Source organism: Lissotriton vulgaris, chromosome 4_2, assembly GCF_964263255.1.
Source record: "Lissotriton vulgaris chromosome 4_2, aLisVul1.2, whole genome shotgun sequence".
Lineage (NCBI taxonomy): Eukaryota > Metazoa > Chordata > Amphibia > Caudata > Salamandridae > Lissotriton > Lissotriton vulgaris.
In genome coordinates, this window is record NC_141692.1 from 23,049,244 (window position 1) to 23,193,422 (window position 144,179).

Sequence of the window (144,179 nt, forward strand, 5' to 3'; positions counted from 1 at the left end):
CAAATTCAACACCTTTTCCGTTGTCTATTCATATATCACATGAGGAGGTGGAGCTCGCCCTAATGGCCAGTAAAAATGGTAAAGCGCCAGGCCCCGATGGGGTTCCAATTGATCTCTTTAAATTCAACATGGACCTATGGTCGCCAATTTTAACTAGGGTTCTTCAAGCATCCTGTGCCCTGGGACTTATCGACTCATGGTCCCAATCAATCCTTGTGCCCATTTTTAAACAAGCATTTGCAATGCAATAGGTCTCGCATTATTTAAGTTTGAGCTATTAGCATTGTAAATGGCAATTGTTTTTTGCTTTATGCTATATATTTTTTTTACATAAAAAGCTTCATATAAAATATGTTTTATTAAAGTTATTTATGCAGTATCTAAATTTTGTTTGCATAAAACAGTATAATAATATCTTAGTAAAAAAGTCAAATATTTTAATGGAAATTCACCAAACGTTCATTTATGTGTTGGTTTTGAAAATAGCTAAATTAATAGCTTTGTCATTTACAATGCCAGTAGTTATAACTTTCGCAAATGTGACACCTATAGCATTTGTAATGCAACATTTGTATTTACGTGACTTAGATGTATTGATATTACAAATAACAATGGCTTTTAATTTTTTTTAATACTTAATAAAAGTGATTGTAATTTATAATGGCAATAGCTTAAACTTTTGTAAATAACTTTTGTGAAGATTATGTTCAGTGTATTTTATTGTAACAAAATCCAAGAACAGAAGTGAAATATTAACATCTTTTTGTGACATTTGTAATAAAGCTTGAAACATTGAGAGAACATATTTGTGCTGTGGTGGTGCTGAGTGATGCTGTGGTGGTGCTGAATGGGGCTGTGGTGATGCTGAGTGATGCAGTGGTGGTGCTGAGTGGTGCTATGGTGGTGCTGTGGTGGTGCTGAGTGATGCTGAGTGATGCTGTGGTGGTGCTGAGTGGTGCTGTGGTGGTTCTGAGTGATGCTGTGGTGGTTCTGACTGATAATGTGGTGGTGCTGAGTGACTGTACTCACTGTCACTCTGCACTCACTGTCACTCTGCACGCACTGTCACTCTGCACGCACTGTCACTCTGCACGCACTGTCACTCTGCACGCACTGTCACTCTGCATGCACTCTGCACTCACTGTCACTCTGCACTCACTGTCACTCTGCACTCACTGTCACTCTGCACTCACTGTCACTCTGCACGCACTCTGCACTCACTGTCACTCTGCACTCACTGTCACTCTGCACTCACTGTCACTCTGCACTCACTGTCACTCTGCACTCACTGTCACTCTGCACTCACTGTCACTCTGCACTCACTCTGCACTCACTGTCACTCTGCACTCACTCTGCACTCACTGTCACTCTGCACTCACTCTGCACTCACTGTCACTCTGCACTCACTGTCACTCTGCACTCACTGTCACTCTGCACGCACTGTCACTCTGCACGCACTCTGCACTCACTGTCACTCTGCACTCACTGTCACTCTGCACTCACTGTCACTCTGCACTCACTGTCACTCTGCACTCACTGTCACTCTGCACTCACTCTGCACTCACTGTCACTCTGCACTCACTCTGCACTCACTGTCACTCTGCACTCACTGTCACTCTGCACTCACTGTCACTCTGCACTCACTGTCACTCTGCACTCACTGTCACTCTGCACTCACTGTCACTCTGCACGCACTCTGCACTCACTGTCACTCTGCACTCACTGTCACTCTGCACTCACTCTGCACTCACTGTCACTCTGCACTCACTGTCACTCTGCACTCACTGTCACTCTGCACTCACTGTCACTCTGCACTCACTCTGCACTCACTGTCACTCTGCACTCACTGTCACTCTGCACTCACTGTCACTCTGCACTCACTGTCACTCTGCACTCACTGTCACTCTGCACGCACTCTGCACTCACTGTCACTCTGCACTCACTGTCACTCTGCACTCACTGTCACTCTGCACTCACTGTCACTCTGCACGCACTCTGCACTCACTGTCACTCTGCACTCACTGTCACTCTGCACTCACTGTCACTCTGCACTCACTGTCACTCTGCACTCACTGTCACTCTGCACGCACTCTGCACTCACTGTTTCTGCACGCACTCTGCACTCACTGTCACTCCGCACTCACTGTCACTCTGCACTCACTGTCACTCTGCACTCACTGTCACTCTGCACTCACTGTCACTCTGCACTCACTGTCACTCTGCACTCACTCTGCACTCACTGTCACTCTGCACGCACTCTGCACTCACTGTCACTCTGCACTCACTGTCACTTTGCACTCACTGTCACTCTGCACTCACTGTCACTCTGCACTCACTGTCACTCTGCACTCACTGTCACTCTGCACGCACTCTGCACTCACTGTCACTCTGCACTCACTGTCACTCTGCACTCACTGTCACTCTGCACTCACTGTCACTCCGCACTCACTGTCACTTCGCACTCACTGTCACTCCGTGTGTGTGTGTTTGGGTGTCTACATAGAGCCTCTGAACCCCGGCACCAATGCTCCTGCTGCGCTAATGGAGGCTACGGCTCTGGTCGGTGCATCTGATTAACGAAGGAACTGAGATTAGAGAAGGTTTAAACCTAGTTCATGGCTCTGGGCCCACGGCAATGGAGTACTGTAATGTTGCTGCAGCACCTGGCCTCGCGCTTGTTACATTAGGGACAAGCGTACGTTTTCCGGTCCAAGGTGCTTGAATGTGCAGAAATGGAAGCGAGTGACAACGAACTTCTGCTGCATGTCTAGCTGCCACAATCTGATCCGAGGATGCATGTCCATTTTTCTGTACTACACCGGACACTCAACACTCCTCACTGGAAAGCACAGGGAGCACATTTCCTTAAATAATGTAAGAGCAGAAAGGTATTCCATCATCAAACCTGCACCATTAAAGGCCCTTCCATGATGTTAGCGTTTCTGACTCCCCTAGCTCCGATACCCCTGTGTCACATCCTGTTCGGTGACACACTAGCTCCTCCGAGAAGAACAGATTTTCCGGGAAGTATTAAGGAATATCTGGTTCTAGACAAGAAAATATACAAAGGTACCATGTGCAGCAGACAGCCGCCTTGTGCCCTACAGCACATTACACTCTATGACGCAATGCAAAATGGAGGGGGCCCACAGGCAGAATTTGAAGAGGGCCCCTGAGTCTCCCGTATCTCACAGACAAATCTTGGCCTTCAGTGTGGGCTCACTGGAGGATTTGCAGTCACTCTGCACCAGAATTACGGCAGGGTGTACTTTATGCCCTTTTTACATTAACATAGTCCCTCATATTCAAAACTCCCTCTCCGCCATTCTTCATGTCTCTACATGAAGGAAATGATGTCTGGTGAATGTTGGAGCTGTTCAACAGGGCCTCAAATCACAGCAGCGCGTATATTGTAAAAGCGGTGCCAATTCTGGAGGATTGCATGCAATACGTGTCCCCTCTTTTTGTTGAACACGGTCCTCTGCCTACCTCCTTTAATCCCACTTGTAAAAGAAATATGTGCTGTTAACAGTGAAAACGAAAGCCGGTTGTGACAGTGACTGTAAGTGCTCAGAGAAAACCTGCATTGCAGCATCAGTGTTCTGATGCACCGAGTCCTCTCAGCACCTCAGCCGTCCCCGCTGCTCCAGCCGGATCGTGTTGTTAGAAAGATGAGCTCCGGAGCTCATCCCTTGAAAGGCCTTGCCTGATAATGCGCAGGTAACACCTAGCGTTACTGAAATCCGGAAGTGAGTTTGATCGCAACACAAGGCAATCCGCAAGTCCTTTGGAGAGGCAGTAGTGGCTGGCCACTGAAGCACACATAGAGAGAGGACATTTCTGCTCTTGCCCGCATCCAGAGATAGATGCACACGTATGCATGCACACCTCCGCGCCAGTCAGACGTGCGTACATTCACAACTACAGGTGCAACGTCATATACACACATTAACACACACACGGGCCACCTGTGAGGGAATTAAACTGTGTCAATGTCCTGAAGAATAGGCTCAGGGAGCAACTCTAACGTGTGTTATATAATGAGTTGCGAACTTACAATACAAACCAAATGGGCACCAGGGGCATAGTACAGGCCCCTTCAAGCGGGGGAGGGGGCACGGTTGAGGGAGGCAGGGGGCTCTACTCGAAACTAAATTAAGCGAGATCACGTCCCTCGCCTCACACCCCCACCACCTCCTTGCGAGCCGCTTACCTTGTGCATTCCCTCTGCTGGTCAGCACCGCGATGACTTTACCGGCGCACGAAAGATTCTTAAGACACTTTTTGTCTGTCTGTTTGCCATGAACATTCCGTGTCTTCTACCAGGAAGTCAGGCAGGCCGGGCGGGACAACCGGAAGTAGGAGGGCGGGAGCCTACCCCGCCTCCCACGGAAGAGCCGCGATTGTTTGGCGCACCGGAGCAGGCAGGAGCCTACCCTGCGCCCCGGTGCCGAAGAAGGGAAGAAGAGTCTTGCTGCCGGTGGGAGCCGCTGCACTGAGGATGCCGGTGAGTGGGGCGTCGCCTTGTTGGGGGGGGCGGGGGGCATCTGTGTGCGCGCGCGCGGCGGCGGACTGTGTATGTGTGTGAGCGTGCATGTGTGTGTGTATGTGTATGTGTCCTGGAGTCTGTGTGTATGCGTGTGTGTGAGGGGGGGGGGTTGCCTGTCTGGGTGCCTGCGTGTCTGTGTAAGTGTAAATGCGTGTGCGTGTGTGTGGAGCCGAGAGGAGAGGGGCTGGTGTGTGTGGAGGGGTCTCTGTGTATGCGTGTAGGTGACGGGGGTGTGCCTGTGTATGCGTGTGTATGTGCGCATGCGTGAGTGCTGTGTATGCGTGTGGCTGTGATGTGCGCATGCGTGAATGTTGACGCGCGTGCACGCAGCTCAATCCACGCTCGTCACAGTTTTGTGTCCCTCATTCCCCCGTGTCAGCCGACTATAAGTCTCCGCCCTGGACGCATCCTTCGGATGCGAATTCCAGGGCGAGACCTAAAAAGGGGACCGCCAATCACCATCTTGCTACCGGCCTATTTCCCTGTTGGACTCACTTGGGAAAGTGGCTGGCCGCGTTATTTTGGAGCGCCTCCAACAGTGGGCATCAGATAATAAAGCCCTATCTGACCTGCAATTTGGGTTTCCTGAGGGCCTGGGAACAACAGAGCAAGCCCTCAACCTATCCCTATTAATAGGCAAATATGTAATCGCTAAAGGGGGGGCTCTTTATATGGCATACGTCGATCTCTCAGCAGCTTTTGACTGCGTTAACCATAATAAGCTGTGGACCATTTTAGCGGATATGGAAATAGAGAAGCACCTTATAACTTTTTTACGCGAACTATATTCAGACGCCACAGCTAGATTTAGATACGGCCTGGGGGGCGAGTTAACAAAGTTGTTCAGAGTAGAGCGTTTTTATTCAATCCATATACCAATTGCATGGAAAAAGCCATGGCAACAGGGTGCCAGGGCGCCAGGACCTCCCCACCATAAACAATTGCCCAATACCGGCTCTACTCTATGCGGACGACGCTGTATCTTAGCCAATACCCCAATGGAATTACAGCGTGCCCTGGTGAAATATCATACTTTTATGGCCAACCTCGACCTGAAGGTTAACATTAAAAAAGCGTTTGTTATGTCCACTGGGTCGAGGTTTAAGAACATTAAGGCCATGTACATTGAAAATCAAAAACTAGAGAGCACAATTACGTATCCTTATCTGGGCATTGTATTCGATCACAAATGCTCCTGAAAGTATGCCATTGAATCCAGGAAACTTACTTTCACGAGAACAACAGCTGCCTTGGCTAACTTTGCCAATAAATTAGGCAGACGACCCACGGTAGAACTCTTAGAAATCTACAGGGCAAAATATATATCAAGCGTAATATAGGGGGCTGGTGTTTGGGGATATGCCAAGGTCGAGGAGGTGCAAAGGGTGGAAAACAGTTTTCTGAGATTTCTATTGGCAGTCCCGCGGGGTACGTTGACCTATGCATGTCATCTGGAAGTGGGTTTGTCTTATTTAACAGATTTGATCAGGATTCAACCCCTTCTCTTATGGCATCGCATCTGGTCGTCTAGCGAAACTACTCTCTGCCAACGGTTCATAGAGGACTGTATTTCCCTAGATAAGGCACATAAGATCGGATGGATTGCTTATATCAGGAAATTCCATAGCGACCTGGGCATGCTACAGTACTATCTGTCCCCACCCTAATTGCTGTATTACAAAGAAAACAGTTTAAAAAGGTTTGTCTGGCTCATTTAGAATCGCTAAGGCTGTCTAGCAAGGTCTCCAAAGTTACAGTGCAACACTCGTTACAAATCCAAACAACCATGGCGGTCCAGCCTTATCTAACTTTTAATTTTTCGGGCTACGAAAGATTCATGTTAACAAGGTTCAGACTAAACATTTTCCATCATCTGGTCACTTTTCCCAAAACTAACACCTGGGAAAAATCCCTTCAACCCTGTCCCTGTGATGAAATTTCTCCCAATACGACGATCCATACAACACTTTTTTGTCAATTCTATCAGGATCCGAGGAAACAGTGGCTTATACCAATTTTAAAAGTCTTGGCCCTACGCAGGTGCCACCCCGCATTTCTTGCCCTTCAATTTTTAGATGCTGAACCTTTTGCCAAACTGATAGTTAAATTCCTGAAACTGGTTGTTAAGCATAGGCAGAATTTGGAGTAACATGGGCCGCGCCTCTTCTAACATGAGTTTCTCTGTAACTGCCAACACCTGTATTTGCTGCGTTTTGCACTAATTTTGGTCTATTGAATTTTTATACTTGTTTTTAACTTACCGTTTTTAAGATTACTGTCTTTTCTCTGTGTTTGCACCCTGCACTTTATATACATACCTCATGTTGAAGTTCTCTGGTTAGGAGTTATATCTTAAGAAACCTATTTGTCTGTCTTTTTATTGCCGGAATATTGAGAGAACTCTATGGTCCTAAATTGAACTTGTCATCATTATGACATTTTATCATGGTGGCTATATTCTTTTAACTGTATTTTTTATGTATTTGCAATTATATTGTGCTTTTATGGCTGTTCTTCCTACAACTGAATAAATCTTTGATGATGATGAGTATCATTGAGTTGGGCAGCAATGAACATCTCTTATTCAGCGCAACATGCTCACGGGTGAACATTGCTTTACAAATACACGTTATGTTATGTTACTATGCTGAGGCGTAGCACAAGGGTTAGCTTTGTTCCCACTACCATTTGATATCAATGTTCAACCCTTGGCAATCCTACAAGAAACAATTCAATGTGATCTGTAAGGTGATGACACACAAATTATAATCAATCTAAACAATGGCCCTGGGAGCGCAAGGTCAGGCTTCTCCCCCAACTTGGAAGCAGTGTGTGCTTGGATGAATCAGAACTGTCTCAAAATAAATCCCTCTAAGTTGGCGATTGTTCTGGCATATAACAAACTAAAATGTTGGGAAGAGTCTCTATGGCCGTCCTTAATGGGCACGTGTCCTCTTCCCATCTCCTGAGTCAAAGACTTTGACCTAATTTTGAATTCAGAGCTAAATTTGGAAAAACAAATAATGTTCCTATCAGATTAGCACTCTTGGACGAATCTTCCCTTTTCTTTCTTTCAGCCATATAAACATGGCTAGTGCAACCCGGTCAAGTGCCACGCACCAGGGGTGAGGGTAACGCATTTCAGTATGGTGGTCCTCATCACCGCCACACATTTATAGTGCCTCCTTGACACCACCAGGGTGCTAAGGCAGACAGAAGCGGGATAGGAAGCGCCGTTCAAGCACATATGAGCAAGTAGTGGTGTGTGTATCCTGCACTGCCCTGCCTGGCAGAGTGTGCGCTTGCAGTCCTGCACACTCACTGTGCAAAGTAAAGTAAGTTAAATGAATGCCAGGTTAGGAATGGGTCGTGCCGGCCTGGGGACTGGCTGCCGCATTCACTATGAGTCTCAGCTGCCTGCAGGACTCTCCACAGCTGGCAGGCCTGTCATAAATTTGAGAATATTTAATGTACAGCCCCCTGAGCCCTTTAGCTCACTGCTCAAGTTTGTTTATTTTGTCAAGTTCACTGCTCACCTTAGCTAGGCGTGGCAGGCTCTGGAGAGAGAGAGGCAGCAGGGGCTAGGATTATAAGTGGGCTGTTCTAAAAGCCCAGTGGAGAAAGAGTAATAAAGGAAGAGGAGAGAGTGTTCTCCTTTGCAGCAGTTTCAAGATATCAGAGTTTCTGGTTGCTCAAATGGGTGTTCTTTTGAATATTTGTGTTTCCATGGACTTCATTGCTGTTATTTTGCTCAGGGAAAAGTGTCACTGTATATCTCACACATCTGGTTGTGAATGTCACTAATACGTAGACTGAAACTATGAAAATGTCACACATATGTAATCTGAAACCTTCACAGCTATGCAAGGGCTTTTATCCAATCTCAGGGAGGTTATGGCAACTCAACATATCTTGGCCTGCCAATGCAAAATATCAATTGGTAGCAAAAAAAAAAAAAAAATTCACAAGCTAATTAGTTCTTCAATCTAAAAAGGTTTAAGTCTGTATCTAACCAACTATGCCATCTTTAGCGGCTACAAGAAGAGAAGCGCTTCACTTTAAGGCCTCTTGATTGATGAACAAAACCTATCATGAAACTGGGCTTACGTTTCTAATGAACAAATTAAAGGAATACATCCCTTTTGGGAACCTCAGATCGGGCAATAAGGCAACAGTTGAAATTCTCCTCTAAAAATGGGGTCTGAGAGCTTATTGAGGTTAGGAACCCAACTATGGACTAAAATCCACATGGATATTGTCAGTCGCCCCCTATGCTAAAGTTAAGGAAAAACATTACAAATCTAGTTTGTGCAATGTACTACTCCTCTATCAATAGCAGGCACTTACTCGGCACCAAGATCAATCAATCAATCAAGAATTTGTAGAGCACACTACTTACCAGTGAAGGTCTCAAGGAGCTGGCGGAAAAAAGGGGGGGGACGCTACTGGTCGAATAGCCAGGTCTTGAGTAGCCTCCTGAAGGTCAGCAGGTCTTGGGTCTGTCGTAGGCTCAGTGGGAGGGTGTTCCAGGTCTTGGCAGCGAGGTGGGAGAAGGATCTCCCACCGGTGGTTGCTCTTCAGATGCGAGGGACGGTGGCGAGGGCGAGGTCGGCGGAACAGAGCTGGCGGTTGGGGATGTAGAAGGAGAGTCATCCGTTGAGGTAGGCTGGGCCGGTCTTGTGGAGGGCCTTGTGTGCGTGGATGAGGAGCAAGAGACTCCTCCGGAGTGTATGCTGCCTATAATAAATGCCCATAAATAAAGAAATAGTCCTATTATTGCCCTTGCATCTATTCATTGATTTTTATTAAAACATAATTTTATAACCCGTCTGCGGGATGTATTAGACAAGTTTTCTTTATCTTTAAAAAGGAGAGCCACTAACTTTAAGAAGTGCTTTTGGGGAAAACCAAGGGGCGACTGTTATTTTCCACAACATTTTCTAAATGACAGAAAGCGAGGTTAATGGAGTTACACAGGCTGAACCCTCATGTGGTTGAAAAATTACACTGCTTCTTTATAGGAGTCCGCAGCCGCTTTGGCAGGTCCTCCGTGTCGATAAGGTAAGGTTCCTGCCATTGGGTTGCTGAACTGGGAGTATGGTGAGTTGGAGAGTTGTTTTTGACTTCTTTGAAGATTCCTATGAAGGAGAAGTGAAATAACAAGTAAGTAACTTTCCCGTTAGCGTTATCAATGGTACAGTGTTGTTATTGGCAGTAATATCAGTGCTTTGGTATTAAGTGGCTTTGTATCATTAGAGATCAGTGACTCGGTAAATGACCTGTTATCCTTGGGACATGTGGTTCTTTCCTATTCCAAGGAGAAACAAATAAACTATGGAACTTGGGGTGTAAATAATATCCAGAATTCGGAATGTCTACTCTCTGGTATCCCTCACAAAATAAACCATTGAGGGCCTTATGATGATATTAACTTGAATACAGCCAAATAAAACTATAAAAATAGGTTCAGATCCTTCTCCAGATGTCTCTTCTCTACTTAATGAAACTCCCAACATTATAATGATTTAATAAATGTAAGTATATTATGATAGAACCAAATAAAGAGATTAAATGCATTGCATAATTTAAATATTGGAAGGGAACAAAATTAGAAAAAAAGCTCTGATCCTTCACATGTTGAATGTGTGACGTTACAACGCAAACATTTACAATGCATGCCATTACAACGCAGTTTTTACATCACAGCATCCTTTACAACACATGTTTTTACAACACATGCCATCACAATGCATTTTTAGAAACTATATTTACAACGCATACCATTACAACGCATGCCATTACAATGCATACCATTACAACACATATTACTTTTAGGGCCACCATAGGGTAAATGTTGTCTACTGTATGGGTAGAAATTACTATTCCCACTCCAGTGAGTGCAACAGTAGGGTAAGTGTTGGATAGTGTAGAGGTAAAAATTACTATTTCCCATTACTTACCTTATAATGCGTTGTAATGGAATGCGTTGTAGTGATATGCGTTGTAATGACATGCATCATTGTAGTGACATGCAATGTAATGGCTGCATTGTAATGGCATGCGATGTAAAGGATGTTGCGTTGAGATGACTGCATTGTAAAGGTAGTGCGTTGTAATGACTGCATTGTAAAGGTTGTTTCCCGGCCTGGAGTGTTTCTGTTCACAGAATCAGGAATCTGACAGATTCAAAGATAGTGCATCTGCCAAAGACTCAAGATTTTCCTTATGTTTAAGAATTCATTGTAATTCTGATATTGAATGAAAAAAATATTAAACAATGAGGTGCACATCATAAGCAACATCTGAAGACAGCGCTTTAATAAATGTATGCGCATACATGTACCACGCTGTCATTATTATTATGTGCGCTTTACATTGAAAAGGCTTTTTTGATTTGCTATTTTGCTAATAACTTTGACGAATCTGTCAACAAGAAGCTTAGGATGTCTAGCTTAGTTTTGCTATAATAAGTTTCAAGCAGACCCAGCTGGGAGAGTAAAGGGGAGGGCGGAAAGAAGCACTTTTGCTGTCTGCTAAACCAGAAACATCTCCCTGGAATTAATTCAAAATTAGCATAAAGATCTAACTTGACTCAGGCGTAGTGCAAAGCCACTCTTGAGTTTTGAGCAACACCGAGCACTGCGGGGGCATTTGTTGGCTGTTTGAAGGCTTCCTGGAGAACGGCAATATCGCGGGGGTACTGAACTCTGCCCTAGTCCCCTTCAGCACACGGCAGCATTACCTGTTGGTCCCCCCCGCCGCCGCTGCTCCTGACATCTTCGCGGCCGCTGAGAGGGGGGACTACAGGCACCAGGATCCCCTGCGCTCTGATGCAGGCGCACACGCCCACTTCCGCGCCCGGAGGCGCTTGAAAGGCAGGCTGAGCTTTGGTGGAGCGGGGCTCCATTGAAGCAACACCGAGCACTGCAGGGGCATTTGTTGGCTGTTTGAAGGGGGGAAACACCAGGTATGCAAGCGAAATGTCTAGATAATAACACCCCCAAGCCTGCTGTTCGAACAAACCAATACTGTGATAGCTGAAGTCAGGTTAGTACCTAAACTGCCGCTGTATGGGAAATAGTAGCTTATGCCCCGGTCCCAGTATCCGTGTACAAAGTCACCTGAGTGTCCTGGGTTAGAAAAGGTTAATAGGGTGGCCCAGCCCTGCCTCGGACAGTCACGGACGGCCCCGCTCTTGTCCCAGGCTTCTCCCGGCCGTTCTCCAGGAAAGGCAATATCATGGGAGTACTGAACTCTGTCCTAGTCCCCTTCAGCACACGGCAGCATTATCTGTTGGTCCCCCCCGCCGCCGCTGCTCCTGACATCTGTGCGGCCGTTGAGAGGGGGGACTACAGGCACCAGGATCCCCTGCGCTCTGATGCAGGTGCACACGCCCACGTCCACTTCCGTGCCTCCCTGCCCACAGCGCTACTTACTTAATTCCCCAACCGGTTTCCGGTTTCGCTTCTGCTGCCATTTCTGTTGTTGTTGTGCCTCGGAGCCCGCCCTCTCCAACACGCACCCGCCTCCCAGCTGCTCCTCCCTCCCACTGAGTGGCAAAGCTCTCTCCGCCGATTGAAGCGCTGTGACAGTCCTGACTTCGTCAGAAGCGGTCGCTCCCCAAGGCCCCTGGTGTCTTGTGATCAACGCTGTGCCACACTGCTGCCTGACCAACGCTGTGCTGCTCTGCTGACTGCTCTGCTGCCTGGGTATCGTAGCACTGCTCTGCTGCCCTGAATCAATTACATCTCACTGTGCCTGCTCGCATTGACTGACGATTTTACCCTACCTCTAGCATTTGCCCGCTTTGCCCTGACTAGCCCTCGCACTGCCAAATTTTATAATTAAAGTTGTGCTCCATTTCACTAGCGCCTCCCTGCCCACAGCGCTATTTACCGGTTTCCGGTTTCGCTTCTGCCGCCATTTCTGTTGTTGTTGTGCCTCGGAGCCCGCCCTCTCCACCACGCACCCACCTCCCAGCTGCTCCTCCCTCCCACTGAGTGGCAAAGCTCTCTCCGCCGATTGAAGCGCTGTGACCGTCCTGACTTCGTCAGAAGCGGTCGCTCCCCAAGGCCCCTGGTGTCTTGTGATCAACGCTGTGCCACACTGCTGCCTGACCAACGCTGTGCTGCTCTGCTGACTGCTCTGCTGCCTGGGTATCGTAGCACTGCTCTGCTGCCCTGAATCAATTACATCTCACTGTGCCTGCTCGCATTGACTGACGATTTTACCCTACCTCTAGCATTTGCCCGCTTTGCCCTGACTAGCCCTCGCACTGCCAAATTTTATAATTAAAGTTGTGCTCCATTTCACTAGCGCCTCCCTGCCCACAGCGCTATTTACCGGTTTCCGGTTTCGCTTCTGCCGCCATTTCTGTTGTTGTTGTGCCTCGGAGCCCGCCCTCTCCACCACGCACCCACCTCCCAGCTGCTCCTCCCTCCCACTGAGTGGCAAAGCTCTCTCCGCCGATTGAAGCGCTGTGACCGTCCTGACTTCGTCAGAAGCGGTCGCTCCCCAAGGCCCCTGGTGTCTTGTGATCAACGCTGTGCCACACTGCTGCCTGACCAACGCTGTGCTGCTCTGCTGACTGCTCTGCTGCCTGGGTATCGTAGCGCTGCTCTGCTGCCCTGAATCAATTACATCTCACTGTGCCTGCTCACATTGACTGACGATTTTACCCTACCTCTAGCATTTGCCTGCTTTGCCCTGACTAGCGCTCGCACTGCCAAATTTTATAATTAAAGTTGTGCTCCATTTCACTAGCGCCTCCGTGCCCACAGCGCTATTTACTTAATTCCCCAACCGGTTTCCGGTTTCGCTTCTGCCGCCATTTCTGTTGTTGTTGTGCCTCGGAGCCCGCCCTCTCCACCACGCACCCGCCTCCCAGCTGCTCCTCCCTCCCACTGAGTGGCAAAGCTCTCCCCACCGATTGAAGCGCTGTGACCGTCCTGACTTCGTCAGAAGCGGTCGCTCCCCAAGGCCCCTGGTGTCTTGTGATCAACGCTGTGCCACACTGCTGCCTGACCAACGCTGTGATGCTCTGCTGACTGCTCTGCTACCTGGGTATCGTAGCGCTGCTCTGCTGCCCTGAATCAATTACATCTCACTGTGCCTGCTCGCATTGACTGACGATTTTACCCTACCTCTAGCATTTGCCCGCTTTGCCCTGACTAGCGCTCGCACTGCCAAATTTTATAATTAAAGTTGTGCTCCATTTCACTAGCGCCTCCCTGCCCACAGCGCTATTTACTTAATTCCCCAACCGGTTTCCGGTTTCGCTTCTGCCACCATTTCTGTTGTTGTTGTGCCTCGGAGCCCGCCCTCTCCACCACGCACCCGCCTCCCAGCTGCTCCTCCCTCGCCCCTCCCCTTTCACTATCCATATATGACAGATGCATTTGCGTGCAGCGTTCACGCGCAGAGGTCGCGCCCCATGCGCGCCGAAGGTGCGCCAAAGGTAAGCCCGTCTACGCCCGTCCGCGCCTGCACCGCGCCCAGCACCAGACCCCCTGCCCCCGCAAACCGCATTCCTCCCACATAACGTATGATGCCGCCACCCTCCTAGCCCTTAACCACGGACGCACACCACAATGCTACGAAGCTGCCCCTGAACGTGCCCACGGTCCTTTCGCCTGCCACTCCTGCAAGTTCGCCTGCATCAAGACCCACACCAAATCCACGACCCCCAAACAAAGCTCCGACTCTAACCACCTGAAATGCATCCTGCTAAACACCCGCTCGATCCACAGACACGCCAATGAACTCTGGGACCTACTCAACACTGCGTCACCGGACATCGCCTTCCTTACAGAAACCTGGATGAACGCATCATCAGCACCCGACATCGCCATAGCCATCCCGGACGCTTACAAGATAATCCGAAAAGACCGCACCAACCAAACAGAAGGAGGCATCGCCATCGTCCACAAGAACACCATCAGAATCACGACCAGCTTCGACGATAACCTCGCTACCGCCGAACACCTTCACTTCCAGATCCACACCGACCCCAGGACCACACTTAGAGGCACCCTCATCTACAGACCACCAGGAACCCATAAACAATTCAGCGAGACATCACTGACTTCATCAGCCCACATGCCCTCCCCTCCGAGAACTACATTCTACTGGGAGACTTGAACTTCCACCTCGAAAAGAAAAACGACAGCAACACCACCACCCTTCTGGACAACCTGGCCAATCTTGGACTCAAACAACACGTTGACACCCCCACCCATGTAGCCGGACATACGCTCGACTCTATCTTCACCTCCTGCAAACACATCTCCTTTGATCACACCACAGCTCTCCATTGGACGGACCACAGCTGTGTTCACTTCAGCTACAAAACTACCACGATCCACAACCCCCCACAACCTATTCCCCAAAGAAACTGGAACAAAATCACCACTGACCAACTCCTCACATCGCTCAACCAAAACCCTCCCACCCTCTCATCGGACCCAAACGAAGCTGCCACCAAACTCAAACAATGGATCACTCACAGCGCTGACGAATTAGCACCTTTGAAAAATCACCAAACCAAACAAGGTAGCAAAAAGGCCCCCTGGTTCAACAATGACCTTAAGAAATCCAAGAAACTATGCCGTACTCTCGAGAAAACATGGAGAAAAAACCCAACCACTGACAACCTGACCACCTTCAAAGCATCCACCCGCAAACACCACCAATTGATCCAATCCACCAAGAAAGCAGCATTCAAGGATCGACTCGACAACAACGCCCATAATAGCAAGGAACTTTTCCACATCCTAACAGAATTTACCAACCCCACCGCAGCCTCGAACGACATTACTCCCTCCCAAGACCTCTGCGATTCGTTATCCTCTTTCTTCTACAACAAAATCGCCGACATACATAACAGCTTCAAGAACATTTCCAAAGAACAGTCCACTCCACCCACCTCCGAACCTAAACCGCTCTCTAGCAACCTGAGCGCATGGAGCCCAATCACCACTGAAGACACCATCCGCCTAATGAACTCCATCCATTCAGGTTCGCCAACCGACCCCTGTCCCCACCACATCTTCAACAAAGCAGACTCCATCATCGCACCCCATCTCCGTGATGTAATCAACTGCTCCTTCAACTCCGCTACCTTCCCAGAAAGCTAGAAACACGCAGAACTCAGCGCTCTCCTGAAGAAACCCGATCGCTACTGGACAACGGAGAAACAGTTGCCCTCGTCCTACTCGACCGCTCCGCCGCCTTTGACACAGTCTGTCATAGCACCCTCATACAACGCCTCAGCAACGTCGGAATACAAGGAAAAGCCTTGGACTGGATCATCTCGTTCCTCGTCGGGAGAACTCAGAGAGTCCGACTCCCCCCATTCAAATCAGAGGCCACCGAAGTCATCTGCGGAGTACCACAAGGATCATCACTCAGTCCCACCCTCTTCAACGTCTACATGAGTCCCCTCGCATCCATCGCGCGACAACACAACCTCAACATCATCTCCTACGCTGACGACACCCAGCTGATCCTTTCCCTCACCAAAGACCCCAACACCGCCAAAACCAATCTTCATGAAGGCATGAAAGAAGTAGCCGAATGGATGAAAAACAGCCGCCTAAAACTTAACTCAGACAAAACGGAAGTCCTCATCCTAGGGTCATCCCCCTCTGCCTGGGATGACTCATGGTGGCCTTCGGCCCTGGGCACAGCACCCATACCCACAGACCATGCACCTAACCTAGGCTTCATCCTAGACTCCTCCCTCTCGTTGACCAGACAAGTCAACACCGGCTCATCCTCATGCTTCAACGTACTTCGTATGCTCAAAAAAATCTTCCGGTGGATCCCCACCGAAACAAGAAAGACTGTCACCCACGCACTGGTCACTAGCCGAATGGACTATGGAAACACCCTCTACGCCGGAACCACAGCCAAATTACAGAAAAAAATCCAACGCATCCAAAATGCATCAGCCAGACTCATATTGGACATCCCTCGCCAAGCTCACATTACCGGCCACCTGAAAGACCTCCACTGGCTTCCCGTCAACAAGAGAATAACGTTCCGTCTCCTCACCCACGCACACAAGGCCCTCTACAAACTAGGACCCGAATGCCTAAACTCACAATTGTCCTTCTACACACTCACACGCCAACTAAGATCCTCCAATCAAGCTCTCGCCGCAGTACCGCGCATCCGTAGATCCACCATGGGAGGAAGATCCTTCTCCTACCTGGCGGCCAAGACCTGGAATTCTCTCCCCACTCACCTCCGCCTCACACAGAACCACATTTCCTTCAGAAACAAACTTAAAACCTGGCTATTCGATAAATAATGCATCCCCTCCCTCAAGTGCCTTGAGACCCTCTGGGTGAGTAGTGCGCTATACAAATTCTGGAACTTGAACTTGAACTTGAGAGGCTTCTTTTATGCAGTGGACTCTCTCAGAGGGGTCTCTGAGACTCCAAGGCCTACATACTGGATCCTTCCCCAAAAAGGGGAGAGGGAGTGCTTTGGCAAGGGGTGCCATACCATACCTCAGCTGTTAGTGGCTCCCTTGGCTCTGTGGACTCTCTCAGCGGGTTTGCTGCGACTCCAGAGTATAAATATTGGATCTTTCCCCAACAAGGGGAGAAGGAGTGCTTAGTCAAAGGGCACAAACGACAGAGGGCTAGGCAGTGTAGCAGGCAAGGGGAGAGATTCAGGGGAGAGGAGATAGGAGCTAGCGTATTACATGAGGAACAATAATGTTACAAATTTACATCAGTTACAAGTTATATAAATATCAAGAAAAGCATTTAAAGAACATAGGGGACAGGTGAAGGGAGCAAGGAAGGGTAAGGTGATAGGGTAAAGGGGTAGGAGGAAGAAACAATCTACCCAGTTAATCTAAAGAAGAGCAGGGGGCAGCCATTTTAGATAGAGGGAGGAATCCTTAGTAGAGGAGGGGGTCTTGTACTTGACTCAGATGTAACAGGGAGTTGGGCGGCCATTTTAGAGATAATAGAAATGCCAGGAACCGGGAACTTGAAGTCATTCAAGGGGCATCCACCCCAACATCAGCGTGTGGAGCGAGATTCCAGAATGAGGCCTCCAAATCAAACCAGTCCTCGGAGCGAGAGCAGACGGCTCCCAGTGTTGGAAGTGCAAGAGCAAAGATCCCCCAGGCTGCCAAGGGCAAGAGAGACTGTGGGCACCCGAGACTCACCTCAGATGCCCAGAGCCCCACAGCACCTCCCAGTAGTGGATGGAAGAACGCCTTGGACCCAAGGAAGCGAAGACAAGTAATAAGTCCACAGTTTCTCCTTTGTGGGAACCAAGCACCTCCTTTGTAGCACTGACCCTCTTATGGTAGCGAAGCAAAGTAGTCCAAAGCCTACTCAGGAGGAGGACTCTGTGCTAGTAATCACCATTCGCTAGCATGCAAGAATAGCACTATGTAGTAAATTGCCAGGAGGCTGTTAGAAGTCTTCAAGTATTTATTTAAGGTTACATGGCTGAGGAGCCAGAATAATTCAACTGGATCCAACAGTCTTCAGCTCAAGAGTGATTCTAACACATTCTACAGTAACTAAGCACCACTAGAATGCTCTTAAATAAATACATCATCACAGCTTACTACATTACCTTCCCTTCTTAAACAAAAAAAACAACAAAAATAAACAAACCCTATTGGTTTAAAAAAAACGAAAAAGAAAAATTAAACAATAAACCTATAAACTAAATATGAAACATTAACAACAAAACTTGAAAAATTGATCTCTGACCCTTATAGGTTTAACAATAGAACGTGAACTCTTCCTGATCGAATCAGGAACATTTTTCTTATTACAAAGATACTCATTGTTGATTTTAGGTAAAAGCTTCTGATTAGAACAATTAACCTTAGCAACTTTGCTCAAGTTCCACCAAAAACCCCCTTCAATTTGAATAGCGTTTCCAACAATTTTCACAACTATGACAGGACCCCCAAACTTACTCTCCCCTTTGTTGACATGAGTAGATTTCCTTATTTTTACTATGTCCCCAACCTTCAACGTGGTCAATTTTGAACCCCTTTTTGTGTCAAAACTCTCCTTTTGCTTCCCTTGGGTAATAGAAACACCTTCTTTAACCAAGCACATCAACTTTTCCACATCAGATTCATTCTTAACCCACTTGGACAGCCATCCTGGACAGAAAGAGGTACTCAGCTTTCTTCCCCTCATCAATTCAAAGGGAGTAACCTTCGTGGTTGAATGTGGAATAGTTCTATAGAACCATATCATGCTAATAAGTGATTTTAAAATATCACAATTATTGGCCTTAGCCCATTTCACATAATCACCAACAACCCTATTCATTCTCTCAACAAGTCCATTTCCCTGAGGGTGATATAGAGAACTTCTACTATGCTTCACACAAGAGATGGACAAAAAATCTTCAAACTCTTTTGAAATGAATTGTTTCCCATTATCAGAAACAAGAGTTTCAGGAAACCCTTCTCTACTCAGTGTGTGTCAGCGGTTATTTTGCCCTCATTATTATGCTTATTTACGCTGATGCGCACAGCTCAACTTCAAAGGCACTGTAAGATTGCGCATCCCATCTTCTTCTAAGGCACAGCTCACGCAGTTTTTTTCTTTCTTCATTCCACACGCCGATACACACAGCTCATTTGTGTATTTAGCTACTTTGGTTGACACCATTTTTCAAGGCACACTTCACGCAGCTATTTTCTCCATTCCACACGATGATACACACAGCTCATTTGTGTGTTTAGCTACTTTAGTTGATGCAATTTTTTTTTCTGTATATCGTACGCTGATATACACAGCTCACTTGTGTGTTTAGTTCCTTGGTCATTTTTATTGTTTATTCACACTGATGTATACAGCTCCATTCTTGTTGGTAAGAAGCAGTTAAATCAACGTACTTTGTATTAAGTAGTTGTTTATGTTACTGTTTTTTTTTCTCCTTATTATATATTCTTATTTTTTTATCATACCTTTGGGCTCAAACTATGTGTGCTTTACAATCTGTAAATCCTCCTCCTTCCTTTCTCGATACCCCTGGTGAACCTACAATAAGGTGGGAAGTGTGGCATGATGCCTTTGAGACTTACTTAGGAGCTATTGGTGCATCTCGATTTGCTGCTGATAGGAAGAAATATCTGTTACTACACTCTCTGGGTTTTGAAGGGAGATCAGTTTTTAAACATCTTCCTGAACTTCCAGTGGGTGATCCTGCTTTAAACGATGTTTATCTTGAGACTGTTCAAAAACTCAAATTACGCTTTGACAAGCAACCCAGCCTCTTGGTACTCCGGAATAAGTTTTTCAAAAGAAAGCAATCTGACAATGAGGATGTTGACTCTTACATTTCTGCTCTAAGACAGTTAGCTGGTGACTGCAGGTTTGATGATTTCACCGACCAACTCATTAGAGACCAATTTGTGTGCCATTGTAAGGATAAAAATATAAGACAAAAATTGCTCTCCATGGGTGATCCTTCTCTTGATGAAACCATAAAATTAGCCAAGAGCATCGAGATATCTATGGTTTCCCTAAAAGAGATGGAAGAGAAAATTATTGAACCTGTTAGCGCCATTAATCTTAATTCTTCTGTCAAGACGTCTAAGTAGCCTTTAAAGTCTAAGAACGTCAACTCTTCTAAGTCATTTAAATCTAAGTTCAACGTTACTGACTCAAATATTTGTATAAGATGTGGGAATTTATCTCATTCCAAAGGTTCCCGTTGTCCTGCTTCCAATATCACATGTAATTATTGTAAGAAGGTTGGGCATTTCGCTAAAGTTTGTCTCAATTTGAAGGGACAAAAGAATTTCAAAAAGCCTAGAGTATGTATAATTGACTCTGATTCCTCTTCTGACAGTGAAATAGTGTCTGTAGTCACTGATCTTATGCATGATGATGTTGTTGAAGGTGATCCTAAAGACTGTGTGGATCCTATAGTAGATATTCAAGTTGGGTCTAAATGTGTCAAACTACTTGTGGATTCGGGTGCTAAAATAACTATGATTACGCAAAAGCTTTTTGCTGAAACATGGGAAGGTACTCAACCTCTTCTTCTTCCTGACCGCACACCGGTATCTTATGAGGGTCGAAGGATTGACCTTCTGGGCTATTTTGAGGAAGAAATATGTTTCAAAGGGAGGAGAATCAGAGGTAAAATCTATGTTGCCATTAAAGGTCTCAACATCCTAGGGTGGTTCCACCAGGTTCTTTTCAAGATGATTCTGAGGCCAGGAACTAAAGATCAGATTCTTGTTGTTGATTGTCCTAATGAAGTTCAGTCACTTCAAAAGAATAAAGGGATTTAAACACAAAATCATTGTTAAGGAAGGGTCGTTGCCGGTAAAACATAAATTGAGGGGTGTAGCTTATGGTGTGAAGAAGATTTAGACAATGAGTTAAAACAACTATGTGAAAAGGGTGTTATTGAACCAGCTGAATCATCGTTATGGCTTTCACCCTTGGTTGTGGCGAGGAAGAGATGTGGACAACTTCGTGTTTGTGTTGATTTAAGGTCAGTAAATAAAGAAATTTGGGTTGATTTGCATCCCCTTCCTAAAATCCACGATCTTTTCGCTTCTACCAAGGGTGCTAAGTTTTTCACAAAACTCGATCTGGCTAGTGCCTATCACCAGGTCGAACTTCATCGGGAGTCACGTCACCTTACAGCTTTTGTCTCTCCTCTGGGGACGTTTCAATATCGACATATGCTGTTTGGATTAGCTTCCGTTGCGTTGGTGTCTCAACGTGTAATGAGTAACATCCTCAGAGGAGTTGATGGAGTGTTGGTGTTCCGAGATGACTTGCTTATTTTTGCAAAAGATTCTCATTCACATGACTTAATTTTACGTAAAGTGTTAGGTCTTTTTCAAGAGCATGGTGTTGTTCTTAAATTGGAAAAGTGTAAGTTTTTTTGCACAGAGGTGGAATACTTAGGACATATCCTCACACAAGACGGAATAAGCCCAGACGTGGACTCCTAGAGGCCATTTCTAATGCTGCCACTCCCACAGACAAAACTGGTGTGAAGTCTTTTTTGGGACTCTGTGAGTATTACTCTAAGCTCATACCTCATTATGCCAGTATTGTTCGTCCCATTAGCAATTTATTGAAAAAGGGAAGCAAGTTTGTTGTTTCTACTTCTCCCAGATACACATTTCTATAGTCTGATTATTTTTTACCAAATGCAACGTTGCCTTCTTGACTTTCCTAACGTCCACTAATTCTTGCCAGATTTTCTTACTTTTACCATTAACTAGAATAACCAGAGGTTCCTCTTCTACTTTTTCAACGCCAATTGGAAGCATATTGATTTGTCTTAAAATCTAGAGGCAATTAAACAACACTTCCCTTTAATCCTCTCTGTAAATCTGAAGGAGGCAATTTCCCAGTCTTAAGCTCCAAGCGAACAATAGCCTGAAAAGGATGCACACATTGAATCAGAATAGACTCATAGGTATTTAAATCCATTAATTCAGAAGGAATGTCTACCAACTCCAGATTATTATGAACAGCTCTAGCAGGCATTTTATTTTCATTTAATTTATTATAGCAATATGTACAAATACGTTGATCAGAGCCCAAATCAAAACAATTTTCTACCAACAAATAAGTAGCAAAATCCTTCCACTCATTATTATTTATCTTTTCACTTTTTACATATAAATCAACTAATCTAGTCTGATGCTTATGAGTTCGTCGACAACAAACCCAAGAAAAATTAGGCCTTTTACTTGAACTGACTTTAAACTTTATATTTTCATTTTCAAAATTTTCTGTACTTAAAATCTCTTCATTCTCTTCTACATTACCTTCTATTAGTGTACCAATTTCTGTACTGACCTCTTTTTCACCAAAGTAACGAGACTCAATTTCATCACAAATGTTTTTGACATCTAATTCAGTTCCATGCAAAAGAGCACTGTTTAACTGTTTTAGTTTAAGTGCTGGACTTTTTGCATCGTACAACCTTCTCACTAATTTCCTCACTTTATTATGATGCACTGCTAACATCCTAAAATGATGAAAAACACTCTGACATACTTTTCTTGAAAGACAAGCCAATGAATGCCCTTGCAAACCCGTTTTTTCTCTCAGTCTACAAGGATCTAAGTCTTGTAAAATTTTCATTTTTTGTTTCACACTTTTCTTAGTATATGTCCGTAAGAAATTGCAAAACAAATCAATTGATTCCTGTCGAACACTACAAATTTTACTACAATTCCATGTATACACTGGAGCCTTAGGACATCTCCCTCAATCTTCATTTGCTAACACCTCTTCTGTATGTTGAGACACAATCTCTTCTTTTTCAACCGGACAACCATCCTTCACCTCATATGCTCGACCACTGGTGTCAACAGCATGCACCAAATCATTATCTTGAAAGTAACTTTCTTCATTAAAATATGGCTCAGAACTTGAACTATGCTTCCATTCTCCAGAAAAAACATCACAGAAATTAGTTTGATTAATTACTCTCCTCCACTTACATTTTGATTTGAACACATTGATTATCTTATCTAGTGCACAAATTCTATTCATTACTAAACTAAACCATTTATTTTTCACTTTAAATGCTTCATCCACAATCTTAACTATGTTTTTTTTCTTGTAAAAAGCAGTCTTTTTTTTATACGTTTTGATATTGTTTAATAAATTTAAAACAATTCTGTTGTAAAACATTTGTCTACGAATGTGAGAAAATTGTTTACTTCTTGTATTTCTTTGCAAGATATTGTCTCCTTGTACATATCTAACATTTTTAGAAGGATATCCTGTCTTTTTTAAAATTACAGGTGTTTCATTTTTCTTAGGTAAACAACTTTTGTTTGCTTGACATTTGAATAAGTTCCTCAGAAATTTTTTACTTTGCTTAATAGGAGCATTTTTCTTTTTCTCTGAAGATTTTATTTTGGTTGCTTCTTGATTTTCTTTTTCCTTAGACCTTAATTTCCGTTTATAATTTTTATCTGCTCTGGTTTTAGAAGGCATCTTTGTGTTTGTTTGTATAGATGAATATAATCTGCGGAAAACAAAAAAATAACATATTATACACCACTACAAACATATTACATAGCAATTACAATAAGTAAACAATATAAACACTAGGATACAACAAAAGGCTCATTTACATTACATGTGCTTTGCTTTCTGTCAAAAACGATTTTCTAATTAATATTACATTTTGTTTATAAATAGGTGCCCTGTTTTTGGCCTGTAGATACAGAGAAATAATTAGTGCTGAGACTCACATAGTGCTTGTACAGACAGAGATGGTAGATTACATGTAATATCGTACACATGTGCCTCAGATCACACCAAATCTATTGCATTTTCAATGCTAGTTTACCTTGCTTTCATGAAGAAAGCAGTCAGATGTGTCACACATTTGCCATAAATTTAGAATGTTAGCACTCTAGTTGCTCCTTATTTCAAGCTTCACTCACAGTGTAATCTTAGACAGATTAATTGGATTTTAGATATAATGTACCATGCCGGTCACTGCCAACAGTATATGTGACACTGAGGGCGAGATCTATTGCATTTTCAATGCTTGTTTACTTTGATTCCATCACGAAAGCATTCAGATGTGTCACACATTTGCCATGAATTCTGAATGTTTGACATTAATGCTGGTCCAGAGATAGTGTAAAGGTTTCATTGGCATATTTACAAACCACTTGCACAATGTTAGTTATAATTTACTAATTATCCTTATATCTTCTTTATATATAGGTGGCATGTTTTTGACCTGTAGATAGAGAGAAATCATTTGAGCAGAGACACACATACTGCTTCCACAGACAGAGATGGTAGATTACATGTAATATCATGGACATGTGCCTAAAATCACACCAAAACTATAGCGTTTTCAATGCTTGTTTACTTAGGTTCCATCAAGAAGGCATTCAGATCTGTAACATATTTGCAAAAAAAAAATCTGAATGTTTTACATTAATGCTGGTCCAGAAATAGTGTAAAGGTTTCATTGGCATACTTACAAACCACTTCCACAATGTTAAATATAATTTACTAATTAATGTTATGTCTTGTTTATAGATAGGTTGTCTGTTTTTTGCCTGAAAATAATTTGAAATAATATGAGCAGAGACATATATACTGCTTGCAGACAAAGAAATGGTAGATTACATGTAATATGGTACACATGTGTCTAAGATCACACCAAATCTATTGTATTTTCAATGCTTGTTTACTTTGAATCCATCAATAAGGCATTCAGATATGTCACACATTTGTCCTATATTCTGAATGTTAGCACTCTAGTTGCTCATTATATCAAGCTTCACTCACAGTGTGATTTTAAACAGATTAATACGATTTTAGTTATAATGTACCATGTCTATCCCTACAGACAGTATATGTGACTCTGCCTGACATCACAATAATGGGTGAATCAACCTTCAGTCACAGTGTGATCTTAGGCACATAATCAGAATGTTAGATATAATGTACCATGTCTGTCTCTGCCAACAGTATGTGTGACTCTGCTTAAGATCACAGTGATGGGTGAATCAAGCTTCAGTCACAGTGTGATCTTAGGCACATGATCAGAATGTTAGATATAATGTACCGTGTCTGTCTCTACTGGCCAAAAACAGGCCACCTATCTATAAGCATATATATATACCAGACTTTTTACCAAAAAACATTTTGCATACTAAATCGTTGTAAACACAAAGCACAACCTATTTAAATGACCACTACAAAGCAAAGCAGAAACCTAATTCATTTCCAAAATTCATTTCCAATATACACCATACAAAAACACAATATGCTTCTAGACTCTCACAATGTTAACATCTCACACAGCATTGGTGGGGAGATGCATAAACACACAACTATGTCAAAGATTGTGCAAGCAGCTTGTAAATATGTCTCTTTTTTTGTGTATTCTATCTGAATTTATGCCATTTAAAAAATAAAAAAAAATTCCAGCAATGCATCCTTTCACATGGGGCAAGCCCGAACTGAAAGGGCCTACGTCAGTTTTAAATCTGCTGTGAGGCAGGTGCAAAATTTTGACACAACAGCGTCATAAAAGTGACGCAGTGAAATCTCATAGATTTCACTGCATCATTTGTACAACCCTTCTTTGCGTCAATACGCCCCCTTTGCATACATTACACCTGACGCACATATAATGTGGTGTAGAGCTTTACAAAGTGACGCATCTACCTAGATGCATCACTTTGTATATATAACTCAACAAGGTGCAATTTTTACACCACTGCTGTGTCACAAAAAGCGACGCACCAGCGGCGTAAAAGTGACGCATGGTCTCATAAATGAGGCCCTCAAGCGCATCACAGGGAAAAACAATGTAAAAAATTGTAGTAAAAAAAATTATTTTCAGCAATGCATCCTTTCACATGGGGCAAGCTCATGACCTTACCTTATGTAATGTGAGAGATCTTATCACTGTGAAAGTCTACCTTATAAACACACAGCTATGTCAAAGATTGCTTTGTCTGCCTGCATATTTGCAGGCTGTGTGCACAATCTTTGATATAGCTGTATGTTTATGCATCTCCCCACCATTTCATATGGTTTTCTATGTGCTATTCCTATCCCTCTACAGACATTCACTCCTTCTACCCATGCAACAGGTTGCACAATGTGCTTCAAAAAATGAGCATATTTACAACTCCAATGAAACCATTACACAATTTCTAAACCAGCATTGAATCCAATTATAAAAAACAATGTATAAAGAAGACTACCTTATAAACACACAGCTAACATTATGGAAACCGCTAAAAATATAATTCCTTAATTCACAGAGACACATACTATGATACTTGTAAAAAATCTTTAAACTCTCTATCTTTTTTAAAAGAATCATTACTCACCTTTTAAAAATGGTTTAGAAGATGTCAAACAGTGTCAGTCACAGTCAACAGAAATTCTTATACAGAAACTCTGAACAATGCTTCCTTCACTGGGAGCCTTTCAATAATGGCACAGATTCTTTCTGATTTCAGAGCCATATTCTTGCACATAGCCAATAAAAATTGTTCCCCCACAAATTCGAAACCAAACTGCACATTTTAATAGGTTGAAGATTTCAAGACTTTGAAACTCACATAACATTCACCTATCCCCCCAGAGCTCATTCACCAAGTAACCATGGTAACTCCCTCTAAAACCAGCACAGAGTTCACAAGTTCATTTTACTATGTTGCAATAAAATCCATCAAGCCTGCTAAACCTCTCAATCTACTAGCTAATAAAATGCAATGTTTCTTCAAATGACTTTTTCTCAACCATTGAAATGACTTCATTAAAAAAAAGCATTCACCCTAATTTTCAGTGGAGATTTTTTAACAAAGCTCCAATCATTTCTACTTATTCATCTGCACTGATTCTCAAACACTTTTTTATCACAATCAAACTGCCATTTCATTTCCACAACTCATCTGACTAGAAGCACACCTACCTTCACACACCTACCTTCAAAGTGAAAAGAATCTGGTTTGTGGGTCATAGCTACGTCCACTGGGCTCAAAAATACACAACTAACGGAGGTATTTACAATCTTGATTTACCAAATGTGAACATTGTATGGATTGGACAAAGAGGATTGAGGAGTCACCAATTGATACCATTGATAAAATCCTTTATGCATTTACCACACCCTGACCTTATAATTGTGCACTATGGTGGAAATGACTTGGGCACTTTGACTGGGGTTGGTCTGGAAATGCTTTTAAAGGACATCTTTGGGCAATTGATGTCACTTTTTCCAAAAACTGCCTTGGTATTTTCTAATATATGCCAAAGGCAAAAATGGAACAGGTCCAACCAATTTTGTCCACAGATTGAAAAAGCAAGAAAACATGTAAATAAATCTGTTTCTGCTTACCTCAGACTATGCTATGGGTTCCATTTATCACAACAACTTGCCTTACAACATGCAAGACATCTATAGGAGAGATGGTGTGCATTTTACAGATGACGGGAATAGAGTTTTCCTCTTGAATATAAGACTCTGCATTGGTACCTACTTGTAGGTACAAAAAACACCCAATGAACACAACAGCTCTTTTCAGAACTAACTTACCACTAAACACTCTACATTATTTTTTAACTCTATTTTTTTATACTGTTTTTCCCCGTGGTGCGCTCAGGGTGCGCGTACTGGAGAGCGTACCCGGGAACGCACCCAGCGCTTACCCCACAAAATATTTTTTTTAAAAAAACACTTTTTTTGCCCTTCAGGGTCCTTCTAGGCTCCCCTCAGAAAACCTAGGGGGTGTCTACTCTGCCCCCTTTTAATTATATCCCCCTTTCTTTTTCACCTCTTGTGTATCGATTCTACCGAGACACAAGATGGCGGACTCTCCGGACTGTTTAGAATGTTGAGACACCCGTCAAACAATCAGCTTTCCGCTCGCGCACTCCCGTAGCGCGCCGGGTGCGCTTCCTGGTACGCGTACCCATGAGTGCTCGGAGCGCGCCTATAGATATATATGTGGTTTTGAAGGTAATTTTCATAAAAACCACTGGAGCAATTTTCACCAAACATAGCAAAGGCACATCTGCGTACTAGTCCCATCAATTTTGCCAAGTTTGGCGTAATTCCGTTCAGCGGTTCGGGCTTTAGACTTGTCAGACCCCCCTTTTTTCTCAGCCCCCACTTCATGAATCCCCCCGAAACTTTCAGGGAAGGAGCGGAGCGCAGCAAGACCATTTTAAGGAAAATTACAGCCAGATCCCTCAATCGGCGCCAAAGTTATTCCCAATAGAATGTTCGGAATTTCCTATGGTAGCCAATCCTAACTATAACTACCTACTGGCGAGTTAGGATTATTTTGAATAGGGAAATCGCAACATTCTATTGGGAATAACTTTGGCGCCGGTTGAGGAATCTGCCTGAAAATTTCCTCAAATTTGCCTCGCGGCGCTCCACTCCTTCCCTGAAAGTTTGGGGGGGATTTGTCAAGCGGGGGCCGAGATAAAAGGGGTCCCAAAATGTGTTTTCCCCATGTTAATTTCCATAGGGAGGTCGAACTCACTTTTAGCCCGAACGGCTGAATGGATTTCCACCAAACTTGGCAAAATTGTAGGGACTGGTAGCCCGATGTGCCTTTGCTATGTCTCAAGATATGTGCTCCAATGGATTTTTAGTAATTTAGGTTCAAAAAAATATATATATCTATAAGCGCGCCCCGGTACGCGCACCAGGGCGCGAACCAGCGCGCTACGAGCGTTCGTGCTCGGAAAGCTGATTGGCTCTCGGGTGTCTGTCAACATTCCAAACAGTCCGAAGCGGCCGCCATCTTGTGTCTCGGTAGGATCGAGACACAAGAGGTGGCAAAAACAAAGGGGGAAATGACCATAGGGGGGCAGAGTAGACCCCCCCAAACCCCTAGGTTTGATTTGAGGGCCATAAAAGGGCCCCGCGGGGCAAAAAAAAAAATTTCGATTTGCTCAGGGGGATCGCCCGGTACGCGCACCGTTTTAAAAAAATGTAGCTTTTTTTTTATAAATTGGAGGTAGTTCTAAAAACTGTTTTTTTCTTCTTTTTGTTGTTTTATATTTTTTAATGCTTTTTTGAACATTTTGTACTTTTTTTGCCTTTTATGAACTATTTTATATTTTTTTTGTTATTTTTATGGGGAGAAACAAAAAACGGGGAATTGAAAACTGCTCAACTGGAGCATAAAAAAATCAGGAAAAAATTATGGTTTTTTGGGCAATTGTGGTTGTCACCAGCAAGGTTGATGAGCTTTATGCTTTGCTCACCATAGGTGATGGTTTTACCACAAAATATACAAGTGATCTTGAATTGCCCAAACTGGGGTTGTATGTTTGGGACCATCTCCCTTGTCTCCGGTCCCGATGGAGTGGGTTGCTTTCTTTTGGAGGTACTGGGTGAAGATTGGGGAGGGTTTCTGGCCAGTTCTCGGACCTCTACAGCAGCATAGTTGTTAGGATGCCTGCGCTGCATGTGGCCTATCATGGTGTTATTGCCAAATGAGTATTTCTTGTTAGGGTTCCCCCTTGAAAGTTCAGTGTTACAGATTTGGCATGTCACCTTTGGCGCATTCATTTTTTTTGGTCCTTTGGGATGGAAAAAAACTCCCATATAATGTGCTGCTTTGGCCTATATGGGGTATTATCTTCCTCCCCTCCTCCTCCTCCTCCTCCCCCTCCTCCTCTTCTTCATTTCCACCACTGTGGTGTTGTGGTGGTCCTCTTGGTGGTGGTGGTGGTGGTGGCTGAGATGCTCCTGCTGCTGCTGCTACTGAAGCCATTTTTCAGTCCAAAAAGGTGTAGAGAGGTCTTTCAACAGGTCTTCTTCACTCAAAGTACAAAGTGAGAATGAGGAAAAAAGGTGGTGGCTTTCATCATTAAGAAAAAAAAATCTGTCCTGAACCAATGAAAAGTGTTATCTTCAGGTCACATGACCAGGGCTTTCATCATTTGGAAACCAAAACTGTCCTGAACCAATAAAAAGTGTTATTTTTAGGTCACATGACCCGACGCGCTTACGCAACGCGCCCCCGGGCGCGCCCAGGGGCGCGTCGCGTAAGCGCGTCGGATGCTTACGTTGCTTGATCATATGCTTCGGGTGCGTTTACGCTGTGTGTATCACGCGGACGCGGCTACGCGATACGTCACGATGATGTTTTCGTTCGCGGCAATAGCGCTAACGGGACGCTCACCGGTACGTGCCCTGGGGGGCGCCGCAAGACTGCGCTTACCGGTGCGCTCACCGGGACGCGCACCGGAAGCGCTCCAGGGCAAAAAAGAAAAAAAACTTATGAACAATATACATGAAAAAAATAGTATTACATAAATATACAATATAGGATTCATTATAAAAAATATTACATTTCATAGCTATAGACATTTGCTATTAAAAAACCTTTGAAATTCACTGAAAAAAACATAGGTTTGAGGCCCTTTATATAGTTAGGAATTAGCATTTAAAAAACCTATGAAATTGAGTGAAAAACCATAGGTTTCACACCAGTTATAGTTAGGAATTAGCATTTAAAAAAACCTATGAAATTCACTGAAAAAACCATAGGTTTCACACCAGTTATAGTTAGGAATTGGCATTTAAAAAACCTTTGAAATTCACTGAAAAAAACCATAGGTTTCACACCAGTTATAGTTAGCTGAACATTTTACTCTTACAAAACCATTAAAATTCCCACGTTATAGTTAGTTGGACTCACTATAACTCGCCCGCAATCCACTGCTGATGATGTCACATATTACATCATTCATGACATGGTCAGTGACATCACTGATGACATCATCCAGTAACTGTGTGTTTCTGTAAAGTTTAAATATGTTTTACATATTGAAGAATGAGTGGATGTATAAGTGTCTGGATGAAGGATTTAGTAGGTGCATGACTGACTGTATGAGTAAGTGATTACATGTTTCTTACTGAATGCATGGGTTAGTGACTAAACTGTCTGAATGTGTGCATCAGTATGTCTGTTGTTGTATAAGCTGCTGCATGTGTTGATCAGTAGCTATATGAATGGCTATATGGGTTATTGATTGGTTGCCCAAGTATTTGTATGTGAGGCTGAGTGTGTGTGTGGGTGGCTGGGAGGTGTGTGACTCTGTGCATAGATGTGTGAGTAGTTGTTTCACTAGGTGTATGAGTTCAAGAGTGCATGTGGAAACAGCTGTATGGGCGGTTGACTGTGTGTATGTGTGTGTTGGTGAGTGAATGAATATCTCAGTGCTACATGCCCAAGTAAATACATATGTAAAACACAGTGCATGTGAGAGTTGGCATATATAAATGACTATTCATGAGTGCCAGTGATTGTGCAAGTGGCTGTATGGATCAATGTGTACTTGTATCAGTGATTGTATAAGAGAGAAAGTATGTGTTAGTATATGTTTGAATAAGTAAGGTGTTGTGTGTATAACTGTATAGATGATGAAATGGGAGTGTAATTGATTCTTTGCATGACTGACTAGGTGTGTGAGTAACTCCATGAATGAGTGGCAGTGTGTGAGTGTCTGTATAGGTGTATGAGTGCATATGATAGTGTTGTATTGATGAGTGACTGTATGTATGAGTGATTGTATGGGTGAATGAGTGGATGTGTGTGTAGACCTAGGAATCAGTGAGTGCGTATGTAGTAACTGGTATTGGTGTATCAATGGTTTCAAGAATGGTAGTCTGTATTTAAGACTGGGTGTATCAAAGGTTAGATTAGAGCATGAGTAGGTGCATCGTATTATCACATGAATGATGTCATTAGTGATGTGATCACTGATGTCAATTGAGATGTCATCAGTGATGTCATTTGAGATGTCATCAGTGATGTCATTGACCATGTCATGAATGATGTAATATGTGACATCATCAGCAGTGGATTGCGGGCGCATGAGTTATAGTGAGTCCAACTAACTATAACGTGGGAATTTCAATGGTTTTGTATGAGTAAAATGTTCAGCTAACTATAACTGGTGTGAAACCTATGTTTTTTTCAGTGAATTTCAAAGGTTTTTTAAATGCTAATTCCTAACCATAACGAGTTTGAAACCTACGGTTTTTAAAGTGAATTATTAAGTTTTTTAAATAGCTATTTTTCATAGCTATTAATTATTATAATTTTTTTTCAATTATTTAAATATTGTATATTTTTGTAACATACATTTTTCAATGTATTTTTCCTGTTTTTTATTTTTTAACCCCGGAGCGCTCAGGGTGCGCGCACCCGTAAACACATCCTTACACGTAGCGTTAGCGCTATTCCAGCGAGCGACAAAAAATATAAATATGTATTTAAAGTAAATAATAATCCAAGACATTCAGTAGCATACTCATAAAAGTAGTATTTTCAATTTTCAAAAACCGTATTTTGACTCTAAACACATTTCCGAAAATCAAGTAAAACGTCATTCATAAGCGCTGCATAAGCGCCCCCGGAAGCGCCTCCGTAAGCGCCTACGTGCGTGCCGTGTTATCGCTCCGGAGCACGTAGCGTAATCGCGTCAAGCCATGTGACCTTAAAACAACACTTTTCATTGGTTCATAACCGTTTTTTTCCAAATATTGAAAGCCCCCACCCATTTCCCTCACTACCACTTTGAACTTGGAGAGAGCAAGAGCTGTTCCCTGGTTCTTCTGCAGCATCTTGTCGTTTTCTGAAGAATGGCTGGAAGACAGTCAACCTCCAGTGACTCTGATGAAGGGTTTTTGCCTGAGAACCCTCCTCAGCGAAAAATCAAAGAACATTTTTTCTGGAAATTTTTTACCTTTCCAGAAGGTAAAGTGAGGAGTGGTGTGGCTCACTGGTTAGAGGCGGGAGACCCGGGAGCAGAAGTGGGCCGGGACCAGGGTTCAATTCCTGACGCGGCAGGGTCGTGGACTTGGGTCAGCGAACTCGATAATTCTCGCTTCGGTGCCTACTCTAATCAGGGGTCCCACTCGGTAACTCTGGGCATTAGCTTGCCTAATCTCCACAGTGGCCCCATCAACGCCGGGGATGCCTGGCTCCACCTTGGGGACTCCCAGCAGGGACCATCCCACAGGGAAAGCCAGGATGGGTTCCCCAGCATTACACAGCGCCAGGAAACCTACGGGTAGCAGTGCGCTTTACAAGCTCAAACATTAATTAATTAATTAAGGTGAGAAAAACGTGAATGCGGCGAAGGTGTGCTGCAAAATCTGTGGCACCACCTTGTCACGTGGTGACCCAACATAAAAGTACAGCTTTGGCAACGCCACCTTAATCAGGCATGTCGAGAGGAGGCACCCTTAATAACTTTGCGAGGGAGAGTGTCAGGGACCTGGCACGCAATCCCCCACGAGATGGCAGCAGCACCTCCACCAGAGGAGCAACACCCTCTGGAAGAGCAGGAGCCCACTTGATTCCCAATATCCAGCCCGTCTTCAGAGACTTGAAGATCGTCTGCAAGGAGTATGACGAACTGCTCTGCTATGGGGAGCAGAGCATTGAACTTATTGCTCGCAGAAAAGGGGAACACCGCTGCTCCACCCAGCACTTATTTTCCCCCTTTTTTCTGCTCCTGTTGAGCAGTTTTGGATTCCCTGGTTTTGTTTTGATCCCTTAAAAAAAAAAAAAAAGGATAAAATCGTTCGGAAAAAGTTTTAAAAAAATATAAAATCGAAAAAAGAAGAAAAAAAAAGTTGTTTTTAGAACTACCTCCAATTCTCCAAAAAGAGCTATATTCCTTATATATTGTGTTATTCTTTTTTTCAATGAATGTGCACTGCATAAATGAATGGATAAAATGACTGAATAAAGGGTAGAAAGTGACTGAGGGAACAAATGACAGAAGGGGAGTGAGTGAGGGTGAGTTGATGACAGTGAGGGATGGAAGGTGTGTGCGAGTCAGTGAAGGGGGAGTCACAGAGTAAATTGATACTTGTATAGCGCACTACACACCTGCAAGGGACTCAAGGCGCTTGTACGAATACCGCTGTGGAACCCATCCTGGCTTTCCCTGTGAGGCGTCCACTCCTGGGCACCCCCAAGGCGTTGTGGGGGCCGTTGTGGAGATTAAGCAAGCTATTGCCCAGAGTTGCAGAGTGGGACTCCATGATTGGAATAGGCACCGAGGTGAGAAATATCAGGTCCGTGGAATTTTGAGCTCAAGACCCGCTGAGGCGGGGAATTGAACCCGGGTCCCGGGCCAGACCTCTGCATCAGGGTCTGCCGCTCTAACCATTGAGGGGATGGACGGAGTGAGGGTAATATAGAGGGAGTGAGGGAAGAGGAGTGAGGAAGTGAGAGGACAGAGGGACTTAGAGAAGGAGTGAGTGAAGTGGAGTACGGTGAGAGAGGAAAGGAAAATGAGTAGAGGGAGCGAAGGAAGGGAAGAGAGGGGAAGGGAAGTGAAGCAGGGGGACTGAAAGAAGGTGAGTGTGGGAGGGGAGTGAGGGGAAGGGGAGTGAACATGGGGAATGAGGATAAGTGAACGAAGCGGAGTAAGGGAATTGGGTGAGGGAGGGTAAAAGAAGAGCAGTGAGGTTGAGGAAAGAGTGGTGATAGAGGGTGGATAAAGGCAAGTGAGGGTGAGACAAGGGGAGTGAGGAGACAGAGGGAGTGAAGGAAAGAGTGAGAGAAGGGGACTAAGTGAGGGAGCATAGAAAGGTAAGTGAGGGAGTGTAGGTGAGTTAAAGGGAGTGAGTATGAGGGAAGGGGACAAAGTGAGGGGACGGAGGGAGTGAGGCTAAGAGAGGGGGAGTGAGGGAAGGAGAGTGAGGATGTGAGAGGACAGAGTGAGTGAGAGAAGGAGTGAGTGAAGTGGAGTAAGGTTAGTGAGGGAAGGGGAATGAGTGAGGGAGCAAAGGAAGGGAATACAGGGGAAGAGGACTGAAGCAGAGGTACTGAGAGAAGGTGAGTGGGGGATGAAAGTAAAGGGAAGGGGAGTGAAGGATGGGGAATGAGGGGTAGTGAGGGAACCGGAGTAAAGGAACGGGGGTGAGGGGGGGTGAGAGAAGGGCAGTGAACGTGAGTATAGAGGGGTGAAAGAGGGTGGATACAAGTGAGTGAGGGTAAAACCAGGGGAGTGAGGGAGAGAGGGGACAGAGGGAGTGAGAGAAGGAGTAAGTGAAGTGGAGTAAGTGAGTGAGGGAAGGGGAATGAGTGAGGGAGCGAAGGAAGGGAAGAGAGGGGAAGGAAAGTAAAGCAGGGGGACTGAAAGAAGTTGAGTGTGGGAGGGGAGTGAGAGAAAGGGGAGTAAACATGGGGAATGAGAATGGGAGTAAGGGAACGAGGGTGAGAGAAGAGTAGTGAGGTTAAGGAAAAGAGTGATGAGAAAGTAAATTTTGTTTGTCAAACTTACCTTATAAGTAATGTAAACTTAATTACATATTTTTACTAAATTTAATATCTGTGGAAGAGGGAAAAAAAATAAGTTATAATTTTTATAATATATATTTCAAAATACAAGAGACCAGGCAGGAGATTAAAAGTCATAAAAGGGTACTAAGAGATAAAGTGGGAGTGAAGGACCCAGAAAGGGAAATAAAGGAATGATGAAGGACAGAGAGGGAAAAAGAAATAGAGAGAGAGCAAATTACTAAGAGGATGATGAGGCACATAGATTCAGTGACAGAGGAAGAGAGGGAGATAGAAATGAAGTGAAGGTGAGTAAGATACTAAAGTAATGTGAGTTAGCAAAACTAAATGAGAACAGGGGAGTAAGGAAAGGGGAGTGAGTGAGAGGGAAGGGGGAGTGAGTGAGGGTGCATTCACGACAATGAGGGATGGAAGGTGAGTGAAGGGGCGTGAAGGAGCGTGAGAGAGTGAGGGGACAGAGGGAGTGAGGGTAACAGAGAGGGAGTGAGGTAAGATGAGTGAGGAAGTGAGAGGTCAGAGGGAGTGAGAGAAGGATGACTACAGTGGAGTAAGGTGAGTGAGGGAAGGGGAATTATTGAGGGAGCAAAGGAATGAAAGAAGGGGAAGGGGACTGAAGCAGAGGGACTGGGAAAGGTGAGTGCCGGAGGAGAGTGAGGGGAAGGGGAGATAAGGATGGGGAATGAGGATAAGTGAGGGAACCGGAGTAAGGGAACGGGGGTGAGGGAGGGTGAGAGAAGGGCAGTGAGGTTGAGGAAAGAGGTATGATAAAGGGTGGATAAAGGCGAGTGAGCGTAAGACAAGGGGAGTGAGGGACTGAGGACATAGAGGTAGTGAAGGAAGGAGTGAGAGAAAGGGACTGAGTAAGGGAGCAAAGAAAGGTAAGTGAGGGAGTGTGGGTGAGTTATAGGGAGTGAGCATGACGGAAGTGGAGTGAGAGACTGAGGGGACGGAGAGAGTAAGGATAAGAGAGAGGGAGTGAGGGAAGGGGAGTGAGGAAGTGAGGGGACAGAGGGAGTGAGAGAAGGAGTGAGTGAAGTGGAGTAAGGTGAGTAATGGAAGGGGAATGAGTGAAGGAGCGAAGGAAAGGAAGAGAGGGGAAGGGGAGTGAAGCGGAGGGACTGGGAAAAGGTGAGTGCGGGAGGAGAGTGAGGGGAAGGGGAGTTAAGGATGGGGAATGAGGATAAGTGAGGGAAGTGGAGTAAGGGAACCGGTGTGAGGGAGGGTGAGGGAGGGTGAAAGAATGGCAGTGAGGTTGAGGAAAGAGGGGTGATAGAGGGTGGATAAAGGCGAGTGAGCGTAAGACAAGGGGAGTGAGGGACTGAGGACATAGAGGTAGTGAAGGAAGGAGTGAGAGAAAGGGACTGAGTAATGGAGCAAAGAAAGGTAAGTGAGGGAGTGTGGGTGAGTTATAGGGAGTGAGCATGACGGAAGAGGAGTGAGAGAGTGAGGGGACGGAGAGAGTAAGGATAAGAGAGAGAGAGTGAGGGAAGGGGAGTGAGGAAGTGAGAGGACAGAGGGGGTGAGAGAAGGAGTGAGTGAAGTGGAGTGAGGTGAGTAAGGGAAGGGGAATGAGTGAAGGAGCGAAGGTAAGGAAGAGAGGGGAAGGGGAGTGAAGCGGAGGGACTGGGAAAAGGTGATTGTGGGAGGAGAGTGAGGGGAAGGGGAGTTAAGGATGGGGAACGAGGATAAGTGAGGGAAGTGGAGTAAGGGAACCGGGGTGAGGGAAGGTGAAAGAAGGGCAGTGAGGTTGAGGAAAGAGGGGTGATAGAGGGTGGATAAAGGCGAGTGAGCGTAAGACAAGGGGAGTGAGGGAGTGAGGACATAGAGGTAGTGAAGGAAGGAGTGAGAGAAGGGGACTAAGTGAGGGAGCATAGAAAGGTAAATGAGGGAGTGTTAGTGAGTTAAAGGGAGTGAGTGTGAGGAAAGGGGGAGTGATAAAGTGAGGGGATGGAGGGAGTGAGGGTAAGAGAGGGAGTGAGGGAAGGGGGGTGAGGATGTGAGGACGGAGGGAGTGAGAGGAGTGAGTGAAGTGGGGTAAGGTGAGTGAGGGAAAGGGAATTACTGAGGGAGCAAAGGAAGGAAAGAAGGGGAAGAGAAGTGAGGCAGAGGGACTGAGAGCTGGAAAGTGGTGGAGGGGAGAGAGGGGAAGGGGAGTGAAGGAATTGGGAATGAGGGGTAGTGAGGGAAGTGGAGTAAGGGAACGGGGGTGAAGGAGAGTGAGAGAAGGGCAGGGAGTGTGAGTAAAGAGGGGTGATGGAGGGTGGATTAAGAATTTCTTGCATTCTTAAATACACAAAAGCAAGCATTACATTTGAAACCATGCTTACCTCATCAATGATAAGAAGTTTCATTTTCTTCAGGACTCTGGAAACTTCACAACAAGCTTCTCCAGATAGCTTGTTGTATTGTAATTTATTATCATGCTCTACTGGCAGCATCAATAAACGATGTAAAGTAATACCTTTAATGTTATGTGCTGCCAAACCAGTTGGAGCGGTAACCACACAAGACAGCAATGACTCAGTTCTTTCCTGCAGATAAGTTGCAATTGCTTTAATCAGAAAACTTTTTCCAGTTCCTGCTTCTCCACTCATGTACAGTCGGACAGGCATAAATGATGTACATGAGCACTCTTTTTTCTCATGACATAAACCATGCTCAATCTGTTCTGTGACTTCGTCATATATTTGTTTCTGGTCAACGTTTAGTTCTTTTTCCAAATCTTCTAAGTTAACTACATCCTCCTGAGCTTGTTCCATGGCTCTTTCCACTTCATCCATGGCAGTGGCAGCTTCATTTTGGATAATTGGTCCTCCTAGTGGATCCTGACTCAATGAAGCAGAACTGACTGTCTTGAGAACTGTCTCTAGCAATCTCTGCTGCAATTGTAGCTTCTTGCTGTATTTCCTCGTTCAGCGGTACCAAAGGGGGTGGTGATGGACTGAGCATCTGAATCAATCAAACACTCACACCCAGTCAAAAGATCTGGGTTTAATCCATCACGGTCTTTAGCCCACTCTGCCACCCCAGTTCAGACATGGCTATATGCAAATCAGTCTGACCCTGTGCCTCATGGGAACAGTCCAGCCCGAACTGCCAAGCCATGTCTTCCCTGAACCGGAAACAAGCTTCCGAGGACCGGTTTCTGGCATTCCAGCCATCTTCAGCTCAGCTTGCTTGAATCCAGTGGCAAAGTGAGCAAGGGACTCGCGTCTGAGCATACCCCGCCACACTTATGGCGGCCAAAAGCGGTACAAAAGGGGGTGGTGATGGACTGAGCATCTGAATCAATCAAACACTCACATCCAGTCCTAAGATCTGGGTTTAATTCATCACCGTTCTTTAGTCCACTCTGCCACCCCAGTTCAGACATGGCTATATGCAAATCAGTCTGACCCTCGTTCAACATTTTCAGATAATTTGTAAAAATAGGACATTCTATGGTATCCTTTGCTGCATTGAAAGAATCTTCATAACTGAGAAAATCTCCAAGTAGTTCCTCTTCTGTTCGCCATGGCTTAAAGAGTTGCAAATGAGCTAAATAGTAAAATTCCCTTTTGTCAGGAGATTCGCAACTCAATTTGCGATGATTAAGCAAATGGCCTTTTCTTTGTTTCACCAGACATCCTTCACATCCAATTACAGCATATACTCCTTTATTGATATCTTCTGTGATGTTGCTCTTAAAAGTATAGCTTTGCAGAACTTCATAGAGACAAACGTTCTCAAGATGACTACTTCCATTTGGATAGTATGTATCCAACATGTTTGTCTTCAAAATATCTGTACTGTTTGGTTCTTTCTCCGCCAAATACTCAATTTCGTGTACAGATTTCAAAACTCGGTTTCGTGTTGCAGCAAGACCTAGACTCACCCAAATGATTGTTCTAGATTTGGCATATAGATTTGCTGATGATAACTGATCAGAACATTCATATGCTCCAATTTCTCGATGCGACAACATCTTCAGACTGTGACTGTACAATTTCTTACTTAGACTCTTTTCACGTGAAATTTCCTCCCTCATTTCCTTCAGTTCCGTCTTTTCTGATTTTGTGATGAAAGACGTTACATATCGAGCCACAGCAATAGAGTTGTCAGCAACATATTGAATATCCATGTTAGCATTCCACATGGACAAAATGACTGGGTTGTAGTTATTAATGTATTTGGACTCTTCATTTCTTCTTAAGTTGTATGTATTTTTCGGTGATTTTCTTGTCACAGTATGTCGCAGAGAAGACATCAAATTGTTCACTCTTCCTTTAGATATTACTGGTCGTGGAAATCCAAAACGACATTTTGTGTAGAACTTGTCCTTGGATTTGAAATTTCGACGACAGTGTTTTCCACAACGATGGGTTTAAAAGCGTAAAACTTGATGTCTTAAATTTTTTTCTTCTGTACTTTTCGGAACAGCACATGTAGAATACTGTTCCATGAAACTCATCACTGTGTCATCCGAATCTGTTCCAAATTTGGGTGCATCTTTGATCCATAGCAGCATATGTATGTGAGGAGCACCTCTTGCTTGATACTCCTTTCTCCAAAAGAAATCCAAAACCTCTCCAAGCGGATGATTTAGTTTTTTTGTGATAAAAGACATCATAGCTTCAAATCTATGAATGAAATACCTGCATACATTAACTGGATTCAAAGAGCACAGTTCTCCAGGTGTCTTGTATTCTATATTTTCAATGTTTGCATTTGCCTCCCGTAGATATTGAAGTAAGTCTTCCCAAGCATACTCAGCACAGCTAAGAGTGAGGAACCATGTAGGAGTTCCTAGGTTTCTTAGCATACATTTCAATTCCCCATGATAACTAGGGAGCTTCGTCAACCCCTGTAGCCGCGTGCTGTATTTGCCTCGTCAGCTCTTTCTAGAGATTGGAAGATCCTCGCGGTATCTAGAGACTTCATAATGAAAAAGGACCGGCCTCCCTGCTCCTCCTTTCACAGCATCCGGGGTTCTGCTATTTTCAATTGGAAGCTCCCTTTCTTGAATGACTAATAGTAATACTACTAACAATCGGTGGCCCCTCCGACACCGCACAGACTTAACCGATTTGGTAACAAGACATTATCAAGTACAACTAGACCCAGCCCTATTATTTTGTCAAGTTGTTGTCTCAAGTGTGGACCTATATCAGGACACCATTTTAGTATCTGATCTCAGTAATCAAAACTTGAGCATGATACAGAAATACTGTTTTGAGAAACTGTCCTGAAGAAGGTTTTTAACCGAAAAGCCGCGTCGACTTTTACTCTCAAGATTATTTTTAATTGTTTGTTTATCATATTGTGTAGTCTCCATAGACTATTTGTCCTTGTGAACATTTTTAATTTATTTGTGCAATATATTGTATACTGTGTCCTGATTTTTTTGTATTGAAATGTAATAAAATCATGTGCAATTTTATGCAAAATGTATACTTTGTAGTACTGTACGAAGCTGTGAATGTTGATATTACTGTGATTGTGTTTAGGTTTTACAGAAATGTTGTGGATTGATACAAGACTTTAGAGACACACTTGATGGTTGTGCAGAAATATAGTGCAGTGGGTGTTAGAACTTTTTATTCACCAATTCCACGGGGGTATTCAGTCTTAGGGACACCTCTACCTCATCTCACTCTGTGCCTGCCACATCTCTCTCTCTCTCTGTGTCATCTCCCTCTTTGTATGTGTCATCTCTCTCTTTGCATAGGCCATCTCACTCTGTGCATGCCCCATCTCTCTTTGTGTGTGTCATCTCTCTTTGTATGTGTCATCTCTCTCTTTGCGTGCGTCATCACACTCTCTGCCTGCGCTATCTCTCTCTTTCTGTGTGCCATCTCACTCTTTGCCTGCGCCATCTCTCTTTGCGTGTGTCATCTCGCTATCTTTCTGCCCTATCTCAATCTTTGCATGTGTCATCTCAATCTTTGCGTGTGTCATCTCAATCTTTGCGTGTGTCATCTCAATCTTTGTGTGTGTCATCTCTCTCTTTGTGTGTGTCATCTCTCTCTTTGTGTGTGCCATCTCTCTCTTTGTGTGTGTCATCTCACGCAGTCCCTGCACCATCTCTCTTTCTGTGTGTCATTTCCCTCTTTCCGTGTGTCATCTCACTCTGTGCCTGCCCCATGTCTCTCTTTGTGTGTGTCATATGTCTCTTTGTGTGTGTCATCTCTCTCTTTGTGTGTCATCTCTCTTTGCGTGTATCATCATACTCTGTGCCTGCCCCATCTCTCTTTGTGTGTGTCATCTCTCTCTTTGCATGTGTCATCTCACTCTGTGCATGCCCCATCTCTCTCTTTGTGTGTGTCATCTCTCTCTTTGTGTATGTCATCTCTCTCTTTGTGTGTGTCATCTCTCTTTGCGTGTATCATCATACTCTGTGCCTGCCCCATCTCTCTTTGTGTGTGTCATATGTCTCTTTGTGTGTGTCATCTCTCTTTGCATGTGTCATCTCACTCTGTGCATGCCCCATCTCTCTCATTGTGTGTGTCATCTCTCTCTTTGTGTATGTCATCTCTCTCTTTGTGTGTGTCATCTCCCTTTGCGTGTATCATCATACTCTGTGCCTGCCCCATCTCTCTTTGTGTGTGTCATATGTCTCTTTGTGTGTGTCATCTCTCTTTGCATGTGTCATCTCACTCTGTGCATGCCCCATCTCTCTCTTTGTGTGTGTCATCTCTCTCTTTGTGTGTCATCTCTTTCTTTGCGTGTGTCATCTTACTCTTTGCGTGTATCATCATACTCTGTGCCTGCCCCATCTCTTTGTGTGTGTCATATGTCTTTGTGTGTGTCATCTCTCTCTTTGCATGTGTCATCTCACTCTATGCATGCCCCATCTCTCTCTTTGTGTGTGTCATATGTCTCTTTGCGTGTGTCATCTCCCTCTTTGCATGTGTCATCTCACTCTGTGCCTGCCCCATCTCTTTGTGTGTCATCTCTCTCTTTGTGCGTCATCTCTTTCTTTGCGTGTGTCATCTCACTCTGTGCCTGCCCCATCTCTCTCTCTGTGTGTATCATCTCTCTTTGCGTGTGTCATCTCACTCTGTGCATGCCCCATCTCTCTCTTTGTGTGTGTCATCTCTCTCTTTGTGTGTGTCAACTCTCTCTTTGCCTGTGTCATCACACTCTCTGCCTGCGTCATCTCTCTTTGCGTGTGTCATCTCGCTCTCTTTCTGCCCTATCTCAATTGCGTGTGTCATCTCAATCTTTGCGTGTGTCATCTCAATCTTTGCGTGTGTCATCTCTCTCTTTGTGTGTGTCATCTCTCTCTTTGTGTGTGCCATCTCTCTCTTTGTGTGTTTCATCTCACTCAGTCCCTGCGCCATCTTTTTCTTTGTGTGTATCATATGTCTCTTTGTGTGTGTCATCTCTCTCTTTGCATGTTGTTAGAAATGGGATCCCTGGCTGGCCAGGGCTTGCGCCAAAGTCAGTCAGAGACCACCACTCCTAAGTCAGGGCAAGGGAGTTACACGCCAAGATAACCCCTGCTCACCCTCTAGGTAACGTGGCGCGAGCAGCAAGGCTAAACTTGGAGGCGATGTGAGTTAAGTATTTGCGCACGCACCCCAGCAACAACATCCAAGGCCCACCACAAAGGAAACTCCACACAAGGTTATATATAAAAATAGCCTTTGTATTACACCAAAACACATTAGATAAAACACACACTTTACAATGTGCCAACAGGCACGGGCAGAATTTACAGGGGATATGTACAAGACAGGGCCACCTGGACCACTGTCAGGAATCAGCACTTTTAGAAGTTAGAATATAAAATTACTGTAGCACAAAATATAAAACTTGTAACACACAACCAGCCACTACTGGTACCACGTGAGCACCACCTATTCAATCCTCACTATCCTAGGAGATCACACAAGGAACCTGGGCCTCACTAGTACCACCTGTACTAGCAAGAAGGAAACCACCTAAGTATCGCTATACCTGTAGGGGTCTAAGGAAGAAAACACATGATGCATCACAATACATTCAGAGGTGTAAAGGACAAAGCACATGACGCAGTACCAACACATTCAGAGGTGCAAGAACAGCAAACCCAATAGCGCAAAATCCACATTAGCCACCACCTGTGGCAGTCCCTGTGTCCCAATGTCAGGGCCTAAACGTGGCAGCTGCCCACAAAGTGCTGGGCAGCTGTGAAGATGGCGGGGCAAAACACACGTGGGAGCCTCGCAGGCTCTGGGTAAACACTGGGAGCTGTGGGCCTCACTGGACCCGGAAAGAACAATGTGCCCCCTAGAGCCTCCTGGGCTCTGAAATGAAGATGTGCCCCCTTGAGCCTCGCTGGACTCCAGGAACTGCGCCAACACCAGGGGGAGCGACCCGCTGCCAAGTGGGGCCGCTCTACCACCCCTAATGCTCTTTAGATCGGTGGAGTCCCTCTCCGGGGACTCGAGAAACAATGGCCGCCTAGAGCCTCGCAGGCTCTAACACAATTATGCCCCCTGAAGCCCTCGGGCTTCACAGCCGCACCGCGCACGAGATCGCGCTTCTGGAGGGGGGGCGGACACCGACAATGTGCCCCGCGCCCCTCCCCTCCTCTCGGGTACACTCACCGGCTGTTCTGGGCAGCTTGGAGGCGGATGCAGGGCTCTTCCTCCGTTCTGGAGCCTTGGACGGCACCTCGCGCTGGAGGGGAGGGGCGGGCACCGGCAATGTGCCCCGACGCCCCCTTTCCCTCAAATCACTCCCCGGCTCTTCTGTTGGAGGTCCGGGGCTCTCCTCTCGCTCGGGGAGCCTCGGTCAGTGCACGCAGGCTGCTTCCTGCCTTCCGGCGATCTCCTCCTCCCCGATGACGCGGCGGGAGGCTCGGCTGGCTGGGCCAATCCCAGCGCGGCCCGGGCTGTAGGCGGGTGCTGCTTCCTCCGGGCTGCGGCAGTGAAACACGCGGCAATGCCGGGTGGGCACCGGCCTCCAATTAAATTAAGAAGTGAGGTCGAACTTGCAAATTCAAATAAAGGGGCACTGCCCAAAAAGGGCAATAACAGCCACAGGTGCGGCGTGGGCAGCCGCGAACAGGCGGCAACACGCAGGGCGGCCCCTGCTTTCCCCATGCAAAATGCGGGGCGGGGAAGCGCGATCAGCAAATGAACAGGCAAATGCCGGGTGGGCACCGGCCTCCAGCAGACCACGCGCTCCCAAGCGCCATGGAGAAAAAATTAAGCGCTCTCAGCACTAGGAACAGGGTCACAGCGCTCCCAAGCGCTACAAGGGGAAAGTAAAGCGCTCCCAGCGATATAAGCAAAAGAAAAGCGCTCTCAAGCGCTAGGGGGTACTCAGTTCAGCAACAAAGTCCTTGTAGGCAGGCAGGGGGGCAAGGCTGGGCCCAGAGCCAGCACACTGGGTCTCCAGGCAGGGAGACACTCTAAGTGGCGGTCCTCTGGCCCAGCAACAGCAGCAGCAGCCCCCCCCCAGGATCCTGGAAGAGAACAACTTCTGTGGGGACACAGCCCCATTTTTATACACCACATTCCTTTGTCTAAGGGTGCAGGGTGGGGGACAAACCAGTCGCAGCTGGTTTTGGAGCACTCTTGATTGCTCAACCACCCATTTCATTCACTGGCAGGGCTAGGGTCATCAGTCGCACCACAGGGGGCGGAGCCAGCATTGTCTGGGGAAAACTCAGCCTCATTCAGGACACAGGTACACTCCTCCCCAGCCATCAGCATGCTAATCTCCCACTCACCACCGGGCAGACCCATCCAGCCTTCCTGAAACCAGGCTCACCACCCAGCTCCAGCCAATCACACGCCAGGCATATTTTACACTAATATGCCAACTCCTAGAAGTGGCATTTGTACACAAGACACACTCATGCCACATACACCATTGTGAAGCATTCACTCTCACGAGTTCGGACATATCAAGCACCTGCTCTCTTAGAACCAGATCAAATAGCTTGTCAAACTCAGATTCCATGTGAACCTCTAACCAATCAGCCAGTGCACCTTGACATTCATCCACAAACTCCCCCCAAGACTGGTGAGACAGTTTCCTACTGCCCCTGAATCTCAACCTATACTCCTCCTCTGGGGAAACAGGTACCAGACTCTGGGAACTGGGAGTGGGATTTCCTGCACTGAGATTCAAATAGCTGCCACCACTGGACTCAACCCTCCCTGGGGGATCCAGAAAATTATGACTGCGGTCAGGGGATAACCTACCCTCCTGAGCTAATCTCTCTCTGGCAAAGGCCCTCTCAGCCTCCGCCATCTGCTCCTGCACACCCAGCTGCGCCATCTCTCTGGCATGCTCTAACCTGAGCTTCTCCATAGCCAGCTGGTGCTCCCTCTCTTCTCTCCTATCCAACCACTCCTCTGGGGACAGGGAAAGGGATGGGGTGCTACATCTGACACTGGACCCAGCAAGGGACTCCCTATCTAGGGGGTACTCGCTCTCTGCTGGCGCCCAGCCACTGTCAAACTCACTCTCCACTTCAGACTCTTCAGGGCTCCCCTCAGACTCACCACCCTCATGGCGTGCAGCCTGGGCCCTCTCCCTCTCACTGTGCTCACGTTCCCAGTCATCCTTCTGCCATAGGTTCAGGTTATCCCTAAGCTTGGACTGGGTGTCTGACTCACTCCCTGGGATGTCTCTCTCCTCACAAAACCGTACCAACTCATGCACACTGTACTTAAACAGGCCACAGAGGTTAAAAGGAGATTCCATCTTGACAGGATGCTCAGACACGTGCAACACAAGGGACCTAACAATCTTAAGTAAGAGTACACAATTCCAAGACTTCAACAATCTCCTTATCAAAGAGAACTCCTACTCATGTGTCCAGGATAACACACCATTCATCCACACACACCCTCCCCTCGGACCGGTAAGGCAGTTTCTACCACCCCTGACTTCTCAACCTGACCAAAAGCGACACAGGTACCAAACTCTGGAAGCAGGGCGGGTGACAAATGTACGGGACACAATTATAAAATGACACTCTTCAGGAGAAGCAATAATGGAACTTCACCAAAAACACAATAATCCCCAAAATGTGGTTATCTAAAAATGTAGAGCTTTGAAGTGCGGCCAGCTGCTACTGTGGTACAACGCAAACACAAATCCTTATCCTCACCGCTTGCCCCCAATATTAGAAATTGGATCCCTGGCTGGCCAGGGCTTGCGCCAAAGTCAGTCAGAAACCACCACTCCTAAGTCAGGGCAAGGGAGTTACACGCCAAGATAACCCCTGCTCACCATCTAGGTAACGTGGCGCGAGCAGCAAGGCTACACTTGGAGGCGATGTGAGTTAAGTATTTGCGCACACACCCCAGCAACAACATCCAAGGCCCACCACAAAGGAAACTCCACACAAGGTTATATATTAAAATAGCCTTTGTATTACACCAAAACACAGTAGATAAAACACACACTTTACAATGTGCCAACAGGCACAGGCAGAATTTACAGGGGATATGTACAAGACAGGGCCACCTGGACCACTGTCAGGAATCAGCACTTTTAGAAGTTAGAATATAAAATTACTGTAGCACAAAATATAAAACTTGTAACACACAACCAGCCACTACTGGTACCAGGTGAGCACCACCTATGCAATCCTCACTATCCTAGGAGATCACACAAGGAACCTGGGCCTCACTAGTACCACCTGTACTAGCAAGAAGGAAACCACCTAAGTATCGCTATACCTGTAGGGGTCTAAGGAAGAAAACACATGATGCATCACAATACATTCAGAGGTGTAAAGGACAAAGCACATGACGCAGTACCAACACATTCAGAGGTGCAAGAACAGCAAACCCAATAGCGAAAAATCCACATTAGCCACCACCTGTGGCAGTCCCTGTGTCCCAATGTCAGGGCCTAAATGTGGCAGCTGCCCACAAAGTGCTGGGCAGCTGTGAAGATGGCGGGGCAAAACACACGTGGGAGCCTCGCAGGCTCTGGGTAAACACTGGGGGCTGTGGGCCTCACTGGACCCGGAAAGAACAATGTGCCCCATAGAGCCTCCTGGGCTCTGAAATGAAGATCTGCCCCCTTGAGCCTCGCTGGACTCCAGGAACTGCGCCAACACCAGGGGGAGCGACCCGCTGCCAAGTGGGGCCGCTCTACCACCCCTAATGCGCTTTAGATCGGTAGAGTCCCTCTCCGGGGACTCGAGAAACAATGGTCGCCAAGAGCCTCGCAGGCTCTAACACAATTATGCCCCCTGAAGCCCTCGGGCTTCACAGCCGCACCGCGCACGAGATCGCGCTTCTGGAGGGGTGGCGGACACCGACAATGTGTCCCGCGCCCCACTCCTCCTCTCGGGTACACTCACCAGCTGTTTTGGGCGGCTTGGAGGCGGATGCAGGGCTCTTCCTCCGTTCTGGAGCCTTGGACGGCACCTCGCGCTGGAGGGGTGGGTCGGGCACCGGCAATGTGCCCCGACGCCCCCTCTCCCTCAAATCACTCTCCGGCTCTTCTGTAGGAGGTCTGGGGCTCTCCTCTCGCTCGGGGAGCCTCGGTCAGTGCACGCAGGCTGCTTCCTGCCTTCCGGCGATCTCCTCCTCCCCCGATGACGCGGCAGGAGGCTCGGCTGGCTGGGCCAATCCCAGCACGGCCCGGGCTGAAGGCGGGTGCTGCTTCCTCCGGGCTGCGGCAGTGAAACACGGGGCAATGCCGGGTGGGCACCGGCCTCCAATTAAATTTAGAAGCGAGGTGGCACTGGCAAATTCAAATAAAGGGGCACAGCCCAAAAAGGGCAATACCAGCCACAGGTGCGGCATGGGCAGCCGCGAACCGGCGGCAACACGCAGGGCGGCCCCTACTTTCCCCACGCAAAATGCGGGGGGGAAGCGCGATCGGCAAACGAACAGGCAAATGCCGGGTGGGCACCGGCCTCCAGCAGACCACGCGCTCCCAAGCGCCAGGGGCATCAATAAAGCGCTCTCAGCGCTAGGAACAGGGTCACAGCGCTCCCAAGCGCTACAAGGGGAAAGTAAAGCGCTCCCAGCGCTATAAGCAAAAGAAAAGCGCTCTCAAGCGCTAGGGGGCACTCAGTTCAGCAACAAAGTCCTTGTAGGCAGGCAGGGGGGCAAGGCTGGGCCCAGAGCCAGCACACTGGGTCTCCGGGCAGGGAGACACTCCAAGTGGCGGTCCTCTGTCCCAGCAACAGCAGCAGCAGCCCCCTCAGGATCCTGGAAGAGAACAACTTCTGTGGGGACACAGCCCCATTTTTATACACCACATTCCTTTGTCTAAGGGTGCAGGGTGGGGGAGAAACCAGTCGCAGCTGGTTTTGGAGCACTCTTGATTGCTCAACCACCCATTTCATTCACTGGTAGGGCTAGGGTCATCAGTCGCACCACAGGGGGCGGAGCCAGCATTGTCTGGGGAAAACCCAGCCTCATTCAGGACACAGGTACACTCCTCCCCAGCCATCAGCATGCTAATCTCCAACTCACCACCGGGCAGAGCCATCCAGTCTTCCTGGAGCCAGGCTCACCAGCCAGCTCCAGCCAATCACACGCCATGCATATTTTACACTAATATGCCAACTCCTAGAAGTGGCATTTGTACACAAGACACACTCATGCCACATACACCATTGCGAAGCATTCACTCTCACAAGTTCCAACATATCAAATTCGAGCCTTCACTCCTCACACATCAGGAACTACCAGGGACACACACATTCCCCATGCATTCCTATGGGAGGGCAGGCCAGCCATACTACACGCACGCACTTTCACTCTGGGACCCAGGGAAAAGTGCGCAGAGACCCAAAAATCACTAACACAGGGTCACAAATAAAAGCAAAAAGATTAGGGGGGAACTCGCCCTAAGGGCCAAGTCCAACACATGTGTCATCTCACTCTGTGCATGCCCCATCTCTCTCTTTGTGTGTCATCTCTCTCTTTGCGTGTGTCATCACACTCTCTGCCTGTGCTATCTCTCTTTGCATGTGCCATCTCACTCTCTGCCTGCACCATCTCTCTCTTTGCGTGTGTCATCTCGCTCTGTTTCTGCCCCATCTCTCTTTGTGTGTGTCATTTCTCTCTTTGCGTGTGTCATCTCACTCTGTGCCTGCCCCATCTCTCTCTTTGTGTGTGTCATCTCTCTTTGTGTCATCTCTTTCTTTGCGTGTGTTATTTCACTCTGTACCTGCCCCATCTCTCTTTGTGTGTCATCTCTCTCTTTGTGTCAACTCTCTTTGTGTCATCTCTCTTTGTGTCATCTCTCTTTGTGTCATCTCTCTTTGTGTCATCTCTCTGTGTCATCTCTCTTTGTGTGTGTCATCTCTTTCTTTGCGTGTGTCATCTCACTCTCTGCCTGCCCCATCTCTCTCTTTGTGTGTGTCATCTCTCTCTTTGTGTGTGTCATCTCTCTCTTTCCGTGTATCATCATACTCTGTGCCTGCCCCATCTCTCTTTGTGTGTGTCATATGTCTCTTTGTGTGTGTCATCTCTCTCTTTGCATGTGTCATCTCACTCTGTTCATGCCCCATCTCTCTCTTTGTGTGTGTCATATGTCTCTTTGCGTGTGTCATCTCTCTCTTTGCATGTGTCATCTCACTCTGTGCCTGCCCCATCTCTCTCTTTGTGTGTCCTCTCTCTTTGTGTGTCATCTCTTTCTTTGCGTGTGTCATCTCACTCTGTGCCTGCCCCATCTCTCTCTTTGTGTGTGTCATCTATCTTTGCGTATGTCATCTCACTCTGTGCATGCCCCATCTCTCTCTTTGTGTGTGTCATCTCTCTCTTTGTGTGTGTCATCTCTCTCTTTGTGTGTGCATCTCTCTCTTTGCGTGTGTCATCACACTCTCTGCCTGCGCCATCTCTCTCCTTGCGTGTGTCATCTCGCTCTCTTTCTGCCCTATCTCAATTGCGTGTGTCATCTCAATCTTTGCGTGTCATCTCAATCTTTGCGTGTGTCATCTCAATCTTTGCGTGTGTCATCTCAATCTTTGTGTGTGTCATCTCTCTCTTTGTGTGTGCCATCTCTCTCTTTGTGTGTGTCATCTCACTCAGTCCCTGCGCCATCTCTCTTTGTGTGTGTCATATGTCTCTTTGTGTGTGTCATCTCTCTCTTTGCATGTGTCATCTCACTCTGTGCATGCCCCATCTCTCTCTTTGTGTGTGTCATCTCTCTCTTTGCGTGTGTCATCACACTCTCTGCCTGCGCTATCTCTCTTTGCATGTGCCATCTCACTCTCTGGCTGCACCATCTCTCTCTTTGCGTGTGTCATCTCGCTCTGTTTCTGCCCCCATCTCTCTCTTTGTGTGTGTCATTTCTCTCTTTGCGTGTGTCATCTCACTCTGTGCCTGCCCCATCTCTCTCTTTGTGTGTGTCATCTCTCTTTGTGTCATCTCTTTCTTTGCGTGTGTTATCTCACTCTGTGCCTGCCCCATCTCTCTTTGTGTGTCATTTCTCTCTTTGCCTGCGTCATCTCACTCTGTGCCTGCCCCATCTCTCTCTTTGTGTGTCATCTCTCTCTTTGTGTCATCTCTCTTTGTGTCATCTCTCTTTGTGTCATCTCTCTTTGTGTCATCTCTCTTTGTGTCATCTCTCTCTTTGTCAACTCTCTTTGTCATCTCTCTTTGTCATCTCTCTCTTTGTGTGTCATCTCTCTCTTTGTGTGTCATCTCTCTCTTTGTGTGTCATCTCTCTCTTTGTGTGTCATCTCTCTCTTTGTGTGTCATCTCAATCTGTGCCTGCCCCATCTCTCTCTTTGTGTGTCATCTCTCTCTTTGCATGTGTCATCTCACTCTGTGCCTGCCCCATCTCTCTCTTTTTGTGTGTCATCTCTCTTTGCGTGTGTCATCTCACTCTGTGCATGCCCCATCTCTCTCTTTGTGTGTGTCATCTCTCTCTTTGTGTGTGTCAACTCTCTTTGCGTGTGTCATCACACTCTCTGCCTGCGCCATCTCTCTCTTTGCGTTTGTCATCTCGCTCTCTTTCTGCCCTATCTCAATTGCGTGTGTCATCTCTCTCTTTGCGTGTGTCATCTCTCTCTTTGTGTGTCATCTCTCTTTGCGTGTGTCATCTCACTCTGTGCATGCCCCATCTCTCTCTTTGTGTGTGTCATCTGTTTGCATGTGTCATCTCAATCTCTGTCTGCACGATCTCTCTTTGTGTCTGTCATCTCTCTTTGTGTCTGTCATCTCTCTTTGTGTGTGTCATCTCTCTCTTTGTGTGTGTCATCTCACTCAGTCCCTGCGCCATCTCTCTTTGTGTGTGTCATCTCTCTCTTTGCATGTGTCATCTCACTCTGTGCATGCCCCATCTCTCTCTTTGTGTGTGTCATCTCACTCAGTCTCTGCACCATCTCTCTCTATGTGTATGTCATCGCACTCAGTCCCTGCACCATCTCTCTCTATGTGTATGTCATTTCTCTCTTTGCGTGTGTCATCTCACTCTGTGCCTGCCCCATCTCTCTCTTTGTGTGTCATCTCTCGTTGCGTGTGTCATCTCACTGTGTGCCTGCACCATCTCTCTTTCTGTGTGTCATCTCTCTTTGCGTGTGACATCTCACTCTCTGCCTGTCATCTCACTCTCTGCCTGCGCCATCTCTCTCTTTGCATGTGTCATCGTACTCTGTTTCTGCCCCATCTCTCTCTTTGTGTGTGTCATCTCTCTGTTTGCGTGTGTCATCTCAATCGTCTGCACAATCTCTCTGTGTGTGTCATCTCTCTGTGTGTGTCATCTCTGTGTGTGTGTCATCTCTCTCTTTGTGTGTGTCATCTCTCTCTTTGTGTGTCATCTCTCTCTTTGTGTGTTTCATCTCTCTCTCTCTGTGTGTCATCTCTCTCTTTGTGTGTGTCATCTCTCTCTTTGTGTGTGTCATCTCTCTCTTTGTGTGTGTCATCTCTCTCTTTGTGTGTGTCATCTCTCTCCTTGTGTGTGTCATCTCACTCAGTCCCTGCACCATCTCTCTCTTTGTGTGTGTCATCTCTCTCTCTTTGTGTGTGTCATCTCTCTCTTTGTGTGTGTCATCTCTCTCTTTGTGTGTGTCATCTCTCTCTTTGTGTGTGTCATCTCTCTCTTTGTGTGTGTCATCTCTCTTTGTGTGTGTCATTTCTCTCTTTGTGTGTGTCATCTCTCTCCTTGTGTGTGTCATCTCACTCAGTCCCTGCACCATCTCTCTTTTTGTGTGTGTCATTTCTCTCTTTGCGTGTGTCATCTCACTCTGTGCCTGCCCCATCTCTCTCTTTGTGTGTAATCTCTCTTTGTGTGTCATCTCTCTCTTTGCGTGTGTCATCTCTCTCTCTGCCTGCGCTATCTCTCTCTTTGCGTGTGTCATCTCACTCTCTGCCTGTGTCATCTATTTCTAATCCAGCATTGAATCAAAGCATGAGAAACAATATAAAAAAGAGTACCCTATAAGTAGAGTGGTGCAAACTCTGAGGAGACACAGGTGACATTATAGAAAAAGATGCAAATATAATTCCCTATTTCACACGGACACTCAGTGTGATCCTTGTCAAAAATGTTAAAGCCATACATTTTTCCAGAAAACATTTAGCATAGTAATTCGTTTAAGAATCAGAGCACAGCCCATATCAATGACCACTACATTACAATGCAGAAACCGGACTCATTTCCAAAATACTTTTCCAATATGCACCATTCATTTTTTTGCCAGCATTACATAGAAACATGAGACACAATGCAAAAAGAAACAGTACCCTATAAGCTAAGAGATGCAAACTGTGAGGAGACACAGGTGACATTATAGAAAAAGGATAAAATATAATTCCTTAATTGACACAGACACTCAGTGTGATCCTTGTCAAAAAAGTTAAAGCCATACATTTTACACAAAAACATTTAACATAGTAAATCGTTTTAGACACAGAGCACAGCCCATTTAAATGACCACTACATTACAAGGCAGAAACTTGAATTATTTCCAAAATACATTTACCAGCATTACAAAAAAACATGACACACAATGCAAGAATAAAGAAGCCCAATATGCTTCTTAATCTTCCCCATAGTGCATACAGCACTCTATCTATATTAAATGAATCATTACTCACCTTTAAAAATGCTTTTGAAGATTTAGAACAGTGTCAGTCACACACACCAGATTTTCTTAAGCAGAATCTCTGAAATGCACCTCAGACACTGCAACCACAAATGGCCGATTCCCTGTAATTATTCACACATATCCCTGGACTTAACCAATCAAAATTCTTCCCACACTATTTCAAAACCAAACTAACATTTTAATTGGTTCTACATTTCAACACTTTCAAACTCACATAATATTCATACATACTATGTTGCAAATAAACCCAGCAAGGGTGTTTGACTTTTCAATGTAGCAGCTTATCCTGTGCAATGTTTCTTTCAATTACTTTTTCTCAACCATTAGAATTACTTCTTTCAAAAAACAGAAGCATGCACCCTACTTTTCAGTGGAGAATTTTAGGAAACCACCAATCATTTCTTCTTTTTCAAGTGCACTGAATCTCAACCACTTCTTTTCATAACTCCTACTTTCAAACTGCCATTTCATTTCCACAACTCATCTGAATACAACCACATCTACATTCAAGATGCCTATAGTCTGGATTGTGGGTCATAGCTTTGTTCACTGGAGTGAAACGTATGCAGCAATGGGTTTCCCCAGTTTTCCATGTCTCTGAATTAATACTGATAATGCACACCCTTCTCGCTCACTGCAATACAGTTCAAATTTCTTTTCATCGTCAGGCATTCCTAATGCTGGAGCTTCAAATAGACTTGTTTTTAAACGTTCAAATGCTTCCATTTTAGTTTTAGTCAGCAAAATGGGGTCTCTTATTTCTGCTCTTGTGAGTCTCTGCAGTGGTTTTGCAATTAAGAAAAATCCACTTATCCACTGTCTGCAATATCCCACCATACTTAGAAACATTCTGACCTGTCTCTGTGTTTTTGGTGGGTTCATAGCTTGTATAATTTTGATTCTTTCTGTGGTGACTTGTCTAATTCCCTTGGCAATTTTGTGGACTAAATATTTTACTACTTTTTGACAGAACTGTAATTTTGAAGGTGATACTTTATGTCCCTCTTCAGCTAAATGGTTTAGCAGAGCAACAGTGTCCTGAATGCGCTCATCTTTTGTTTTCGATGCCACAAGGAGATTTATATACTGGACCAATACAGATTCTCCAGGCATGTTCAGGTTCTCTAATGACTTTTTGAGTAACTGATTGAAAATCGACGGACTCTTAGTATACCCTTGAGGAATTCGGCACCATGCCAAAATACGATCTCCGAAACGGAATGCAAATATTGGCTGGCTTTCTGGATGTAATCGAACAGTAAAGAATGCATTACACAGATCAATCACCTTATACCATTCCGCATCATGGGGAATTTGATATAAAATCACTGCTGGATTTGGCACAATTGGACAACATGGGACAACAATCTTGTTGACTCTTCTCAGGTCGGTCTTGTACTATCCTAAAGGTTCCGTTTGGCTTTTTCCATCCCATAATCGGTGAATTACAAGGACTGCTTTATATTTCTCTCGGAATGCCTTGCTCAATCATCTTGTTTATCACTGGAGTTATTCCTTCAATTATCTCTGCTGTCATTTTATACTGAGGAACATTTGGGTAACTAACTCCTTCTTTTACAGATATTTTCACAGGATCCACTCCTTTCATCAGATCAATGTATTTTCCTGTAAAATCCCAAACCTGCTCTTTCACTGCCTCTTTCAATTCCACTGGTAATCTCTCTTTATCAAGCACAGGGAACAATTCACTTCTCATTGCCTCTATCATGGCCATAGGCATTTTATACAAACTGTCTTCATCTGGAGTCTTGAGCTCTATGCCATCTGGTGAACAGTATATGGCAGAGTTCATTTTGCATAGGATGTCTCGTCCTAACAGATTCACAGGGCTGCTATCACACACCACAAATCGGTGCATGTCTTTGTATTTTGCAATTTCTTCTTCAACTGGTTCAGTCAATGGGGTTATAATTTGTCTATTCGCTACACCTACCACTTGAATATGTTCACCCGAGAGAGGAAGATTTTAAATTTCCACTGATCTAACAGAACGGGTAGTAGTAGGAAAGTTATCTCCACATCAGTCACCTTTCCATTCACAAACTGACCAGATTGATCTACCTCAAGAGTGACTCCCAAGTACACACTCTTCTTCCTCTCTCAGGTGCCGTTAGAACCCTTCTGTCTTACTTCCAACTTCCGACTCACTTCCTCGTGCAACCAATACTGTGAACTCACATTCACTCTTGATGATCGGTTTACCTGCTCGATTCCACTGAATCCTGTTTCTGCACTGCATCTCTGTTGATTTCCACTGTGTGGAAGTGGCGGTTGTGGAACCTGACTTTGCTGAGTAACTATCTGTTGCTGTGGCGGCTGCTGCTGAATTCTCTCATTCTGCATCTGCGGATTTAATGATGCATTTTCAGGATTAACCCTTGGTGGGCACTTACACTCTTTCTTCCATTGCCCTAATCTGCCGCAATTATGACAGGGGAACGTCTTTTTTAATTCATCTATATTCCCTACCAATTTATTTTTGTTAAAGGTCCTTTAATTTTTCCTTCATTCTCTTCAACATTCTTATTTTCCTTTTGAGCTACCTGATGCTCTGCAACTTTTTCCTGTGCCCGCATGGCTTTTACTTCTTTACTTTCTTCTGTTTAGCATCAACCTCTTCCGCTGTATTTAGCTTTTCTCAAAACCTCATCTACATTACTCGACTGCCATCCAATCATATTTTACCTGATCATATCTCCAATTTCTGGTCTAAATCCATATACAAATCGATATATAAAATGGATCATATCCTTTTCACTCAATTCTTCATAACCACTGTATTGTTTGAACACTAACAACAACCTCTCGTAAAATGAATGTACAGATTCTTTCGGCTCTTGTGTTGTGTTGTCCTGTGTATTTTAACCCAATCTGTTTCTTTCTCTGGAATTTTATTCTGTAAGAGCACAATCACTTGCTCATATTTTCTCATTACCTCAGGTGACGGGGCTCCTGTCACTTTGTCATGAGGATATTCTTCTCTTGGCCAATCTATGTATATTTTACACTCAGTCCACAGGTCTGCTGGCACTACTATGTCAAATAACCCATCTAAATCAACCCATAACACTTTTGAAACTTTCACAAATCTCTCTACTTGTCGATACCATTCTACCGGTTTCTCTGTTAAATGGGGAAAATCATTCGTAAATGTCAATATATCCTGTCTGGACCATGGAACATGTACATATCCTCCTCCTGGTATTTCTCTCATTGGAAATTCAGTCACAACTGTCTCTTTTTCTCTAACAGGAAATGCTAACGTAGATTTGTCACTAGATTCTTCCCTTTTTTTTTTTTTTTACTATTTCGCTTTCCACTTATTCACATCTCCCCATTTTCTTAGCAGCACAATCAATTCTTTTATTTGAGTTATCCTTCCTGCTGTATTCATGCTTTCGATGTCCTTTTCTGAGAAATCTACTCTGCACGACTTCTGCAAATTTGTATGGTTTGTAAAGTTCTCATTTACCTCACTGGCTATTTCTTCCAACTGATAATGCACTGTTTTTGTTTTCCACGTAATATTCTTACATATAAACATCAACTCATCATCTTGATAGGATTTTAACCTGTCAGTTCCAATTGTTCCATTAATTAATTCTTCCATATCCACTTTTAACCTAGCAACATCTATCACCTTGGGCTCACTGTCTTTTACCTTTGGAGTTTTAAGCCAATCGCTCAATTCCTGTTCTGATGGACCAACTGGGGTTTGTGTCAAATCTATTTTTCTATATCTATTTTTCTCTCCGGTGTCATTGAACCAGATTCTGCTCCCATCGGGAATTTGTAAGGCAAACTTTGATTTAAAGTTAATTCAGGCAGATTCGTATTATTACCTCGCTAAATTCCTGATAAATTGGGGTAAACATTTTCTTTTGCTTTTCTCAAACTTTGTTGTAAGGGAATTGTAAAACTAGGCTATTTTATTCGCTGATCTTCAAACACAGGTATTACAGGTCCTATTGTTACAGGGACTGTTACAGCTTCCATATTTCTGGTGAGGTCTTGTATTAACTCATGTGTAGAACGTACATACTCTCTAATATCTGGTTACATATCAATTGATTTTTCTGCTCTTGACACACTCGTGTGTGGGTCGTTAGTTTGTACAGAAGTACCAGTAAGTATAGTCTCCACAACAGGTGTACTCGGGATATATCTTGTTTCTACACTTTCTGGAAATTCTCTAAAATTGGATGATTGTCTCGGGGTTTCACTGAATCGATCCTCCAATGGAGGAGCATTAGGAGTTGTCCATGAAGAACTCTGTTGATAAGATGGCGTTCTTCTATTTAATATATCTTCCAGTACCGCATCCTCTGAATCACTCTCTCCATAATTTCTTCCACCTGTTTCCACATTATTGCATTTCTTAGTACTTTTCCGCCCTACATTGTCATCCACTAACCTAACCGGATACATTCCATCACACATATCTGCACTTCTCCATCTACGCATCCTGTGTTCATGAGACTCTCCCCAATACCCTTGCTTATTACTCAAACCTCAAGGAACTCCTCGAGGAATTCCCATTCTATCTTGTTCTATCTCGTGCATCTCATCTTCCCATTCAGCACACGCTTCAAACTGAGTTGGTCTGGGTCTTGGTTCAAGCTTCATCATTTTTTCTCTCAAATTTCGCAAAACTGCTGGATTAAAGGATCCTACTTCTGTAAATGCCATTGTACCATCATTTTTAGTATACCTTACCCAATTTTCTAGCTAAATACAAGTATGGTATCCAAATTTATTCACCATATATGAAGCAGGCGTTTTGCCGGAGAGAGCAATTTTCCCTCTCTAGTCACAATTTGTTTATCTGGTTTGAATACGTTTTTTACTTTTTGAACCATGAAGGTTTCTTCCTTTCTTCGTTGTAAAAATAATCCATTTTCAAATAAACCTCTTTCTCTCAAAAGATCGCGCACTTCCTTGGTGCTGTTCCGTAACACCATCCTATTACAGCGCAGTTCACACTAGCGTACCAATTAGAACAGGATACGTCTTCTTAGTGCCCAACCAATTATGTCACTGCTTTTTCCTGATGCACTAATAAGCCTTTGCTCTGTCTTGGTCACGAAGACCAATACCAGCGCAGGACTTTTGACGTCACCTGCGCTCCGGCTTCTGCGGCGCAGACTAACCCCTCCTTTACAAGGATTTTCAGGAATCCGTGTTTACTGGATATAATACAAAACTTGTTAGTAACTTCACATAAAACAACTCCATTCGTGTTTCGCTAAACAAAAGTGATCGTTTTCTCAATCACACTAGTATTCTGTATTTCCGGTAGACAGCGCTTACCTCTACTCTACCACAGAATATTAACACTCACTTATAAAGCAGCGCTTACCTCTACCTTTACCCTTCTCTCAAGCTCGGGTTAAGCTATATTACTCTCCCAGCAGTAAGTTTTAAAGCTGGATATGCCTGATCCCTGTACTCAAAAGCTAAGATTTTATAGGCTGTCCTCGCTATACATTTATCCTTTCACACGTAGTGTCCCTAAACTGTGATATACGACGATATCACCGCAGTATACGATGATACTTTTTTGTTGAAACAGACTATGCGATGTGCGACTTCACTTGCCACACTTCCTCTGCCCTCAGACAGAGTTACCAGCTTCACGTAATACTCGGAAGCCTTTTCAGAACTCCATATAACGCAACACAAACTCAACAGATGTTAGTCATAAACTCTGTACATCAATTTCTATATATCACTCTATACATTATCCTAGCTAATTCTATGGTAACCACTGCACTGCTACCAAGATAATTATGGATGCAGCGGCTCTCCGGAAATACTTACTCAAACCCTCATAGTCTCTCTATGAAGTCACAATCTATACAATTATTCATCAGTGGGGCCCATATCACTGACATCATTCACACACCTTACTATCTACTTCACGGATGGATGAGGTTCACTGGAGAGTAGCTGGATCGTGGCGGAGTGTCTAAATTAAATTAACTATTTATTTCATATACATCAGCAGGTAAAACGCGTTTACCATGGTATAATTTTAGACAATTTATTCAGACATGCCATCATTTCTTGCAATGGATCTGTGCTAGTATGAAATTAAACTAAGGATGAACAAGACCAGATTAATTCCTCAATACTCCAATTTTTATTTAGCAAGATTTCATTTGTCATGACCTTTTTTTATTTGTGCATCTGAATAAAACGACATTTGGAATTCTACTTTATTTAAGATTTCAAAACATTTCTTTTATTTTAGTCAAAGTTCAGAAAATGATGACATTATTTTAAGTTTAAAGGACGGAACTATTAGGAAAGACATAAGTTACCGAAACACATTCTCCTAATTCCCTAACTAATCTCCTGACCTAAATACTCCACGCTCCACGCCTAAAGACTCCACGCTAAGTCCTGACTCATAAGAAATTGAAGTCTCTTACATGTCCAAAGTTTGATCAGCAGTCCGACATCATTTCAGGATACCAGGAAAGAAAGTTGTGTTTCTGTCATCGGACCCTACTCTTTTATACCCTTTTTCACTAAATAAACTTATACATTTTATATCATTCTAAGGTGCCTTCGCGATGGGATTGGCTCACTCAATGGGTGGAAGCACAAAATATATCACTCGGAACTTCATTTCGGCAGCATCATTGGAATAATAGACTCTCCTTTATCTTTTAGCACTTGGCTCATCCATGTCCTTTAATTTGATATTTTACAAAACTTTCACACGATCTCAATCGGATCCACATTCACTTTGGCAGATGTTCATCATCTTGTGCTACTTTCTGTCCTTGAACTCAGCAGCACATCCACAGGCCATTCATTTCAGCTGCTCGCTCTCAAGAAACTGGAACATCGGTATTTCATCTCCGCTATCAGGCCTTAGGCTGCAGCCATCTTTTACTAGGCCTCCGAGGCCCACTCGGGAACTATTATAGAAAAAAATACAAGTAACTATTAATTCAAGACTAAAAGCCCATTCTGTTTACGTCCCCTTTACTAATGTGTCCCCATTAGTAGTTACCTAGCAATTGAAGCACATTTATGCGTTTATACTTATAGAAATCCACAAGTTTTGCCACTGATACATAGATAAAAGCACATTAAAGCTGCATTCAATTAGTTTAATAGCTGCTTGATTATTCAGAGACCTGGCTGTTCGAGCAGTAGCGAACCCCCCCCCTCCCCCTTGAGTAGCACGCTATACAAATTTCTTGATTGATTGACGTGACAATATTACAAAATTAGTTAATTATGGTTGCAACATATGCAGATTAATTCTCCCACATGTATTCGTGTTGGTGCAAATTTTATTCTAGGTTGATTAGTTTCATGCATTCACTCAGTTAGTTAATATTATCGTTATGGGGTTATAATTTCACAAGGGTATACAAAAATGTTTGTTTTCATCCTCGCTCCATCACTTTCTTTAATTTTAATTATTTTCTGAATTACATTTGTGATGGTTAACCTTTAACGATGCGCCAAATCTCTGTATTTCCACCAGAATCACAAGCTTCGACACTGTTGTTGGTTTTGGGTCCCCAGAGCATATCACGTTTGTGCAGGTCCCCACTGCTTTAAGGGAGGACCATGATGTATGGTCATTTAATGTCAGCTGTAGATGATGGATGCCTGAACAGTGTCATGTATGTGCATGTTTGCATTGTGCTGAGGGTATTACCAGGTAATTGTTCACGCAGCTCTCTGATGGATGTCACATGCAGTTTTTCTGAGTCCCCAGATAGATCATGCAGTCTGTGTGTTCTCTTTTGTGCTGCCAGTCATTGTGTATTCAACTCTGTAGCCTTGGACAGTGTCATGTATGTACATGTAACTTCCATGATCGAGGTAACTATTAGCGGCGATACTACGTGTCTCTCGGGCCTCTTTCAAGTGCTTGTTGTCTTTTTTCCCCAGCACCCCTCTCCCCACCCCGGGGCAGTAATCAGATGGACAGCCCCTGGCGCCACAAGCTCTAGCTACGCCTCTGGGGACTTGTAGTTTTGCCTTTAAATTTGTGAGGATTAGATCATACATTTCAAATTGATGGCTCATTTGGTTAAAATGTGAGGACTGTCTGAAACTTTCACACAAGCCATCGGTCCAAATGGTAGGTACATGGGATATATTGCAAGATAAAAGGAATCAATGTTTTGTAAACATTCCTTTGACACCCTGTGAAGTCAATCACATGTTTTGGCTTCTTTGGATAAAATATATTTTCAAATTCAAATATAAGATTTATTTTAAGAATAAAAAGAAGAATATTTTCTTGCATAATTCTTTTAATTTGCTCCTGCTAATAGAAACGTGTGCCTGGTTTGATACACTTTTCACTGCAGACATTTAGGGCCTCATTACGATGTTGGTCGGAAAGCAATCCAACTGAATTGGTCTCAGAATGGTTTCCCACCGAATCGGATTCGGGTAGTCCAACCGACTCATTACGATGGATCCGAACATCGTTCAGTCGGTATCCTATTGACTTCAATGGGAGCCTGTGTTCCGACCGAATTCAAAGGCTCCCATTAAAGAAAAGGGTGGGAGGGGAAATTCATGCATCCTGTGGCGGTTACCCCATGGTGCCTGCCACACTGTGCATGATCTGAAAGAGTGAACCCATGGGTACTCCCAGGGGCCCCATTCTGTGTTCCCTGGGTGAATGGGGGGGCCTGCAACGGGCCCCCAGAGTCAGATTCTGACAGCCGATCCGTGTCGGAATAACAGATTCAGAAAGGCTGTCCGAATCCAACATTGTAATATGTCGATCGGAAACGTGATCTGTAGACCATTACGAGTGGGCTCTAAATGACTCAGTTTCTCTGAATGCTGTTCGAAACCAAGTCGGATTTGAGTCGGAAAGTCGGAACGCTTTCAGACTATCGAATCGGTGGGAAAGACGGGTTCCGATTTGGATTCGACCGACCCAAATGCCAATCGTGACTGAAATCGCAATCGGCCCCTATGTGTATTGAATTTAAAACACTACTGCAAACCAGTTGTGTTTATTGCAGGCTGTGCTTTTAAATCTGATAAAATATTTAGCTTGCTTACAGTATTTTGCATGGTACAGATTATTTTGAGAACACAGGCTTGTGCTTTGGGCCCCAAGGAAATAATTTTACTTGAGGTAGGCATGGCATTAAAAAAGTTTCACATAAACTTCAGACAGATTTTTCAAAAGCTCAGAAACACGATAGAGCAAATTGTAAGACTCCCTTATGCAGCTCTTTGGAACTAGAACTACTGGGACTAGTGAAAGTGTTCTAGGTATGTGTGCTGTAGGTGAGGGTTAGGCTGGCCTCATTTTGCTGCTGGAGAAAAGGGGTTGTTAGACGACACCATAGAGTGTGATACTGAGGCAGCCTTGGCAGTTTCACGGAGCCAGTTATTCAGGGGCTAGAAAAATTATAAAAACTTAAATTTAGGTTCTGTGCACTGGAGCCGTTCACAGTAAGCTTTATGTTACTTAAAGACATACAATGGAATTTGAGGTATGTGAACTGAAACTGTGGCCATCGGAGCAATAGTAATTGGGCCATGCACAGCAGGAACATTCAAAGTCTGGGTTGCCATGACAGGAGGCATTGACCCAAAACCAGGTTCAACAGGGACAGTAGTATCAGCAGCAGTCCCAGTAATCGCGGTTGCAAGAGGTGCAGGTACAACAGGAAAAGATTGGAGGTGGCCCTCCTGTGTGAGTTTCATTTGGATCCATAGGGGTTGTTGCAGAAGCACTACCACTGGTATTACCATGATGACTAGTGGTCTGGGCAGCATTAAGGTGGTGGCCGTGAGGACAGTAGGTGGTCATAGCTAGATTCTCCATTGGTACTTGACTTCTTTGCTGTACCGGCATCTTTCTCTTCCTGTGTTCTTTTCTTTCTGGATTTCTCGGTCATTAATGCAGGTATATCCTATTTATTTAATTATTTATTTATTGTGATTCATAAAGTGTGAACATGACCATCATAGTATCAGAGAGCTGTACAAAGAGTGAGCCGATCAGGGTTCCTGAATCGTAAAAACAACTATTACTTAAGTTCCGATGTACATGGAATTCGAGGAGCTCTGTATAAATGCAATAGACTACAGTAAGGTAAATGACAGTTTCACAATAGTTCTTTTATGATTTGTTTTTTCAGGTAGTACGTCTTTACCTTCCTTTTTGATGAGCCTCAGTGCAGTAATTGCTCTCATTGACTATTTTTGGAGCAGCTCAAGCGAAAGTGCGGCTGTGAGTTTTCTGTTTTTTTCATCTTGCTGGTTCTAATATATGCCTGTTAAATCTTGCTGCATTTATTGTTGCTCTCATTGGAGCTAGGCTGGATTTAGGTAGACTTATCAGTGTAGCATTTCGATAGTACAGTCTTGAGAGCACAGTCTTGAGAGCACTAGAGATTGAACCGCTATTTTAAGGTCATCAAACAGTATGAATGGGTTCTGGTTTTTTTTTAGAAAGGGCAGATGCAGGTTGGCACTTTTAGTTGCTGTTTGTATGGGAGCTTGCTTGTTTGGATTTGAGTTAAGTGGGATGCCTAGTGATTTTACAGAGCCCAAGATGGTTGGGATGCAGTTTAGTGATTTGAGTTGAAAAGACCAAGGTTGCGGTCGTAGGGATCAAAGGGCTGGGGAGAAAAGAATGAACTTGGTTTTCATTGGAGCCAGCTAGTCTTGTGTTTTTCCTCGGGGTGTCATTCAATCTCCTGATATCTTCTTGAGTTGAGAGTTTGATGTAGAGCTGAGTATCGTCAGCATACATGCGGTAAGGGATTTTTGATTGTTTAAGGGGTTCAGTGAAAGGTTCCATGTATAGATAGAGCATTGGTGGAATTTTGTAGATTCATGCGGAACACCCCGGTCAATATCTACTACCTCAGGTAGGTTGGTAGGCTGATAGGCCCATTCTGAGTTCAAGAGTTCTCTGAGTCATTTGTGGTTTACTGTGTCAAATGCTGCTGATATATCTAGAAGTACTATTAGATAGGATTTGTTTTTGTCTAGTGTTGTTTGTATATCATCTAGGATGTTTAGAACCTCGGTATTGTGTCCAGCCTGATGCCAGATTGGCGCTTTTCAAGTATTTTTCTACCAATTAGCCAGGAAGGGCAGACTGGAAACTGGTCGGAAGCCATTCTGCTCAGTGCCTAACTTTTTTTAGTAGAGCAGGTTCTTGGCCTGTCTTCAGGCACTCTGGGATGGATCCTTGCTGGAGAGATGTGTTCACGATTTTCATCCATGTCTGAGGGAGGGAGGGAGTGATTGATTGGTAGATCTCTTTCAGTGGGTGATAGAGAATGGGGTTGTCTAAATGTTTGGTAGGTTTCATTGACAGGATGATTTTCTGGTACACACATGCTGTCCTGAATGCCACTTAGCATCCGCATAGTTACTGTTTTTTTAGTTTTATTCTAATACCTCTCCTTCACATGAGCAGCATGCTCCAAAGCATTTAAAGCCTCATACTGTGCTGGTCTAGGGGGAGGCTTCATGTCATGCAGTACTCCCCTCCAGTTCTCAATGACTCCCAAATTAAATGTGCCATACTGTGGAAATTGCAAGCCCCCCCCCCCCCCCCCTGTGCCTAAACCCCTCTACCCCCAGAGGGGACATTATCCTTACTAATGCAGCAGGGTCTACCAGCATCAATCACTGTTAGAGTACACTCCTAACAATCAGTTACAAGTCCCTGGATCAATTGTCTGGTGAATGGGAGCTCACAACCCAACTCCACAAACCTTAGCAGACAAGTCAAACAACAATGTACTCCTATCTATCCTGGAATCTTGGACTGCGACGAGTCCGATTACAAGTACAACTGCTCAGCACTAAGCGCATACACATTCACATCATTAACCCCTTGCATGCTGATGACGGAACCGCTCCGTCATCAGCTGCGGGTGCGCTGTGCTGATGACGGAGCGGTTCCGTCATGGCCCGCTCGCCGCTCATGCGCGGCGCGAATTCCGCGCCTGCGCTGAACGTTCTATTGAGCGGGGCGGGCCATGACGGAACCGCTCCGTCACCAGCACAGCTCAACTGACGCTGGTGACGGAGCGGCTCCGTCACCAGCATGCGGCCGCCGCGCGGCCGCCCTGCCCCCTTAGCGCTGCGGCGGAATAGCCGCCGCAGCCAAGGGGTTATGCCACAGGCATTCCCGCAATTTATGACACACAACTTCAACACAACACTGCAAGCTTGATATAATCAATTAAACCCACAACACTATAAATACTCACTTCTCCACCACTGTAAGTACCTTCAGCACCAAAAGGCCACCACCAGCCTTCAAAGTAGAGCCATGGACTTTGAGGACATGGGTAAATTTCAGCTCTGGCAAGGTACGGTAAAGTCTAGACAGTTCTGTACATTTCTAGCTTCTTCTCCAGTGACGGAACCATCTTCTCTGGTACCACTTGATGGATCTGGGATTTTTGAACCACAGACACAAACTCTGCCACTGGTTGTATGGACCTTTGTTCGTCGACATGGAGAGAACTGTGTGTTACCATTTGAATACATTTCCTCATAACATGAAACAAATGTGACTGCACTGTAAAGAACAATGGGAGTTACAAATCAGTTGAAAAGTCTCAACAAAATTCGTTAGGTTGTAGTCAGTAGTTATCAAAATTATTTAAATCTCAAGCATTTTCATCATAGCCTCAGATTATCGAGAAATCTATATTTTATCATAACAAAAAATAAGACATTTACCAACATCACATAAATACAGAATATCGATAATATGTATTCCACAAAGGAAAGCTCCCTAATCTAACTTAAACAGGAATAGGTCCAAAGGTACATTAAAGTGGGGAAAACTGGTGAGGTGTCCGCTCCAGAAACCAAATTAAGATCTCTGGCAAGAGAATAAGAGTGTTTAACCCCTAGCATGCGTCGGACGGCCGGGGGCCGTCTGACGTCACAGTGGGTGTGTGAGGACGAAGGACAGGGACTGTCCGAACCCCAGCCATTCATTATTTCCCCAGCACCACGGCGGACTTTGCACCGCGGTCAAGGGGTTAAGCATAAAACCCTTACACTAGGACAGGGAAATTTATTAGAGGTTGTAAAGTCCCTCTCAGCGTAAAGTCAGGAAAGCATCTAACCTCTTTAGTTGAAGGAACACCTAATTAAATTCGAAAAAGTTCTCTTTGCAACATCAGTGTCCATTTCCACTCCTGTGGGTCAATCACATATGAGCACTAGCTGTGAGCATTTTAACTTCCCTCCTTGTCAGAACAACAGATCGGTCCATTCATTACTATGTCCTTGGTTGTATCATTGGACAGGCTGTCAGGTACAGGCAGCTTTTCCCACAATTCATTCTCCCATCAAGGCACATCTTCTTCACACAGAACCTCACTGTCAGTCATGTAATACAAAAAGATATAGCATTCTCTGGCTAACAGAGGCATTTTAAAAACAACTGGTGCAATTGGAAGACTTGACATGTGCATGCCTTTCAGCAGTCAACTTGAGTTATGATTCTTTCAAATTTGGCAATCAACCAAATAAAGTTCGCATGAATCAAACAAATTGCTCACTTTGCAAAACTCGGGTTCCGCTTATAATACGTAAGTTGAGTCACCTAGTACAATTTATTTAAATAATACACATGCGTTAATAAAAACAAATCACACCTTGGGTATGGAATGCATAATCATGCAGAGCATTATAATGTGCCATCAACCTCAATAAGTGTATGTGAGCCTGCAGGAGGATTCTTTTATCTGAACCTGCATCACCATAGCCTTCCTGCACTGACTTATAGATGTCCTGGGACTGCTAGATTTGTCCTGGAACATCTTTTTCTTTGTCCCTTTTTGAAGGGAGGCACATTGTGAAGAGTAGTAGTGCTGCAGTTGTTCTAGTCACAGTCACTTTGGTGAGATTACTTGTTCCTACTATAAATGGGTCTCCTCAGCACCCAAGTGTTGGAAATGAACCAGGATCAGATCGCCTTCCTGGATGACTCTCTGGGCTTGTTCAGGCATTACGTCATTGGCACAGGACCAGCGCATTTCCACTTCCAAGGGTTGGCGGTTTGAGATAGATCAATGAAGTTGACACCTGCAAGGGATCGGCACCTCATTGTGGCAGCTGGAAAAACCTTAGTAAATTTATAAGGTACTTTTCTGAAATTTAGTAGGTTAGGAATGGATCTGATTTGGGTCGGAAGCTTATTCCATTCCTTGGCTGTGGTGTTGACCAAACATCTGCATCCCCAATTTGTTCATTTATACTACTGGATTACCAGTTGCCCGGAGCTACTGGACCTGAGGTTCCCACCTGGAAGGTACCACTTGAAAGATTTTTGCAGAAAGTCTTGGCCTGTCCCATGGAGAGCCTTATGGGCCATGCAGAGGGCTTTGAACGTGATCCTTTGCCTGACAGGAAGCCAATGACGCTGGTTGATGGCAAGGGCAACAGAATTGTGTCTGGGTATCCTAGTAAGGGCTCTGGCTTCTGCTTTTTGTAATACCTAAAAATTAATTGAGATGTTGTTTCTGCATGTTTAGGTATAAGGCATTGCAGTGATCTAGTTTGGCCAATGCAAAAACAGAGAACTGTTCTCTGGGCACAGTTTGGAATAAAGCCAAAGATTTTTTTAAGCATTCACAGGACAAAGAAAGTGGATGTGGTGACCTCCCTGAACTGTGGTTTGAAAGTCAGGTTAGTGTCCAAAATCACACTCAGATTTCTGACATTCTTTATTTGAGCGGAAAGTGAACCCATTTCTTGGGGCCACCAAGCTGTGCCCAATAAAGTCCGGTTATTCCCAAACAAGATGTCCCAAGTTTCCCGGAGTTACGCTTTTGATATTTTTGGCTCATCCAGTGACCAATTGCTACCATGCAATTATTTAAATTTACGCCAGTGTGAATATTTTTGGAAGACATGGCAACCACAATTTGAGTGTAATCGATATAGGAGGTCAGGTCAAAACCAAAGGATCTCATCAAGGCTGCCATAGGTTTAACATTTACGTTAAAAAATGGGGGGCTAAGGTTGGACCCCTGCGGAACCACATGAGGCCAACTAAAGGGTTCTGACACAAAGGGATCAAGGGCCACCATCTATTTCCTTTCCGAAAGAAAGGATCCTAGAAGTTTGAGGGTGGAACCCTTGATACCGACAGCCCTGAGACAGGCTATCGAGATGCTGAGGTCAACCTTATCAAAGTCTGCTGATAAGTCAGGGAGCACCAAAGGTGCACTACTACCACCACCCACTCTAGATCAGATTTTATTGGTACTGTGACCACTTCTGAAACCAAATTGAGTGGTATCTAGAAACAAATGATGGAATAAGAATTGACCCAGTTTCTGATTCAATGCTTTTTTAAATAATCTTGGCAGGTAGGGGTAGGCGGGAAATAGGTCTATAATTGTTTGAATCCCCAGAATTGAGATTGGCTTTTTTTAGCACAAGATGATGGAGGCCTCTTTCCAGACCAAAGGAAGGGTCTGGAAGACAACATAGTATTAAAACTCATGGTCAAGTATTCTGACACCATTTCCGCAGCCATGTTATGACATGGACATGGGTCCAAGGGAAAGCCTAATTTAGTTGTTTTAATAAGTGAAGTTACTTGCTGTGGAGTAAGAGGGGAGAAATTTGAAAAACATGGATTTTCCAGAATAGACATATTTAGGGGGGAATTGTCCAGACAAGATTTCTGCTTTTTGTCCAAAAATGTTGTATATTTGGACTACTCTTATCCATGAAGAAATTAGCCAGTGTATCACAGAAATTATTGTTCCGGGTACTCCTGGGAGGGGATGCCATACTAGCCACAACCTTAAAAAGCTCTTTTGGAGAATTACTGGCATCAGTTATTTTTTGGGTAAAATATGTTGACTTTGCTTTAAACACAAGGTTTTTATATATGCCATGGCAGGCCATATATATGTGTTTTTCAGTGAGATTATAGTCCTTTACCCAGAGTCTGTCTTGTTTTCTGCTTTCTTGTTTCTGCTGCCTTAGGTTTTCAGAAAACTAAGGGGCAGTGGGTTTGTTTCTTCTAGGCTTCAAGTTTTTTAGAGGGGTGGATACTGCTATGGCTGTTGTATTTATTCTGTGCATTTGCAAGAAGAAACTTCTGCATTCGTATGCCAGAAATATGAAATCATTGGTCTGTCTTTTCACACACTGCGTCATCTAAATCCTATATCAAAATTGTTCTGCTAAACAAATGATGCATGCAACCCAGTTGTGAGGCAGCCAGCCTAGTGGTAAGGTCAGTGATCCTTGTGAAAATAATAAGGATTGGAATTGTCGATACATTGTCGATACATTAGCTTAGCAGTGCACCCGGAATACTGGTGGTGTTCTACCAGACATTGACCAGAAATATGAAATCATCACAGGATGGAAGCTAAGAACATGGCGGTAAATACATTTTTTTTTTTAAAAAAACCCTGTTCTGATGTATATCAATAGCTATTGGCCCAGGCGAGCATGTTCTGAGAAGTGTTTGCCCGAGAGTATGGCTTACAAAATTACTACCCAGATAAAATGTCAGATGTACTGCCAAAATACCATGTCATAGAAATTACTGCCCAGGTAGTGTTACCTTCTGGCATGCCTTTTAGATGTATTGCTCTGATAACGTGCATAAGGCATCTTCATGTACCTTTGGCACTAACATACACTTTTATTAAAAGACCTATATAAAGTATGTATCTCAACCTATGCAGTGGCGTAGCAAGGTCAGGTGCTACCCAGTGCAGAAAAGTTCTTGTCACACCCGCCCCCCCATTGCACCCCCTCCCCTTTCTCATCCATAGACTCTCCAATACACAGCATCGAGTTCAACCGCGCTTTGTTGCATTTGTTGACTGAGCTAGAGAATAGGTGGGGAGAGAGGTTTTTATTTTAAAACACATATCTTTGCCATTTTCTCAACCCCCCAGTGATGACAGCCTGGGAGGCCCGCACCCACCGCACCCCCCTTCCTACACCTGAGAACCTATGAAGGATAGTTGCACAATATGTTTATGGTTTTGAAAATATAGACTTTCTTCTTGTAGGAGAAGTTTCAAAGTTATCTAGGCTGTTTGAAGAAAGAGCTGGCAGATCTGGTAGTACTGCAGCGCAAAGAAGAGACGAAAGTGACACAAGAGGAGGTAAGAGGAAACTAATTGATATACCAGTATCTGAAGCAAGCACTCTAAACATTGTCTTGCTATCCAAGTTAACAGCAAGTCTAAAGAATGTGTTGTGGGGGTGGGGTCTGCCATACCTAGATTTGGGTTTCCTTGACTGTACTTTGAAACTATCACCTGCAGCGTACACACATATAAAGGCATAAAGTAACTTTAAGACCCCCGGGTTTTCAAGATTTTTTTATTCGGATGTTGCGTAAAGGTGAGCAACTGTTATCCTGATTTGTGCTATAAGATCTTCTCTGGAGAGGTGACCAGAGTCCAATGGGTGATGGTGACAAGGGTATTATTAAAGTGCATCACTACCTGTTAAGGCACCGGTCTACATCCTTTTCTATAATGAGTGCCACTTTGTTTTAATTTTTTAATTTTTATTTATGGTATTTATACATATACATATAGAAAACCAGGGTGATCAGTGGAAATATTCCCGAGCTGCAAATGGCTTTGGCCATTGTTACAGTAGTGACCACATCAAAGACCATCATTATAGTGGCCGCGCCGTGCAAGATTACAAGGAGTGATCACCTGTCAAGCCAACATATATCGAGAATATTGATTAATACAATAGCATGAAATTATGTAGGTGTAAGTAAGTATAGATTTACTCTCCTTAACTCCATGTCTACATATATCTGCAAAAAATGTAGATGTGGAGTTAAGAATGTTAATAAAGTTAAACTTCCCGATAAATAATTACCATCCGATAATTGATAATTTTTTCATGAGAGGGTGAGAGCCCACAGAAAAGAGGCTTCAATATGCCTCTAGAGTTGAGGAAGGGTTCCCCAGGGAGTGAGGGGGGGGAAGGGTTTAAGGGAAAGCACAACAAACAAAAATTTCAAGAAACATTTTTAATCCCAGAGTGGAGGAGCATGTGGGACAAAAATAAAAAAGGGACTCAGTCACCAAATAGTGCTATAGAAATCCTGATTCTGTGCCAGCAAGATATCCTTAAAAGATGTTGTTTGTATGACAATTATGGATAGAACACAAAATTAGAAAATTCTCTCCTGGAATGTGAATGGGCTCAGGTCCCTTGCCAGAAGAAAGTTGGTTGTGGAATATCTGCGTCTCACTAACTAAGACATTATACTTATTCAGTAATCACACCTCAACAAGGAAGAGGGGGTAGAAACACATTTAAAAATCACAAATGGATAGAGCATTGCTTCTACTCAACACAGACGGCCCTGACAAAAGGTGTAGCTATTATTTCTAAGAAAAACTCTCGAGCTCTTATCGGGAATGTAACGGCAGATACTCATGGCAGATGGGTAATCGGCAGGGCAAAAATGAACTCAATCTGGGTCACGTTCGTTAGTTATTATGGCCCCAATACCGACGACCTGTGCCATCTTCAGCCTCTGTTCCTTCATTTGGGAGACGTAAATGACCATATTATAATGGAAGGAGACTTTAACGCAGTTGCGGGGACCAGACAAAAAACTCAAAGTCCTGCAACAACTAATGACAGAGGGAGGACTTCTGGACATATGGGGGAAAAGAGGAATACCTCAGGGTCTGTAGGGGGAAATTTGACCTTTTAGAATAAGAAATGTGGCCACCGTTCAAGGATTCACTTTTTCCTGGTGGGCTATACCACCAGTAAAGACACGACCAAAGTAACTCACTTGCCAGAACATCTGTCCGACCACTCGGCTGTCCTCTTGGAAGTTACTCTACCAAAGTACCCCTTTCCACGAAGGTGGACTTTGAATCGTGCACTACTCCTTGAACCCTTAATTATTGATAGGTTAAAAACAGCCACAAAAGAGTTCTTCTTATTTAATGTAAACTCAGCAGCTTACCATATTTTTGGGGATTCATAGAAAACCTTTTTGAGAGGTTTATTAACTTCTCTCTATATAATACACAAAAAGAAAGCAAGGGAAGACATTAAGGTAATGGAAGCAAAAATATCTCAAAAATCAATAGCACTAAAACGAGTACCAAATGACCGAACTAGCATACAACAACTAGCTTTAGCAAAGAATGAGCTAACAGACCACCTAGAGACAATAAACAAAATGAGATGGGAGGCAAGTAGTCTTGCCCACCATGAGTATGGAGAGGGGTGCAGCAAATTCCTCCCATGGAAAACTAAATCCGACCACGTCAGAAATTTGGTGGAGAGCACGGGGAGAATCATCGAAGAGGACTTGGAGATTGAGGAGGCTTTCACCCACTTCTTTCTAGACTTATACTCTGACGATTCAACTCTGAGTGAAGTAAATTTGGAAGCCTTCTTTCGAGACCTTCGACTCCCCACTTTTTCGGCTGTTGATAGTGATAACCTGAGCAATCAAATCATGTTAGAATAAGTGTTGCAAGTCAGTTCAGTTCAGTAAATCTTTATTTCGATGATTAAAAACCATCATAAAAATACATAGTACAAATCAACAATCATCAAATACATTATATTTCTGAACTTTACAGTGTTAAAAATTAAGATTATTATTAGTTAAAAGAAAGCATTTAATTCATTTCATCCTAAATCAGCCCCTAGTGTTTCTTAGTTTGACAACAATTTTTAAAAAACTCATGATAGAAGACAGAGTACGCATATCAGTTGCTCTTTGCAAAAATATTAAAGCAGATTTAGCGTGATAAATTTTTGACTTCTTTAAAATATCTACCAGAAATCTACGGCGAGGGATTCTATAAAAGGAACATAATAATACAAAATGAAGGGTGCCCTGCGGAGACCTATTGTCGCAGCCGCAGGCACCCTTCTGCTCAATTGTTAGAGTAAAACCAGACGGATAAGCTAAAATATTAGGTAACAGATTGAGCCTAAAATGACACATTAAAAACCTCTCTTGTTGACTGTGAATTAAAAATAGATATGGTTCCATACCCTCTCCATTGCTCACTAAAGAGTGCGCTGCTACAGATGTTTTAATAGAGTCAAGTTGTTTCCTACTACAATCGTATTTGTCGAGTAGCTGCTTATGAATACGATATTTACAAGAGGTGTCAATCATTGACGGGTCGGTGAATAGTGTTTGATGGTCTATACACTCCAGGGTTTCTTTAACATATTTAAGCCAGGGGATTTGCAGGCACCTATTTCTCTGAAGGCAATCTTTAATTATGTGTCTACTGAGTTCAGCATCTTGGTTTAACCAGATTCTGAGCCAGGTCAGGATCGGTCTCGCTTTAATCAGATCAGAGATATACGGGATACCAAGCTCCTTGTGTGCCATTGCTGCGGGAATGCTCTGTGGTAACTTCAGCAGTTTTCTTGGGAATTTATCTTACTCTACTTGTATCTGATGTGCATCCCGAAAGCCCCACACCTCTGCCCCGTACGTGGCTTTAGCAGTGCTAACCGCTCTATACATTGTCATTACTTGCTCTGGTGACCAGCGGCCCAACCTACGTGCGAAGTTTAAAATGGCACAATTTGCTGAAACAAGTTTCCTGCACCTTTCCTCTATCAATGGGGCAAACCTGATATTTCTGTCAAACAAGAGACCCAAATACGAGAATGTGTTCACAGTTTCTAAGGCATGTGTTCCTATTTTAAACACAAATCTCTTAGGGGGGTTTTACCCTGCCACCATGACAAATGACTTGGTCAGGTTTACAGAGAGATCTAGATTCTGCTAGGGTGTGGTGGGCTTCAGTCCACTCAACAAGGCGATTTAGAATTGCCCTGCCTAGTAGTTTAGCTGACACATCAATCAGCGAGATTGGTCTGTAGCATTGTGGATTATCCCTACACCCTTTCTTATAGATAGGGACAATCAACGCAGTTGACCAAGATCGCGGGAGCCCAGATTTTATTGCTGCGTTAAGTACTCTGGTCATAATCGGTGCCCATAATTCAATGTTGCTTAAATAGAGGTCTGGGGGGTGCCATCCGGGCCTGGTGCCTTATATCGAGTCAGGCCTTGAATTGCCTTTGAGACTTCCAGTAAAGAAAATTCTAGTTTGGTTGCTCTAGTACCCTCCCACACTCCGTCCTTGACTTTTTCTCCCTGTTGGTTATAAAGACATTTGAAATGGTTAATCCATTGTTCGGGAAGTATGTTGGTACTAATTACAGGGGAGCTAGAGTCTTGATAGCAGGGTCTATTTATGATTCTCCAAAATTGGGTATAGTCCCTGTTTTCACCTGCTTCCCTCAGATCTGCCCAAACCTCCTTTTGTAGTGTGCTCTTTCTCTGCTTAACCTGCATTTTATAGTTACGTCTACAAAGGGCAATTTCATTCTTCTCTCTCAGACTTCTAAGGCTCAGTTTTAGTTCCCTCAGAGCCCGTGAGCAGTTAGAATCAAACCATCTTGGGGTTGGCGATTCCTTTATGGGCTGCTTGGTTTTTAATAATCCATCAACCACCCTAGTTAAGGACTCGAATGCCAGGACCACATCTCTGCCCTCTATTGTAAGATCGAAGCAAGACTCTGTGTTCTTTCCCTTTTTCCACTAGGGTGCTGTAGAATTTTTGTGCATTAATCTTTGCCCATCTTAGGCGCCTCCCCTGGTCAGTTGGGTGGATTACAGTGTCTTCCCCGGCATGTCCTACAGGCAGGCCATTGTATAATATTTCGAGGATTAGGGGGTTGTGATCGCTGAAGGGGCTCCACTCCGTTCTTACCTCTTTGATCTGCTCTTTGGCAAAGGCAGATATTACAATAAAATCTATGATGGAAGAGCAGCCTCTTCCCTTAAATGTTGGAGTGTCCCCTTTTTTTAATGCCAACAGGTCCATTGTTTGGGTGAGGGTGAAGCTATCAAGTAATATCATAAGCAGTGTACCCTCTTTGGTATGTTCAAAGTGTGGTCCACTTTCTTCAGGGCAGGATGACCAATCAGGGGACATAGGGAGTAGTTTTGGGCACAGGTGACAATTAAAGTCACCCATCAACAAAATAGTTGGTTCAGGGCCCCCCTGCCGTAGATCTGTTTTTTCACTTAATCTACTCTCTAGCTCTTGCAACACAGGGTGGTTTCCCTCAATTGGACCTGAACTATAAAAATTTAATATTAGGAGCCTCTGTCCCTGTCCCTGGAATGCCACTGCTTGTATGGTATCTGAGACCCATGTGGGTTGTGACCATATGCCTTTTTAAATCTAGGTCAACATTTATGACTAGCCCTCCCTTCGCCCTCCCAGATCCGCCTTCCTGCGCTGGCCTAAAGAAACATTTGTAGCCCTCCAGTTGACAGGAATCGGGGTCTCGTGCCCATGTCTCCTGTAAGGCTATAATGTGGAAGCCCATCATGTACTCCCTCCACTCCTTATTTTCGAATTTACCCCCCAGGCCCGCTATATTCCAGGACAAAAAGGCTAACCCTGCCTTATATGCTTTCCTTCCCTCTGTGGTCTGGTCGTTTGATCTACACACTCTTTTTTTGCAAGACTTTAAGGCACTATCAGCTTCCTCCCTCTGCTTTGGGGGATCCTCTGTCCTCATTGCTTCCACACTTCTTACTCTCCCTTTCATGCTATGAACAGATCCGTCCCCTATTACAGTACTTGCTTGCTCGTTGTCTATAGGTGGTGGTCAATCGTTTTCATCAAGCGACTGCAGGGGGACAAATCTGTTTCTCCACTGGGGGTAGTCTCGGGAGGTAAGAACTGGTCGGGTGATTCAGGATTCTATCCCTTTGGTTAAATAGTAACCTTCCAGTGCTCCACATTGGATAATCTAAGTTGTTACTGCTCCATCTCCTTGGGTAAAAATACCCCAGGGGGAGCGCACAAATTGTGCTGGTGTGATTTCTATTAGAGTTTCTCAATATGTATTCCACCAGTTTGACATCTCTAAAATTTGCCACAATGCAATCCCCTCTTATCTTTTGTCCTGCCTCCTAGCCAGTTAGCTCTTCTTACATGTAGTATCTCCCCCCCTTTCCCCGGTATTCAAGGGCCTATGGATATTCAACCACTTTGCAATTTTTTAGTGTAGTTGTGAGTGCGATTCTTTTTCTGCGGCCCTGAGTTCGCTAGCTTCCGGTGGTAGATTTATATGTGGGGGGGACTTTCTGGGCTATAGAATGGGTCAAAGTCCATATGGGATGAGCTAGAAGGGCCTTGGTTTGAATAGTGGTCTTCCTGCCCCCTTTGTGTGATTGGTTGCTGTGAGCCTTTGTCGATATTTTTGGTGCCAGTCTTATGATTTAATCCCCTCTCAGGGTGTTGGGGAGCTTTAGGAGGGTCATGTACCTGGGCGATCGTGTGTTGGATGTTACTGACACAGTTGTTATTAGTCGCTATATTATCAGTGGCCACACTTATGGGTTGATTGGGACCTGAAGAAGGTTTCTTATTTGTCGGATCCATTATATTGCCTTGTTTAGTCAATTTGTTGGCTATTTTATCCATCCTGCTTACAATCGGTTTCAAATGGGTAATAATAAAAGTTTCCATATGTGTTTTTGAGTTCTCCAATACCCTCCTCGATCCACTCTGGTGAATTTACGTTGGCGGGCACCCTATCATCTACAGGGGTAACCTCTTGTCTATCTTTAGATCGACAAGCTCCTATAAATGATTTGTTTTTCCTATGCTGTCCCTTGCTACCCCCCGTTGTTTGGGTTTACTGCGAGCGGTAAGGTTGCTGTGTCCTGGATTTTCTGCCCCACATTGTAGTACATGTTGAGCACAGGGAATGCCCTCAATTGAGTTACTTGCTAACACTATATTTTCAGTCGTGTTGGGGCTTTCAGATAATGTTTGATCCCTGGATTGCGTTGGGGTAACTAATATAGGGATAGGTGAAGCGGACAAGCTCCTTTCCATACGTTCTATCTCCCCAGATACCTTCCTCAACATCAAGTCAATTGCAGTAGGTTTTTTTACTTTATTGGGAGGTGCGATGTTTGTTTCGGCCATGGTTTGTATTGGAGTTCCAGCTAGATGTGCTCTGCTCGTAACTGAGCATGTTTTTGGGGGATTGGGCATAGTAGGATTTTGATTAGCTCTTTCCCAACCCTATATACGATCCAGGCTTCCTTCTTGTAGATAACTCCGTAGGCCTGAAGTAAACTAGATTTGCCCCTCACCCACTTCTCCAGCTTAAGCAGTTAGGTATCAGCGTGTTAAATAGCCCCTTCAAACACCAACGGCCGGTCCGAATTGACAGTACCTGTAGAATAAGTCTAAGTCAAGGGGGGTGGCCCGTCCCGTCCCTGGTCGTCCGCCGCCCACGTCCCGGGAGGAGCGGCTCTTCTTTATGCGTCTCCGGGCGCTGGCAAGTGACGCTGATGCGGCGGCCCCGAGTCTTTGCAGGGGACGCTGGGAATTGCAGTCAGAATCGCTCCCCCCTCTCGGCGACCGCTATGGCAAGTGCGGCGGCGGGAGAGAGCGCGGCAGTAGAGCGTGTCAACCTGCAATCCTCTCGGTAGGTGGCGGAACGAAAATGCCCCCAAGCGGTTTTTGGACCCTGCTCCCCAGCAGGAGCGGCTCTTCTTTATGCGCCTCCGGGCGCTGGCAAGTGACGCTGCAGGCGGCGGCCCCGAGTCCTTGCAGGGGATGCTGGGAATTGTAGTCAGAATCGCTCCCCCCTCTTGGCAGCCGCTATGGCAAGTGCGGCGGCGGGGGAGAGCGCGGCAGTAGAGCGTGTCAACCTGCAATCCTCTCGGTAGGTGGCAGAACGAAAATGCCCCCAAGGGGTTTTTGCAAGTTGCAAGTCATTAAAAACTTAAAGGGAAAGCAGCAGGTCCAAATGCCATCCCAAATGAAGTATACCTCATCAATTTTCTACTTCAACTCTGCGTTCACCCTGGCTCAGGAGTTGCAGACATCCTGGAATGAGGCCACAATTAGAATCATTTTGAAACCTAATAAAAACCCAAAATTGTATGAATCATATAGACCCATTTCCCTCCTAAACAGCGACCATAAACTTTACACCCAAATCCTCACTAAAAGGTTAGATAAAGTCGCAGGCTCTATAATACATCCCGACCAAAGAGGCTTTATGAAGGGGAGACAATTGCATGAGTTAACCCACAACCTTGTCGGAGCAATAGTTTTGGCAAATCTATATGAGATCCCATTGGCAGTCCTAACATTCGATGCTGCCAAGGACTTTGACAGGGTCAGTTGGCCCTTTTTATTAGAAGTCATCCAATGCTTCAAGTTGGGAGAAACCTTTGTAGCAGCAGCAAAGGCCCTCTGTAAAAACCCTTCTGCTAGGGTCCTAGTTAATGGAAATCTAACAAAATAACTCAAAATTTCTAGAGGAACTCACCAGGGCTGCCCCCTTTCGCTCCTTCTTTTTAATTTGTACATCGAACCCCTGGCATGCAAATTAAGATCGTGTCATACCATCTCCCCCTTCAGCTGTACGGGTTGGGAAAGGGGAATAGGCTTATATGCTGACGACCTCATGATTCTGACAGGAGAGCTAGAAGAAGCACTCCCCGAGATCTGGGATCAGATGGAGAACTTTGGGAAAGTAGCTGAATATTCCATAAATCAGCAGAGAATAGAGCTGATGATCTGGAATTCCCTTACAATAGTGATCTTGTAAAACAGCAAATAAGATACCTTGGGGTCCGAATCATAAAGAACATAGATAAGATAGCCCAGTTAAATGCCAATCTTACCCAAATTTACTTTTTTATTTGACACCATCCGGGGGTCCGCAATTGACCCCCTTCGTTATTGTATTTGTGCCCTGGAGCCCCCGCACATTATTTATTGTACCCCTTGGAGGTGGCTGTCCCTTGGGTTGCTGGGGGGGGGGGCAATGGGAGCTCTCCTGCATTGTTTTTTTACATTTTACTTATTGCCTGCCCCCAGGGCTGTGTGTGGGGTCCGGAACCCCCTTACACATTCATTTCTTATTTAGCCCTGGGACGATGACAGTCCGCAGGGCAGCAAAGGGGCCTAGACCTGATGTTCTTCTGGTGAATATTGTATTTGATCCATCAGGGCACTCCCACATTAAATGTACCAAACTGTAAGACCTTGAGTGACCCATCATCCTTGCCCAGCCCTACCAGATGAATTGTAACCAAAAGTGACTGTTTGAAAGTTAGAATGACAGAGGTCTCAGAGTCTTGCACATGAAGATTTTGTATTCCAGCAGTACAGGAGTTGGACTGTGGCAAGCAGTAGCTGCATAAAACAAACTATTCTCTTGTGTCTTCTACTGACATTTTGAGTGGAGCACAGAGTGGTAGAGGATAGAGTAGGCATGGCACTGCCTGCGCTGCTCTCTGCAGGAGCAAGATTCTAGATGGTGCAGAGGAAGGAGTGGGCTGCTTATCCTAAATGATTAAGAGACTCCTCCCTGCTGTGCTTTAAGCTCCTTGATATGGAACCTGAAGGCCTTTATTGTAAGCTGAGCATGAACAAGTAGTACACACCCTATTTTAAAGTGCAGGACCTATTAGATTTGTTAATTCGTGCCTCAAGTAGCAAGTGCGCATGTTTGTCTATTACATACATTTGTACTTGGATGTTTTGGGGATTAATTTTGTAGCCCATGTGGTTAGAAATATTTTGTTTGCTATTTGATCTGAGGTTTTGCCAGGCATGGCTTTGTGCAAATACATAAGCTGTGAGGTTTTTAGGAAACAGATTGCATTCTCGATTCAGTTTGTATTGTATGTAACATGTATTGTAAAGTGTGTATCAAAAGCCGCACTGCTGAGCATCATGTATGTTGATGAAAGCCAAATGTACATCTCCCTACAAGGCATCTTTCCTTTTCCATTATTCGTGCTCTTGTTGGATGGTCCAGACTGCCTCTGCTTCATACATTCTGGTGGTAGGAAAACCTCCAGACTTTCAGACCCAGCCCTAGCGTGATGCCAACTCATGGGATTTCAATTGAATAAGACCTTTCCTTAGTCACTACAAATATTATCACCTCCTCCACCTCCAAGCAGTGTCCTATTAAACCTCTCCTTCTCTTGCCATTGGGGCTCCCACCACATGCCATTGTAGGTTACACATGGAGTATCCTTCTCAGCAAAGACATCTGCTGTCTCCAGCCCTGGCACCACATCTGTCTTCAGTATTCCAATCCACAGATGCTGAAGCTAAAGGTCCTTTATTGGCTACAAAGCTGCAGCATCTCCCATGATCTCAACCTCTTCCCCAGGTAGACCACGTACCGCACCCCAGGATCCGCATCTGATCTGTGTTGCATTCAAAATGTCAGTAGAAGACACAAGAGAATACTTGTGTTTTATGCAGCTACTGCTTGCCACAGTCCAATTCCTGTACTGCTGGAATACAAAATCTTCATGTGCAAAACTCTGGGACCTCTGTCATTCTCCCTGACAACACAGCTCTGCCTCTGCTGCACAAAGACATCAAATAGTAGTACAGGGAATGTCCATGTCAGGAAAAAAACGACTGCTATGCCTTCTGCTGTCCTGCTGGACACCCCTGTCTCTCCTATGACGTATATGATGGCCCCCAATGGCCTAGTGGATGAGAAGAAAACCTATGTCAGCCCCAGAGTCACTTGATAAGCCTATTGCATCTTTCTGAGGTTATAACATTGTAAAGATATGATTTTCTTTAATGTTGCAGGCCAAGGTCAAGAGCCAGAGAGAGAGAATCAATAATAAGTTTGAGAAGCTCCAGCAGAGTTTGGAGCAGAAAAAAGCTCGTCACATCAGCAACCTGCAGGAAGAAGAGAAGAACATCAGGGAGACACTAAAAAAATTAGACAAACGGGAGTTTGTCCTAAGGGGCCTGATTACCGAGGTCAGATCGAAGTGTCTGCAGCAGGATGTTGACTTATTGAAGGTAAGAAAAGGTTATAAATCTAGACATGAAGATCAGCAAACCTTCATTAGTGCAAGAAAGTACCAACATTGTAAGCAGATCTAGTTGGAGTGATGCATGCTTCCGCAACTCTCTGAACCCACTACAAAGCATACACAAAGGAATATGTTGGTTATAAGTAAACCCAGTGTCAAGTCAAATAAAACGTTATTTGGCCAGTTTTTACTATAAAAGCACATTTACACACAAAGAGTAAAAAGGATAACAACTATGGAATACATAATAAAAGGGCAGGTCCAATATTTCATATACAATTGCCATGTATAGCCCTAATATATGTATGTTTGACTTATCAAGATAGGACTGCTGCACCGTCATAGACCTAGATAAAGTACATGTTATACAGTACTAACATGTAATTAAATACAATTCCCGCTAGAACATGACATTTCTAATCCCGTTTCAGTGCATGATCAAAAGTACTTATGACATGGTCAATGACTGACAGAACTGTTTTTAACAAGTGTATTTCGGGCTGTGTCCGCGCGTGGAAGTACCCTTTGCTTAGTGGGGTGGCCCAGTCCCTCCCAGTCCCTCCCAGTCCCTCCCAGTCCCTCCCAGTCCCTCCCAGGCACAAACAGGCCCACTCTTTGTCCCGGGCTTCACCCCGCTCCGCGCCCCGTGCCACGGAAGGATAGGCCCTTTTCTGAATCGTTTTGTCTACCATAAGCGTGGAAGGGTATGCTCAGACATGAGTCCCTTGCTCACTGCACCATCAGGATTCAAGCAAGCCGGACCGAAGACGGCTGTAATGCCAGAAACCGGTCCCCGGAAGCTTGTTTCCTTTCCAGTAAAAGAATTGGCTTGGTAGTTTGGTCTGCCCTGTTCCCATGATGCACTGGGCCAGGGACAGACTAATTTGCATGTAGCCAGGTTCTGAGCTGGTATGGTGCAGTGAGATAAAAAACGGTGATGGATCAAGTCCTGATCTGTTGACTGGGTAGGAGTGTTCTGCTTAATTCAGATACTCTGTCCATCACCACCCCCTTTTCTGAACGTAAGGATAGGCGGCGCTTTTAAGCGCAAGGCTACGCCTCCAGTTTCAGTTCCGGCACGTGTGGTGTAGCAATGCACCCTGGGTGATGTAGTCCTGGCCCCAGGTGCATTCACAGTAGGTAGCACTCTCTAGTGTGCAGGCAGCCCGCTTCAAAGAAAGAGCACTCTCGGGCACTCATGCAGCCCACATCCGGCGATAGCTCCCTAACAAATAGAATTCTCGGGCCGACGAAAACAGCTCGTTTTCGGCCAGCAATTAATACTCGCTCTCGGAGTGGCACCCCCGCTCTCGGAGAAAGTATATGTTGATACCTTGTTGGTTCTAAAATAAAACAACTATATATTTTGATACAAAACAATTGGCCAAGAGTTCAGTTCTTGAGTGTGTGAGACGGGAAACATCCTTAACAACGCAACTTTCACAACGCACTACCATTACAACAAAACTATTACAACGCAGGATCCATTACAACGCATGCCATTACAATGCATGCCATTGCAACGTAAGTATGGGTAAGTATTTAATTTAATTTTAACCCCTCACCATCCAACACTTTCCCTACTGTTACACCCCCCTGGAGTTAGAATAGTGATTTTAACCCCTACACTATCCAGCACTTACACTAAAAAATACTTGCCCATACTTACGTTGTAATGGCATGCGTTGTAACGGCATGCGTTGTAATGGATCCTGCGTTGTAAAACTTTCGTTGTAATGGTATGCGTTGTGAATGTATGCGTTGTAACGTCATACATCCGTGTGAGACCATTTGCTGACTGAGTGTGTACAACAAATGCTTTACACCGTCCTCTAATACTGCCTTACTGCTCGACCAAGCTACCATTTTAGAGAGTAAGGTTATATCTAACTTCAGCCTCTGCCAAACCTCTGGGGACTGGGGACTCTATACACACACTGTACCTTACTTTGATCAATGTTAGACCTGACACCCTTGGTGTGGTTTTACCCCATCTTTTTGCCTCTGCCTCCTGTATTTCTGATGCTGTGCTGGATTTCGTGTTTGCTGGTTTAGATGCTTTGGACACTCTGCCACTGCTGATCAGTGCCAGAGTGTAAGTGCTCCCTATGTAAATTGTCATATTGATTGGGTATACCTGATTGGCATATTTGTGTCGCCATGAAGTCCCTAGTAAAGTGCACTGTGTGTGCCAGGGCTGGTGATGACAGATGCTACTAGTGGGCCTGCAGCGCTAATTGCGCCACCCACATAGGTAGCCCTAAAATGGTGTCTCAGGCCTGCCACCGCAGTGCCTGGATGCAGTCAGTGGACTGCCATGTCTGCCTGGCCAGTGTCCCCACTGGCTGGGCCTAACCCTTCCCTGTCTGTGCACATCAGTCACCCCTATGGAAGGCTCAAGGTACCCCCCTGGGCAGGGTGCAGTGTATGGGTAAGGTAGACCATGTACTAGTGCAGGTAACATGCTCTGGTAGTGAGCAGCAGCCATTTTGTGTGCTCACTGCTGCAAGGTTATCTTGCTCCATAGACTAACATGGGGGAGGCTGGTCCCAATGGATACCAGCCTATCTTCCCATGGGAACAAGATGGGACATAAGTGATTGTTATCCCTGAACTCAGAATGTAATAACACATCTTTTAGGCAAGGTTGTTTTTAAATTCTGTGTTTGAGAATAGTACTTTTAGAAAGTGGCTGTTCTCTTGTCTAACCTTTCTGTGTGCCTGGGCCTGCTTGTGGATCGACTGTCTGGTTTGAGGGTGACAGGGGCTGGAGTGCCCCAGGAGGTTGTCTGAGTCAGCCCGTGGTTGAAAAGCTGCATCTGCTGCCAGGGAAGTGGGAGGAGATAGCACCTGGGAGTGAATGGGGCTGTGCCTGCCTGACCACAATGCTGGCTCCACCTCCCGCTGGGCGACTGTCACCTCTGCCCCTCACACTGAAAGAAAGAAGGAAGCCAGGAAGCCCCAGGGCTCCAGCAACACCCAGAACTGGTTTAGACCGGGCTCAGGGCCCACTTGCACAAAGATTTCAAAGACTTTTAGGGGTATAAGAGAAGGACCCCTGACAACAGAAAATTAGATTCTACAATCAAGAGGAACCTCTGCTTGAAGAAGGACCGCTGAAGAACTAAAGGAAGATTGCCTTGCTGTGTGCTCTAAGGGCTGACCTGTTCTGCTGTTGAACTAAAGCTGAGGAAAAGAGGGACTTTGCTGTGTGCCGTGACCCTACCTGCTTAACCTAAAAAGACTTTGCTGTGTGCTGTGTCTTTGACTGAATCTCCAAGGGCCTGAGAAGAGCTGGCCTCCTGCTCAGGAACCCAGGGTCAAAAGGTTCCACAGAAACTGAACTGCGCTGTAAGGATCGTGCTGTCTTGGCTTGGTGCGTGATTTATCTTTAACTGCTGATTGTGGGCAGAGATCGGTGTGCTCATCGGCACACATTCTGCGAGGGTCGGAGGTCCGTGGTGCCTCCCCTTGTGAGTTCTGCCCCAACAAGATCTTGTGGCCGTGAGGGCAGTCTTGTGGTGACCCGCGCCCTCAAAAAATCACCGCTCCGCTGAAGTTTGCTGCTGCCTGAGTCCTGAAATCGCCCTACGATCTCGCTGACCCTTGCCGGGACCTCCGAGCCAGAGATCGAAGCCGCCGTGCCCCATTGGTTGCGAGAGCCGAGCCCCCTCAGCAACGCCGCGCTGGGATTGGTTCCCAGGCCGCCGCGTCATCGGGATAGCCGCGCTGCGAGTGGTTGAGGTTTCGTCATCCCTGAGGGCTCGTCCCGGGAGCCGCACTGCCATTGGCTGACTCCCGGGTGTCTTCGAGGGCTCGCCTGCAGAGCCGCGACCTGATTGGTCCAACTGAGAAGAGCTGCGCTGGGAGACGCCGGGAGACGCGACGCGAAGAAGAGCCTTCCCGGAGAAGCCTCTGTGACCCCCGGCCTGCCGTCCCAACTGCCAAGTGTCAACATAGCTCCCCGCCGCTCGCCGGATTGTCGAGAGCGGGCGGAGAGCTAACGTGATCGCCCTGGGCCTGCTGGGAGACTTCCCCCTACGCCGAGGCTTCGGTTCTCCATCGGCACAGTGAGGCGCTCTTGCTAAGCAGCGCTAGGTACAGCCAGGAGCTGATTCAAAGCTCATTTAACCTACAGCCTTTACCTAATGTGAGATTTAAGAGACTTGAGACTGCTTTCGTTTTAAATGTGTAAGACTTTCGTAGAAGATATACAGATACAAAGAGAAACCGAAGATATCGTGCAATAAGTCTAACTACCGTTTTACTGCATAAACTAGATAAAGTTATATTTATATATACTTACCTGTGTGGTCTCAGTTTGTGGTGGATTTGGGGTCATTGTTTGTGTTGAGGGCATTTATTATACATATTGCCTTAGGGATAAGCCTGTCTGCTCGTGCCAAGCTACCTAGGGGGTGAGTAGGGGTTATCTACTGTGTGTATTCCTTCACCCTGACTAGAAGCAAGGGTCCCTACTTGGTCTAAGGTACTTACCTCTGCCAATTAGAGACCCCCATATCTAACAGTCCAGTATATATAGAGCCACTTTCTTGCAAACCTATCTCAAGATTCCTGCAATGTTGTTTTCCGAGCCTAAGCAACTCTGAGTACCAGGGGGCCGATGGGACAGCTCTGTTTTTCAAAGGTTCTAAGGCGTTGAAAGCATTATTGAGCCATTCAGAGTAGTTGCATGAGGCAAGTGTAGGGTCTGGTGATGGGTCATAATTGGTGAATGACAGATGTGTTTTGAGGAGCTGCTGGTCTAACCTGCTCCAAGCTTTGAATTGTATGGGTGGAGTCGGGGCGATAAGCAGCAGAGTGGTTTTTGCCTGAATATCGAAGAAGACTGCCTAATGGTCAGTCCATGCCAAGGGTATGGTTTTTATTATCGACATTTGCCTGTTGCTAGTCAAGAGTCTGTCAAGCGTGTGCCCGGCTTTGTGAGTGGGGCTAGTCACCAACTGGAGGAGATCCACAGCCTCCAGTTCTGCAATGAGGGTGGAGGTGTCGTTGTCATTGAGGGTTTCTAGATGGAAGTTGAAGTCACCCAAGATGGTGAAAACAGCTTCTCCTGCTAGAGGTTCCAGTAGACTACCCAGCCACTTCATTTCAGACGGGACGTGTTTGTGACTCCACTTCGCCAGAATCCTAGGCGCTGCAGGACAAATGACTGTTTACTGACCTGTTTAAAATTCATACTGGTCACAATTACTTCAGACTGTGTCTAAAAAGCTGATAAGACTCCGCACGAGTGACACTGGGCGATTTCTGCGTTATAATATACATGCATGGGAGTGAAGATTTGACTTCATATCCAGCCTTGATGAGTGCTTTCCACATCCACTAGTTAAGGCATTAGGATACTGTGATCCACCAACGTTTTCACTGCGTGAAACTGTGATTGCGATTTGCGAGCAGATTACAATATTTCTATACAGATCAGCACTGATGATGGTCCTGAGGATGGTTTCATCAAATCATTATTAAGAAACCGAAACGTCGACAATACATCTCATCCCCCTCTTTGTTTTACTCAATGTGTTCTGGGATAGGTGTTTTTTAGGTTCTGTTGAGTCACTTAGCAATTTATTTATATGTGTACCCACAGTCCTAAAATCTTATTTGTTTATTTATCTGTATATGAAGTTGATTTAATGAACTATTTGATAAAAACCTTTTCGTATACACCTTGTGTCTTTGTTTATATGTTATATGTTGATAATATAAATTGATCAGTTTTGATTAATTCACCCCAAGGATGATCCATTGATCCTTTCTAGAATAATTTCAACTAACAAATATAGACTGAATAAGTCCCTTGAAGGCAATTTTACCCTTCTACTTTCATTACCCAAGCCCTCAAGGGTATTCCGGGTTGCTCACTTCCTTGATTATCAGTTAACAACTAGACTGCTGACCGCAGAGTGCGTTATGGTGGCAAACAACACTTCCGGTTCTGCGTCGTGTTTCCCTCCACACACATGGAAGAATCTGTGGTTGGCCCGGGAAGACGCTCCGTAACCGAGTGTATCATTTGTTACTTTTTTTATTGCCAGCATATGTACAAAAATAAGAAACAAAAAAAAACATGTAGCTGCCTAATTATAGCAGTAAAAGTTTCATTTTCAAAGGAACAACCACAATAGAACAGTGTGAATGCTTCAGCTTCATATGAGGCCGTTGTGAGAGGCTGAAGTGGGCTGACCGATTCCACTATGTTGTATGCGGTAGCAGAAGCAAAATATGAATGAGAGAAAAATAGACCAATTGATGAAGTTTTTCACTAGCTATATGTATTCCTTATTTGTATATTGCTTGATTTACAAGAGGCTGGCAAGACAGGTACAGCTATTTCTGTGCAAGACTTAAAATCATGTACGAAGGCCAGTTAAGAGGTGACTACAGAAACAATAGAGAACAAGCATTGAGAAAGCCAATAGGTACAATGCTGGCTGTCAGCCTTTTGGCTTTGTGAGTGTTTGTTTTGTTTGTCGTGTTTATTGCAAAAACGTTACTTTTGGGGTTGCTGTTGTTTCCTGGTCATTAACAAAAACACTGGCTAAAAGTACAAATATTTCTCAGTTTCAAAATGCACGCAATGCCATAGTAGTGACCGGCTCGGATGGCAGCTATTGTGTGGGACCAAAACAGATACAGACCTGAGGCGGCTATCGAAACGGGAAACAACCTTTACAACTCAACTTTTACAACGCACTACCATTACAACAAAACTTTTACAACGCAAGATCCATTACAACGCATGCCATTACAATGCCACAATTAAAACGCATGACACTACAACGCATACCACTACAACGCATGTCATTACAACGCAGTCATTACAACGCATACCATCACAACGCATAGTACCTTTACACTATTCAAAACGTACCCTACATTTGCACCCCCTGGAGTTAGAAGAGTAATTTTTACCCCTACACTATCCAATACTTACCATACATGCAATGTAATGGTATGCGTTGTAAAGGTAGTATGCGTTGTAATGGAATGCGTTGTAAAGGTAGTTTTAAAAAATTTGTTGTAGTGGCATGCATTGTAATTGAATGCGTTGTAAAAGTATGCGTTGTAACGTCATACATCCATCGAAACAGTTCAGTACAATGGAGAAGGTGCTGCAAGCACAGTACAGAGCTGCATTAAGGCAAAGTAGCTGTTGTTGAGAAGCCATTCTAAGCAGAATGGATAACTTATTGAGACAACCATTAAAAAAACGTCTACAGATGCAGGAGCGCTCTTACCATGTATATCAGATCAAAAGAGACAAATAGAAAGCAATAATGGTCGGATAGAAACCAAACCTTCCGGGCCGTCAAGCACCCCCTCTTCTCGTGTAGTAATGTGAATTATTATTGTTAGCAAAATATTCTCATGTGATTAGGAATTCCACAAATGTCACTGAGATGTTTCAAACAACCTTGCGTATAATCTAGGACGTTGTATTTACATAAAGCTAGCTTAGCTACTTTAATGGTATTAGGGATAGTGTGAAGCTCCTGGACCTATTAATCCTGCTCAAATATTGGTCGATTCAGTTACTGATTATATGCTGGGCTATATAAGAGTTTGGCTCAGTGCAATAGAGTGGAGACCCAAAAATATTTGGACGGATTGTGGATGAGACGCTTAGCCGCTGAAGAGACCAAAGAGTTGGGAGGAGACATTACACTACAGGAGGTACGAGTGGCCATTAAACATATGGCATGCAATAAAACGCCAGGCACATACTGGTTGCCGGAAGCATTGCACGTCACATATGTGGAAGAACTGGCCCCTGGCTTGGTCAAGTTGTATGCTGAAGCCCGGGACACAGGGATACTTCTGGAAAGCACTAGAGAAGCCCTCATAGTTCCGGTGCTGAAGCCGGGGAAACCGTCATATGGTCACATGGTATATAGATCAAGAATGAAGAGTATGGTCAAATATAAGGGAAGAGTAGTATAGGAGGGTAGTGCTCAGTGGAGGGCTACCCTGGGAATCCCATTAGTTGGAATTTAATGGCCTCACACACCCTTGCGAGTGTCATGCTTCATCATCGGCCGTTGCTCCTCGTTGGACAGGCGGTGCAATGTCCAACGGGCTCACCTCTAGAAGGGGCTCTTTATCGGAGATCTTTTTTCCAACAGCCTGTGGGTGAAGTGCAAGTGAGGGGCCCACAAAGCATGAATCAGCAGCCTTTTTTAGACAGAGGTTGGGGCAGAGGGCGCGGGCGCAGGCGAGGAAACGCTCTGGACAAAAGGGTTCAGTGGGAAGACACACAAACCCTAGGGATGGAAACAAGGAGCAAGACAACAAGGAAGTGAGTTTGGTTGTGAACTTATCATCACGCCAACTTACAAGACCAGAAGAACAAGTCCTCCAGAAAGGATTGGGCTTTGTACCCACCCCAAGAATAGACAACTTAGAATTGACTTGTGAAATTCAAAAATTCTTCAGGAAAGTCAGACTGAGAGCTTTCTTTGATGGGAGACCAGTCGAGACAAGTTCTGACTCCGGTCTTCACAATCCATCAACCTTTACGCCACATAGTGGTATGATACCCAACGAAGTCCTTACATATGAGCAGGCTGTACTCAAGGACATTGGGGCTTTGGGACCGTGTAAGAAACACCATAATCTGTCCAACAGAGAGACACAGATACTCAATTCATTAGGGAATGATGTAACCATCACTATCAAACAGGCAGATAAGGGTGGAGCCACAGTTTTAATGGATAAGAAAGACTATGAAACAGAGTGTTTACGAAAACTCGGGGATAGACGTTATTACACCCCTATCCCAACTGACCCCACAGAACGACTTAAAACCACCATAACAGGATTGGTGGAATCTGCAGAGTGCCAAGAGTGGATCACTAAGAAAGAGGCGGAATTCCTTGTGAAGAAAGACCCAAGAGTCCCATACTTTTACACCCTCCCTAAAATTCACAAGGGGACAACACCAGTACCCGGACGCCCAATTGTCTCGGGGATAAGCTCAGTTTTGGAGCCTTTATCACAATTTTGTGATTATTTCCTGCAGCCATTAGTGAAGAGAATACCTTCCTATGTCCAAGACACCAAAGATGTCTTACGCCTCCTTGACAACCTACAGGAGGACATTCAAATTGACTTCCTGATCACCCTAGATGTGGAGGCCCTCTATACAAACATCCCACAGAGGGCCACACTCTGGGTGATAGAGAGGACTCTTAATACGGAAGTATGGACATCAGCAACACCACCTTCATTCATTATGGAATGTGCTGGTCTTGCCCTGACAGAAAACTTTTTTGAATTCAAGGGGCAGTATTATCAACAGACCCAAGGCACGTCCATGGGCAGTACCTTTGCCCCTTCGGTGGCCTGTCTGTACATGGCAGATTTTGAGGAACAATACATCAATGGACCAATGAATCCATACCAATCAAACATCATACTATGGAGGAGGTTCATTGATGATATCCTCATACTCTGGACAGGGACATCACACCTATACCTTGAGTTCTTCACGTGGCTAAATACCTTGAACAATTTCCTTACCTTCACAATCACTGCTTCAGACTCCAGTATAGCATTTCTGGACCTCACCATCAGATTGGAAGGGGGAAAGGTTAACGCCACTATGTACCGGAAGCCCACGGACCGGAACAGTTTATTACTGTTCTCAAGTCACCATCCAAGAGCCTTAAGACTGAACCTTCCCTTTGGACAGTTTTTGCGGGTTAGGCGCAATTGCACCAACCTTTTAGACTACAGGAACGAGTCTAGTATTCTTTCTCGGAATTTGAAAGACAGAGGTTACCCCATGAAGGAGATCAACAAAGCACGGAAGCGGGCAAAGAACAATAATAGAGAGGCACTTCTGGAGGTCAATGCCAGAGACAGTTCAGATAATAATCCATTGACTTGTGTGACTACTTTCACACCCATCTCTAATGACATTAAGAAAATTGTCAAAAGACACTGGCAGATTCTCAATACAGGAGAGCTGACTATCGAGACCCCAAGGTTTGCCTTTAAGAGGTCCACCAATATAAAAGACATATTGGTCCACACCAGACCGAAACAAAGCACAGTCCGCAGACAGAACACTCTTTGGCAACTCCCTCCAGTTAAGGGACATTACCCATGTGGTTCCTGTAGTGTTTGCCCCTTTACTAAAGTCACCAAATCCATAGAATTAACTGAGACATTCACTTGGGAAATTCGTAACCACACTAATTGTAACTCCTCCAATTGCATCTACCTGCTTAGGTGCCCATGTGAGTTAAAATATGTGGGCATGACCACTCGACCAGTCAAGATCCGTATTTCGGAACATCGTAGTAATATACGATGTAAGAAATCGAACACTAAAATGTGTCGGCACTTTCTGGAACACAACCATAGTGCTGACTCCATAAAGTGGATCATTCTTGAAACCCCTAATATAAGATCCAAACAGGACTTATTCTATAAGGAACAGCGATGGATACATCGGTTATCCACAGACAAACAGGGGCTTAATGAGGATATCCCATGGAGTAGCCTATGATCACATTGATGTCAATACTACCTATCTGTGTCCTGAATAAGGCTCTGTTGTATATAAAGTCTTGACATCATGACTCTGCCATGACTCTACCAGTCTGATGACAGTTCCAACAGACTATCATAATATCCAAATACCCCCCGCTATATGTGGACATTCACTTACAACACTCGCGAAACCATAGTAATTAAAACAACTAACTCTGGTTGATGTACACATGTGTTTGTACATAGACTCACCATGGTTGACTTCCCCACTCTAAGATGGCGCCCACACGAATGCCACTAATTACGCGGCATACCCAACACCTGTTGTTACCTCTGACACAAAGATCTTAACAACCTCTTAATGGTCTCTTACACTAGTGATCATTATAACTTTACCAGTCGTACTATATTTATAAACATCTTGCTGACTGAGCCTGTTGTATATTTTTCTCAGTATTTTTCCCAATATTTTTCTCAATACCATTGGGTTATTTGCACGTTCAAAGATGGCGCCCACGCTAGCGCCATGAGTCAGGTGACACACCGGACACACTGGCAACGCCCACTCCCATCGATATAACGACCCGACCACCGGGAACCCACTACTATCCGGTTCCCGGTAGCGATGGGTAGGGAAAGTAGTCCTGACCAAGGCCTCGAGAAGTAAGTAATGGTGCTTCTTAGCTGGGGGCGCACTGAGAATGAGACGTACCAATCTGTCTGGCTGTGAGTATGTGCCTGTTCGCATACACGGTTGCCTCCGAGTGTGGGAGTAGAAGTGAGCGGGCAACATGGCATCGTTAAGCTGGGGGCACTTTGAGTCTGTAACTCCCACCTCGATATCGGGGTACTTACTTGTTGTTCGTGTTGTCTGTCTGTGTGTGTGCGCATCCTCGAGCAGACAGCTCGCTTGCCCGTTTTGCCTCTGATTTTAAGAGTGTAAGTGAGCGGGTTCAGTTTGCACTGGTGTGGATGGCCATTCACTCAGGCACTTACTGGGTAGATCTGGCACATTTATCACAAACGCGGATTTTTGTACATTACTGCTTTTTTGCACATCAACCAGGCGAACTTACAATGAGACCTGGAGAGCAGTTTATGAATATTGATACATTCTGTTTGTACTACGTTGTGGTGCTCCCCAAGTCCTAGGGTGTACAGTTGACACAAGATGTTTGAAACTTAGTGGATGACTGAAGGCAGAGGAGTGTCTCCACAATAGAATATCCAATACTAAGAGTATGAACCAGAGGGTTTATTAAACCATAACCCAACCCCCCTCCCTTCTCTCAGAACTTGGAGTTGTCTTGACCTGTAGGGAATACTGATAAACCAGATTTGCGTGCCTTTGTCTCCCTTGTAGCCATTAAACTCCTATTGGCTCTCCCCCTTGAAGTCACACCTACCGGGTACTGTTGACACCTGTACTCCTTGACCTTTAGGTGAGTAACTACATAGCCCTTGGAGGTTTACGATTACGACACCATGAAGAAGCTGCTGCTCTAATATTGTATATCATTTTAATTTTCTATTTTATTTTAATTCTTAAACTGTAATCTTAATTTAGAGATGACATGTGGTGAATGTGATTAGAGTTGATATTAATTGGTCACTGCGCACTCAATGTCACTGCCACAGAGTCACTTGTTTCCACACAACCACAGTGTGCTCACGGTCAAATATGGGATACTGTTGACTGTATTTTGGTAACCCTTTCTTTTGTCTCCTCTAGGCAAGAGCAGTCTTAACCAGGTACAACAGTCAAAAATATATATTATAGGTTGATACTTTTTAGGTCATCCCTTGTGATAGATGTATATATTATATTAGGTCCTGAAGAATCGCAGCTCAATTGCAAAGCGAGAAACATGTCGACCTGACAGAACATATTGTAGTCCTAGATCGTGATACAGAACCTCTACCGATCATAGGCTACCCACTGTTTTTAACATAAAGCACGGGAACCACCAGAATAAACTGATCTCCGGTATCTCGTGCCTTATTTTAACGCACCCACCTACACTATCCACCCCTCACCTGGCCCCTCACTTGCACTTCACCCACAGGCTGTTGGAAAAAAGATCTCCGATAAAGAGCCCCTCCTAGAGGTGAGCCCGTTGGACATTGCACCGCCTGTCCAACGAGGAGCAACGGCCGATGATGAAGCATGACACTCGCAAGGGTGTGTGAGGCCATTCATTCCAACTAATGGGATTCCCAGGGTAGCCCTCCACTGAGCACTACCCTCCTATACTACTCTTCCCTTATATTTGACCATACTCTTCATTCTTGATCTTTAGGAACAACCGAGTCCCTCTTGTTAGTGATTGCTATTTGGGGCTCCGACTCTGGTTGGACCTTCCATTCTACCTTCCAGGAATGGTAATTTGAGCCTCAGGATCAACAATTGATCCCTTTCTCTTTACCCCTCTTTTTTGATACACATGGTATATAGGCCATTATCCATGCTAAACATATATTACAAGATCTTAAGTCGAAGTTGGTCCACTCCGACCAGGCCAGATTTATACCAGGGCGGCACACAGCCATAAACATACGAAGACTCAAAACTATTATGGACGCAGAGGACTATAATAAGCCTGAAGCAGTGGTCTATGCTGTAGACATTGAGAAGGCCTTTGATAGCCTTGAAGGGCGCTTCCTATACAAAGTGATGACTGCGATGGGCCTGGGGGGTGTCCTTGACATGGGTAACTGCTCCACACAAACCCACCGGCCATAGCGCGTACTGGGAAGACTATTTCTTCCAGACAGACGGTGGAACAAGGGACGAAGCAGTGATGCACACTATCCCTGCTGCTATTTCCTCTTGCTATGGAGCCACTAGCTTGCCGAGCGAGAAAGAGGCAGGATTACAGAGGCCAGATGATCAGAGAGAAACTCCACCGCAAAGCCCTATATACGGATGACCTACTACTATTCCTCTGAGATACGACTGCGGATCTGGAAGTGGCGCAGGCCATGTTGGAGAAATTTGATAGATTATCTGGCAAGGTCAACCGATAAAAATCAAAGTTATTCCCTTTAGTGCCTAATAGACCCCCACCAATAGATGAGATGCTGGGCAAGGTACCGGAGGCGAGTGGGTAGCAGAGTGCCATTTTCCCCTGACCTGCCTTTGAGCCTGCTTTGACACTTTCCAAGGTTAGGCACTGTGTGGGACTCGAAGCTTGGGAGGAGGCTGGACTGAGAGTGGTGGGAGATCTCTACTGGGACTCCGAACAGCTCCCTTACGAAGAGTTACAGGCTAAATATGACCTGCAGGAGGCCATGTTGTGTAGTTCCTATAGTATCCCTGCAGGACCTGCAATTTTGGATAACATACACTGTGGGTCGGGTGGTAGACTGACTCTGAGCACCCCCAGCGCGTATGTTTGCCTTGTTTGCATTAGAAAGCTCACAGTACCACTAGAATATCCTTTTATCAGAGAGATTCATTTTTGGCAACCTCAGAACATAACAAACCCTGATTTCTCAGACTCGTGGAAACAATATACTACTTTTCACCCAGTCCCTCGTGATTGCTCATTTGGTCTCAGAGAGATACACAGAAGAAACAGTCTAGCGTGTTTACAACAAGAATTTATTGCACTGTTCTTCTCGTGTAAAATATATGTGCTGCTACAACTGTTACACAGTAGCAGAGATATAGGATCAGCAGTACAGTGAATAACAAGAATTTGCAATGCAATAGGTCTCGCATTACTGAAAGTTTGAGCTATTACTGCTGCAAACAATGTAACACCAATAGCTCAAACTTTCAGTAATGCGAGACCTATTGCATTGCAAATGCTTGTTTCCTCTCTCTTTGAGTGAGATTAATTCAAGCACTCCATCCATCACTTTTTTGTATTCTTTATCAGAGCCAGCAGTTGCTTTGGCAGGCCCTTGGGAACGTTACCTTAGTGACAGTATCCTTCTGTTGTTTTTACACTAGAGTACCATGAGTTGTATAGCAGTTTTTGATTTCCTTGATGATTCCCACAACGGAGAAATGAAATAGGAAGTACATTTCCCATTAGTGTTATCAATGACACAGTGTTATTATTGTCAGTAATATCCTTGATTTGGTATTAAGTGGCTCAGTATCATTCGAGATTATTGACTTTGTGTTTACAGCAACTCAGTATTCTGGTAAAGGACCCGGTATCTCTGAGACCATATGATTATCTCCTATTCCGGGGAGAAAACTATAAAACTTCAAATTAAGTGTGTGAATACCATCCAGCATTGGACATTTCAACCCTCCAGGGGCGTAACGCAGGCCACGCAGCCCCCACAGTACAGGGGGGCCCCAAGCTCCAGGGGGCCCCCTCAGCACAGCACTCCTGATTGAGCCTGGAGGGAGCCCCTCCACGTGCCTCGCAGGTTGGCCCCCTCGAGGTTCGTTACGCCAGTGCAACCCTCCAGTATCCCCCCAAACAAACCCACCAAATTCGTAATGAGGGAATTTTCAGGATATTAACTTGAATACAGCTAAATAAAGCTACAACATCTAGTTCAGATCCTTATTCAAATGTCTCCTCTCTGCCTGAATGGAACTCGCAACATTTCAATGGTCTAATAAATGTCAGTACATTATGATGGAACCAAAAGGCTCTTTATTCTGTTTGGAAATTGAGAGAGCATATGCACCACATAGTGTAAATATAGGAAGATAAAAACATAAGATGAAATGCTCTTCTTTCAAATGCTTGAAAATTGTAACCTCAGTATTTTTTGTTTTTCATGTTTTTGCAGATGAGAAAATGGCATCTAGCAGAACTGAATTGGAATTGTGTTGAAGGTTTCTGTTCACAAAAGCTGGAATCTGTAAAAGGATCCATCTGAAGACCGTACATCTGCTGAGATTTCAATAACTGATTACAAAAAATCAATACTGAGCAATGTGGTGCTCTTCAGAAGCTAAATCACATGCTGGTTGCTTAAATAAATTCCTATGCATTCATATACTCTGTAGTTATGGTTATGTCCTCTTTTTATTGAAAAGGCCATTTTGATTTGCTAATATCTTTCATGAATCTGTAGAAAATTAGAGTGACTAGCTTGGTTTTGCTTTCACGAGTTTCAAGCAGACACAGCTGGGGGAAGTAATGGTAAAGGATAGGCCAAAAGAATAATTTTCTATTTTGAGTCCAGTAGGAACTTTTGCTTTTTGTTTCGCAAATAACATGTGAATGAAATTAATAAAAAATTTGCATCAAGAAATACATTTACTCAGATGTAGGGCAAAGCCTCTCAAGAGTTTGAGTGATAAACGTGTTAGAAAAATAAGTGAGTGTTTGGGAAAAGTTTAAGAGTGTCTGTTCAAGAATAGTGTCTGAAGGGCAAATACAAATATGTTTAGCTGAAGCACTGAAAAGTCTCCATTTTGTAAACGGTTCTCTAATGTGCATAATGAAAAATTGTTGGGGACCAAGAGGTGATGGGCTGAGGGAACAAGTTTGATCCCAGTTAAAGACTAGGGCACTTCACAAAACCGTATACATCTCCTTTATTTGAGAGATCAGTCTTGGGTTGCTTGCATTCTGGTTCAAAGAGGACCTGGCTTGGCAGTTCAGGCTAGAATGATCCTATTGGAGTAGGACCTGGGCTGATTTGCATACGGCTGGGTCTAATCTATAGTGAGCAAAAAAATGATAAACTGGGATGCCGCCATTGGCTGACAACAATTCAAACATTCCTTCTAACACTTTTTGTATACTTTATTTGAAAGAAACATAACGAAATTGAGACCCAATAAGGATCAGCAAAACATGAGGGACCTACAAAGAGCCTGAACATGACTGTATTTAAAGTGTAGTTATTATTTGTGTCCCGAAAATATTGGAGCCATTGCAGCCACTAGGGAAGGGTGCATCCATAGGTTATGCATAGGAGGCTCAGGGTTTGGAGGGTGTGTGTGTGAGTCATGGCCAAAAGTCAAGGCTTGTGTCCAAGGCAGCCACATATGGCCAAGGGCAGTGGGTGCATGGGGTTGGCTACTGGTCTCGTCCACTCACCAGAGCTTGATGATCATGCCCAAAAACCTGTATGCAGGCTATGGTAGTACATGGATTGTACATAGAGTATCAATAAGAAAACCAATACAATCACCAAAAACACGCTGGTCAATGGGATTCATCGTTCATTAGACAAACCGTTTATTATGGAAAAATCAATGATATTCCCCCAAAAAAGCTTTACTTCAGGCACTGTTTTCCTTCCGGGGTCTCCACTGATACTTATAAAAGCATATAATAGCCCCGCTCATAACTTGGGGCCAGATGTAGGTAAATAACATTTACCGATTCTAAAATACCAAATTTTACCGGTGTATATATATCAGTATTTTAGAATGGGTAAATGGTATGTAGGTATTAATTCGGTAATTTTTACCGAATCTGTGAAATTCGGTAAATACCGAATCGGTAAGTGGGAAGACCTACAAGGGTGGCAGGGTGTCACATTGACACCCTGTTACATCCCTGAATAGTGCATGGGTGCACATGTGGCACACATACATGCCCTAAGGGCATGTATGTCTGCTACATGGCATTGTTAAAAAAAGCACAAAATTGCTTTTTTAATGGTTTTCGTTATTTACCACCAACTTGTAGTTGGTGGTAAATAACGAATCCTTACAGGTGAAAAGCACTCACTTGAGTGCTTCCTACATTTCAGATTCGGTAATTTACTGAATCAGTATTTAAGTATTCGGTAATTTACAGATTCCTTAAATTACCGATTCGGTAAAGTACCGAATCTGAAATGTAGCCACCTACATCTCAATTGCATAATACCGCTCGGTAGCGACCGAAATTCGGTAATTTCCGCCATTACCGACCGGTATTAGGCTTCCTACATCTGGCCCTTGGATCCTAGGTATTTTCTTTTCCACTGGATTATGCAATCTATTAGGATCTTCTATCCTCAACAAGGAGGAGCCCCACAAGGTCATCGAGGCCCATTCTCCAGTCAAGGCTGCGTCCTCAGTGTTGTCTCAGGGTGTCCTTGTGTTGGATATTAACTGAGCTGCAATGTGGGCTCTGGTCCCCCTTTTCTCTCTGCATTGCTGGCTCGACCCCAAAGTCTGCAAAGATGACCATTTTGCCAGCCGTCTCTTGCAGGACTTCTTTGTTTTGGTTTTACCATATTCCCAGACCCAACACCTGGAAGTATCTGCTTGGGCATTGATCCAAGAGGTGATGAATCTGCAAGTGAACTATTTATCCGAAAAATCAAACGTTTAAAGGGTTCCACAAGGCTATTCTTCAACACGGTGGAACCTAGCCTACTTCCTCTGTCACACCTGTAGGGTCCATGGAGCTAAGAGGTTCTTCATCTGGAATACCGCTGGCAGGTTCACCCTTGGTGCCAATGAGATCAAAGCATTCTCCTCATTGGCAGGACCAGGGGGTGCGATAATCCCCAACTTGGGGAACGTATCGGAGTTACTAGCTTCCTGCAGGTCATCCTACCAATTCTCTTTGTGTACGGCTGTTCAAGTTAATCACTTCTATCATAGTAATTGTCTGAATCCATGCCGCAGAGGCAATGCAGGTATGTGCTCCCCCCGATGAGCCCTAACTAGGATGAAATCGGTCCAGGCTGGCTTGTATTCAGAGAGGACTGGACCTGGCCTGAAAGTTTGAGCTGGACTGTTTCCACTGGAGCAGGGTCTAGTCTGATTTGCAAATAGTTATGGTTTCTTTCTACTCTTTCGATGTTCTACATAGATCCTACAAGACTCTATTTCTGTCACTTTCATAGCGAAATATCACAGAGAAACAAACACTTAGAAAAAGGATGAAAACCGCGGCAGATACAAGTGTGAGTTTCATAAATGACCACTTCTGGCTCTTCAAGCGCTGAGTGGATTTAAATTGACTTGAGTTTGATGAAGGAACAGCGTTTGTGGTCATGAGACCAATCGTGGAACTGACGCCCCATTTCCCGCCACTTCAGAATGGTTCGACATATGGAGTTTTTCATCTAAGACCATGAAGTGATATCAAACAGACAATGAGAGCAAAAGTCAGTGCTTCTGCTGATCATACCTAAACAATCAGTCATGAAACTTAGCCCGAGAGCCCTCCATTTTCCATTTTCCATCATGGATTATGAACTTCCGTCTTCAGTTGCAGTGTTACATCAGTTAAGCACATTTGAGTACTTTTTGATTTAAAAAAAAAAACACAGACATGGATATAATAGCCAGAAATTGCAATTGTTGTACCAAACTTCTGGTAAACTCCGACAATTGCTTCGCATGATAGAAAAGTTACCAATAGCATGCACTACTGTAGGGTCATGGTTTAAATACTACAATTTCCTCTTCCTGCGACTAACAACTTCTCTTAAAATATGCCAGGCTCTATATTTTTTACCATTGTTTTCATCAGTTCTGATGTACTAATGTGGAGCCTTTGCAGTATGTCTGCGTGGGAGGAGTCCGTATAGGGAGAGCACGGTGGTTGCCGTTGGGTAGACCTCTTGGTCTAGAGAAGCTTGATGGGTGTTTTTAGTAGAAGTGATATAAAGCATCCACTCGAGCTTCGGTCAAAGGAACAAACCGAAAAAGAACAAACAATGCATGCATAACAGACCAATTACAATACTGAGAATAAGAGTTAAAGCAGACTTATAATTAGTAGGTTTACATCCTGGACTTCAGTTCTAACCTGCCACAGCGCACAGTAATGTTTAGAGGATGTGTGTGGTAACTGGTTGGGCCCAATGATGTTGTGAACACTTCTGCGTAAAATGTTTAGTGTCTTCTATTCAGGTAGTTACTGGTTGCCAGGCCTGAAGATATGACGTTCTTGCTGTGCCCCTAATAAACTCCTTTACGGACACTGTGTGTTTTCTGTAATTTCCTCACTTGCTGGAAATTCTTCGATTTTGTGACGTCATCCACCTCCTCATCGTCCAAGCACAAGAGGTGCTGTTCTCTGCTCCCAGGATATTCCCAACCTTGTTCGAAAAGGCAACAAACTTCTGTTTTTGTTTCATCGCGACTCTCTCCTGATGTGCTGAGAACCTTCCAATAAATCTATAATGCAGACAAAGTAATGGAATCTGAGGGCAGTAGTTACATGAACCAGGGGAACACGGGAGAGACTGCTTCACTGATGAGGGACACCAGACTGGCCTCCATCTTTCTATATAGAACTACCATTATGTGCTTGAGGTGGGAAACAACCTTTACAACAAAACTTTTACCACACAAGATCCATTACATCGCATGCAATTACAACGCAGTCATTACAACCCATACCATTACAACGCATACCATCACAACGCATAGTAACCTTACACTATCCAAAACTTACCCTACTGTTGCACCCCCTGGACTTAGAATAGTACTTTTTACCCCTACACTATCCAACACTTACCCTACTGTTGCACCCCCTGGAGTTAGAATAGTAATTTTTACCCCTACACTATCCAACACTTACCCTACTGTTGCACCCCCTGGAGTTAGAATAGTAATTTTTACCCCTGCACTATCCAACACTTACTCCACTGTTGCACCCCCTGGAGTTAGAATAGTACTTTTTACCCCTACACTATACAACACTTACCCTACTGTTGCACGCCCTGGAGTTAGAATAGTAATTTTTACCCCTGCACTATCCAACACATACTCTACTGTTGCACCCCCTGGAGTTAGAATAGTACTTTTTACCCCTACACTATCCAACACCTTTTTTTTTTTTTTTGAGTTTCAAAAACCTTTATTGATTCATGAAGCATAGTACATCAATGCATGTAAATCAGGCAGTGAGATTGAGCATTAGAAAGCAAAGTTTAAGCATTTTCCCTTGCCGTGTTGTACCGGTCACTTATCTAATACTGAAATGACAACCAACGTGTACCCTATCCCCTCCCCCCCTCTACATAACGTAGAATTATATCGTAGGAAGCAAATGTCCAGAGTAGTCCGGAAGCAGTCTATATGCATTGCAAAGTCACATCTGTTAAAATACGGGTGTCCTCCATCTCCTGCACCCGCCCGTTTCAGAAGTTAATGAGGAGATATGACATTCAAGCAGTGACCCCAATAAAGGAACCCCATATGGGCCCATTTCTATAGGCAGACAGAGCAAGAAGCAATTACAGGTATAGCACAAGAAGCAGGTGAGCAGACGTGGAGTGTATGCGGATGAAGATTCACTCGGATGTTGCAGTGGGCGGTGTTGCAATGGGTAGAGCCTCCCCAGCCCGATCCTCTTCCTCTTCTACTCTCAACTTGAGGAGATATGCCGTGAGTGGTCCCCATATGTCTTTTGGCTGTGAGGTGGGGGGTAGGTGTTCTGCATAATCGTGCAATCTCTCTTGCCATGTGGACAGAGAATGAATCCAACATTTAAACTTGGGGTCTTGGCCTCTGCCCCAGCGGCACGCTATTAAGCGCTTAGCAAGCAACAGGCCGAGGGCTAGAAATTTTTTGTGTATAGTGACTACAGATTGCGTTAGCCCCAACAGTGCCTGGAGTGGGCATGGGGTGAGTGCCACACCGAGCATGCTTGTAAGTCCTGCAAAGACTTGATCCCAGTACCTAGCAATCTGGGGGCAGAACCATGCTAGATGTATAAAATCGGCACCGGCCGCGCCACAGCGAAGACAGCAGTCAGAGTCACGTTAGTGAAATTTGTGAAGTTTGGCAGGTGTATGATAGAGCCTGTGAAGGAATTTATAATGCAGTAGCCGCAGTCTATTGTTGCTTGTAATCGCCTGTGTTTGAGTGCAGCTGGCTTCCCACTGTTTGTCCGTGAGAGGTGAGTCCAGGTCTCTGTCCCATTCCAATCTAGCTCTAACAGGAGCAACGCTGGGCGCGGTCTGTGCATGTTTGTAAAGCATGGATACAACGTGCCGTGGAGCGTCAGGTTGTACTAGAGCGTGAAGTGGAGCAAATGTATCAGGCTCTGTGGGGAAGGAGGGGGTTATGGCTCGGACATTTTGCCCTTGTCTTGTAAATAGGAAAGTATCCATAACAGAAGGAGGCACATCCCCAAAAAACTGTTCCGCCGTGCGGAATGTGCTTCTTGTATACAGGTCTCCCCTGCAGCATATATTCAATTTACGGAACATTGCGTGGCATAGTACTACGCAGGTGACTTTTAGTCTCGGGTCATTAAACAAGGGAAGGTTGGGCGAGTAAGCAAATGGGTTATCGAGAGCATTTACAAGACGGTTCCAGGCCTGCACAGTGCAGTCTACAGTGGAGGGGTCACGACTTCTCTGACTGACGGGGGTATGAATATAGCCCGTGGGGGCATTGGGGGCCATGTAGCCCGCCTCTACGGCCAAGTGAGCCATATATGGTGGTGAGTGATCCCAATATACGGCGAAGTGAGCTTGCGCGCAATCGTAATATCGTTCAAAGTTGGGTACTTCAAAGCCTCCCAGGTGAAAGGGGAACATAAGAGTGTCGAGGCTGAGTCGCTCCTGTTTCCCTCCCCAAATAAGACACGTAATCTGGGACGTGAGGGAGCGGGAAAAAAAATTGCCTGGATTGTACGGGATATTTACAAATAGGTATAATAGTTTGGGTAATATTTTCATTTTAATTAGCGCAATGCGACCCGCCATGGATAGGGGAAGATGCAGCCATTTTGTGATGTTGTCTGTGATCTTGTCCAGTGTAGTGCCATAACTGGCACGCATCATTGCTTCCTTGTCCCTGTGTATATGGACACCTAGATAATTCAGATCTTCCCGCTCCCACACCAAAGGGTAGTCTTGCTGAAATGGTTGCGTGCTGTCTGTGATCGGGAAGATTGCGGATTTGGCCCAATTAATCTGGACTCCAGCAATCCCTCCAAATTTCGTAATTTCACGAAGGATTGGGTTTAAATTCTCGCAGGGTTTCTCAATGTACAGCGTGATGTCGTCAGCGTAGAGCGACACTAGAAGAGGTTGGGAGCTATAAACGAGGGAGCGGTGGTTGTGTTTTTGCTGGAGCATTGCTGCCAAAGGCTCAATTGCTAAGGCAAATAGGATGGGGGATAGCGGGCAGCCTTGACGGGTCAAGTTCAAGTTCAGTAATTTGTATAGCACGCTACTCACCCAGAGGGTCTCAAGGCGCTTGTGGGAGGTTGGGTGCATTACTTATCGAAAAGCCAGGTTTTGAGCTGCTTTCTGAAGGAGAGGTGGTTCAGCGTAAGACGAAGGTGAGTGGGGAGAGAATTCCAGGTCTTGGCTGCCAAGTAGGAAAAGGATCTTCCTCCCATGGTGGATCTATGGACGCGCGAAACTGCAGCGAGGGCTTGATTGGATGAGCGCAGTTGGCGGGTGGGTGTGTAGAAGGATAGTCGTGTGTTGAGGCATTCCGGTCCTAGGTCGTAGAGAGCCTTGTGTGAGTGGGTGAGGAAGCGGAATGTGATTCTCTTGTGTACTGGGAGCCAGTGGAGGTCCCTCAGGTGGCCGGAGATGTGAGCATGACGGGGGACGTCCAGAATGAGTCTGGCTGAGGCGTTTTGGATGCGTTGGAGTTTTTTCTGTAGTTTGGCTGTGGTACCGGCGTAAAGGGTATTTCCATAATCCAGTCGACTAGTGACCAGTGCGTGGGTGACTCTTTCTTGTTTCGGTGGGGATCCAACTGAATATTTTTTTGAGCATGCGTAGGATGTTGAAGCATGAGGATGAGACGGCGTTGACTTGTCTGGACATCGATAGGGAGGAGTCTAGGATGAAGCCCAGGTTACGTGCGTGATCTGTAGGTATGGGTGCTGTACCCAGGGCCGGTGGCCACCATGAGTCGTCCCAGGCAGAGGGGTGTGATCCTAAGATGAGGACTTCCGTTTTGTCCGAGTTTAGTTTTAAACGGCTGTTCTTCATCCAATCGGCTACTTCATTCATTCCTTCGTGTAGATTGGTTTTGGCGGTGTTTGGGTCTTTGGTGAGGGAGAGGATCAGCTGGGTGTCGTCTGCGTAGGAGATGATGTTGAGGTTGTGTTGTCGTGCAATGGATGCGAGGGAGCTCATGTAAATGTTGAAGAGGGTGGGACTGAACAATGATCCTTGTGGTACCCCGCAGATGACTTCGGGGGCCTCTGATTTAAATGGGGGGAGGCGGACTCTCTGGGTTCTTCCTGCGAGGAACGAGATGATCCAGTCCAGAGCTTTTCCTTGTATTCTGACGTTGCTGAGGCGTTGTATGAGGGTGTTATGACAGACTGTGTCGAAGGCTGCGGAGAGGTCAAGTAAAATGAGGGCAGCTGTTTCTCCATTGTCTAGTAGTGTTCGGATGTCGTCTGTAGCTGCGATGAGGGCGGTTTCAGTGCTGTGTTTGGCTCGGAATCCGGATTGTGAAGGGTCGAGGGATTTGTTGGATTCGAGGAAGGCGGCGAGCTGATTGGCGGCTTTCTCAATGACTTTGGCCGGGAAAGGGAGGAGTGAGATGGGGCGGTAATTCTTAAGTTCAGAGGGGTCTGCTGTGGGTTTCTTTAGGAGGGCGCTGAGTTCGGCATGTTTCCAGCTTTCCGGGAAGGTGGCGGAGTTAAAGGAGCAGTTGATGACATCGCAGAGATGGGGTGCGATGATGGAGTCTGCTTTGTTAAAAATGTGGTGGGGACATGGGTCGGTTGGAGAGCCTGAGTGGATGGAGTTCATCAGGCGGATGGTGTCTTCAGTAGTGATTGGGTTCCAGGCGCAAAGGTTGTGAGATTGCTGTGTTGGTTCGGAGGTGGGTGGAGTGGTCTGATCTTCGGGCTGGTTATCAAAGCTGTTATGTATGTCGACGATTTTGTTGTGGAAGAAGGAGGATAGTGAGTCGCAGAGGTCTTGGGATGGAGTGATGTCGTTGGTGCCGGCGATGGGGTTGGTAAATTCTTTGACGATGTTGAATAGTTCCTTGCTGTTTTGGGCGTTGTTGTCGAGTCGGTCCTTGAACGCTGATTTCTTGGTGGTCTGGATCAATTGGTGGTGTTTGCGGATGGCGTCCTTGAAGGTGGTCAGGTTGTGAGTGGTTGGGTTTTTTTCTCCAGGATTTCTCGAGGTCATCATTGAACCAGGGGGCCTTTTTGCTACCTTGTTTGATCTGGTGGTTTTTCAAGGGTGCTAGTTCGTCCGCGCTGTGGGTGATCCATTGCGTGAGTTTGGTGGCTGCTTGGTTTGGGTCCGATGATATGGTAGGAGGGTTTTGGGTAAGCGATGTGAAGAGTTGGTAGGTGGAGATTTTGTTCCAGTTTCTTCGAGGAAAAGGTTGTTGGGGATTGTGAGTCGTGGTCTTTTTGTAGATGAAGTGGACGCATCTGTGGTCCGTCCAATGAAGCGCCGTGGTGTGATCGAAGGAGATGTGTTTGCTGGAGGTGAAGATCGGGTCGAGCGTGTGTCCGGCTAGGTGGGTGGGGGTGTCAACAAGTTGTTTGAGTCCGAGATTGGCCAGGTTGTCCAGGAGGGTGGTGATGTTGCTGTCGTTTTTATTTTCCAGGTGGAAGTTGAGGTCTCCCAGTAGGATGTAGTTCTCGGATGTGAGGGCATGTGGGCTGATGAAGTCAGTGATGTGTTCGTTGAATTGCGTGCGGGTTCCTGGTGGTCTGTAGATGAGGGTGCCTCTAAGTGTGGTCCTGGGGTCGGTGTGGATCTGGAAGTGAAGGTGTTCGGCGGTCGTGAGGTTGTCGTCGGAGCTGGTCGTGATGCGGATGGTGTTCTTATGAACGATGGCGATGCCTCCTCCTGTTTGGATGGTGCGGTCTTTTCGGATGATCTTATAATTGTTCGGGATGGCTGTGGCAATGTCGGGTGCTGATGAGGCGTTCATCCATGTTTCAGTAAGGAAGGCGACGTCCGGCGTTGTAGTGTCGAGTAGATCCCAAAGTTCAGTGGCGTGTCTGTGGACTGAGCGGGTGTTCAGCAGGATGCACTTCAGGTGGTTAGAGTCGGAGTTGTGTTTGGGGGAAGTGGGTTTAGTGTGGGTACAGATGCAGGAGAACTTGCATGAGTGGCAGGCGAATGGTCCATTGGTGTGTCCTGGGGTTGCTGTGCAGCATTGTGGTGTGCGTCCGGGGTTAAGGGCAAAGAGGGTATTGGCGGCGTACGTTATGCGGGTGGGGTGTGAGAGCCAGGGGGTCTGGCGCTGGGCGCGGTCCAGGCGCAGACGGGCTTACCTTTGGCGCACCTTCGGCGCACATGGGGCGCGACCGCTGCGCGTGAACGCTGCGCGCAGATGCATCTGTCATAAGTGGATAGTGGAGGGGAGGGGCGAGGGCGGAGCAGCTGGGAGGCAGGGGATGGCGGGGTGGGGGGCAGGAAGGCACAAAAGTAAACAACAAAATGGATGGCTGCGAGCCGAAATCGAAAGAGGAATGGGGCACAATCACTGAAAATGCGAGTTAATTGGCAATGGCACCGGCACAATCAAGCACAAGACAAATGATTAAGGCTAGGCAGCACAGCACAGTATAATTATACACAAAGCGCACTTTCGCACAATAGCGCTATTTTACTAATCTATTGTGCAGTCAGGCACTACTGGTAGCGTGAGCAATGCAAATTAATTCCAAGCAATTTAAAGCAGTTTAGCAGTCTTAAATGTTGTCTGGCGCTACAATACCACTCGGGAGCTGGGAGTTGTTCCAGCGGTGCTCGGGCCAGCAGGCACGGGAATCAAACAGGACCCATTGAGGAGTACAGTAGCTGTGGGTTGATAATATAATAATTTCACCCAGTCCAGGAATCTGAACGGTAGGCCCATATGTTGTAATGTGCCTAGCAAGTAATCCCATTCTAGTGAATCAAATTCCTTTGTGGCATCAAGGAAGACCGCCACGGCGTCACATTTGGGGTTGAGATCTTGGAGCACATCATGAAGTCTGCGAAGATTGTGAGAAGTAGCCCAATTGGGCACAAACCCAGCTTGGTCCGGAAGAACTAAACGTTCCATAAGGAGATTAAGTCTTGTGGCTAAGACCTTTGCTAGTATTTTGGTGTCGTTGTTTATGAAAGAGAGCAGTCGATAAGAGTCGCAATGTGAGGGGGACTTACCAGGTTTAAGTAGAGAAGTAATAAGTGCCTCTTGCATGGTGCGGGGCAAGCTTCCCTCCTCTAGGGCGGCATAGTACACCTGTTTCAGGATGGGGGCAAAGAGTTTATAAAAATCAATCGGAAGGCCATCCGAGCCCGGGGCTTTGCCAGAACGCATACACATAATAGCGTCAGTTATCTCATCAAGTTCCAGTGCAGCGTGTAGGAACTTCTGCTGTCCCTCCCCCAGCCATGCCAGCGCAACGTCATCAAAGTACGTGGAGAGGTCAATAGGCTCTCTTCTGTGTGAGTAGTACAGTGTCTGATAGTGGTCTCGGAAAATGTGGATGATATCAGGGAGGTTCCTATGAATGTCACCACTCTCATCATGTATTTCTGTAACGTATGTCGTGAAACTGGGGGTCTTAACAGCATTCGCTAGGGCTTTCCCAGGTCTGTCCCCTTCTTCATATATACGAGCCATATGTGGGCGCCCTAAGAACGTTCCCTCCTTATCAGCCAATTGCGTGTATTCAGAGAGTTTGCGGCGCATGCATAGAAGAATGTCAGGGTCAGCAGGGCTGTGAGCGCTGGACCTCTCCAGCTCCTTGAGCTCGGTCTCTATTTTATGCAGTTCAGTGCGCAGAGATTTTAAAACTCCGCCCCCTTTTGCGATGCACAATCCTTTAACGGTAACCTTGAAGGCCTCCCAGACAGTGGTCACGCTGTCGACAGAGGAGATGTTACGCTCGAAAAAATCACGAATATCTTGTTGGAGTTCGGCCTTGAAGGCCGCATCTCGAAGGTGAGCAGGGTTGAGACGCCAGGACAGGTAGGGGGAAACGTTCAGGGGTATCTAACTCTACGAGGACCGGTGAGTGGTCTGAAAAGGTGCAAGCAAGATGGACCGCACGGGTCAGCCAGGGAGCTAGACCGGCAGAGACAAACACATAGTCAAGTCGTGCCCAAGTAGAGTGTAGGGAAGAGTAATGTGTGCCTTCCCGTGATGTAGGGTGAAGATGTTGCCACGTATCTATTAGATTGTTATCTGCTACGACATCGCAGAGCGCGCCCTGCATGCCAGTGTAGTGTGAAGGAAGCGGACCTGACCGGTCAATAGAAGGCTGCAAAGCCGTGTTGAAATCCCGCCTAGAATAACGTGCGTGATGCCCAGTGTGGGTATCCAGCTCCATAATGCCAGCAGGGTGGAGGGTTGATCTACACTGGGGCCATATAGGTTAGCTAACAGAACATCATGCGAGTATAGGCGTCCCCACACGAGACAGAACCTACCTTCACTATCAGCGTCGCACCCTGTAGGTATGAAGGCCACTCCCTTTTTAATCAGAATCATGACCCCTCTAACATAATTAGAATAGCGTGAAAAGGTGCGACTGGAGGCCCACCTGGTTGCAAATGCAGGGGCTTGGTCGGGGGCAAGGTGTGTTTCCTGTAGAAGGAATGCTTGATTCCGGTCTGGGAAAGATATGGCTGTGTAGTTCGGACTGGACTGTTCCCATGGGGCACAGGGTCAGAGCTGATTTGCATAAAGCCAGTATCTAACCCAGGGTGGTGTGGAGTGCAAAAAACGATGGATTTAGGCCCAGATCATTGTACTGGGGTGAATGTAAGACATTGATCTACATTCTGTCCATCAAATTGTTTTTTGTAATTTTCTCCCTCAGTGTACTGGGGTAGCCCAGCCGTGGGTCCCAGAGCCTCCACACCACTGGAGTCAAGCTAGCCGGGCTGATGAGAGGTGTTACCTCGAAACCGGTCCGGTCCTCGGATGCTTGATTCCGGTCTGGGAAAGATATGGCTGTGTAGTTCGGACTGGACTGTTCCCATGGGGCACAGGGTCAGAGCTGATTTGCATAAAGCCAGTATCTAACCCAGGGTGGTGTGGAGTGCAAAAAACGATGGATTTAGGCCCAGATCATTGTACTGGGGTGAATGTAAGACATTGATCTACATTCTGTCCATCAAATTGTTTTTTGTAATTTTCTCCCTCAGTGTACTGGGGTAGCCCAGCCGTGGGTCCCAGAGCCTCCACACCACTGGAGTCAAGCTAGCCGGGCTGATGAGAGGTGTTACCTCGAAACCGGTCCGGTCCTCGGATGCTTGATTCCGGTCTGGGAAAGATATGGCTGTGTAGTTCGGACTGGACTGTTCCCATGGGGCACAGGGTCAGAGCTGATTTGCATAAAGCCAGTATCTAACCCAGGGTGGTGTGGAGTGCAAAAAACGATGGATTTAGGCCCAGATCATTGTACTGGGGTGAATGTAAGACATTGATCTACATTCTGTCCATCAAATTGTTTTTGTAATTTTCTCCCTCAGTGTACTGGGGTAGCCCAGCCTTGGGTCCCAGAGCCTCCACACCACTGGAGTCAAGCTAGCCGGGCTGATGAGAGGTGTTACCTCGAAACCGGTCCGGTCCTCGGATGCTTGATTCCGGTCTGGGAAAGATATGGCTGTGTAGTTCGGACTGGACTGTTCCCATGGGGCACAGGGTCAGAGCTGATTTGCATAAAGCCAGTATCTAACCCAGGGTGGTGTGGAGTGCAAAAAACGATGGATTTAGGCCCAGATCATTGTACTGGGGTGAATGTAAGACATTGATCTACATTCTGTCCATCAAATTGTTTTTTGTAATTTTCTCCCTCAGTGTACTGGGGTAGCCCAGCCGTGGGTCCCAGAGCCTCCACACCACTGGAGTCAAGCTAGCCGGGCTGATGAGAGGTGTTACCTCGAAACCGGTCCGGTCCTCGGATGCTTGATTCCGGTCTGGGAAAGATATGGCGGTGTAGTTCGGACTGGACTGTTCCCATGGGGCACAGGGTCAGAGCTGATTTGCATAAAGCCAGTATCTAACCCAGGGTGGTGTGGAGTGCAAAAAACGATGGATTTAGGCCCAGATCATTGTACTGGGGTGAATGTAAGACATTGATCTACATTCTGTCCATCAAATTGTTTTTTGTAATTTTCTCCCTCAGTGTACTGGGGTAGCCCAGCCGTGGGTCCCAGAGCCTCCACACCACTGGAGTCAAGCTAGCCGGGCTGATGAGAGGTGTTACCTCGAAACCGGTCCGGTCCTCGGATGCTTGATTCCGGTCTGGGAAAGATATGGCTGTGTAGTTCGGACTGGACTGTTCCCATGGGGCACAGGGTCAGAGCTGATTTGCATAAAGCCAGTATCTAACCCAGGGTGGTGTGGAGTGCAAAAAACGATGGATTTAGGCCCAGATCATTGTACTGGGGTGAATGTAAGACATTGATCTACATTCTGTCCATCAAATTGTTTTTTGTAATTTTCTCCCTCAGTGTACTGGGGTAGCCCAGCCGTGGGTCCCAGAGCCTCCACACCACTGGAGTCAAGCTAGCCGGGCTGATGAGAGGTGTTACCTCGAAACCGGTCCGGTCCTCGGATGCTTGATTCCGGTCTGGGAAAGATATGGCTGTGTAGTTCGGACTGGACTGTTCCCATGGGGCACAGGGTCAGAGCTGATTTGCATAAAGCCAGTATCTAACCCAGGGTGGTGTGGAGTGCAAAAAACGATGGATTTAGGCCCAGATCATTGTACTGGGGTGAATGTAAGACATTGATCTACATTCTGTCCATCAAATTGTTTTTTGTAATTTTCTCCCTCAGTGTACTGGGGTAGCCCAGCCGTGGGTCCCAGAGCCTCCACACCACTGGAGTCAAGCTAGCCGGGCTGATGAGAGGTGTTACCTCGAAACCGGTCCGGTCCTCGGATGCTTGATTCCGGTCTGGGAAAGATATGGCTGTGTAGTTCGGACTGGACTGTTCCCATGGGGCACAGGGTCAGAGCTGATTTGCATAAAGCCAGTATCTAACCCAGGGTGGTGTGGAGTGCAAAAAACGATGGATTTAGGCCCAGATCATTGTACTGGGGTGAATGTAAGACATTGATCTACATTCTGTCCATCAAATTGTTTTTTGTAATTTTCTCCCTCAGTGTACTGGGGTAGCCCAGCCGTGGGTCCCAGAGCCTCCACACCACTGGAGTCAAGCTAGCCGGGCTGATGAGAGGTGTTACCTCGAAACCGGTCCGGTCCTCGGATGCTTGATTCCGGTCTGGGAAAGATATGGCTGTGTAGTTCGGACTGGACTGTTCCCATGGGGCACAGGGTCAGAGCTGATTTGCATAAAGCCAGTATCTAACCCAGGGTGGTGTGGAGTGCAAAAAACGATGGATTTAGGCCCAGATCATTGTACTGGGGTGAATGTAAGACATTGATCTACATTCTGTCCATCAAATTGTTTTTTGTAATTTTCTCCCTCAGTGTACTGGGGTAGCCCAGCCGTGGGTCCCAGAGCCTCCACACCACTGGAGTCAAGCTAGCCGGGCTGATGAGAGGTGTTACCTCGAAACCGGTCCGGTCCTCGGATGCTTGATTCCGGTCTGGGAAAGATATGGCTGTGTAGTTCGGACTGGACTGTTCCCATGGGGCACAGGGTCAGAGCTGATTTGCATAAAGCCAGTATCTAACCCAGGGTGGTGTGGAGTGCAAAAAACGATGGATTTAGGCCCAGATCATTGTACTGGGGTGAATGTAAGACATTGATCTACATTCTGTCCATCAAATTGTTTTTTGTAATTTTCTCCCTCAGTGTACTGGGGTAGCCCAGCCGTGGGTCCCAGAGCCTCCACACCACTGGAGTCAAGCTAGCCGGGCTGATGAGAGGTGTTACCTTGAAACCGGTCCGGTCCTCGGATGCTTGATTCCGGTCTGGGAAAGATATGGCTGTGTAGTTCGGACTGGACTGTTCCCATGGGGCACAGGGTCAGAGCTGATTTGCATAAAGCCAGTATCTAACCCAGGGTGGTGTGGAGTGCAAAAAACGATGGATTTAGACCCAGATCATTGTACTGGGGTGAATGTAAGACATTGATCTACATTCTGTCCATCAAATTGTTTTTTGTAATTTTCTACCTCAGTGTACTGGGGTAGCCCAGCCGTGGGTCCCAGAGCCTCCACACCACTGGAGTCAAGCTAGCCGGGCTGATGAGAGGTGTTACCTCGAAACCGGTCCGGTCCTCGGATGCTTGATTCCGGTCTGGGAAAGATATGGCTGTGTAGTTCGGACTGGACTGTTCCCATGGGGCACAGGGTCAGAGCTGATTTGCATAAAGCCAGTATCTAACCCAGGGTGGTGTGGAGTGCAAAAAACGATGGATTTAGGCCCAGATCATTGTACTGAGGTGAATGTAAGACATTGATCTACATTCTGTCCATCAAATTGTTTTTTGTAATTTTCTCCCTCAGTGTACTGGGGTAGCCCAGCCGTGGGTCCCAGAGCCTCCACACCACTGGAGTCAAGCTAGCCGGGCTGATGAGAGGTGTTACCTCGAAACCGGTCCGGTCCTCGGATGCTTGATTCCGGTCTGGGAAAGATATGGCTGTGTAGTTCGGACTGGACTGTTCCCATGGGGCACAGGGTCAGAGCTGATTTGCATAAAGCCAGTATCTAACCCAGGGTGGTGTGGAGTGCAAAAAACGATGGATTTAGGCCCAGATCATTGTACTGGGGTGAATGTAAGACATTGATCTACATTCTGTCCATCAAATTGTTTTTTGTAATTTTCTCCCTCAGTGTACTGGGGTAGCCCAGCCGTGGGTCCCAGAGCCTCCACACCACTGGAGTCAAGCTAGCCGGGCTGATGAGAGGTGTTACCTCGAAACCGGTCCGGTCCTCGGATGCTTGATTCCGGTCTGGGAAAGATATGGCTGTGTAGTTCGGACTGGACTGTTCCCATGGGGCACAGGGTCAGAGCTGATTTGCATAAAGCCAGTATCTAACCCAGGGTGGTGTGGAGTGCAAAAAACGATGGATTTAGGCCCAGATCATTGTACTGGGGTGAATGTAAGACATTGATCTACATTCTGTCCATCAAATTGTTTTTTGTAATTTTCTCCCTTTCCTGTAGAAGGGCCACATTTATGCCCTGCCTGTCTAGGTATCCCAATACATGTCTGCACTTTCTGGGGTCGTTCAGGCCTCTTATTAGATTAGTATCCTGGAATATAATCTGTTTTTGTTCAGTGCGGGTCATAATAACCAGGAAGAAGATATAGCATGAAACGGCGGTGCAGTCCATGGTAAAGTGTAAATTGGGAGAACATTTGTGACATGAGCGACACAAAGCATGTGCAATTGGTATAACAGTGATACTCCGGACTTAGGATAACAATGCCCCCCCCCCCTCTCCCACACTAGCTACCCCAACTTGCCAGGAAAGAACCATCCCTCCCCCTTAAACCAACCGCCGAGATGTTGCTCCCAGCGGAAACCGTCCCAGAAGTGAACAGTCATTAGTTCTCAGTGGGGAATGCCATCTGATGGGGGGCCGCTAGAGGCTCCTGCCCACGACACTCCTTCTCCGTATTTCACCCATTTACTACCTGGGTCACAGGGCAGAAACAACGGGGTGGAGAGAAGCAGCCAAGAGACAGAAGGTGTTCTTAAGTCTATAGAAACGTAATACATCACCAATCAGTAGGACTTCATCACGGCCCCAGGAGGAGGAACCCCGACGCTAGATAAGTCCATCACGGAGGTGTCCACTCAAGAGTTCTGACATGGGTGAGTGAGAGCGGGACCGGTGTCTGGCAGCCGCCTCACGCGAGGCCGATCTTCTGTCGTGTTTCAGGTATTCCTCAGCTTGATTGGGCATCTGTAAGATGTGTTGGCGGCCTCGATGGTGGAACCGCAGTCTCGCAGGGTAGAGCATCGCGTATTGGATACTGCGGGATTGGAGTTGCTTCTTCACCGCAAGGAATTTGCGCCGAGCCTCTTGCACCACCTGCGTGAAATCCGGGTAGAAGGATAACGTGGTGTTCTCAAAACGAACTTCTCCCTTCTTTCGTGCCAGGCGTAGCAAAGTATCACGGTCCCGATAGTTAAGGAATTTCATGATGATCGGACGTGGTTTCGCTCCAGGAGGAGGTCTGGGCGCCAATGAACGGTGTGCACGTTCGATAACTAATTGCTCCGAGAAAGATTTGCGGCCGAAGAGCTCACTCGGCAGACGTTCCAGGTAATCCTCCAAGCGGCCTGTATTGGTGGATTCTGCTAGGCCAAGCAGGCGCACATTGTTCCGCCTAGAGCGCGCTTCCAACTCCTCATTTTTGTCCGCAATTACTTTCAAGAGTTTGTCCATATGTGTCACTTGTTGTCGAGTGGAGGTAGCGCTATCCTCCAGATCTGATATTCTGTGTTCAGCTTCTGTTATGTTATGTTATGTTAGCTGTTTTTGTACCACGCACAGCTGCCCCAGCAAAGGGGCGTCCTGGCGCCAAGAAAGGTATACACCACATCGCAATAAGCCGCAGGATCAGAGATTTTTATTAAGAAGAAAGGTTTTAATAGCACGTCTGAACTGGAATAAGTCTTCCAGTGCTCGAATTTCCGCAGGAAGAGAGTTCCACAGTTTTGCGGCTACTACTCGGAAGGAGCGGCCGCCAGTCCTACTCACCAAGAAACGTGGGACAACAGACAGGTTCTGACCCATCGATCTCAGGGATCGGGAAGGGACATAAGGGGTCAGTAGATTCATCAAAATAGGGGGGGCCGTGCCTTTTAAAATTTTAAAAGCCAGGCAAAGCACCTTAAACTCGATCCTCCGAGCAACAGGTAGCCAATGGAGCGCCTGCAGTGCTCTTGAGACCGAACATCGCCTAGGCAGTCCTACTACCGCTCTTGCTGCGGCGTTCTGCACTCGCTGCAACGCATGAGTTCCGCCTGGTTTGTTCCAGCTAGCAGTGCACTGCCATAGTCTATCCTAGATAGTACTGAGGCCTGGACCACAAGCTGTCTAGTGGGGGCATCGAAGAATTTAAGTACAGGTCTGATGCCCCTGATAATGCCAAAACAAGAGGCAGCCACCCTCTTAGTATGGCAGGTGAAACTGAGGGTAGGGTCCAGCCAGACCCCAAGATTTTTTATCTCCATTGCAGGAGAAGGGGTCATTCCTAACTCGGGAGGCCACCAGTTGTCATTCCACCATCCAGGCTGCTTTCCGACCACCATGACCTCTGTCTTCTTAGTGTTCAATTGGAGACAGTTCTGATTCATCCAATTGGCCACCGCACGAAGCCCCTCGCAAAACTTGAGGGCCTCCACAGCTGAGTCCCCACTTAATGTGACCGCCAGCTGCGTGTCATCCGCATAGGAAACCATTGTCAGGCCCCATCGTTTGACTACCGCAGCCAGCTGTCTAACATACAGATTAAATAAAGTGGGGCTCAAAGATGATCCCTGTGGGACCCCCAGTGTGAGTGGGTGAGAGGTAGATTTACCGGGTGGGATCGCGACCTGGAATGATCTATCAGAGAGGAAGGAACGGAACCAACACAAAGCCGACCCCCTAACGCCTGCTTCCTCTAACCGCCGCAACAGGATCTCGTGGGACACCGTGTCGAACGCGGCACTCTAATAACAGGAGTGCCGCTGTTCGTCCGGTATCCAGCACGGAGCGCAGATGTTCAACCATAAACAACAAGGCAGTCTCCGTGCTGTGTCCTGCACAAAATCCATTTTGAGTGGTATCCAAGATGTTGGCTTTGGCGAGATGGTCAGCCAGGATCCCATTCACGTGGGCCTCGGTGACTTTGGCAGCCCACGGCAGCAGTGAGATGGGGCTATAGTTCTCAGGTTTTATCGGATCTAGGGTAGGCTTTTTTAAAATAGGTGTTACTACCGCTTGCTTCCACCTGGTGGGCACGGTCCCTGAGGCCAGCGAAAGGTTGATGAGAGCTAGCATGGGTGAGCGACATGTTGCCTGCATGTTCTTAAACTGGGCCGGTTTAAGTGGGTCCACGGGGGAGCCAGATTAGATTTTTTGGCTCAATAAATCAAACCCCTCCTCAGAGAGGGCGGCCAGCAGGTCCAGAATCACATCATCGCCCATCCGACAACCAGCTGAGTCCGGATATTGCATGTTAGTTGGAAAGGTGCGGTAGATTGTTTGCACCTTTTGGATAAAGAAAGACGCCAGACTTTCGCAGTGGGAGTCTGTACAAATTTCCGCTGCAGAGGCCCTCTTAGTCATGAGGTCCTTTAGGACCTTAAAGATTAGTTTAGAGGGGTTAGGGCTGTTCCGAAACTCCTGCGCATAATATGCGGCACGGGCTCGACAGACCGCTCTATGGTATGCCTTAGTTAGAGTAAGATAGCAGGATTTAAGCGCGGGGTCATAAGCTTTCCTCCATCGCCTTTCTGCTTGCCTACAGTCTCTCTTAAGAGACGCTAAGGTCTCATCATACCAAGGACTATGAACTTTAGTCCGGCAGTTGGATCGAACCAGAGGAATTAAAGAGTCCAGGGCCTTGGCAATCCAATTGCAGAATGATTCGTAGCCACAATTAACATCCGAGAAGGGAGGCAGAGGTGTCTTCTCTAGTAGAAGATAAAAGTCTTCTAACTTTAGCTTATTCCACTGACGTAGGAAAGTGATTTTGTTCTGCGTCACGAAGAGAGGTTCCGGCATGGGAATAACTGCCTTCACCAGCATATGGTCCGTCCATATCAGCTGGATAGGTGGACATATAGTTATGTCCTCTAAATTGGTGAAGAACGGGTCCAGTATATGCCCGCCCTGATGGGTGGGGGAGGACACTCTCTGTGAAAGCTGCAAGGCTTCTAAGTCGGCTAGACAGCTCCAGATAGAGGGTTGGGATGTGCAGTCAAAGTGCAGGTTGAGGTCGCCTAGCACATTAAAATTAGCACAGCCAAGAGCCTCTGAGCTGATGACGTCCGGGAGAGCGGTCCTAAAGGCGGCATCGCAGTCTGGAGGCCGATATATTAAAAGACCGGTAAGACTATAGCAGTGAGAGAGAGAGATTATGAACCGGGCACATTCGCATCCCGGAAATTTTAGTTCTTTCCATTCGCAGGGGAAGCGGCGTTTCACTGCCATGGCAATTCCACCCCCTCTCGAGCCACGATTAAGAGTGGCCACGGCATAATCAGGGGGGAAAGCAAGGTTTAGTATCGCGGTGTCTGCATCCTGTAGCCAGGTCTCGGTCATGAAAAACACATCCGGGGAGTCATTAGTAAGAATATCAAAGATCTCCGCATGGTGTTTAACCAAAGATCTGACATTTAAGCTATATATACTCATAGCGTTCACCCCAGACACGTTAATCTTACGGGATGATGTTTCTAAAGAGCGGATGGGGAAGGGGGAAGGCAGTCGCCAGCAACAACAGGAGCAGCGATAAGGGCCACTTAGCGGCGCTACTAGCGGTAAGGAACAAATGGGGAGCCGTTCTCGAATGGCCAGTAGGTCTGCTCTGCGATACCTGATGGTAGAAGAGGCCATGGCGTTAAAGACGAAAAAGATAGAGTTCTGCCACACCCCGCACTTCCTTAGCGCTGACGGGGGCAGACGGGCAGACTCTGGCTTGACTCAGGCGCGAGTCAGGTGCTACCGCTGCGTGTCACCGCTGCGCGGGTGGAGTAGGCTTTAAGTAGAGCCTCACCTGGTCTCCTAACGGAGCACTAGAGCGCTCAGGCAGGTGGCGCGCTGAAGGAGCAGCACCCCCAATATGGCGGCCAGGCGCCACAAGTAGGCAATGATAATACGATAAACTCCGCTCTACAAGCGGTGGGGGGCACAATTATGGTGCAAGTCTGTGGGCGCGGTGATATGGCTAAAAACAGGGGCAAATAAAATAAATTTTTAACAAAGATAGAAAAAGCGGTAATTATTAAAATATCGAAAGCGCAGCACGCCTGCAGAAGCGCTAGCAGTAACGCGCGTTGCAAATGAAGGATAAACCTTTCCTAAGGTCGAGCAGCTCACAGTGCTCGCCTTAAGTAGAGCCTCACCTGGTCTCCTAACGGAGCACTAGAGCTCTCAGGCAGGTGGCGCGCTGAAGGAGCAGCACCCCCAATATGGCGGCCAGGCGCCACAAGTAGGCAATGATAATACGATAAACTCCGCTCTACAAGCGGTGGGGGGCACAATTATGGTGCAAGTCTGTGGGCGCGGCGATATGGCTAAAAACAGGGGCAAATAAAATACATTTTTAACAAAGATAGAAAAAGCGGTAATTATTAAAATATCAAAAGCGCAGCACGCCTGCAGAAGCGCTAGCAGTAACGCGCGTTGCAAATGAAGGATAAACCTTTCCTTCCTTCTTTGAGGCGTTCTTCGTGCCCATCTAATCTACTTTCGCTACTACATTGTCTAACCTGAGATTCATGGAGTCAATTTTGGAATCTATTGATGTTAGGCTGTGTTGCATGGTGACCAGAAGAGCTGTCCAGCTGTCGCCTTCTGTCTGGGGGGGGTCTGCCTCACCCTGAGTTTTGGAGCTGGCACCTGGTGTCATGCGTCCCTCGAAAGGCAGTTTTGATTGCCTGGGTTCCGTTTTCCCAATCCTGGCAGCCCGGGCCACGCAAGGGCGTGGTAGATTGGGGGTCCCAAAGGTCAGCACTCGTCCTCCCACCCCTTTACGCAAATCCAGCTCTAGAGTGCACGTAGCAAGGCAGTGTCCAGTGTCCAGTGTGCCAACCTGATGGCCAATCTTCGGATTTGCTGTTGGTCCAGCCTTTCGCAGCAACAGTGAGCGTGTAGCACTACAGTGCGTATAAATGTAGGCTATGATATGGCGAGGTGCATAGCAGGGTATTATAGCGTGGATACCAGAAGCAGTGAACGGTACAAAAGGGGGTGGTGATGGACGGAGCATCTGAATCAATCAAACACTTACACCCAGTCAAAAGATCTGAGTTTAATCCATCACCGTTCTTTAGCCCACTCTGCCACCCCAGTTCAGACATGGCTATATGCAAATCAGTCTGACCCTATGCCTCATGGGAACAGTCCAGCCCGAACTGCCAAGCCATGTCTTCCCTGGACCAGAAACAAGCTGTGAAGGCGGCGCAGCTGTGCGTGCTTCTTACCTCCGTGTGCTAGGCACCCCGTTGGGGGACAGAGGCCACGAGTCCAGGTGTGGGTGTTTGCGCTGTGGTATGCCCACGAGACCAGCCGCGGGGCAAAGGTATAGCGGTCGCTCCACCTGCCGTCCCAAAATGGCGGCCGTTGTGTGAGTGGCGGGCCCAGCAGATCTTCACTTGCCCCTGCAGTACAGGCGATTCAGTGGTGCAGCGCAGTTGTTCCAGCGGTGCTCGGGCCAGCAGGCACGGGAATCAAACAGTCTCCGGCAGGTTCCCAAGGAGTTCCAAGGCTTAGACCGGCTGGGGCCGCTAAGATGGCGGATGCGGTGCTTCACTCCGCAGCGCTCACGTCTCCCCCGTCGAGGACGCCCATCTGCACCCCGCGAGCCTCATCCACTATTGTCCCTCTATGGAGCCTCATGTAGGGTGTCAGCAGGTAGGCGGGGGGTCCCCGCAAGTCTCCAGTCACCCCCGGCTCGCCAGCCAGTGTTGTAGTTGTCGGTGGCGGTAGGAGGGGGGAGGAGGCCTCCGACAGCACCCCGGCGATGGAGAAAGTCCACAGGAGCCCATAGGAGGGGGCAGCAGATGTAGCGCTGGCCCGTCACGGTCAAATCGGGATGCCGCACGGGGCTGCCGGGCCCGCTACACGGAGCGGCCTGTCAGGCCTTACAGCACCGGCCTAGAGTAGTTCCCCGCAGCAGCCCAGCAGATCAGTCACCTCCACAGCTGCGTCCCGCGGCGGCTTCAATCGTGCGGTACAGGCTCACCATGATCAGTACAGCTCCAGGATTCGTACTGAGTGGGCAGCAGGACCCCCTGAAGGAAACGGTGATATTATCGAGCCACGTTGTGAAGACAGGATGGGGATTATGTTGATGATTGTCCCTGGCCGGGCAGGAGCTCTACACTAGAGCGGCCATTACGCTCCAGCGCCACCTAGCGCCCCCCTACACTATCCAACACTTACCCTACTTTTGCACTCCCTGGAGTTAGAATAGTAATTTTTACCCCTACACTATCCAACACTTACTCTACTGTTGCACCCCGTGGAGTTAGAATAGTACTTTTTACCCCTACACTATCCAACACTTACCCTACTTTTGCACCCCCTGGAGTTAGAATAGTAATTTTTACCCCTACACTATCCAACACTTACTATACTGTTGCACCCCCTGGAGTTAGAATAGTACTTTTTACCCCTACACTATCCAACACTTACCCTACTTTTGCACCCCCTGGAGTTAGAATAGTAATTTTTACCCCTACACTATCCAACACTTACTCTCACTGAGTAAGGCAGTTATAGGCAGATTAGCTCTGATTCAGACAATATCCTAATGATAGAGAGGGTGATAAGCAAAGAGTGTAAGTCTTTATATGTAAACTTTTATAACTCTAGGAATAGCGATTATAATGGCCGTAATATCGCGAGCCTAGACACTATCTTAAACATAGTACTTCAGGATAAAAATTTTGTTTATGAGTTAATTTTATTAGGCGATTTTAATATTCATTTGTGTGAATTAGCCTGCAAGGGCAGTGATGCAAAGGATGCGGAAGACACAGCAATACAGGGCCCTCATTTTGAACATTCTGCAGAGGGACAGGAGCTGGAGGAACTTTTGGCCAACTTCGATTTAATTGAACCTGATTGCGCCCTGAGAACTCCAACCTTCACCGGCACTCTACATGGTACAGTGATCGACTATATCTTTGTAACCCGGGGAATCTTAAGATGGATTATGTCCTATGCCACCGTACCAACTCACTTCAGCGACCACAACCCGGTCCTCTTAGAAGTGGCCTGGGGCGCCTACATGGGGGCACCCCCAGCTACGGAGAAAGTGGCACACCCTTTGAGGACCGCTGATCAAAACAGACGAGTGAAGTGGGCCAAAGTGATACCGGACGATTTCTATAATAAATGTTTTCCCAAAATTAAAGCCCAAGTTGATCTTTGCAGAAACCCGGACACACAAGGGCACACCATAGTTGAAGCATATGAGGCAATCTGTACACAGGTATCTAAGGAACTCCTGGTAAAAACCACTCCGGGAGTACAAGGTCACAAGCGCTGGTTTGATCACGAGTGCTCGAAAGCACATAGAGAACTGCTAGCGGCACTAAAATCTGTACCCAAGGATAGAGCCGAAATCTCTAGGAAAAGGAAGATTTACAAAGCGACCACAAAAAATCGCAAAAACGCAATCAAACGCGAAACCTGGGACAATCTCCTGTCCGCGGCTGTACTAAAGGATAGCAGGAGATTTTGGGAGATCTTAAGGCAACCGCTTTTTGCGGAAGATAACAACGCACCTATGGACTGTGTAATCGACGACGAAACATGGCTTGCCTTCTTCAAAAATGTTTATGGGGGAGATGATGACGACGGCAGAATAGGGGTCCAGATGACTATTAATAATGTACAACCCATTATCTTCAACCCGAAAGAAGTTGAAAAAGCAATCCTGGATACAACTAAACACAAGGCACCTGGTCCGGATGGGGTCCCGGCTGACTTCTTCATGTTCTCTCCTAAGCTATGGGCCGAGGTTATGACAAATTTGTTTAATGCAGTGAACGGCAACTCGGCGCCAGCTACATGGGCCATATCCACGATTGTCCCTATTTTCAAAAACAAAGGGAGCAGGGATGACCCCGCCTTCTACAGGCCCATATCCCTACTGGATTCGACTATAAAAATCTTGGGCAGAGTTCTGCTAGCCAGATTGAGGGAAAACATCGAGGACTGTGGAGGCCTATCCGACTTGCAATACGGCTTTAGAGAAAGAAAGGGTACCATCGAACAATGTACTAACTTGCATCTTCTTATCTCTAAGTATACCGTAGCCAAGGAGGGGTCTGTGTTTCTTGCCTTTATGGACCTGTCATCAGCGTTCGATCTCGTTAATAGATCAAAACTGTGGGCGATTTTGTTAGAGTTGGGCATCGAAGAAGCCCTGGTCTCCTTCATGGCCACCATGCATCGGGAACTCTTCGCAGCAGTCCGAGTGTCAAATAACGGCAGATGCACCTCATTATTTAAATCTTTAAAGGGGGTACGCCAAGGCTGCATCTTAGCCCCGACGCTTTTTTCCATCTATATCAACGGCTTGGGGGCACATCTGCGCAGCCTGAAAGTGGACGTTCCACATGCAGGGGATGTGCAAATTCCGGCACTCCTGTACGCAGACGACGCCGTGTTGATTGCTCGAACTGGTGTTGGCCTTCAGACTCTTTTGGACGCTTTTGGCATTTTTATGAGCAACTTGGACTTGAAGGTGAATGTGTCAAAATCTCATACCATGGTAATGGGGCGTGAGTGCACTAAAAAAAGGCACAAATCTTTCTTTTGTAGTGGGGTCCCCGTCTCAATGGTAACAACATTCCCCTATTTGGGTGTCTTATTTGATCAAAAGGGAACATGGGGACCACAGATAAGAGCCAAAAAGCTGGCGGTAGTTAGATCCTCCTCAGCGATCCTTGGATTTGCAGGCAAGTTGGGAGCCCGGCCTATGGAAGCTCTTCTAAAGATCTATAAGAGTAAGCCAGTGGCTATTGCACTTTACGGTTCGCCTCTGTGGGGCTATGTCAATCTTGACCCCATTCAGAGAGCGGAAAACAGATTTATTAGATCTCTTTTATCTGTCCCTCAGTGCACCCCAACATACTCAATCCATCAAGAGGTGGGCCTACCATACTTGTCCGACCTACTGAACTTAGCACCCCTGATTCTATGGTTGAAACTATGGCTAAACGAAGACCTCCCATTAAACCATACAATCTTGAAGGATGTTTTATCGTTAGATAAACACAGTAGCATCCCATGGATGGCATACCTAATTAAATCTTTTACCGACCTGGGCCGCCCTGAGCTCTTTTTACGCCCAGATAAAATCAGGGTGGAAGACATAGGTTACATTAAGAAGGCCTTTATGAATAGGAAGGAAGCGCAGCGTGAGGATACAGAATTACTGAAGTCATCAGTTAGGTCTCATAACCTTTTGGTTAGCGCCCCTTCAATTGCACCCTATCTTATTTTTGTAACCGTTCCCTACCACAGGTTTCTGCTAACCAAGTTCAGGTTTAACCTGATACATTATCATCTTGGTTCATATAAGGGATGGCAGAAGCCAGATGAAGCCCCACCTTGCAGATGCGACGACTTTTCGGTGCAGGATACACTGCATTTCGTCATGTTTTGTAGCTTTTTTCAGGAGCAGAGGAAAAAATATCTACTCCCTGTCCTGAAAGAAGCAGGTTTTACTCAGGTTCGTCCTGCCTTGCTTTATTTACAGCTTTTGTCAAACCCCCGCACTACCTTTTGCATCGCGAACTTTCTAGTTGCCGCAGCTAGGGCAAAAGCTGTCGGTCAAAACTCGCCTTAGTAATTTTTAAAGAATGAATTTGTATAGTCTTAACATGTGTATAGTATTTAAACTTTTTATTGGTAGTTTTAATGATTTTTATGAATACGCTGGGCTATGTATGTATGGGCATATGTATCCTATGTTATGTCTTACTGTTTATTGTTTATGTTTTCTTTGTATGACTTGTAATAAGTCGAAATAAAGATATCCTGACTGACTGACTGACTTACTCTACTGTTGCACCCCCTGGAGTTAGAATAGTAATTTTTACCCCTATACTATCCAATACTTCCCATACATGCAATGTAATGGTATGCGTTGTAATGGTATGCGTTGTAAAGGTAGTATGCATTGTAATGGAATGCATTGTAATGGTAGTTTTTAGAAAATTTGTTGTAATGGCATGCGGTGAATTTGGAATGCATTGTAAAGGATTTTGCGTTGTACAAAATGCTTTGTAAAATCATGCGTTGTAAAAGTATGCATTGTAACGTCATACATCCGCTTGAGGTACTGTGCTCTTGCAGACAACCTCAAACACTCAGTACATGGATCCACTCTAGTGACATCTCTGTGAGTGAAAGTTTTCTGGGTGCAAACTCGCTCCAGCAAAGTCTAAGACTGTGTTCATGAGAGCATTAAAAGCAACATAGAACACATATAATGGTCTTAAAGAAGTTAAGGCTACTGGAGAAAGCTGTTTAGGGGTGAAAAGAACTCAGGGATGCACTACTTGGGAATTTGTGCTTAACGTCATTTAGAGAAATTACCTTTATGGCACTTGGGCAGGAACCTCATTGGACACCCCTTCAGCCTGAACTTGATTCTAGGGATACAAGGTGTGGATTGCCTCCTGGGATGTTAGAGCAGCCCATGAAGATGCTTACCTTCTTGCTCACTGTAGCGCGGTTGCAGTAAGGGACCAGAGACTGGATCTAGGTAAATAGTCTTTCTCTGGTAAACACCGTGGGATCCGTGGTAACGGGTGCCCTCTGGGGCGTCTCTCTGCTCTTCTCCCTTCGGATTTACGTACTGCTCCTCCTCTGTTTCCTCACCACGGGACATGCAGGGAAAAAGACACAGAACCGCCGGTCAGGACACAATTCTCTTGTAGTATTACCCGTGGGGTTACCAGGGAGTGATAGGGTCACCGTTGCGTTTGTGTATTTACAAAAATCACTATATACACGAGGTGCGAGGGATCCAATTGTGAGGAAAGGGTGATAGGGAGGGACGGAAAAGGGGGCTGGGACGAGTATTTACAAAAATGGGGAGGTAGGCACAAGCAGGTCGGTGGGGATTCTATCGAGACGAGTCTCCCTGCCCCCCAACCCAGCCCGACACCCGCTGTCGTACCTGCTGAACCACGCTCCTCCTGGACCGTGGCTCAGCGAATCGTGGGGACGTTGGCCTCCTGGTGCTGCAACTCCCTCTGGTGGTTCTCCGCTCGCCTCTAAGTACCAGTACTCTCCTTCTCCTCCAAACGCTGCTCGACCTCCACTCCACGCCAAAGCTTCCTCTCCGGTGACATCACACGCCGTCTCTTGGGCTTCCTCCTTTTTGGTCAATCCTACTGACCGCACGTCAGCTGGGTGCGTGTCCTCTTCTTCCTCATACGCCCAGTTAAAGGAGCCTTCCCCCATTTCTTCCTCTTGTGTTGACCACAGTGGGTGCCTGTCAGTGCTCCACTCGTTCTGGTGTGGTTGAAGAGAGGGAGGGGTAGTAGAGTCAGCAACCCACCACTCAATAGTAGGTGTAGTCCCATCCACCTGCCGAGGCTCCCTGTTACACTCACTTAGTTAGAGGGCTTCAAGATTCACATTACAGCTTCACTTGTTGGGAGTGCCTCTGCAGATTTCTCCTGTGGTACTGAGAATAAGTTGTGATCTCACATAATCCTGGTGAGATCCCAGCTCTGACTCAAGCACTGTGCTCCTCTCAGATGTGACCCCTCCTTAAGTACGAATAAACTACCATAAAGCAGTATTGCATCCCTGGCAGACATATGGTGAAAGAAGCTGAGGATCAAGGGAAGATGCTTCAATGTGCTGTACTTCAAAGTCGCCGTCAGTTTTGTACATGGTTGCCAGAGGAGGGTGTATAGGCTGAAGCCCATGGATTTACTGGGGGTGCAGTAACCAGCTTTGAGCTTCGTACGTGGAAACTCACTTGACTGCTGACATTGTAGTAAAGTTGAGCAGTATCACAGGTCAAGGACAGATGCAGCAGCACTTGCAGCAAACACCTATATTTCGCGAGGGAGACAAATCTCTGAAGCTGCCAGATGGGGACAAGAGGCAATCCAGGCCTAAGGAAGAAAAGAGGCCATTCAATATGACAAATGTAAGCTTGTGAACAAGTATTGTAATATAGCCTTATAGCCCGCTGTAGCGGGCTTTACCGGCTATTAAAGGCCCGCTGCATCGTTAAAGGGCCGAGCGGAAGGCGTGGGACTTTAACTAGACAGCTGAACTTTAATAGCCGGTATAGCCCTGCTATGAAGGGCTATAAGGCTATTAGAACATTCTGCAACTAGAGGGCAGAATGTTCTAACAAATTAAACAAAAGGTTCTCGAAGCTCGAGGGGATATAAATCCCCTCGAGCTTCGAGAAGCCTTTGTAGAACATTGGAAGGTTGCTCTGCGGGCCTTTACCGACCCGTAGAAGCAGGGAGCACTCCATTGTCTGCAATGGAGCTCCCAACCTTCCAATGTTCTAATAAATCTGAAATTGCCTCTAACAGTAGCAACCAGCATAGTTTTGAAGTAACTATCCACCTCTCATCTCTTAGGCTAAACTCCCACCAACTACTAATCTGTAGCAGATTATGGTCATTGAGTGGTATGCCCTGGTGGCCAAAGGTTTGGCCTCCAGTAGCTGTGGCTCATCACTCGGATGATCGATTCTATTCTCTGTCAAACACCTCTGCCCTCCACTGAAATGAGGAAGCAATACTGATGGTTGAGATTCAGCATTCAACTTATTCTACTTAGTCCAATATGTTTTAAAATGCTGGTCGATCAATTACACTTTAGTGGATCTTCTCAAACCACTAACTCAAGGATAAAGATGTACTTCTAGTCAGACAACTGTGCACAAACCAGACATGGGGCTAACTCTGGCTGCCATATTTATTTGCAGGGAAAATACATTTGAATAAAACTGATACAGAATTCCTCTCTATCAGAAGTTCTCAGGGCAACAAATAAATGGCATGGAGAGGAATCTATAAAGGCTTCAGTGTATCAGAGGGATCACCGAGTTCAAGGAGTGGGTTACTGAAAACTAGGAAGTTATCATATAATGCAATTTGTGGGTGCTGAAAATCAACAATTAAATAACCTGGGCACTTTAAGCATTGAGGAAGGGTCAGAGGGCACAGTTGCCAGGGGTTTCATTGCAGAATTGCTCTTACAAATTGTCCCTGATTCAAAGACATGGAATTGTTGCATCTAGACTTAATCCGTACATGCACTGCTTGGTCGACCCTGACCAATCTGGTTTTATACAGTTCTTTTGTCTTATTTCTGATTCGCGTGGAAGTAGTTTTGGTTTATTATTGGTTATTTAGGTCATCAGATTTGTCATAATCCTTGATCTCAACATATTGAAATTAAACTTGCCTCCAAAAAGGTAGTGCGTTTTGCGATGCACCACATTCCAACAGATAGGGATTTTCCTGAACTAACAATCTTCTTTTTCAGGTAGGTCTAATTTAGGTTGGTGTTATTTGTTTCTCGATGCACAGAAGTGAATACATCAATCAGAAGTGGATTGCTACTGGACAGGAGTTTGCATTAGTGCGAATTATGTTTGACCAGTGCTATGGAGGGACTGGTCTTATTCCTGTGCTCTATGAGATTATTTGTGTTTAGCCCATTGATTATCTCCTATTTAGGTTGAGCAGACAAGGTTTATTTTGTTCAATTTAATGTGTTCATTGAGAAAAGGCTAAGTGTTGTATTCCATTCACAGCAAAATCTGCACTGCGGTTGGCTGACCTGAGATGTCACACTGGGATTGGGGAGAAGTCACCACAGAGTTGTGTTGTCATTGGTTGGGTGCTGTCAACTTTGTGCTGTCATTGGTTGACCTTTGGCTTTGCCACGCTCGGATTGGTTGTTGTTTCTTTGATTGTTTTGTGGTTATATTGGATTATTTTGAGTAAGAATAATGGGTGCTGTGTTGTGAAAGCCTAAAGCTCATAGAGTACCAACTTTCCTCAAGAAGATTCACCTGTGTACGAAATATTGACAAGTGTTGGGCTTTATACGTGTATCTGGATTCATGACTCATATGAATATACCTCTGGTGATAAAGACGAGCACTTACCTTTACAGGTTACCTTAACAATCAAAAGCTAGATTTCTTGAGGCAGACAATGCATGAGAGGAAGCCATTTAGACCAACACAGTTTGAGGCATTTAATAAATAGTATCCAGTGGCAGAGAGAAGGAGAGAAAGAGAATGAAGAAACATGTGAAGGGTTCATTTAGACAGTGGCTAGAATCCAAGTAGGATAATTAGGAAAGATACTGGAGAAAGGATATGATAGAGAGAGTGAGAGGTTTTCCTGCAATTGTTAATAATACTACAATAAAAAATAAAAGTGATGGGGGTGACAGAGAGAAACTAAGCAAAGAACAGGATTCAGATTAGGAGGATAACTTTCAAAATGATCTTTTGAATTCTAGACCATCTCCATACACAGAGGTAGTAGTGGCCTCTAGGTTTGCACCTGGGTGCATCAGGAGAGCTGAGTAAGTGTGCACAGGGGTTGATGCCGCTTGCAGTAGCGTGTGAAAATGTGACTCAATTAAGGAATAATTTCCCATTCATTTCTATGAGCCAGGAGGCTAATAGGAATGAATGTGAAGTTATTCTCAATTTGTGATTCGCAATTTGAGAATCGCAAATTGAGAACAATTTCAAGGGTGCAAGGGTGTCATAACAACACCCTGATGCACCCCTGAAATTCACATGTGTGCGCATATGGCGCACATACATGCCCTAAGGCCATGTATGTGCGCCACATGGCACCTTCACAAATGCAAAAAAGTGCTTTTGTGAAAGAAATCGCAAATTACCACCAACTTCAAGTTGTTGGTAATTTGCGATATCTTAATGAGAAATCGCACAACTTGCATTTAAGGAATCTCAAAATTTGCGATTCCTTAAATGCAATCGCAAAATAAGGAATCGCAAATTTGCAATTCTTTATTTTGCACTCAAATTTGCTGCATACATACCATTTAGCGAAAATGAGTTCGCAAACGCCGAAATTCTGCAAATTTCGGCGTTTGCGAACCCATTTGAGCTTCATACATATGGCCCCTGGTTAAGAAGGCTAAAAACTAAACTCTGGAGGGACCCAAAGAAGTACGGAAAAAATGGAAAAAGAAAGTTGTACTAATCAGAAAAGTGTATGTTGGAGAAGAGACAGTGCCAGAATTTCCTTAAAAGGAAGTGCATGGAGAGAGTTATGTGCATCTGCCCTGATCAGTAGAACAAATGTTTCAACATTGAGGGAGGAACCTGACAAGTGGTACAAGGGGGTTGATAGATTGGTGACAATTTCAAACATTTTATCAATTGATTTGGATACATTATTTGAGATGGTTGTGTAAGGCTACTGTTGCTTGGCCAAATGAGGAAGCAGCTAGAGTTGTACCTAACAATGGTCAAGCTGAGGAAGTTGCTGACAAAAATAGAGCAGTGTTAGCACATTTGATAAAAGAAGTGCCAGAGAAAAAGTGAACTGGGCTCAAATCCTGGGCGCTACCGAAGCGAACAAAGAGTAAATACATGCATCTGAGAGGCGTATGCAGATTTATAGCAAGTACAGCAGAGCTGCAGAACCAGAGAAAGAAGGTGTTAGTGAATTTGTGATAACAACAATGGAGGAGTACCCCCTATAGGAGAGGAAAGTAGCAATTAGCCACTTCCTAGTGGATGTCAAGGTTAGAACTGTGTGCCCCAACCCGTTACCGGACAATGCTTGTCCTTTGAGAAGACCCCTCACTCACCAATTGTGATGTGCCAGCAGGATTAGAGTAATGATGAGATATTAAAATATGCCACGTTTTGCATTGATTCTTTTGATGTAAAGCAGAAAAAGATCAAAGAGAAGTGTATAAATGCCTTAACAAAGCAGATTCAGAGAAGCAAAGTAAAACAGATGCTGCCTTCTGATTCGGATTTGGTGCCACCTGAGAGTTCTGGACCGAATGGAATACAAGCAATGCAAGGTGTCGGAATGAGGAATGTGATGGTGCAGACACAGAGTTGTGGGAAAATGAAAGTGAATAATTCTGGAGGGAATGCAGATGTTAATTTGCTAAAGACTAGCACTGTTTATTTCTGTAGCAAAATCGGGCACTGGAAACGCTAATGTAGGTATAATCCGGATCTAATATATAATGGTTTTGTTCTCCAGATGCAACAAAACACGCCTCAGTCGTCAGGTGATGCCGCATCCCAACCAGCTCCTGTGTAGAAAGTCAAGGGAGCTTCCATACGAATATTCCCTTAGCTCCTGTGAAATCCTGGGACCTAAAATGCCACTTAATCCAAGGTATCAAGAGACTCCATTGAATCTGAGCAATGCTTGTCTTGTGGTTCAGCTCAGCCCCTCGGACATGCAGTTTTTGGTGTTTAGAAACTGGTTTGACCTGCTTAGGTCTCATCCATGAGGCATAGCTTGAGTCCTGTAATGTGGGGAGCAGAGGACCCATGTCTGAGCATGCCCGTCACACTTTGGGTGTCAACTGCAACAACAACAGGGTATTGGATGGAATGCTTGAATTGGCCTCCGCCACGGGCAATTGTGCAGTCCATCCTTTGTCGCCCACCATGCCACTCTAGACAAAGAACCACTTTGTACAAGTCAGTACTGACCCGGCTCCTTGACCAGTCTTGTGTTCACCACCCTTTGTGACAAAAACATTAGTTTTTTTTTAATTTCAATTCCATGTGGTGTATTGTGTTAATTTCCATTCATATAATCAATACAAGTCATACCATAAAACAGCATCATTTACACATCATTTTCACTTATTGCGACTTAGTCACAGTTTTGAGGGAAAATATTTGAGAGTTGTAAACGAAAGAAACTTAAACATCAGCCAAATATTGGAAAATACATCCCAAACAAAGTGCTTTAGTTCTTTTTTGTAAAACTAAAATACCTGGCCCGAGTCTAAAATTCCCCAACTCACTAAGGGGCATATGTATCAAGAAGTAATTTTGGATTATCAAATAGCAATTTTTTGCGAATCGTTATTTGAGAATCGCAAAATGCTATGTATGTAGGATTTGCAATACATTTTGCGAATCCTACATATTCCTTAATTGCGATGAGCAAATTGCGAATCGGAATTAAGGAATACTTTCCCATTTATTTCTGTGGGCCAGGATGCCCATAGGAATGAATGGGAAGTTATTCTCCATTTGCGATTCGCAATTTGAGAATCGCAAATTGAGAATAATTTCAAGGGTGCAGGGGTGTCAAACGAACACCCTGATGCATACCTGAAAAAAGCATGGGTGCACATGTGGCGCACATACATGCCCTAAGGGCATGTATGTGCTTCACATTGCACTTTGAAAAATGTAAAAAAGTGCGTTTTTCAAAGAAATCGCAAATTACCACCAACTTGAAGTTGGTGGTAATTTGCGATTCCTTTAGGCCAAATTGCACTTTTTTGGTGCTTCTTACATTGCATTTAAGGAATCGCAAAATTTGCAATTCCTTAAATGCAATCGCAAAATAAGTAATCACAAATTTTGCTATTCCTTATTTTGCCTTACTACAAACCATTTGGCAAAATTGCATTTGCAAATGCCGAAATTCTGCGAATTTCGGTGTTTGCGAATGCAATTTTGCCCGATACATATGGCCCTAAATCCTCACAAGACCCAAAGACTAGACCTAGTGCTGAAGAAATCCCCAAAAAGCTGACTACGCCTTCAACTGCTCATGTCACAATAATGAGTTGTTAATATTGTTCTGCTCTAAAATCCTGTCCGGAAAATCATTTAGCTCAAAATCATGAAGGTAAGTATATACAGGCACGCTTAGCTTTACTATTCTTAACTCCTCATCGCATCTACGTACCTTGAACTTAGATAACTTAGATCTATATATTGCCATGGTACACAACTGTGGAGTTAAGAATATTCAATCTATGCTTACCCAAGCATACGTAACTTCAATATGATAGTTATTACTCTAGATACAATCTTATAGCAGGTCAATATTTAAATTTAAAACACTGCCCCCACCTACTCATTATTCACTTATTGTAGTTGGAGTTTTTGCAAAGTGATTCGGAACCCTACATAGACATGTGGGAAATGATTGAAGGCTTGACAATCTAACAGCAATCTACTAGTATGCTAATTCACTCATGCATGCTGGTGAAAAGGTGATCATTCCTTGCAGAAGAGTCAGAAGTAACCCAGATATGTGTTGTCAATAGTGGTTTGTATTTTCAAGTATCTAGGTAGGAAGCTCAAAGCAAAATATTCTTGGATACACATAGGAGTGCATGTCACCCGATTGCTTTAAGAGGTGAACTTGAGAAACCCCATTTTCAACCTCGGATTTAGTGGTTCAGCAGCGATGAACCTTGCACCTGGGTGTCTTGTAACAGATTTGCCCTGGAAACACCAAGTTATGATTGTACAAACAGGGTCCAGAGCACACGTAAAGAGTTCCTTGATATGTAATCATCTGTATACAATAAGATAAGATCGACAACAAGTGGTTGTTTCTATTTGCTTTTATAGGTGATCATGGTTCTCGTTGCAGAGGAGATCCAAAGAAACGTGAAACCACCCGACACGTGTTTCGTCAAAACATGTAGTAACCCGTGAGTCTTCAGGGCTAAATAAAAGTGAAAACGGGCAGTATCGATGGACCGGTGATACTTCCAAGTTATGATTGGCTGACCTTAATCTTCTCTTGGAAGATAAAGTGCAAATAACATGGCCATACACATCACTCATGTAGCACTTTGTGGTGGGATGGAGGGATTTGAAGTTTGCTCTTTTCGTCAGGAGACAGCGAAAACAATTCAGAACGCGTGATGTGGTTGAGCAGTTTACATCCATTCAGAAAGTGAGCGGCAAGCATCTACACGATGGAGTTCGTGGTTGGATTTCCTGGGGAGAGATTTATGTGTATAGATGCTCTTACAATAATGTAGGTGTGAAATGCCCGCAGCAAAGATGAAGTACTTTTTCTGACAGAGGTGTAACAACGGTAGGGCATACACGTGCACATTTATATGGTGGAAAGCTGATTTAGAGACAGTGTTTGAAGGAGACCTCACTATAGAACAGCAAATCAAGATGTACAATATTCTGGGGGAATCACAGATTCTCAGACCATTACAAAGGCGAGGAGCTTGGTTAACGTTCACCTAGAGTAGGATTTCAGTTTCCTCACAGTTCAAGCATTGCCATAGCCTGTGGCTTAAGAAACATCTCTGTGTGGAAGCTATCCACAATGTTGTAGAAAGAAAACCTATCAGTTGCAGGTGCAATGTTTACATTGCGTTAGGACACTACACAGTAAACATCATGATATTCATATTGACTGTTCGGTTGTACTCAGCCCTGAAATCTGGAGTCAACTGGGAATCTGTCAAGGTGCTGATTTCAAATTTCCTGAATTCAATGTTACGTACATAAAATGATGAAGTTATATAGGCAAAGAATTCTCATTGCAATATGAGAAAAGAAATACCTTATCTAAGTAAGGCGTAGTACATCCAGGTAAGGCTCAAATCCAAGGGTATTTTTTTCTTCTTCATACCACCAGGGATGACTGCAAATCTCAAACCGCTCGATCAATCCACCCTGTGGTCTAATGCATTCACCAAAGGTCCAAAAAGGGAACCAGACTATAACCTGTTATGGCCTCTTGTGATGAAAATAGAAACCTTCTCAGGGGTCTCACTGATACGATACACCTTGGTTCTTTTAACCCAACAAAGAAGAAATTGGCACAGAAGCTGTAATATAAAAGTAACATCTTTAATAACCTCAAATGAGGGAGACTACATCAAACAGAAACCTTAGCAACTGAATGAGGCAGTCTAAGGAGTACAGAAAACTGGGGCCTTATATATGCTTAGGGTTACATAGTCAGCATAAGACCAAGGGGAGGTCCTGGCTCATGTAAGCATGCAAAATGACTAATATGGGTATACAAGATCTGCTTGCTCAACAAAGTGGGAGGAGAGTTACTTCTTCATACAGCAGCAAAAATAGCCTGACAGTTCTATAAGAGGAGCAGGTGCATTCTACTAGCTAGACCCTTCTGAGCATATGCAAGGCTCTGAATAGGGAAACAGCACATGGCGAGCACATGGCTACCTAAAATGGCTGCCAAATACAAAATGGCTTTCAGCTCATGCTAACAAATCCCTGCAATCTTTAACACTTGGTGTAATCATTGGAATGCTTGACCTATCCCTTGATTCTTACACCACTCCGAAAAGTCCGCCCATAGATCTGAGGCATGGCCCATTTTTGAGCTCACATCTGAGTGCCACCTCCGAAACGGCAGCACCAACCCAGTAACTATTTAGTCCAAATCATACAAATTTCCCTCCGTGCGATTGGTATCAGGTAGAATAGTAGCCCTCTCTGCTAACGCCACAGAGATTTAAATGATAATTCATAGACTCCCAAAAGGGCTAGCATGGGATTCATATCAACCGGCACACCAAAAATGTCTTGCAAGATAAGTTCAATCCCTCCCCAGTAATGCTTTATCCCAGGACACCGGAGAAAAACATGAACATTATTAACCCCTCACAACCACATCGGTTACACTTAGGGGGAGGGAGGGGCAAACTTACTGATCTTAGTTGGCGTCAAATAGAGCCAATTAATAGTAAAGAACTGGTTCCTTTTTAGATTGGCAGGTTTATCAGCTGAATACAAGAGCCTAAAGAGTTCCTCCAAGCCAACGAGAGAGCCACCTCTTGAGAGGCTCCTTCCTGAAAGGCTCCTCCCCAGACTGAGTGAGGAGGCGCTAAGGTCTTCTCATTCATGGACAAGAGTTTTCAGTACCACACTGCAACCTCCTTACTCTTAGGACTTCCGTCTTCAAGAGGTGACTCCAAATCACAATCACCCCGATCTCCTTCCTTGAGACCACAAACCAGGAAGATAGCTGCACGGATTGAAACCTGGCCAGGCTATCCCCAACTTTCGCTTTTAAAACTTTCCATGGATATAACAACTCAGACTTCATCAAATATGCCCAGAAAGTAATGCCAGCCCTCCTTAATGCAAGGCTTAGGGTGTCTTCAAGACATAGGAGGGTTCCAGGAGAGTCCATACAGGGGCGAGGTCTGAGTAGTACCCTAATCCGGACATTCTCCTGATCTTGTACTATAAATTCAGTGCAGACCTCAACATTTCCAAGAGTAATTTTACTGAATCTTTATCAACACTTGTACTGGGGCAGTCACCAAATTTGACGCAAACCCGCTCAAAGTGTTGATAAATTATGTGCTTACCAGTGCAAAAGTTGCCTTTAAAGTAACACAAATATTACTTTGAACTTCTTTGCATTTCTTTTTGTCAATGTCCCATGGGTGGTACATGTGTGTTCCCACACTGACAACCATAGTTTTGATGCAAGTCTTAAAAATGGTAGTCCTGGCTTTGCTCAAAATAATGCCACCTCCTTGAGGCAGGTGCTAAAAAGGGGAAATGTTTTTATTTCGCCAACCATTTTCCACATTCAGTGTCTGCTGCACTGTGCAGCACATATCCAATGTGGGAAAAGGTTTGAACTATGTTAATGCATAGTATTTTGTACTGGAAGGCTACCCTTCCATCCACCTTCATCCTCAGATTCTCCTGACTATTTGTCCACAGACCATTCCATTCGAACTTGGCTGGTTCAGTGTGGCAAAGAGATCTGTGTTTGGTATTTGTGTGTCTGAAAGACTGGTACATTCAGCTCCCACATGTGTCTTCTCATGATTTCTGCTTAATATGTCTGCCAAATCAGTGTCCAAACTCACTAAATGCTCTGGTAAAAGGTGTATGCGCTTTGTCAGCGACTACCGCCTTGTCTCCTGCGCTAAACTGAACCAGCGGAAGGAGTGTGTCATCTTGCTTTTGAAGGTGGTACATCATTATCATGTTGTTGGCCCACTTCAAGGGGAATTGATGTCCAGGTAAGTCTGGAATGCTAACTCAAGAGTCATGGGAGGAAGTTGTTTTGGTGAGCCTTGGTCGAAGTCTACCAACCATGAATTGAGATATCTCCGCACCCCAATATGTGCTCCTCATTGTCCCTGGGAAGCTTCAGTAGTAATGGTCATCTCCGTCTATAGGTCTATTAAAGATGTGCCCTACATTTCACCACTGCCAAGATGTTTCTGTCACCAAGAATAAATCTCACCAGAGCAAAATTGTCTGCAATCTCTATTCATCACCACCCCCTTTTCTGAATCGTTTTTGGCCACTATAGGTGTGGCAGGGTATACTCAGACATGAGTCCCTTTCTCACTGCACCATCAGGATTCAAGCAAGCCGGGCCGAAGAAGGCTGAAATGCCAGAAACCGGTCCCCGGTAGCTTGTCTCCTTTCTGGTGAAGAATTGGCTTGGTAGTTTAGTCTGCCCTGTTCCCATGATGCACTGGGCCAGGGACAGACTGATTTGCATATAGCCAGGTTCTGAGCTGGGATGGTGCAGTGAGATAAATAACGGTGATGGATCAAGCCCTGATCTTTGGACTGGGTAAGAGTGGTCTGCTTAATTCAGACACTCTGTTCATCACCATCCCCTTTTCTTAATCTCTCCTACAGCAGCGCCAGCTGCACTCTGAAATTGATAACAAGGGACAATCCTGTTACCATTAACCTCAAAAGGGGCATCATTTTCGCACTGTCAGTCACTGAGAGGGTGTCTTTCAGTAGCACTGCTGTTTCTTCCAAGAAGTGCGGACACTGGTTCTTGTGGTGATCTTTCTTGGATGGTGGTGATGGAGCAAATGTTCAAATTCTATTAAATGTTTGTAAGTGAACGTGTCCTGCACCTACTTGTTAGAGTTGATTTCCCTTTAATTGCTCTGGAAAAATCCCTGACATGCGAATTACCAAGGGTGGCGATGGGCAATTATCACCGCTTTATCGGCCGTCTTCAGCCGCTAAGCGGCGATAATTCTATTGCTCTATTAGCAAGATGTTGCTAACTGATGTTAGCGACAGCTTTTAAGCGATAGCGAGCGGTTTGGGGCCCACTTTGCATGTCAGCGATATTTATTGCTAATGACATGCAAAGTGGGCGTACCCAACCTGTTAGCGACTGAAAGCAGTCAATAGCATCGCTATCGCCTATTAGCAAGGCAGGCGTAGCGATGGAAATATTTGCGCTAAGCACGAATATCTCCAAATACTTACACCTGCCCAGACCAGTTCTTAGCCTTGTTATCCAATGGGAGGTGGCTAACATGGCTAAGAGCATTTCGTGGCTAATGCGTGAATATCGCTGTATTCTCAGCGATATTCATGCATTTCGCCGCTATCGCCGGAAAATGTATTGCTTTGGAGATAAACGTTGCTAATGGCACGTTATCTAAGCGATAAATTCCGGCGATGCTCGGGGATAAAAAAATGGTCGCTAAGCCTATTTAGCGATAAATATCGCTACTTTTTGGTAATATGCCCCTGTGTTCGGGTGAATGAAAGATGTGAAATTGTTGTTAGGTCAATAGCACGATTGCATACATGCGAGTGTGAAAATTAACTCAGCTGAAAGGAAATGCCATTTGGGCATGGGGGTAACATTATGTGCTTCATATGTTTGTGGATGAAAGGTACATGGCCCTGTCTCGCAGTTGCTAACTTCTATGCTTTGTAATAAATAGGTTTAAAGGCTTTGAGTAGGTGAGTGATATTTTTTGACGATTCTGATGCATTGGCCAGGACATGCATTCTCTCTACCTAACGTGTAAACAGAGATGAACCAAACCCCACATGAAGGATCGCGGTGCCGAAGGTAAGGGAGCTATTCTCTTGGGCTAACTGGGGCTGAGCATGTCCCAGCACTAAACCCACAGAATCAGGTCAGGGAGCATTAGGGCAGCCAAAATATGACATCTGTCCCTTGGTCCCTGTCTGACTTAATGAGCATTACAGAGCAATACCCAAACATGGAGAAAACGTTCCCAAGTTCAGCGAAGAATTGCAACCAGTATTCAGAGTCTAAAGGCTGAATTGGGCGGATGTGAACCAGCTGTTGTGATTGGTGGTTCCAAGTGAAGTGAGAGATGAACTGATAGAAATGAGTAACTCGACACAGTATGACCCACGGGATGATGCCGCCTTGGACAGTGCGAAGTAAGACTTGGTGACTGCGGCCATAGAAGTATGCGGGTCAAGATAGATTGGACGCAGAATTCAAACTGCAAACACAACAAGAGTGAATCACCAGCTGATTCTTTAGACCGGTGAAAGGATGTGTTTGAAGGATATTCTTGTATGGCTGGTCCTACTGACCTAGCTCAGGAAGCTGTAAGGGCTGTCTTCATACAGGGATCACTGCCAAGGGTGCATAGTTAGTTGTGGATGATTAGCAATGGATGGAAAATGAAGACCTTGTCTGAACTGGTCACTGCTGCAAATCGTTAATGTTTTTGCATGAACAAAAGAAACTCCATCACAAATGATTTAGTAAAATTAGGGGACAGGTCCATACCATTCATGAAGGAGACAAACCCATCTATTAGGATTTGCAGCGCCAGCGGTGTACGCGCTATAAGAACAGCGGCATCTGCGTACAGCAGAACAGGCACTGGTCTCTTGCCTATTCTTGGTGTATCGGTCTGTAAAGATATCAGAGGAGATTCTAATCCATTTATATATAACATAAAAAGAAAAGGGACAGGATACACCCTTGGCGCACCCATCTAGAGAAATTAAAATTCCCAGTAAGTCCTCCTTCTTTGGTGAACCTGGCTGCAACTGTGGTGTCAGTGTAGAGAATCATTAAAACATTTATGATTGCAGGCTCGACTCCTAACTCACCAAGTATGAACCACAATTTGTTACGATTCACTTGATGGAATGCTGCAATGAGGTCCATAAGCCCCAGAAAAAGGGATCCCTCCTTGGCGATATTTTATTCAGAAAATAAAAGATAAAGATTCAGGCATTGATCTACTGTAGATTTGCTTATACGAAAGCCATATTGCATCTCCGATATAATTTGTCTGTTATCTGCCTGTTTAGTAACACCCTCCCCAGAACCTTAACTGTGAAATCAATAAAAGAAATAGGGCGATAGCAGTGAGGATTTTCCCTATTTCCCTTTTTGATAATTGGGACAATAGTGGCGGTGGACCATGAAGGTGGCATAACTACAGAAGCCACTGCATTTAATACCCAGGCTGGAACTGTAGCCCACACCTCAATATTGTTCAGGAACAAATCTGGGGGCATCCCATCAGGTCCTGGGGCCTTGTTACTGGCCAGTCCCTCTATTCCTATCTTAACCTCATCAAGGAGGAAGTTCATAGGTACCTCGCACGGCAAGGGTAGTAGATCATTAACGAATCCCTCTTCCTGAGCATAGTTGTAAACAGTCTGGAAATTAGCCTTCCATTGGACAGGGGTAATATAATAACATAAATTCGGCTTGTCCAGTTCAGAAAAACAGGGACTATTAATAACCTTCCAGAAAAGAGTGCTGTCTTTTAAGCCGCTTGCTTGTAGCAACCCCTCCAAAGCTTGTTTTTGTAGCAGTCTCCTCTGGACCTTGATGGCCCTTTTATAATTATTCTGACAACTGGCCACCTAGGATCTATTACGTGTTGTCTGTTTCAGGGCCAATTTGAGGTTCCTGTGCACCTTGGAACACTCTCTGTCAAACCATCTTGGATTTCCCTGAGCAGGTCGAAGCTACTGGGGCAGTAAGCAAACTTGTGACCACCTGAGCGATAACACAAAATGGGCTTACTATTTATTCATCTGAGGATGCCATAACTAAACAGTTTAATATCTCCTGTTGCCGCAAATTAAAAAGAGAATAATTGAAAACGGTAATATCCACCCGTTATCACCGTAAGCTCCTCCTCTGCTCAATCAATCAATCCATCAATCAATCAATCAGTACATTTGTAGAGCGCATTACATACCCGTGAGGGTCTCAAGGCCCTGGGGGGGTGGGGGTGCTGCTACTGCTCGAACAGCCAGGTCTTGAGGAGTCTCCTGAAAGCCATCAGGTCCTGGGTCTGTCGTAGGCAGATGGGGAGGGTGTTCCAGGTTTTTGTGGCAAGGTGGAAGAACGATCTCCCACTGGCGACTGCTCGACGGATGCAGGGGACTTGGCGAGGGTGCGGTCGGTGGAGCAAAGCTTGCGGTTCGGGGTGTAGAAGGTGAGTCGTTTGTTGAGGTATGCTGGTCCAGTGTTGTGGAGAGTTTTGTGAGCATGGGTGAGGAGTTTGAAGGTGATCCTCTTGTTGACGGGGAGCGAGTGCAGGTCTTTCAGGTTAGCTGTGATGTTGCTGTGACAGGGGATGTCGATAATGAGGCATGCAGAGGCGATCTGTATGCGTTGTAGTCGTGTCTGGAGTTTGGCTGAGGTTCCTGCGTTGAGGGGGTTGCTGTAGTCCAGTCTGCTGCTGACGAGGGCCTGGGTGACTGCTCTTCTGGTGCCGGTGGGGATCCATCTGTAGATCTTGCAGAGCATGCGGAGCGTGTTGAAGCAGGATCAGGAGACGGCGTTCACTTGCAGAGCATGCGGAGATCAGAATGACTCCCAGGTTGCATGCGTGGTTGGTGGGCGTCGGTGCAGCTCCCAGTGCGGCATGCCACCATGAGTCGTCCCAGGCGGAGGGGGTGGATCTGATGATGAGTACTTCTGTCTTTTCCGACTTCAGTTTCAGGCAGCTGTTCGCCATCCATTTGGCGATGGCCTTCATTCCATCGTTGAGGTTGGTTTTGGCGGTGGTGGGGGCTTTGGGGAGGGAGAGGATCAGCTGGGTGTCGTCGGCGTATGAAAAGATGTTGAGGTCGTGCGATCGGGCGATGTTGGCGAGCTGATAGTGTGTCTGCACCACCAGAACCAGATTCAGGGGGTTTTGGTCACTAAAGGTACTATGTAAGGTTTTGAAAAGAGATATGAGATGACCCAGGGATGGTGAGACAAAATAAAGTCAATAGTTGTTGCACAACCCCTCCTTTTGTAAGATGGCCGGTGGTTAAATTTTTTGAGTTTAGGTATCTTGTCCAGCGTAAATATTAGCCCAAAGGTATCTAAAATTGCATTTAGTTCACAGCCATCTGGAGAATGCTCCATATGCAGATCTTCCATTACCCTGCATAAGGGGAGGTCACACAAAGACTGACCCATATTTGGGCATAAGTAACGGTTAAAGTCTACTAGCAACATGATATTCTACTGAGGAAGATCATCTCCCTGTAGCGTTTCCATGTGGTCGCTTAAATCCGACAGGCTACAACGGCCCTGCTTTTACTTTTAGCATTGTAAAAATGTATTAATGTTAGCCTCAACACACTCCCTACCACTAGGGTAAGACCTTGTGCCACTTTATAGTTCCAATGTACCTGCTTCACAGACCTACCAAGCCCAAGGGCTATAAAAATAACTAAACCTTCACTAGCTCTGCCCGAAGTGGAAGTTTCTGCTGGAAGGAAGAATGTCTTATATCCTTCAATGGAGAATTTATTTAGCACTTCCCATGTCTCTTGAATGCAGATGATATTAAACGATCTTATAAATTGATTTTACCTGCCATCTTCAAATTTAGAGGCTAAGCCTGCCACATTCCGGGAAGTGAGATTTAAATCACCCCCGTAGTCCTGGTTGAAGGATCTAAACCATGCTGTAGCTTCCGCATAAGAGACTATTGGGCTAGTGGGGCTAAGACAGCTAGAACAATAACCTTCCTTTACGCCGGACCCAGGCTCACTAGACTTGCTTTCCTGTGTTGATAATTTAGCAGGCCTAATCTGAGCTATACTATTACAATCGCCCTCCATTTGTCAATCTAAGCCATTAAGATCTGACAGGGGGTAAAGGGGTTAGGTGTAGCCATTATTCCCCCAGAACATGGACACTCCCTCCCAGACCTGCAACAAGGCTATTTTTTAGATGATTGGAAGTAGGCCTATAGCAGTATCCCAATGAGAGTGGCATAATGTCAGAAGCTTCAAAAGAGAATGGAAAGAGTGTCTCAGTATGATACGTGCGAGCTCTGGGAATCGGAATGAGACGATCACACTGATTGTTTTCCTGGATCGGCCGATCCAAGAAATCCTGCTTGCCTTTAAGACGTGGCTGTGATCTCCCACATTGAATCTACTATGTTGGCCTAACCAGTGCGTCATTTAATTAATTTATCTGTAGATTCCTCTTTGAATATAGTCCCAGCCCTGGGACCCTCGTCAAAACCACAGTGTAGGGACAGCAGGCTGGAGTAAGATCGATAACTGGTAAGCCAGGGCTATTTTTAATAAATTAACTTGCCTTAGGTGTCTCACGTGCACTTGGCAAAGGGCTCTGGTCACCGTAGCCCCTATCACCAGAGTCCCTGTTCCTGCCGCTAACTTTGGGCTTCTGCCTGTGAACATGAGTAAAACATAGGCTCCTACAGCGGATGCATTAGTCCAATAAGGCGCCAGACCCGGTTACCATGAGTACCCAAATCCCTGTTTAGAACGGCCCTTCTGTGAAGTGTACTACTAACGCCTTCGCTGCAGGGGTTATTCCTCCGCTGTGCTGGAGGGAGGGGGGCGCGCACAGCGCCCCCATGCTCATGATGAGCTCAGCTCGTCATGAGGCACGGCGCTCCTGTGCTAATGACGAGCTGAGCTCGTCACAGGTGCACCGGCTCCCGTGGAACGCTCAGCAGAGCAGGGGAATTCTCCCCGCACCTGAGCCTTCCACGGGCCATTGCGAGCTGAGCTCATCATGAGCACCGGAGCGCCGTGGCTCATGACGAGCTCAGCTCGTCATGAGCATGGGAGGGGTTAACATGGACACACAATTCAGAGGAGGTGATGGTTTCTAGTCAACCAGAGAAGCTTCCTGATTTCTATGTAGAATGTGTGGGTTCCTAGCCCTAGTCAGGTGGAGGTTCTAATATTCTATGGCTGAAAAAGGAAATGTTATTTAGGTCTTCATTATGAGATACTTGTGTTCGAAATTATACCACAAGCAATTGCAAGTTTTTCTGGGCTCAGAATGATCAGATCTGCAAACTCATGACCTCGTTCTTCCAGGTCTGGTGACTGACGCCCTGAATTTAAAGCTCTAGAAGCTCCCTGCCCCACCTGACCACTAAACATGCTCCATCCGAACAGACAGAAGCATGCCCTGACCCCCAAGCTCTCACCCATTCCTACACCCACACCAGCCTCCTGTTGACACTCAGAGCAGGAAGATACTGCCCCTAATCCTCTGAATGAGGAAAGATGCATGGGGAAGGATATACTATTTTGGGGCACTTGAAGCTATTTCCTGCTCTGCTGAGAAACTTTGGAAGAACCAGAATTTGGTGAGGATATACTGAAAGGAACCAGAGATTCTACCTCCCTCTGGTGTAAATGTATCACCAACATCCAGCTAGCTCATAATGAGAGGTTTACTAAATCCATGAAGGTACTACACCTGGGAAATCTCTCATCTCTCGACCGTGCCCAGAGAGACCATTACCTTAGCATGCATGATATTAATGTAATGACTCAGGAATGGATTCCTTCAGTAACAAAGTGCACACTCACCTTTAGACAACATTTATCACTGGTCATTGCTTGGAGAGTGAATGAATGCATATTTTCCCATGTATTTAATAATAGTAAGATAAACTCTAAATTATTATTTCTTCATTCATTACAGGTTGATCAAATACATTTGTATTAATCTATATTGTTAAATACCACAATCTATCCTCTAAGTAATAAAAATCAGTCAATAAACAAAGTCAGTATAAGCCCATGTTTATTTATCCCTAGAAGTTACAGAAACAAACAAAGGCTATACTTATATATATAGACATTG

At 45.4% G+C, this 144,179-nt stretch overlaps 1 long non-coding RNA gene across 1 annotated transcript; it reads left to right on the top strand.

The window, feature by feature from the left end:
- Positions 1 to 11,352: 11,352 nt before the first annotated feature.
- On the top strand, positions 11,353 to 96,910 carry LOC147718167 (uncharacterized). The gene is made up of 4 exons (XR_015295558.1): positions 11,353 to 11,516; positions 70,455 to 70,550; positions 81,096 to 81,314; positions 96,611 to 96,910. It is a non-coding gene; the product is annotated as an uncharacterized LOC147718167 (long non-coding RNA).
- Positions 96,911 to 144,179: the final 47,269 nt, after the last annotated feature.